This window comes from Diorhabda carinulata, chromosome 4, assembly GCF_026250575.1.
Source record: "Diorhabda carinulata isolate Delta chromosome 4, icDioCari1.1, whole genome shotgun sequence".
NCBI classification, from domain to species: Eukaryota; Metazoa; Arthropoda; class Insecta; order Coleoptera; family Chrysomelidae; genus Diorhabda; species Diorhabda carinulata.
Window position 1 is genome coordinate 30431974 of NC_079463.1, and position 144179 is coordinate 30576152.

The 144179-nt window shown below is 33.2% G+C and overlaps 6 protein-coding genes and 1 long non-coding RNA gene across 9 annotated transcripts; 2 read left to right on the forward strand and 5 right to left on the reverse strand.

Moving 5' to 3' along the window:
- Positions 1–8586: 8586 nt before the first annotated feature.
- On the reverse strand, positions 8587–72689 carry LOC130893215 (uncharacterized). Its single transcript, XM_057799141.1, has 2 exons — positions 71992–72689; positions 8587–15375 (listed from the first exon to the last, which is right to left on the reverse strand). Exons 1-2 carry the CDS (start codon positions 72413–72415, stop codon positions 15263–15265), a joined length of 537 nt encoding a protein of 178 aa, XP_057655124.1. The 5' UTR covers positions 72416–72689; the 3' UTR covers positions 8587–15262.
- Positions 72690–75901: 3212 nt separating this feature from the next.
- Positions 75902–80061, reverse strand: LOC130893228 (uncharacterized). Its single transcript, XM_057799149.1, has 4 exons — positions 79986–80061; positions 78495–78673; positions 78313–78438; positions 75902–76304 (listed from the first exon to the last, which is right to left on the reverse strand). The coding sequence occupies exons 2-4, from the start codon at positions 78654–78656 to the stop codon at positions 75954–75956; spliced, it is 639 nt and encodes a 212-aa protein (XP_057655132.1). The 5' UTR covers positions 78657–78673; positions 79986–80061; the 3' UTR covers positions 75902–75953.
- Positions 80062–83357: 3296 nt separating this feature from the next.
- LOC130893229 (uncharacterized) lies at positions 83358–90196 on the reverse strand. The gene is made up of 4 exons (XM_057799150.1): positions 90153–90196; positions 87684–87887; positions 86626–86751; positions 83358–84834 (listed from the first exon to the last, which is right to left on the reverse strand). The coding sequence occupies exons 2-4, from the start codon at positions 87837–87839 to the stop codon at positions 84457–84459; spliced, it is 660 nt and encodes a 219-aa protein (XP_057655133.1). The 5' UTR covers positions 87840–87887; positions 90153–90196; the 3' UTR covers positions 83358–84456.
- A 5724-nt stretch (positions 90197–95920) lies between these two features.
- LOC130893230 (uncharacterized) lies at positions 95921–101973 on the reverse strand. The gene is made up of 4 exons (XM_057799151.1): positions 101896–101973; positions 99827–100105; positions 99014–99136; positions 95921–96359 (listed from the first exon to the last, which is right to left on the reverse strand). Exons 2-4 carry the CDS (start codon positions 100055–100057, stop codon positions 96000–96002), a joined length of 714 nt encoding a protein of 237 aa, XP_057655134.1. The 5' UTR covers positions 100058–100105; positions 101896–101973; the 3' UTR covers positions 95921–95999.
- A 10865-nt stretch (positions 101974–112838) lies between these two features.
- LOC130893231 (uncharacterized) lies at positions 112839–114070 on the forward strand. Its single transcript, XM_057799152.1, has one exon. The coding sequence runs from the start codon at positions 112901–112903 to the stop codon at positions 114035–114037; it is 1137 nt and encodes a 378-aa protein (XP_057655135.1). The 5' UTR covers positions 112839–112900; the 3' UTR covers positions 114038–114070.
- A 5337-nt stretch (positions 114071–119407) lies between these two features.
- LOC130893232 (uncharacterized) lies at positions 119408–130519 on the reverse strand. Of its 3 annotated transcripts, none has more exons than XM_057799155.1 (2): positions 130390–130519; positions 119408–119878 (listed from the first exon to the last, which is right to left on the reverse strand). In XM_057799155.1, the coding sequence occupies exon 2, from the start codon at positions 119862–119864 to the stop codon at positions 119493–119495; it is 372 nt and encodes a 123-aa protein (XP_057655138.1). In that variant the 5' UTR covers positions 119865–119878; positions 130390–130519; the 3' UTR covers positions 119408–119492. The 3 variants fall into 3 exon arrangements, with proteins under 3 accessions (XP_057655138.1, XP_057655136.1, XP_057655137.1); XM_057799153.1 differs by lacking the exon at positions 130390–130519 and adding an exon at positions 128097–128363; XM_057799154.1 differs by lacking the exon at positions 130390–130519 and adding an exon at positions 123679–123759.
- Positions 127540–139973, forward strand: LOC130893233 (uncharacterized). The gene is made up of 2 exons (XR_009059169.1): positions 127540–127632; positions 139834–139973. It is a non-coding gene; the product is annotated as an uncharacterized LOC130893233 (long non-coding RNA).
- The last annotated feature ends 4206 nt before the right edge of the window (positions 139974–144179 follow it).

The window sequence follows — 144179 nt, forward strand, 5'->3', positions numbered from 1 at the left end:
ATACCGACTCTAATGATAGTTACGTAAAGATTTTCAAAGAAAATAATACATTTAATTCAATCTATAATTTTAGTGACCGCTATCTATGATTCTCCTTCTTAACTAACTATTTTTCCAAAAAAAAAACTCACTGTTACGTATAAATTTTGGTTTTAATTATAATATTTTAATGATTCCTTTGATATCTAATGTATATACGGCAAAAAAATCGTTTATGCCCTTAGAATTTAGGTCAAAAATTCGGTAGACCGCCGATTCTCATTCGAAAAGAAAAACTGGTTACTTATCCCACATTCAAATTGGCACTGATGCGTGATAGCGAATTTTGACTAACCAAACAACAACTTTCCCATTCGTATGAAACGTGCAAAGAGAGTTCGTTGCCCTTATTATAATTTGCATGTGCCATTGTGTCACGGTTTAGGACATTCAAATGGATCCACTGTCAAAAGGGCATCTTATTTCTTTGACGAGTGGTTAATATAATATTTAGAGCTCGATAAAGTCGGTAAATATAAAATATAATCTTGAGAATAAGGCACTGTACATAAATCGTAGAAAGCAAACAATTAATATAATTATTCTGATGAATATAATATAATAATGAGTTAGATATTCACAATTTTCTGATTCATTATATTGGAGGATTAAGTAAGTACGTTAATAATTAGAACAAAGTCTTTTCCAGCTACATTCGTCAGCAAAAAAATCGTTTCAAGTTGCGGTCAAAAATCATTAGTCTTATCTTATAATGATTGGTTTATGTGGTTATAGAGTTATATTTTTGGTAAAGAAAACATATCAATCGTAAAGGAATCTCAATTAATGAAAAAAGGTTATTATTAACAGAAAAAAAATATAAACTTAAATTCGACAAAATTTTTTTGAAATTAACCTATCAATATTTAGTATTCCTTCCCCAACAGCTTCAAAATGCTTTTTCATAGGTCGTCGAAGGGAACGACGGAATCCACTAAAATTTAATCTAAGTATAGGTGCGCCGCTCCACCGACAGTATCAATAAAAACCAACTATTCTTATGCTTTCATTGAAACTCCCTCCCAAACCACCCAGAAACCTTCTCCAAAAGCCACTTTTTTTATGCAACACTGCGCCAATCTTTCTGCAGGTCTTCTGTAGGCTCGTCCTCTTCAATCGTTACCATGCAAGTACATTCTGATTTCGTTTCAGAAGAGAACAGAACCCCATTGCTCCCTAGCAAATCATAGAGGAACTGGGGTTAGTTTGATGCCAGTAACTAGCCTTTTTGACTCAAGGTTAATGGCCTTTCTCTGAACTCTCCATTTTCGGGTAGAATTTTTCTTGGAAATGTATATCGATTGACGTTTAATGGCTAACTGATAGTGGTGCGTCTAATAGATTATGCTTTCAATGAAACTACTGCCCAAACCATCCAGGAACCTCCTCCAAAAGCCACGTTTTCTTTATGCAACACTGCGCGAATCTATCTCCATGTTTTCTGTAGACAGCTACCATGCAAGTACATTCTCCTTTCGTTTCAGAAGAGCCCCATTGCTCCCTAGTAAATCATAGAGGAGCTGGGGTTAGTTTGGGGCCAGTAACTACCCTTTTTGACTCAAGGTTAATGTCCTTTCTCTGAACTCTTGTTGGACTTGGGCACCAGTGAAGATAATTAATCGATCATTTCTCTCGAATGTACACATTGTTTAACTTTATCACTCGTTGTGTCCATTTTCAGGTACAATTTTTCTTGGAAATGTATATCGATTGACGTTTAATGGCTAACTGATAGTGGTGCGTCTAATAGATTATGCTTTCAATGAAACTACTGCCCAAACCATCCAGGAACCTCCTCCAAAAGCCACGTTTTCTTTATGCAACACTGCGCGAATCTATCTCCATGTTTTCTGTAGACAGCTACCATGCAAGTACATTCTCCTTTCGTTTCAGAAGAGCCCCATTGCTCCCTAGTAAATCATAGAGGAGCTGGGGTTAGTTTGGGGCCAGTAACTACCCTTTTTGACTCAAGGTTAATGTCCTTTCTCTGAACTCTTGTTGGACTTGGGCACCAGTGAAGATAATTAATCGATCATTTCTCTCGAATGTACACATTGTTTAACTTTATCACTCGTTGTGTCCATTTTCAGGTACAATTTTTCTTGGAAATGTATATCGATTGACGTTTAATGGCTAACTGATAGTGGTGCGTCTAATAGATTATGCTTTCAATGAAACTACTGCCCAAACCATCCAGGAACCTCCTCCAAAAGCCACGTTTTCTTTATGCAACACTGCGCGAATCTATCTCCATGTTTTCTGTAGACAGCTACCATGCAAGTACATTCTCCTTTCGTTTCAGAAGAGCCCCATTGCTCCCTAGCAAATCATAGAGGAACTGGGGTTAGTTTGGGGCCAGTAACTACCCTTTTTGACTCAAGGTTAATCGTCTTTCTCTGAACTCTTGTTGGACTTAGCTTTATCACTTGTTGTGTCAGATAGATTATGTTTTATAAGGGTCAGTTACCCCTAATTAGCACTATTGTAAACAAGCATAAAAACGGTAGTTATCGATCATAACTTATTGTTGGACTTTGAGATCAAGATTTTACTAAGAAAAATATACTTTCATATTCAGTTTTTTTGTCAGTGACTTGTGATTGTGGGAGTGTTGTCATCTGAATTAATTTTTTGCTCACCAAGGAGATTATGAATGTTTTTGTTGTGGGAATGTGGCAAATAAAACATCAAAACGTACTTTTTTTTTCTATTCTATTCTATTCCGAACTTTCTAATATTTATGTCAAGTGCCAGTGTGAATAATGATATTTGAATCCCATGAATTTGATAATTGAAAGAAAAAACAAGACATTACAATCCTCAAGTAATTAATTTTCCGATGATGAATACTTAAGTATTCGAAATCTCGGAATATATATTAAAAATAGTACACTTTGATGTTTGATTTGACGATATAGAAAACTAGTTTTTTATCGTTATTTGATAAAATTTTTGTCCCTGCATTATAAAAAAATTATTTTAGTAAAGGTTACATAAGGAACGAGAAATTTCCGTTATAACTTTTGAATTAAAATAGATGTCAACATTGAAATCGGACTCCAACGCAACTATAAATAAAACATACATACCTTCTTTTATTAATTAAAAAAAAATACCAATCGCAACGTTTGGCGCGCAAAAAACGAGGTCAAATAGTAGTAATTCTATAAAAGAAAATGTCTTTGAATAAATTTCAAAGGAACCTCTTTCGTTTGCTTTCGAATTAAAAGCGCTGTTGCCATACAAGTTTTTTCGAGCGAAAGAAAGATTTTACCATACGGTAAATTAAATCACTACGATTAATTGGAACAATGCGGTTGTTATAAAATATAATCTTGATAGTTTCCAGATGGGAACAGTACCTACGAGAAGGGGCTTCTTTTGTACTTGTAAAAATATACAGGTAAAACCACAATTATATTCTATTACGTTGCTTAAGTAAATGTTGAATTTTAATTGATAAATATCTCTCCTTTTTATTTTTTTTTTCTGTTTTGACTATGTACTTAAACCTATAGAAAAGTCTGTCGATTTAAACGTTTCATTGCATTGACCAATATTCTCAGAAACATAACCTAAACTAACCTAACCTTGTTTGTATTGATTCAGTGGGAAGACCTGGGACTACGAGAAGGTGGGGGATCCAGTCTATAATTTTTATAAGTGGTTACCCGTCCTCCAATCTTCTCGTTGATCTCGGTACTGAAGTAGCTGCTCTAGATAGTTTCTGGATATTTGTATGATTTCTAGATTAAATTGGGAAGCAAATGTTGTTGTCCAGTTGTCTTTGGTAAGACTTCGAATGTGAGGTGTGTTGAAGGCTGGGGTAATGCTAGAAAAATTCAACACGTTCTAGTGGAAAATGAGAAAAACGAATTCCAGTCCCCTGGATTAGTTTTGTAATCCGGAAAAGGGGATTCTGGACCTGTATCTCGAAGTTATCTTTAAAAGGGGTTTGAGAGTGTAAAAACGTGATCGATACGCAACTAGAAAATCCAAGGAACCTAACCCAACCTAACCAAACCTCACCTTGTTTGTATTGATATCTTCTACCAACCTTGAAGTTTTTCAAGTGGTTACCTGTCCTCCACTCTTCTAGATTGATATGGTACTGCGATAGCTTCTTCGCATAATCATGCTTTGGACAGCTTCTTGTGACCCTCGGCTCTATTTCCTCGTGAGCTCTGATATGTCAGGGAAAAAGCTACTCAGTTTGCAAGAGTGTGTCATTGAAGATGTCGGCACTTCGGCTCTATATGCATTTAATCTTCCTTCGGGTTCCTTCGATTTCATTAGAACACTCGCATCGGCCGCTTCGTCTATTTGTATCTAGTTTTTCTTGGAAAGTACTCGGTCGATCGTGACCCTACATGGAGGTTCGGATTCTAATGGATCTTTCTTGTCTTATAAGTGCCCTTGTACCTACGAAGGTGGACACTATAGTTTGCTTTGTCGTTTCTGAGATGAAAGACAGGTACAGTAACAGTCCCAATACGCTTCATTGGAGTACTTTGGACTCAATTTGTTATATATCAGTTTATTCTGAGTGATATTTTACTAGAAAGAATCTTTTAAGCAAGTAGGACTACAAGATTTAATAGCTTGTTTTGTAGGTCATCGCTTACCTAGTTGATTGTTCCATTGTGCTATTCCTCGAGTTTGTAATGAAAAATAATGTTTTTGTTCACCAATGTAGGTTCCAATTTTTCACAAACTTTGGATTGTATTGGTACAAAGCTCAATTCTGTTGTGTTTTTGCAAGTCTTCGGGAACTTTATTATCGCAGTTACTTTCCATTTGGTATTTGTTGAATTGCTTCTATTCCTTTTTATTTATTTCCTTCATTTTATGTGAATTAGAACTCAATAATCTTTCTGATTAGTACTTTTGAAATTTTAAAGAAATTGTTAGTTTGATTATTCTTCTTGTACGTTTTTATTGAATTTCAGAATTCGTACAGAGCTTTTTTCATATTTATTTTTGGTATAGTTTTGTTTTTACTTCTAGACTCTAGACAATTTTTCAAATGTTTCATATTTAAAGTCACGTCTGGCCTTGATCCGTTCAACATATAAATTAATATGCCTGTTTGACCAGAAGGTATTCATAACTAAACGCAATATTTTCGAATGTCGTTGGTAACAGTCGAGATATTTTTATGATCCATTGTTTTTACTGCAACGTGATACTGGAGACCATAATGACCCTGAAGGACACGCAACACCTGACCGTTTCAGATCCCTTTGCACTTCTGCATATATTTATGTCCAATTGCATTTTTATTTTCGACAATAAAAATATGGAAATACAATGGTAGCCCGTGAAAGGTACAGAATATGGATTATGGAAAAGTGTTAATTATTCGGAAGAAAAAACTGCTAATAATCTTATTATTAATATGATGAAACATCTGTAGCCACTTCAAATTTATTGTAATGAAGCTAGTAAATAATTATAACAAGTAATATCGAGTCTTGAACTTTGAACTTGAACCATTTTGAGCAGGTTACGTAAATTGATAATAAAGGAAAAATAATTCGGATAATCCTCAAACCGCGAGCCAAATCTCTAAGAGCAGCGTAGCTTCGCTTCTCGCCTCGCCTGGTTTGGTGTAAGTATGAAACAATGAGGACCTCCAAAAAGAAGATATATTGGAATTCCTGGGGTCGAAAGATTACTGTTTTATTGAGGAAGCTATGCGAAGAAATTTGTACCTCTAATATGTATTTTTAAATTCGAGGACACATGGCGTGATCGCCACATTTTGTGATCATATATCACAATTATCACTTGATGATTGTTATAGTTCTATTCTCATGAATTCTGCTAACGCAGACGTAGACGTAGCACAATATACATTTCTTCATTTGTTAGAAATCGCTTCAAATCATTTTGGAACAAAAATTAATCGAAGGGAGCTAGATCAGGTGAATATAGGAGACGAGATAATAGATATTAATGCAGATTAGGTAGTTTTAATTACAAGAATAGTGTACGAATTGAGTTTCACTATTCATTATTCCATTTATAGTATAGTACTTCAATTGTGATCACACACTTATCTAAATGTTGTTTGTGGAGAAGTTTTGCTTTCAAAAAAGTACTAAATGATCCTTCTTTTTGGTCAGTATTTATCATCTTTAATGAAACTTGTCGCATGAATTAGGAACATCCACCCTGGGGTGCTAGGTTGAGTAGATCAGCTGCTATATGGTAGATGACATACCCATATGGGTAGTTACATATATATTTACGCGTGTTTAGGATTACATACTAATTTTCGAACCATTATTTATATATATTACGTAATATCAAGAAAACCGTAAATCTAGTAATATAAGTAAGGTAGGTCATTTTTTTTTCAATGCGGATGTTTATCTACATCATAATTCTCAGGCTCCAGTCATCAGAAAAGTTGGCCAACGTTATTTATCTGTTCATTGAAAATTTATGTCAAGCGGATGTACTCGCAACACAAACGCTCAAAGTTTTTTTAATCATCAAATATATAATGTACTTGTCGTCATTAACGTCTACATGAACTTAATTTATAATACTAAGTTTATTTACAACTTTGAAAATAAACAACACGAGAATTAGTTTCACTCGAAAGTTTTCAAAATAATGTTGTTGTGTGATAATAATACAATTTATTTTACATGACAATTAGGACTTTAGGTGTTGAAGATTGGTTTTGAGAAAATTCTACTTATTTGTATTACAGCAAATCATTGTTCTTTACCAAATTCCTTATCTTCTCAGAATTTTCTTTAGGAGTCCTGAAGAGGCACTATATTTGTTCATTAAAGTGCTAGCTAGTCCACCTCAAGCTCACAAATTCTCATAAAAAAAAATGATGTAGAGAAATATAGAAAATTAATTTTAATGATATTCGATTGGCAATCGATTTATACCAAATTCATTAAGTAGCTATTCAAAGTTTGCATCCAATAACCTCCTCCACGACACTTACGAATGACTTCCAAGCTTTCAGTTCTTGCATGCTAAGTTTTTTTATAAAATTTATGTCGAATAGCAACCTCTTAATTTGTAGCCCAATAAAATTACCCACGGCTTCACTTAACTAGGCAAATAATTGCCCTAGTTATTTAAATCCCTCAAAATCTTTGTTAACTTTTTGTATTCTTCAGTATACAAAAGGAGTATACCTAATTTTTGAGGTCCTAGTTGACATTTGGATCTTTCTCGCTAAATTTGCCTTAGGCTCATCGCAAATTGAACCCAGTCCATGTACAGCCAATGTAAGACCGAAACCCAGCCCAAGCCCATGTTTTTGGACACGCTCAGACAAGCTCTAATCAATTCAATCAATTTCTCCATTGTACAAAAGTCTTGAACAACAAAAAATACAAGATAAAAATGTTGTATAAAAAACAAAGTAAAAACACAGACAGTAAACAGACCCACGTAACTGGATTGCTAGTACAACTGGACCCACGTGGGTCTGAACTGTCCTTGGAATGGGTTTAATAAGCGCCAATCCGTTTAAAACTGTGTTTTACAAGTACACACGAGTGTTGCGTGTAGGAGGTGCATGGCCTGAGTTTAATTTGTAGTGGGCCTTACTGCGCGACAATTGAGATTGGTCTTGTAGTTTAAGTGCATATTTTCGTAAGTTTCTTCCTTTGACATTGAATGGGCAATTTGTCTAGATGATTCCTAATTTTTTTATATAATAACACAACTTTACGTAGCGATGTCCACGTGTTCTTAGCCTACGTCCTACACAAGAAAATAACCCCTATTTTTACTATCCTCCTCTTTATATTATCCTCCAAAGGATGAAGTGAAATCATATATATTTGATTCAGCAGTTATTTCCATGCTTGCCTATCCTGTGCAATCTTTCCGGCATGATGCAGTCTCATATTAAGGGTTTTGTTTGGTCAACCCATTTAGTTGGAGATCTGCCTCTTGGGCGTTTGTCTTCTATGATTAATCGACGACGGCGTCTTTCCTAGTGTTGGTAATTTAGGAACCAAGATAGTTAAAATTGTTTACCATTTCGTAGCCTGCAATTTCTGATGTTTGTCTGTCAACTATTTATGTTGTTATTGCTGGTATGGTTGACGCTATGATCATTGTGTCTTCGGCGTAGTGCAGGTTGTTGATCCTCTTTCCATCAATTGATATTCCGTCTTTCCACTTATCTAGAACCTCTCTTATGACGTATCCGCTATAAAAGTTAAATAATGTAGTTGAAAGACTGCAGCCCTGTCTAACTCCTGCGGCAGTTCTGAAGGTCCCCGAGTAAACCCCGTCGATTCCAACTGTTTATCTGATAGAGGTTGTACACAAGTTGAAACAGGCGTTTTGGCGTTTCCATTTGCTCCATTATGGTCCAAAGATAGCTCCAGGCGCTTTTTGATAATATAGAAAACTATTATGGCAATGAACAAATCTTAGACGATACGAATAACGAAAACTGTAAAAATACTCAACAAGAAAATTTTGAATCTATGATAGATGACAGATCTATTTCCAATGAATTGTGAGGGGGTGTGCGTAGTAAATAAAACACATAAATACACTAACAAAACAAAGCTATATTTTTAGTGCTTATATATGTTATTTTTTTACAACAATATACACGAATTAAATCTATATTATTTGACACAATAAACATTTGTATTAGAAAATTCTTATTTTTCCAATACAACTTTTAGAATGCATATATATTAATATATAAAAATTATATTTTGAGATCATATTCTAAACATCACAGATGTCAAAAAATATATTATGTATTTGATATCTCAAAATTTCTCAATGTAATATATAGCAGAATTGAACGATCGCAGAAATTTGCAACTCTGCAACATGAAGTTTGTCCAAAATCTAAAATAAACCAACCGAGATGGAAGTTATCCAACAATAAGAAGATTATAATTTCAAATTTGTTTTCCCTAACTCGGTTTTTGTTGACTAAAAATTATATCAAACGTAAGCCCTGTTCCTTCCTAAAACAAAAAATGTGTAACATCGACAAACAAGCTGGCAAAGCTGCCAAAAAGTAATTCTGCATTTTTCTGATTTTACTTTGTACTAAATTTTTCTTTGGGCCGTTATACATTAATCAATTAAAAAATAATTATAAAATACTGTAGTCGACAGTATAACCAGACCAAAACATGATTTTAAAAATCTTGTAAGAAAATCTCCCATTTTCTTTTCAACGATTAGTCGTAATTCAAATTTCGTATAATCGATATTCAAATTACAACTAACAATTATTCATAACATCACTCAATAAGTCGTGTTACTAACATACAGATGGCGCTGCCACTGTCTAAATCGAATGACATTTAAGGATCACCAACTTTCAAAAGACTATGTGTCAAATTTCATGACATTTCGATTAGTCAGAAAAAAGTGACAGACATTTAAGTGAAGCTATGTGACAATGGATGAAACATGGACCCATCACTTTACTCCGGAAACAAAACGATCATTATCTGAGAGGACTGCAGCCGATGAACCACGTCCGAAGCGTCCAAAGGCACAACAGTCAGCTGAGGAGGTTATGGCTTCAGTAATCATCATCGACTATCCCCAAAAGAGAAAGATGATCAATCGCGAATACTACATAGAGTCGAAGAAAAAACTTAAATTGAACGAATTGCTTACTCATCCACCGTATAGACCAGATCTGGCCCCACAGCACGAAATCGAGAAGTTGGAGAAGCGTTGGAATGATTGTATTGCTCTTGAAGGAAATTACATGGATAAATAAATTCGATTTTTGGCAAAAAATGTGTTTTTTTTAGTTAGTCACACGACTTGAGTGTTGTTATACTTACGGACACACCAATTACAATTACCTTATATAAATACAAAAATCTTCCAACTTCCACTGCCTAAGTTAAAAAAAAAAAAGAAAAAAAAACTTTTAAAGACCATGATTCGAATCACATATTGGTCCAATATTAAAAATCTGTTATAGAATGTCATATATTCAAATCTAAGTATACCTGAGTTTAAGCAATAAAAATAAGGTTAATCTTTGTAAACATAATTAAATTCCAAAAATTAAAACTTATTTATGATTTTATTATCACCCAAAAACGACACATTCATTTTAGAGAGAACCATCCTATGGCGCCTTATTGTTATTGCTTTCAGTCAGGTATATTAACTAATATGTTCATAGGTAGAGAATTTTTATTATAATTTTACCCTGAGCAAATTTTGTAAATAATGCAGATATTAAAACAAATGTGTGAAATAAACTTTCAAAAATATTTATAAGCAAATATTTGCAGATTGGAAGCCTCTTGAAAGATTTTATGGAAAGTATCGTGGCGTCTTCGGGAAATAAAATAAAAATCTTAGAATATTTAGAATTGGAGGTTGTTTTATTCGAATTTCATGAAAATTTTGTTAGATAATGTTGTTTATAAAGTACTGAAAAATAACTAGAACCAAACTGGAAGAAATTTAAAAAAATTATATATATCGTATATCAAAGAAACCTATTTGGAGAAAGTACTGCTAGAAGTAGCTCAGTTTTTGGAGCAAATGTTTAGGAAACTGGACTTCATCCATTTCAAAGAAACATGTTTAGAAAAGGTACTGTCAAAGGTAGCTAGGCTAATGGAGAAATTGTTTCCTGCTGAAAAATTGAGGCAAATAATTTGACACCTCATCTGGTGACACCATTTTTGGGTTCATTCAATAGAAACATATTTAGAGAAAGTACTGCCAGAAATAGCTCAGCTTTTGGACAAATTATTATGTTTGGAATGGTTGTGGTGCGTCTATTTAATGTAAACATATTTAGAGAAGGTACTGCCAAAGGTAGCTAGGCTCATGGAGAAATTGTTTGCTGCTGAAGAATTAAGGCAAATAATTGGTGACACTATTCAGAGCTTTCGAGATTCATGTTTCATATTTGGAATAATTGGGTTCATTCAATGGAAAAATATTTAAGAAGGTACTACCAGATATAACTCGACATTTGGACAAATCGTTCCATACTGTAGTGGCCGATTTTATCTTTGGATGGGTTATGGTGCACCCATTTAATGGAAAAATATTTAGAGAAGGTACTGCCAGAGATAGCCCATCTTTTGAACAAACAATTCCACATTTATGTGGACAATTTTATATATGGAATAATTTGACATTTGGACTGGTGATTTCGTTCAGAATTTTCGAAATTCGAGAACCTTTGAGAGGCCAATTTAATATTTGGATTGTTTATGGTGCGTCCATTTCATGGAAATATATTTAGAGAAGGTACTACAAGTGATAGACAAAATATTACACATTCAGTGGTCAATGATATGTTTGAAATAGTTGAAGTTTCGCCCAATTTGAGAACATTTAATTGGACTAAGGTTTCATTTCATGGAAACAAATTCATAGAATGGTACTACCGGAGATAGATCAGTATTTGGATGAAATATTACACATTTAAGAGGCCATTTTTATGATTGGAATAGTTAAAGCTTGCGTCCGTTCCATAGAAATATATTTAGAGATGGTACTGCCAGATATAACTCAGTTTTTTTCTACTGTTGAATTGAAAGAAATAATTTGACAACTGGATTGGTAACCACATTCAAAATTTTGGAAATTCTGGATACAATTTTGGAAAACGGGAAACAAATTTGGGAAAATGGCGACTATATTAAAAATTAAAAATATCTGTGCCGATTTTTTATTTAAATGGACCAGCAGTTCAGATGGCGGTGGGTATGTTGGAAAACAAGGAAAAGAAAGATGGACCCAAAAGAGCACAACATGGCAACGAAAAGAGACCAGAAGAAAAGTAAGAAGACCTCAGAAACGATGGCTTAATGGAGAATGTCGCAGGCCAACACTGTTGGCATTAGGAGAGGTCTTTGTCCAAGAGTGGTTGCATAACGGTTGATAATGAACAGGGCCAGGAAACGGATTGACCCTCGTATATGAATACACTGAGAAAAATTAATACAAAAATGAAAAGAAGATAACTAAACTTACTACGGAATGATATTTAATCATTTCAATAGAAAGCGGACTTTTATAACAGATTTTTAAATAAAAACAAATATTTTCAGTATGGTAGCAAATACATATAAATAATCAAAATACCACTTGAAAAAAAAACAAGGAAAGTTGTACAAGTTGCCGACATTTCTTTTATTTACAGAATGACATTGCACTTTAGTCGGTTACTTGTCACAAACATTTTATATTTATCTTAAATAATTAAATACTAAATTAGAAGGTAACTAAATGGAAATATAAAAGAGGAATAAGTTTATATATTTTTTGCATCTTATATTTTTCGAAATTTATTTCAAAAGCTACGTCATCGCTATAAATATTTTATCAACAGCAACACGTATACAGAGAGTTACAAAATTCAAGAATGAAAAATTATCAGTTACGAAAGATTTTTTTTATAAAAAAATTTGTTCAGCCCCCTCTTTTTGCCAGATATAAACATTAGTAAAAAAATGGAATCTAGAATGTGAATTTTGAAGTGACAGGACAATATATGGGTAGAATTTTTTCTCTGGTAGGGATAAAATAAATTAATTAATGTTTTTCTTTAATTTCGGAAAAACGGTATAAGTTAGAAGAAAAAACTTGTAATCAAAATTGTATATCTTTTAATTTTACACAAAAATGGTCCTTTGAAGTTTGTTTTTATCACTGATATTTACAAACATAGAGTGACCAGAACTTTTGAACTGTTTATAACCGAATTAAAATTAAAAAAAAATAATTTTCAATTCAAGATTTAATATAAATTAAAAATTAATTCTCCCGGTGACAAAGTGGTTAAAAATTAATTTTTTTGTTATAAACTATTCAAAATAAGTTCTTTTAGGTTAGAATTAATAATTTTCTAAATACATTTGATTTTGAATCAGCTAAAATATTATCATCCCTTCAGCTACAGCCACCCCAATTTTGTGCATATCAAAAAACCTCAAAGAACTATTTTTGTGTGAAGTTAAATAATCTATAACTATGATTTGAAGTTTTTTAAAACTTTTATCGTAAAAAATACTTTTTATTAATTTTAGGCCCCCTTGCCCAGAGTTGATTTCGAAAAATATCCCTCAAATTTACTTCTTCAACTTATACTGAAAAATGTTTTTCTAATAAAAATTAGTCTGGATTTTTTTATATCAAAATAAATTGAGAACAAAATTTTTTGTATTGAATATAACATATAATAAATATATTAATAAAAAGATTTTAGATGATATTTTCAGTTTACAAAAATAAAATTTTGAAAAAAAATTATGTCATAAAATTCTATTGAAAATAATGAAATATATGGTTATTTAAATAAAATCGAAAATATATTAAAAATTTATTCTATAATTTTTTAGGGGAATTTCGGAAGGGGGCGAATTGGGGAATTTTTTTTATAGAAATTTATACATGTGATGTAGATTTATAGATAAATATATAACTTTTTAATTGCTCTTTTCAAAAATTGATTTTTTTTTAATTAATCAAAAACTATTTAAAAATAATTATATTTCGATAATCTAATTCCCAAGTGATATTTTGACGATAATGAAGTTGCCTTTTTTTGAATACATATAAGCCTATAAACAAGAATTTATGCAAAATAGATAATTTTTCAAAACTGATTCCGAAATGTGTTAATTTGCATTTCATATGGGCAAGCCTACGATATTTTGCACAAACAACATTCTCTTATAAAATAATAATTGTATCTATAATTTATTGATCCAAATTTTGTTTAAAAATTCAATAAGTCACGAGCTGGATTAATAAAATTATTATTCAAAAGAAGAAAGTGCAATTTGGCATCAAGTAAGAATTTTCAAATATCTCGAAAATAAAAAATTAAAATGTTTTAACAAAAAATTTAGAGATAAAAATTTATTAAATAACTTTCAATATGAGTGAAATAGGTGAACAATGGAAATAAATAGTTTATCCACGTGGAATATTAGAAAATTTATAAAAAATTGGAAAATATAAATATTTTTTTTAATTTTAATAATTAAAAACGTTTTTTATGTAAATTTGAAAATTTCTTATCATTTATATAAATAGTTATAAGTTTATGCAAAATTAGAAAATATTATTTTTAAAATGTTTCAATTTTTAATCATATATAGAAAAATTATTTGTTTTTAGGTCAAAATGTGAGAAAATATAATTAAATCTATAATTTTTTTGTTAGAAATTTATTTTTTACACTATATTAAATATTTTGATTTTTTTCAAAGACTTTGTACGCTTTTTTCGAAAATTTGGAAAAATGTAGATTGGAGACATTTTTATTAAATTATTGGTCTTTGTATTTTTGACTTAAAACAAACAACAATTTCTAAAAATTTCAAATATTTTTGTTTTTATTAGGTACATCCAAAAATAATTTGTTTTTTGATCGAAATTTGAAAAAAAAAACAAATCTATAAATGTAATAAATTCTTAAACAATCATAAAGTGGATTTTTTAAATGTACTCTCAGACTTAATCACATCAAGAGAAATATTTATAGCATTTAAATAGATTAATAAAAAAAATATATCTGAGATTACTCTGTAGGTACGATTCAAAATAAAAAAATATTTTTATAAATTTTCAATTTTCCCTGCAGTTAAGCTAAAAAAATTTTTAACATAATTTATCTTTTTTGTTAGAAAAATTAGTTATAAAAAATTTCAACCTTCAAATTTTTAATTTAAGCTTTTTTTATCGTTTTCAATGACTTTTTTTAGATATTGTCAAAAGTGATTTTTGTAGTATATCAATTTATATAAAAATAACTTCCCTATTTCTTATTGAGTTAATAGAGGGGACAATAATATTTTTAAATATTTGATTCATGGACTTTTGATGACATAAAAATATATGAGAATGACTATTGGCAATAATTTTGGTATTTTATTTAATTGAATATTGCATAAATTCGTGATTAGTTAGGCATTTCCTTTGAAAAAAAAATCGGCAACAAAATGAAAGATTTTAGAGATCAAAAGAAAGAAAAAAACTCTAGTTTAAAAATAAATATAGTCTATAAAAAGACAAACAAAATATAGTACTTAAACTGTACACAAAAAAAAACTTATAATTAATTAAATTTCTTGAAACAAAACTTAAGTTGTACTTTACATTATAATTAATAAATTTTCTTCGAGATCGAAATTTGTAACAAAAGTGGAAGAGGGTTCGTAGGAGGAGGGACAAAAGACACACTTTTATAGGGAATGTCTTTTTAACTACTCAATTCTGATAATCTGGGTAGTTTCGTTGGTCTTTCCATGGCGGGGATCCAGTCCATCTTTTTCGTAAAATCAGACGTCGAACGTTTCTTAACTGACATAAAATCTGAAACAAAAACATTTTCAAAATATATAAATATTAACAAAAAAAAAAGTTAATAAAGACAACGAAGGAGTTTTTTTTCGTACGCTATTAATAAATATATTAACATAACCTCAAATTATAAGTACTAACTATTTTTAAGTATTTAGAATTAATTATTAATTTATATTATATTTCTAACGAAACAAAAGTAAGAATATACATCAGGAAATACTACGAGGTTTATAAAACATTAAAATCTGCTAACTTCTAACAAACTAAACAAGAAATTAATCAGCACAGTGCGTGAAAACATTCAAATTCAATCGCTAAAGTCACAAGTATGAATATTCCGCAGGGTATATGTATTAGGATAACAATTTAAACATATATAGCATACGATTTTTTTAAAGTCGAGTAGTGTTGTCTATGAGGATTGCCTAGAAAAATTAAACGAGCTAGGCAAGGAAAATAAAATTGCTCTACAATGGATTACGGGAAGCACCAGAGTGAAAGGAAACGAAATAGCTGATCTAACGTCTTCAGGTGTTTGTTGAGGCGACAGTGCCCCGATATAACTCCTGTTAGTATTCGTAGATTGTTCTTACTTAGATTCTAGATCTAGATCTACTCTGGTTATAGTTTTCCAGAGGAGTCTTTGTCTGTCTCAGCCAAAGAGCTGATATTGAAGATAGAGAGAGAGAGCGGCAACTAAGTAGAATCGTACTATTGGAAGAGAGAGAAAGAGTATCGATTTACCACCCTCCATCTCTCTCTACTAGTCATTTATATCAAATCTTCTCTTTTACCGTTCCTCCTCGCGACACTTCGATCTCAAGGCGAATCAATCAGAACAGAGTAGAGGGAAATTACTGTTAAAAACTGTTTCAACGAATAAGAAAAACATTTAATAAGGCTCCAAGCAATCTGCTTTCGCATAAAGTTTCTTTAATTCTTAAAATGCGTTGGATATATTTCTATCTCATAAAACTACGAGTGTCTTTTTTCTTCAAACTCCGTTAGGGTATAAATAAAAGACAAGTTCATATAAAACAATTATTTTATTACCAAAAAAATTGGTACACTTACGATTACTTTTTGACATAATCACCGAAGAAATCGAAACATTTGTCATATGTGTGAAAAAACTTTTCAACGCCCTCTTCAAAGAAAATTGCCGCCAATGAACAGACCTTGAAACTTCTGGAAATTCCGTAGACAAAGCAGTAATGGTGAATCTACGGTTTTATTTAACCATCCTGTCAACTCGTTGAACCATCACTCATGAAGTTTTCCTCATACACACGACTCATTCCCCGATGGATTTCAGCATAACTACTGCCTGCAGCCTGTAGAAAACGAATCACACTTGGCGTGACCATCAATAATGGCGGACATGTTTACGTGGCTGTAGCACAACGCCGACTGACGCCTGAACGTCAACAATGGCGGAGCGTATAGTGCGACAGCTTCGCAGTCGCATACCTGCTTTCTTCTGCTCGCGTCTGTACGGATCGATCGGAGATTGAAAAAAAGCGACTCTCGTTCTTCTTATAAGACAAGGAAATTTCTAGCAAAGCTATTTCTAAATTGAGATTTTTAATAATTAAATTTATAGAAATATGTTTCAATACTTTTTTCTTACAATTCTAAATGAAACTCCGACAAAAAAATATGTTAATAATCACGTGTTTTTTGTTAACGAGGCACTAAGTCCCAGTGGTATCAAATATCTCTATGATAATGAATAAATCGTACGATCACCGTTTGCGGTTGTAGTAAAACAACACGATCAAGCGGGCGTACAAAGAATTAAAATCGAAATAATATATTGGGAAGGAACACATGTGCGTGTATGTGTACATACTCGTAAATATATATAAAATTCTCTTTGTTTACTATTGGGAGTTGATGGTTGGAAAGTCAATGGCCCTTCGGTTCGCCGTTCGTAATTTATATTCATAGGCGTTTACGTTGAAAAATTCATTACAGTTACCCGCTTTGCGGTCGTTCTAATATTTTGGTTTATAACCGCAAAACAATAACAATTGTTAAATAAATAATAAGTATTCCACCTTTGTTATTCTAACTTGAACTAAACAATTTCTAAAGAACGATTAATAAGTAAACTGCTATTCAAAAGTTCTTTCCCCTCTAGTTTACCACTAAACGTATAGTTCTTCCAACATCAATTGCAGAAGACAGTTATGGTCAGGATTATTCAATATTTCATAAATACGCACGACACTCATACCAAATTAAGAAATGGAAAATAATGTTTACTCCCCGTATGAAATTCGGTAAACTTCTAACAAACCGTCAGTCCACGTGGACTCATCATCTCCACTGTTTACCAATGAAAACATCGAATCGCAAATATAAATGCATTTCTATTGGCCGAAGCCGTATGTACACAATTTCTTCGAAATATTCCTGCAAGATAGTCTGCGATAAGCAATGGCGTGACTTGGTGAGAATATTCAAAACGTCCTAACCTAATTGTAATAAAAGTTCAACCAGCTTTTCTCCTTCGGTAACTGACAACTGGGAGATGAATGCAGTTGAGTTTTGGTCTCGATTTCTATGTACATCTTTTCGATAACACGGAATTGTGTTGTCACTACAATCTGATCTTAGCATCAATCAGAAACTGTAATTAAACGACATCCTTAGATTTCTAATACATTTTGTTTACTAACCAACGAACATTAATCTGCTTCACTTCAACAACTCGAAAGGTTTAATCCTCTCAAGTCTTCCTTTTTCCTATTCCTGCTTCACCTTAACAGGGTACAATGATTTTCGTATTAGATTTGACTACTGTAACCAAATTAATCAAATTCAGGTCCTTATGGATTCTACTGTATTTGAATTGAACCAAGGAGCAACCAAAACGTTCTTAGTACCTTGTTCTCAAATGCTTTGTAAACTGCTTAGAATTAGCATAGCCCCATAGTTGAATACCATAAAGTATAAGCTTGTTGTGTACAGATAGAGAGAAGTTTCGTTCTATTAACCTGCGGGGATTGCTACTTAAGTTTTGAGCTACAGCAACACTGATGTGAATATGTCAAATTATTTTCGTGCGATAATTTTCTATGACTTTCGAGGTGGATTAAACCCACAGCAGTGAGCTGATCCACTCGCCTCGACTTTTGGTGATGAAGCACCATCTCGAGCTACCGTGTTTCGCTGGTTTTCCAAATTAAATCGTGGTCGCATTTCGCTATAAGATAAATTTGGTGAAGGTAGAACGGTCAATTATAAATAGTACACCACGACAATGCTAGATCTCACACATCAGTTCAAATAAAAACGTTTTTGGACAGTTAAAACATCGAAGTGATGGGCCATCGGTCGTACAGTCCTTGTTTGGCATCCAATTCGCGTAGATCAAAAATAAATTGCGAGGTCAACGTTTTTCTACATCTGAAGAAGCGAATGATGCGTTCAAATCACATGGTTTAGTGGTACCTCAATCGGAATGAAAAACATGCTTCGACAATTTTGTTGTTTCCTTTTTTGTTCAATATGAGTTATATCGATGATGATTCCCAAATATTTTGCTACAATTTCGTACTTAGATCAATCACGATTCTGGATGTTCTTTTGACAGGAAAATGATAATGTTGATATTTGAATCAGAAGGTTACTAAATTTAATTAGAAGAGACTAAGTGCTCTGGACTCAGGTAAACGACGTAGCTAGCGCCATCTATCATTTTTTTAAAACTTTCTTGAAAATATCATAATCAAAACCTTTTTTATATTATATGATTTATTGAAAAACTCATTTTAGAAACTTTTTCACAAAAATAAACTGTCATTTTCCCTTTGAGACTGTCTTTTACGAAAAAAAAAACCTTTTTATAGAAAACTTGCAAACAGTACGATAAAACTAAATGAAATTGATATAATTTAATTTTTGGTATGCTGAAAAGTTCGTAAACTGACACATAGATGGCGCTACTAGTATCAAATTCACCCAAATTTGAAAAAATCGATTTTGTTAAAAAATACCACTGAAATCAAATTTAGATTAATAAACATTAATCAGACTTGTTCCAGTAAAAATCTATCATTGAGAAGAGGTTTGCTTAGTTTGAATGAGGCGAAATGAGCCCTGTGAACGCACCAAAGAGAACTCAAAATAATTTCGGATAGTCGTAAAAGGAAGCCGATATTCTAAAGATGTCAAAGGAACGCATAGTGTATAGTTTTTGATAATTTTATAAGTGCAAAAATCCCATTCCAATTGCGATAAATAACTAAGTATTTTCAAAACAACTAGTCAGTGCCGGATTAAGCTAGGGGCTTGGGGGGGGCTATAGTCCCGGGCCCCACCATTTGGAAATCATTCTGTATTTTTTGATGTGTTGATACCACAAATCTAACGTATTGATATTATTTTGTGAATTTTTCCGGGTTTCCGAATTCCTTAAGGGGGCCCCGTCATTATTTTAGCCCCGGGCCTTATAAATCTTAATCCGGCCCTGCAACTAATGACCCTCAACCACGGCTATTTTTTAGCTCTCTTACTATTTCTACACAACCTATTAAGATTGATGAAATATTCTTCATGCTATATGAGAAGAAAAAAACGTAAAAGGGCCTTATTTTGATATCGATATGTACAAGAAATTTCTGAAAATCTTTGTAAACGTATATTCTGGTCTCATACGTTCTAAGAAAAAAAAATTATTTGCGAATTTGTTGTCCTTCTGATAAATCAATATCGAACGGCTCTGTTTATAAACGCAAAAAAAAACAGTCGGAGATGTGTTATTGTGAAGTGTGTTCACCCTACCCGGATATGAAGTAGGTCACAAATAATAAATTATTGAAGAACAAGTTGACATGGGAATTAAATTTTTAACGTCACATATAATTAGAGAAAGAGGGTCTTCTAACAATACGAGAAAGGACGCGAAAATATTTAACTTTATCGTTTCAAAATACTTTCTATTATAACTAATGTATTAGCCCTAATGATGCTTCGACTGTAGGAAATATTTATCCTTGTCCTTGTGTGTGGGGAAACAATCTTTTCCATGTCTACCAATCAGGTTTTTTGACGAACATTGTCATTGCGTCAATGTTTTTAACACTTCAAAATAAAAGGTCTGATTGACTAGAATAAATTCTACATCAGAAAAGCAAATCAACTTTGTTTTGATGCTTGATTTGACTTGACTTTTTTTGGATGGAACGACGATGGTACTAACTTGAATTTTGATTTGATTCTAGGTCATAACTTATGACTGATCGGTTAATTGGATTTAGACTTTTCTATAAAAAGTACTCCATTAATTTTGATCCCATATTTTCATTTCAAAAACACAATCTCTGCATTTGTCTATTGTCAGAATGTAGTTTTTCAGTCTCTGAATCTATAAAACGTGTGTGAGACCTATTCTCACATATGCCTCAGAAACCAGAGCCGAGACATAAACAATAAATAGAATAATGAGTACCACAGAGATGAAAATATTACGAATCATCAAGGGAGTGACCCTTAGGGACCGAATAAGGAGTGAAGACATATAAGAGAAGAATTGGGCGTACAGGATGTGGTGAAGTGGGTCAGGATTCTGGAGGGATCGCGTAGAAAGAATGCCAGAAGACAGATGGGCAAAGTGGGCTAAAACTCAGAGACCGAACACACGCAGACCTGTAGACAGACCACCAAAGAGGTGGTACGAGTGCTGGAGTTAAGCTTCTCAGGAAGATCCAGGAAGAGGGCCAAACGTACAGGATTGAACAGGACTTGGTCGGTTAGTTTTCCTTGTTTACTTTCAAATTTCACCAAAAGCGTTCAATTAGTCTCAGTCATTCAACTTTGTAAAACCTCCCACAACTTCATTTGCATGATACAAAGACACAAAATTTCCTTCAGGATGCTTTTTCTTTATGAACATGCTTTAATCTAGGTCTAACACACTCCTTTTCATATATTTTGGCGATTGCAGATTCTCCAGCAGGACAAATGTATGCTGAAGAACGACAACGAGAAAATGTCGCTAATCATACCAACACTTTTAAGCTGAAGTTGAAGTTTTGGTCTTTCGAAATACACTTAATATGATTTGTCGTCGATAATGATTTCCACACCTTCAGCGGACAAAAACTCGTCATCGACACTTCTAAGTTTTAATTTTTCTTCAATATGTTGCTTCTTGGAATATTTGGGCCGATATCACTTTCTATTAGAATTGTGGGGGAAACATCAAGGCACAATTATTTATAATTAAAAAATTAGTACAATCCTCATTCTATTTTATAAGGTCGCAAATAATTATTCCACGATTAATGTTTAATGGCTTCTCAAGGTTTTCAAATGAATGAGAAAAAAAACTATATTAACATTCATTGAAAAAAAAAAAAATAGTGAGTACCTACACACAATGCTTGTTCCTTTTATGAATTATGTACCGTTGATCTAATAATTTAATGATATTATCATGTAACAGTTATCTAATGTAAGTAAACTAAACCGTACGTCGATTATATAACAACAAGAACCGAAGCGTGAAAATCGTATGTAATTTGTACCAGTATCATTTTTTTAATGGTAGACGTGTTCCGTCAAATGATAATGTCATTTAGTATCGGTAAAACATCGTGTCGATGAGGGCTGCAATAACATTAATTAGCCCAATCGAGGGATTAACTATCGGTGTTAAGTTTTAATATGAAATAACAAAAAACAGAATCAAGGACAGATGATGATGACGGAATTAAAAACGAAAGTATCAAAAATGAAAGAGACAGGATACAAAGAAAAGAACAAAATTGGACGATATACGAATAAATAGTTGAAGAAACATTGCGAAGATAAGGAACGACGATGAATATAACATTTAGAATAAATAGAAAACAGATCTTCTCTGACATACATGGCACAAGACAACGAACAGAGAAAACCTACATGGAAACAAAATATTCGCTACCTATTTGCAGATGAAAGATTTTAATTAGAAAATAACCTTGAAGATGATTTGCCTGGGCTGTCATTTACAACAGAAGAGAATACTAGGGCAAAAAATAGCTCAGAAGATAAGAAAACGGTTGGGCCAGATCTAGCGCCTGTTGCACTGCTCAAACTATTAGACAAGGAAGGTATCAAGAGGCTTCGGAGGCTTTTAAACCAAATGTACAACACAGTAACTTAATTAGTTTGATGAGTCATACTCTTAACATTTTTCTGAAAATTATCCACTACAGAATTTACATAAAAAGCGAAAGAGTTATTGGTTAGTCCTAATTCGGATTTAGAAGAGATCTAGGTACTAGAGGGGCACTAATTGCAACTCAAGTACTGTTTTTGACAGAGCGCAATTCGTTCAAATACTGAGGAGACTTGACATAGAAAGATGTACGCTGTATCGGAACCAATCAGCTGTAGTTAGAGTTGATAATGAACTTTCAAATGCCCAGAAAATTCTTAACAATGCTGTGTAACCTTTTATTAGGAAAACATCTTTTAAGGAGCCCTTGAAGGACAACAATTAGACATCAAAGTAAACGGCACATGGATCAACAATATACGATATGCCGATGACACAGTCCTGATAACAGATAACATGAATGACCTCCAAAGGAAAGATACTATTTGCTTCAACTCTTGATAGAGGGAAGAAGGAAAAAGATGTAGTAGCTCCACAATATTAACAATTAAGACATGGATAAGAACCTAACGAGAATAAATTCATTACACCATAGACAGGATAAAATGGTCAGAAGTAATGGTAAACATTCATTGAGGGATAGCAGAATATGTTGAATTTTCGACATATTTTCTCGAAAACTAGTCGGGTTGGTGTTTTTTCAAGGTTAGGATTGTTTAAAGTAAGATTTGATCGAATTTGAATAGGATTTTTTTCCTCTTCAGTGCTTGTTCTGAGATGGTCGTGAAAGAACCTCTATGAATGCATTAATACGTAATGTAGGCCTATTGGTTGATGAACGAATTCACTAGGTTACATGGAGCCAACAGAAAACTTTTAATACCGATGGGTTTTACCAGAGGACGATAGGGAAAGGCAATGTAGTTATGAGGGAAATCTTGCTAGGTCGTTGGTGATAGCTAAAATGAGGAAATTTGGTATTTTTCTCATGGATTTTGGGAAAATTGATGGTCTGACAGACCAAGGAGAAAGCAGGAAGGTTTTTTTCTTTTGATTCGAATTTATTTTCGGATTAAGGTACGTTTAGACGGTTTGGAATGGGATTTATGTCTGCTAGTCGTCGTTAAGACAGCTTGGAAGCTTGGAGTTATGTCTATACTGATATAAACAATGTTGCTGGGGCTTGTAATAGCAGTGGCAAAGAACTGATTGTATATGGACAGTTCCTATAAGTGAAAGGAGTTCCTAAGTCCTCCTAGTACCTTAATGATGATGATGTTCGGAGAGTCGACCGGTAAATTGCACTCCTCGTAAACTAAGGTTATTCTTTATACGTTTATTATTTATTATATGTTAAACTGATACAATAATATCAATGATTCGATGTCGTTCAATACTAGTTACCATTTGATAACCTCAGTTGTTAAAAATTTCAATTTTTTTATATGAAATGCACCCTTCAACATAAGTCATTAATAAATGAAACCCTTACTATCAACTTGACACGATTTTTACTAGTGTCTATCCGTTAAACTGACCTCTTTGAATTTCTAACTGCATAAAACCGGTAACGAATCAACAATACATCAATTAATCGTTTTTTTTTCTTTTCTACTTCTGCAAAACCCACCGCCAATCTTATTCTTCTCCTCACCCTTTTTCCGCAAACTATAACTGTCAGCAAGTGACGAAAAATGTCCATCATCTCTCAGTAGAATAGATTCAACTATATAGAAAGCTGAGGGTTCTTTTTTTAATCTTTTGTTGAGGTACCGTGTAGAGAACAAGTTAAGGTCATGCCGCAAGTTAAAAACTGCCCCTTCACTCTTTTCATAGCTCATGAATAAAAGTAGTAATAACGAAACACGTGTCTCGGGCTCAATTACGGACGCTTCGGGGCATTTGAAATTTTCGCTTTCTCACGGTGAGCTAGCCAGAAATTTGCTTAACATTCTTTATGTTTTCTAAAGAAACGATCTTTCCGGCGATTGGCGCTTTTTGCCTTTTTCAGTTTATACCAAAAGCTAATTAATGCAAATAAAACAATTCTTTTTATACACAGTATATGTAATTAATTTTTTGAATTATTTTTGCACAATTTTTCATTATAATATACGATACACATCTGTCTGCCGTAACCGGAAAAAACTACCAACATCATTACGGCTTTCGTGAACAAAGATCATATCATCATATCCTGGCTTATTTCACCAACGTATGGATTAAAACTATAGAGAAATATGGGAAATCCCAAGCAATTGCACTGGACTTATCGAAGGCTTTTAACCAGGTCTACTGTGCCAGTCTTCTGAATAAAATTCGACTATACGGTTTGTCGTCCTCACTTATCGACTGACTTGGTATGTTTCTCAAAGACTAATCCATTCTATTCTATAGAAAATTTTGACGCTATAGTCGAAACTTGGACAGCTAAGAGCATAGAAGAAAGGTCTTTGAACCGGCTTCGCTTTAACTAGACTACGGCATATGCTATTCCGAGCTGTCCAACATATTCTCACCTAGAGCAATATTTGCAGGACCTACTCGACAGGCAGACGTGCCTCATAACATCAAGTTCACCTGCAGACACCTAGAACGTCAATTTATGGGGCTCCTTTTTTTCGGAGAAGTGCAAGTTTGTGGAATCAGGGCACGTTTTCGAACTACTCGAATGTAATAGGGTTTACTACCCTCTTAAGCTTCCTTTTTATATAAAAACATTCAAATGGAAATGAAGTAGATTTTTGAAACTGTCTGCGGTTGATCGACGCAACATTTACATAGATTTCTTAGTTGTTCTAAACATCACTATTCCTTGCTGCATTTTGGAACTTCTACATAACCCCACTTTGAGTAAACTTCAGGGTCTACCCCCCATGTAAATACATCTTCTATCCCCTATGTAAATACTCATGCTTCAAATAGTACTACTCCTAATTTTACGACCCAGCAAACTCCGTTTTGGCTAATTAGTTGTACTAACGAAATTATTTTATTTCCTGCCGCGTTGGTTGTTTCTTGTGGAAATGGTAGTTTTGTCGTTACGGGAGACTAGAAAATGGAGACAGAGCTGTAGAAAACCAAAAACGAAATAAGCATTTAAGCGTCATCTGATCGTATTAGACGACTTCTGATCAACAATGCAAGTTCAAAACTGTGAAATACAGTTTTCAAGAAAGGACGCCGGATTTCTCGGATACAAGATTGTGAAACTGCCAAAACTAGAGAAACATTTAGCAAAACATTCGCACAAGTGTATCCACTTCACTAATTTCGACTATAACGAGGCGATAATCAATAAAATTTGGATTTACTTTAAAAGTATTGTCCTTGTCTAAGAGCTGATAGAATTTTTGGAAGGTAACGCTCATAACTAATCTAAAAACGTCTATATATAAGTAGTTATTTCATTTTCCAAAACTACTGACTCAAAAGCAAGTTATAGCACGTCGTTATAATAAATAGAAAAGTCGTTGATACATTTGTCTTAGCATATCGTTTGACTATAGTAGAAGCCTCAAAAGTTTGAACATTCCACTGCTTGTCTCAACACATGAACCTACGAGACTTACTAGTTATAATACCGAGGGTCAGTCGGCGTTGTGCTACAGCTACGTAAACGTGTCCTCCATTATTGATGCTCACGCTAAGTGTGATTAGTTTTCTACAGAGTCGTGCGATGGTGTTGTGCGTGAATGGTGTCGAAAGATGGTTAGTTTAGGATGATCTGCATGATGAAGGGGGCCATGAACGCAAATCTGTGGTTTCAAATGACCTGGTTCAACGAGGTGATAGAATGGTTAAAGAAAACCGCAGATTCATCATTACTGCTTTGTCTACGAAATTTCCAGGAGTTTCAAGGTCTCTTTTGGACCCTATTATCACTGAAGGGTTAGGCTAAATTGGCGGCAACTTTTTTTGAAGAGAGTATTGTAAAGCTTGTCCACAGATTATGACAAATGTCTCAATGTCTTCGGTGATTATGTCGAAAAGTAACCTTATTGTTTTATATGAACTTGTCTTTTATTTATAGTCCATCGGAGGTTGAAAAAAAAACGGCCTTCATAGTAATTTCTTGTACAAAAATTCAATCGCAGTATATTTTTATTACACATCGTATTACAAACATTTAATACCACCGCAATTATCATTTATATTAAACAAACTCGTTTTCCGATACGCCAACACGTCGTGATACGTCACATTCGCAAAAAACGAGTCAAAAACAAAATTGTAAACAATTATTATATGTGTGTGTGTGTGTGACAGTGACGATGAACCTAACTCGGGGGGCTTATCTTACTCGCATCGTATTTTAGTTGTTTGCGCGCCATTTCTCTACTCCTCCAACCCCTCCTACGCCGTACAACATAAAAGACTAAAACCAATGTTGCCGGTTGTATACGTTTTTACGTAAAATATAATATTTACATTTAATATCGTTTTTAATATTAGAAAATATAATTTTTACCTTAAATTATATCGATACTCCTATCCCCAATAAACCAAAATAATCGTATATCGAATTAATTATAATGGAATAATAATATATTCCATTAGTTTATTTAATTTATTAATGAAAATATCGATTGTTTTAACGATACACTTAAGTTTAGTAAATATTTACTATATGATGTCTTCGACCTTTCGGATTCGATACTATGCTCGTAATTTTATACATCTAACGTGTACGACGGATGACTTTTTGTTTGATATGGTTGTTTTAAAACGGAAGACGTATATATAGCTCGTAAAAGCTAAAAGAAATACCACAGCGTTCATTCTGACAACAAACACGTTCGAAACCTGTCGAGTTCATCTCGGGGAATTAATAATGAAAGTAGATAATTGAAATTTGATATGGAATTTCCTCTATCTAGTTATATTCACGAGGAAGGTACCGGAAGTACCTGGTCCAACACAGAAAACACCAAAATTTTGGAAAAAATGTATTTATCATTCAACGTAATCTCCTTTTGTCTCCGAGCCATTAACTACCGAACATCACTTCTTCATTGTTGGAAAATTTTTGACCACCGACCATTTTTTCTAGTGTGGGAACAGAAAATAATCCGAGAGGGCTAAATCTGGTATGAGGTAGCAAATCAAACTTCAATTCATTCATTTTGGCCATTGTAATAACGGATTTGTGAGCTGGTGCATTGTCTTGTTGAAACAACACTTTCTTCTTAGCCAAATGCAGCCGTTTCTGTTTGACTTTTTCGCTCAAAACGTTGTTATAAGTTCGCATAATACTCGCCGTTGATAATTTTTCATTTTTCAAAACGCGCACCCCAATAAACCGACGCCATAACCTTGCCTACAGATAGAGCGGTCTTTGCCTTCTTTGGAGCCTGGTGCCTCTTTTCAATCTATTGTTTTCATTCGTTATTTTGTTTTGAGTATGAAGTTATGCACCCACGTTTCATCCATGGTTATGAAACGGCTTTATTTCTCTACAACATTACCTACCACTTGATGGAAACATGAAAACACGACGCTGTTTTTGTTACATTGTAAACAAACGCTGCACCCATCTTGCGCACAGCTTTCTCATGTCCAAATTTTTAGTTATACTGCACTTTTTGAAATGCCTACTATGTCTGCTAGCTCGCGCACTTTCAGTCGACGGTCATTCAGTACCGCTTTGTCGATTTTCGTCAACATTTCTGGAGTCTTCACCTCATTTGGTGGATCATTACGATGCTGGTCTTCGCGGGTTGTACGGCCTCGATGAAACTCTGCTACCCAAGAAGCAGTCTCACCTAGAGTAGTTCAACTTTTATATTGGTTAAAGCCTTTCAAATAATTTCCATGTTTACAAATTCAATGAAAACGAAAATAATAAACAACGTGGCCTCTTCAAACTTGAAACTGTATAGATTGTGTCCTTTCTAATACGGTGGTATTTTTCAAGCAACTAACGCCACCTCTAGGTCATGCCACGTATATGTAAAGTTTGTATGTCGTGAAACGGTTTATTACGAGAATTAGTAAATCCAATACTGTACAGTTGCGGTAAATTGATCGGCCTCAATGTTCAATTTCACATATTTTTGAAATTTTGAATTAGATTTCACATTCTGTAATAGTTTTCTAAAAATGTATGAGCACTATGGATACCTGTGACAATTAGAAAATGTTTTGAATGTAACGGTTTAAAAATCTAAACGTCGTTTGGTTCAATGCCTCTGGTTTCGTAGCATCTCATAATATACAGAGTGGTTCTCGTCTATATTTCAAAATGAATTAACGGCACTGTAACTTTAATTATTACATATTGTATTACGAGGGTTGCAATATGTCAAATCTGACATTACCATCATACAGTTTGACATTTTTAACGATGAACGTATTGTTGTCATACGAGCTCTATTTGAGTTATTTACAGATACTTGAATCTTGGAATTAAGTGGCTAATATTTTGAATGGATTCAATGGCGATGCTTAAAAAGACGTCTATAAGATCCTGGCAGGAAACTAAACGACAATCGCAAAAGACAAATCATTATACGCCGCGACAATCTCCCAGACATCAGTTCAAATAAAAACATTCAAAACACAAAATTGATTGGTCATCCGCTGTACAGTCCTCGTTTGGCACCCAATGATTTCTTCTTATTTCCGTAGATCAAAAATAGATTGCGATGTCAACGTTTTTCTAGACCTGAAGAAACTGTTGATGCGTTCAAATAACATATTTTGAAAAATAGTAAACCCATATCCAATTATAAATTTTTATTTTTAGTTGCCTATCTGGAAACTTAAGTAGCAGCCCTCGTATAATATATTTTTGATAAATAACAATACATTTAGCAAATGAACATCATGTTTACACCTCACAGGTCAATTTGATTCGGTTTATATATTAGTTATTGTTATAATTACAATGCAATACGAACCAATTGAAATTGATATTTTGTGGTTTTATCTCAAATTTTTTGAAAACACTATTCAGTTTTTGTTGCGAATCACTTGCAACAGTCACTGAGGTTACAATAACAAAGATAATACTATAACATATCGAGCTACAGACAAAAACAAGTAATTTTTTATGAGTATTTTTTTTGTAATGTTTCTAAATTTAATTTTTACTCCAGAAGTGATTGTAAATGATTTTTTTAGCAATTTTCGTTAGAAATAACATCTATTATGTATTTAAGGAATTTAGAAACAAAAAGTTTTTATTTTTTCACGAATTGAAGGGCCAAGTGTCTTATTTACCAGAGCCAACCACCTGGGAATTCGAATCTAATTTATAGATACGAAACACGTTATATCCAACACCAAAATCTAACCAGATGTGCGTATAACACACACTCACACACATTTCGTTGCGAATTATGTAAATAAACATTTAGAAAATGTTTCCATTAATAAAATAGAACCCGTTAGTACGTCGAAGCTCATTTAAATCACACTAACCCAGTTTTTGCAAATAAACAAACTATTTAACAACCAAACTGTCTCGATGAAATGATGTAATCGCTTCTCGCACTACATCTGATTGTATCATAATGATTTAGAAACATTCAAAGAGATATTATTGGGCAATTTTATAATTTACAAACGAAAAAAAAAAATGTTTTGATATTTTTATAGGTTAGTATCTATTCAAGCCAAAAAGAGAACAGAAATTAGTTAAAAGAAAACAGGGAAATAACATCGAGTTCAAAACAAAATATGGATGAAAAAGAGTTTAAATTGGATTTTTTTTCAGTTTTTCAGGTTATAAAATTTATCAATTTAGGCGTTGTTTAACGTTTTATTTATATATATAACTTGAAATAGTTATTTATGCAACAAGTGAGAGAAGTAATACATTTTTTCACGAGTAGGACAGTTCCTACGAGTTAAAAATAGTTACTCTTCTCACGAATTTCATACAAAATTTTTTCTACGTCCGTAGACTTGAAAAATTCGACAAAACTTTCATCAATTTTTATTTTGTAACAGTAATATTAAAAGTACAACTGTGTACTTAAATTGGCAACATTTAACGAATTCAAATAAGTAGCAACGTCTATAGTTGTATTAGTACTTTTTTGCTGATTTATTTATTTATTTTTCAAATATGCAATGAATTTCGAGTATTTACTGATTTAACAACAACATCTTCTGGTGTGCAGTTTAAACTTTCTTCACTATTACTCTCCATCACTAATAAAATTACTACACTAATTTATTTAGACACAAAACGGATTTTCTTGGACTAATATCAAGAAATAAAAGTGTGACAGTTTATCGGAGAAACGAATTGACGACGCCCTTTGACCGATTCAGAAATTACATCCTTGAATACAAATGAATATTATAACGGACGTAGAAAAAATTATTTTTGAGGCTACATTTCAGGAAAAAAGCCGAGCCTTTTGGTGAAATAAATAAAGCACAAAAAGAGCAAAATCTAGGATATTCTAAGCAGTACACGATTCGGGACAGCCTTGAAAAGCTTTGTGGACAAAAATTATGAATAAAAGATGAAAATTTTGTTTCTACAGGAATTGTTGAAAATTTATAACTCTGAAAATAAGTTAAATTTTACTACTATGGGATTTTAGAAGTTGTTGAATACGAATATCATAACAGAAAAGGTCTACGAGGTACTTGGTGCCCACGGTGGCCGACATCTACGTCGTCTACTGGAGCCCCGCGGAAATTTGTTATGAAATTAACCGAATATATACATTCTTGACCTTTTTTTCTTAATTGGTGACACCTACCACCCCCTAACAAGGCGTGTGCGTGCATTAACTCCCCGACTATAAATTATCATGTTGGAAATGAATATTCGGGTATGCGAAAGCTCTGGATGATGCGCGACTAAGAACAACGACGATTTGATGATTCTGAACAGTGTTGGAAGTTGTTCCATTAAGGGCCCTTACACACCAAACGAATCCGAATCAATCAGAATCACTTCGAATCAAGTCGAATCTGATTGACCAAGATTCGGGACTCTTTTCCCGCCTTCAGACCGGACGAATCTGGTTCAATCAGGTTTGATTCGAGATCGCACTTTATTCAACCTGTCAGATTCGTCGTCCGGTCAGTCTTGAATCAACAACCATACGAGATGGACGTGGAGTTATTAATTTTAAAAGTTAAAGAAAATAGTGCGATTTATGACGCCAGTGATAAAAATCACAACAACAGAAATCTCATATCTTCTGTGTGGAGGAAAATTGGCGAAGAATTAAACATTCCAGGTAAGAATTATATTGTACTCAGTAATAATAATGATGATAGCTCAAAAGCAACTAAAAGAAGGAAAACAAAAAGAAGATGAAAGGATTTTTATAGATTCAGGTTGATTCAGCTGGTGTGAAAGAGTGGAGATGACGGATCAGATTCAACTTGATTCGGAGTGATCCAGATTGATTCGGATCCCGGAGTCTACTCGACAGTCATCCGAGTGGATTGCACGTGCTAAACCAACTCCAAAGGAGTAAAAATAGGTTATGACATCAGTATTATGGGATGCACATGGTAAAGATTATATTAAAAAGCAATTAACCATATACAGCGACAATCACATCGCGGGAAACGGCCCTATTTGAAGAAGTGCTGTCGTATTAAGACAATGTCACAAATCGATGAATACGATGCGTTCCATTCATCATGATATTCTGCAGATATGGTCCCCAACGATTTTTTTCTTCTCTCAGATCTCAAGAGAATGTTTGCCGAAGAGAAATTTTACGCCGATTAAAATGTAATCGTTAAAACTGAAGTTTATTTCGATGCTAAAGATAAATCGTACTAAATGGTATTGTTAGTTGATAGACACGTGCCTTTATAATTTAATCAAGCATTAAATTCCGCAACAACAACAATTTTTAATTTGAAATCTCGACTAATAGACCACCATCTATCGATTCTTTGTATAGGGGCTTATACAAATAAGATAAGTTAAAAGTGGCATCCGAAATACTTAAAATATCAAAAGGATATGATTACTTATTTAAGTGCATGATGAATATTTGAAAAAAATAGAGAGAGAGAACAGAATCGACTATTGTGGCGTAGGTGTCCTTGAATACTATTAAAGATTTACATAGTAACACAATGCAGAAATCGAGACAGCGAGTCACACGTGTTCGTTTACATTGAAAAAAAAACGTGATCATGGGCGTACATTTAAATAGTAATGATAAAAATAAAGTTTTATCTGTTGTGCATTTCGCGCTTTTTTGCAACGATCATCGCCAAGCTCCAATTCAAGAACTGAAAATTACTTTTATGTTTATAGAATAAACAGTTACGACTAATTTTGCAGGAGAGATGAAAAACCTGTAAGAAGTGTCATACACAAATTATGTAAACTGATTTCTACTAAAAAATATAATCGGTAATTTTATGCTTTCACGGTGCCCTCGTTTTTTCGCTCTAGGAAATCGAAAAATCATCCGATCTTGATGATTCTTTTTAAATCTTCGTTTTTACGGCGAATTTACGAAAAAAATTATGGGCAAAAAAATGAAAACTCATATTGGTTTCAGGGCTTTAAGTAATCGTGAAAATGTACTCGTTTATGTATAATTGTTCATAACTTTTTTCCAAATAATCAAATGGAGTTGTTATATTTTTTTTTCATAATCTACACAAAAAAAGAACAAATTGAAAAAAAATTATACAAATATGTTGATTTATCATGTTTTTACAATTAAAAATAATAAAAATTCCTCTTAAAATTGACCTTTTCTTACGTACAATCAATTGTACATTTGTTATTAAGTAATCATTGAAATTGTATGAACAAAAATCACTTATTGTAATCAAGTGTACAATATTAAAAGTTAACTTTGAAAAATTGAAAATTTTCTCCATTAAAAAAATGGTATCTTACTAATGTTGACTAGTGGAGATTAATTAATAAACAAACATTTTCCAATTTTTTCAAAAATGTTCGTTTTTTTGTGTAGATTAACAAAAAAAATATATGAACTACCTTTGATGGTTTGTAAAAAAGTTATGAACGATTATATGCGAAGAAGTGCGTTTATGATCACATTTTAAGTCGTAAAACTATTTGGTGAGATATTTCCCATATTTTTTTGTTAATTATTTAGATTATGTTACACCGCTACGATTTCGTTAAAATTTTAGTACGTTATATGTATATATAGGGCGCGGAAATCATCCCTTCAGGTGCTTTTCTGCGTTCAAAGAATCAAATAAATGCTGTTATCCGATTTTCTAGAGTCAAAAAACGAGGGGACCGCGAAAATTTACAATTACCATATAATTATACTTTACAGCCAGACATACAAGGTTTTGTACGAAAACAACAAGACATTCTAGTAGGTTTTCATTGAAATCATAATTAAGTAACAAAGAAAATTAGAAAAATGAAATAAAAATAATTATAATTAAAAGAATAAATATATAAAATGATAATACAAAAGATGTTAGTCCACACAGGTATTACTTCCTTCAGTTCCTGTGAATGGTCGTATTTACTTTTTTTAATTGGCAGGGGATTTTGATAAACGAGGAACCTCTTGACTTTTTCGACTTTTTTCCAATGCCTTCCAATCGTCATAAAAATTCAGTTTGTAGTACAGTTTTCCATCAATTCTATACTGTACGGCACACAAATCATCAACAGTAGTATCTCTTGTCAAGGATCTATCCAGCACGAATGGAAGTGTGGTATTTTGGTGCCGAAAAGTTTTCGAAATATCTATGATTTGAATATTCAACTTGATAGCGTCGAGAATTTGAACGAGCCGATTTACAAGCAGCAATATACCCAGCAGGCGAATAAATTTCTCTAGTTCTTCGCTCAATTTGTACTTACCAAGTACTTCTGAGTAATAATTATGCCCTTGTTTATAGATTCAGTAGAGCATTGGACAAAGTTACGTTTTTATTTTGCACGACGCATCCATCACTATACAAAATAATTTCTTCCCCTTTTTTATACATTGGATTCGATGAACTTGTACAAAATTGTTGCTAATTCATTTAAAGTCACTTTTCCTTCAGTTTCATGCCATTAAATTATACGAGGTAAAGTTGTGGACCACCAATTTTTATTTATAATAAATTTTTGAAGCCTTAACCATTAAACAAAGAACTGTTGATTGAAGATCGATTTTGAAAACAAGCCGGGCTTTACTAAAGACTTTTCTTCGTGTGCTCTATTGTTTTTTATTAATGAGTCGATTGTATAACTGCTCATCGACGTTTCCAGTCTTATATAAGATACAAATGGATCTTTTTTTTGGAGAATATAAACTTAGATTGTTTAAAGCAAACTCTTAATTAAAAGTTTTTAAGGAAAGACACTTAAAGTTCTTATCTGCGCAGTACTTTGAAGCTTCACTTTGACAACTTGGCTCCGAATACTTTTTACTCGATGAAACTCTACAATTGTGAGATTCCGTTTTTGGTAATTCCAACACAAACCTTAATTCAGTTGAACGCAATGATTTTCCCTTTGATTCCTATTGGTTTTATTTTTTTGTAGAGCACTATTACTAGGAATTAATTTATTCATTTCCAATAATGCTGAAATTGAGGTACTATTCTAGTGGAAGATGATCTACCATCAGTTCTATTCGAATTTGGAACTAGAGATACTATAAATTCATTTCTTCTCATACCGTACAAAAGTCTATTCTTCAACAATATTTTGTCATAAAACGACGTAAATCAAAACCTTCCCAAGTCGTTTTCCAACAATCGAATCAAATCTAGCAACAGTACTGACTACACATAAAGCAACTTAAAATGTAATAATTTAGGTTTAAAAGTTAATTATAGCTTATTTTCCTTTTAATATAATATAGTCACTTTCTTATACATTTCTTTAAATTTCATGCAGTATTTGGTTCAAAAACATAAGCACATTTTGAACAACGACGGCCGAATGCAGACTTGGAAGCTTTTGGGTAATTCATACAAGGTTTTTTTGAGGGTTCGGAGCTTTTAAAGGTTTTAAATAAGGATACTATGTGTAAAAATCGGACTTAGGGAGGTTTTGAAAGTAAGTTGACGATATGATAGAGTTGAAAGTAACATCAAATTGCGGAGTTGTTTGTTTTATGGCGTTGGATCAATATACAAGATTGTACGATGGGAAAATGTAAATATAGCATGAAGAAGAATCAAACGAAAATGTGGAGAGATGGAAGAACTACAAAGCCAAATATGACCACCATAATTTTAACAAGAAAGTTTTTTACCAAACAAAATTTGAAATAATTGATGAAATCTTTATTGGAATCGATATAACGATCAGTATAATTTAATGTTTGAAGATGATTTCATTCAAATGTTGGCTCCGCTTTAGACCCATGTACAAAGTGCAATTTTGGCACAATTTCTTCAACATATCGGCCGGTATTTCACTAATAAATACGTTTCAATATTGTGTGTGGGTTAAATTACACCAATTCATTCACTTCATTTGAATTTCCAAACAATTTTTGGAAAAATGCAAATTGCTTCTAAAATAAATGATCAAATTAGTAATTTTTCGGGGCCCCTAAGTGATCAGGGCCTGGGGCTTCAGCCCCCGCTAGACCCTAGCAAATTCAACACTGATGATAGTAGTTGGTTCCGAATTATTGAAATTCGAAATAATCTCAGGGATGAAAAATAGAAAAACACATATTTTAATGACCCAAATAGATTGAAACGACAAATTTTTATTTTGAACTGATTTTCTATATGAACAGCCCTAAAATCATTATAAATCGTCAATGAAAACATATAAAGAGTCGAAAAGTAGAAAATTATTTTTAACACGTTATATACGTTTACATTTTTTAAAGAATTTTGTTTTTCTGTCTACGTTCAATAGAGGGCGAGATTTTTTCCACTTAATTTGGACATCCTATATAATATAAATCCTTTGCAAATTATATACCGCGCGCTGTTGAACATCAAATATAGTATTTCGTTCTGGAATTGTAAATATATATTTATAAAATGTCCGTCTTGACAAGATCGAGTAGAAAATCTAGTGGATGCTACCACCCACGTTCCAAATAAAATAGGAACCTCCTCAGACCAGAGAAAATAAACAGTTACCATTGTCAATTTATTGAACACGTGTTTGATTTATAAGTGATGTTAAACAGATCAAGATGGTGGTACTACATTTAGACATGGCTTCTTTTATATCTATCGGTATATTTATTAGAAATTTTCGTCGTTTTTTGACACATTTTTCACAATTTTCGTGACTTGATTATTTTTCTATTGTTCCTTCTGTTTTTTAACGTTTCGAAGTTTTATAGACTTGGACATAGATCTTTTTATATGTTTACGTTTCTAAATCGTCTTGATTTTTGATCTCTTCTGATTTAAAATTAATTTATTTTCTTTATATTTTGAAGAAAATTAAAAATTTGACCTGTTGCTGTCAAAATATGACAATTTCCTCATTTATATAAATTCTTAGAATAAGCCAACAGTGGAAAAAAAATATTCAACGTAATATAAATAAATAAAAAGTAAATTAAATTATATAAGATCTGGAGGATTAGCTGGTCGATCTGTCAAGAAATACGACTGATTTGAAGGAACTTTTATAAATGAGAAACCATGAGTAACCCTTTTCAACCCTTTTTCCTCAAAATAGGCGTTCATGTATGCCTTCTACTAGTGAAACTGTAAGTTTAGGAAACAGGTCTCTGAGGATCAGATCTGGTGAATGAGGAGGGTGGCCAACCAATTCGAAGTGCTTGATATGGTGTGATCGATTCGGATGTTCTATTTCGTATTAAATTAATTCCAGTTGAATTACCTTTTTTATTATGATCAGAAAGTGCAAGCCACTACTTTTTGACTAAAACATAAAGTATCTACACCATTTTTAGATCGCTGTGCTAACGTGGTTTTTATAGTGCTTCTTTATGACATCAGCCTTTATTGAAATTTACGCCGATTGTGAAATCAAATCTGTGATTCGTTTTCTAAGCGCTAAGAAAGTAAAATTCATCGGCAGGTCAGGAATGTTTACAGACCAAATGCTGTGAGTGATTCAATGATTAGAATATGAGCAAAGATAAAGTTCAATAAAGAAAATTTAAGATAAAATAAAACAGTAACTTTACAATTGGTGCTTTTTCTATGAATAGAAACTGGAATATCGAAAACTTTGCTGAATTTGGAATACTTACTTAAGAATACAAAAAAACAACGAAGATGGTGATGATTTTCTTTGCCGGATAGTCACGTGTTGAGTACCTTATGACCCCCCAGAATCTAAACGGCCATCAATGGAGAAGCGGCACATTTTGTTTTCGAAGAAAGTTAAGATTAGACAAATTTTGACACCCATGTGCACCGAGGATTACTGTCAAAAGTTTTTGTATTGTAACAAAAAAAATTCTACGGGAATTCGGCGGAGACGTGTTTGAAAACCCTCTTCTAGTGTCTTACATCTTTTCTTGCACCTAAAATCTTTCCTTGATAGTCAACACTTCAACGATGATGACGAGCTGAAAGAACATGTTACCACATGGTTGCAAACACGATCGGCGATCTTCTACGAAGAAGACATACAGAAAACTTCTGTCTTGCTATGACAAGAAGCTACAAAATTTATCCATACGGAAGGACATAAGATACCGATTAGGATCTGTTTCCAATTCTGGGATTAATAGATGAAAAGCACAATGTTTTTCACGATTTTTGTTGATTTTATAGACCCAAAATCTTTTTCTCTTGCTGGGCAACACCACAGCAAATTTCAAATTTATATTAGAGCGTGAACCGACGTCGCATGGCGTGGGGTGGAGTGGCGTGTTGCTAGTGGGTTTAGACCTCAAGGATTATTTTAAATGGAACGTATTTTGAATAAATATTAGCTTTGAAGCATAATACAAAAAGTTTTGTTTTCACTGTATACATACCCTCGTATGTGTGGAATTTAGAATTTCTAGTTTATCTGTACGAAAACTAACATTCACGATAAATAGTTCCTGATATGAATTAAACTCTGGTATTCACAATAAAGACTTTATTTTATAATGAAGACGATTTTATGGATGTGTCGTAAATTCCTTTTATCTTTTTTTGTTATATACACACGTGATAGAAACCGCAGATGTTCAGATACTTAAATTGAAATTTAATCAACGCTTTTCTTTGTTAGATTCTCAACTGTGACGTTTTTTTATTTAATTTCTCGGACGTAGGTCACAATGGTCAAACTGATAACGACTTCTATTATTTCGTTCGAGCCTAGATTCGGGTTAATATAAGTAGGACAATTGCAGATAACGAGTACGAATACTAGTTTTTAACAAATTATTATAAATTGCAATCGCAGATGTTTTGTTACAGTCTGTTGGATATAGAAAGTGAGGGTCGAGTTGTGTCCCACTTTCATAATATCAATTCATTTAGATTGGAGCGTACATTTGGAAAAATTATGTGTTGTTTAATGAGCGGTAATGTACGAGGGTTGTCCGATATCAAGCTTAAACACTCATCAACATACGTAGATACTCGAGCGTTGAGGACGACTAAACGGAACTGGATGACCATCAGATTAAAGTTCCATCCTTACGTCGTAGTCGCTGCGACACGATCAGGTCCCTGTGTTGTAAATTCACATGGCCACGTTCAAGTGTTTTTCTACTTCAGTTCAGACCAAACCAAAGATGTACTGTACTGCAATATTCATCCTGTTAATGCAAATATTCACACGATTTGATTTTCTTACAAACCATGAAGAAAGATTTTTTATATACTTGGGTGTCAAAAACCAAAATTTAATAACGCTACTTCAGTTGAAGAGAGGCTTGCTGTAACTTTAAGGTAAATCAATTCATTATTATACAGTTTCTTTTGTTTCTGAGATATCACCCTTGGAAGTTGGTAACTAAAATTGAATTTTAATTTTTATCTAAGCGTTTGCTCACGTCTTGTGGTCTTGTAGCCACTTCTAATTTATTTATTTTAATGTAGATCGAATTTTCGAAAGAATTAATTTATTATCGATCTCTCACTCCATTCGAAGAAATCGATAAAACTCCAATTTCGTTGCTAAATCGTCCTCTATCTATCTACACTCCCCTACAAACCCCTTTCCGAGATACTACCCTTGGAAATTGGTAACTAAAATTAAGTTTTAATTTTTTATCTAAGCGTTTGCTCACGTCTTGTGGTCTTGTAGTCACTTCTAATTTATTTATTTTAACGTAGATCGAATTTTCGAAAGAATAAATTTATTATCGATCTCTCACTCCAATCGAAGAATGCGATAAAACTTCAATTTCGTTGCTAAATCGTCCTCTATCTATCTACACTCCCCTACAAACCCCATTCCGAGATACTACCCTTGGAAGTTGGTAACTGAAATTGAGTTTTAATTTTTTATCTAAGCGTTTGCTCACGTCTTGTGGTCTTGTAGTCACTTCTAATTTATTTATTTTAACGTAGATCGAGTTTTCGAAAGAATTAATTTATTATCGATCTCTCACTCCAATCGAAGAATGCGATAAAACTTCAATTTCGTTGCTAAATCGTCCTCTATCTATCTACACTCCCCTACAAACCCCATTCCGAGATACTACCCTTGGAAGTTGGTAACTGAAATTGAGTTTTAATTTTTTATCTAAGCGTTTGCTCACGTCTTGTGGTCTTGTAGTCACTTCTAATTTATTTATTTTAACGTAGATCGAGTTTTCGAAAGAATTAATTTATTATCGATCTCTCACTCCAATCGAAGAATACGATAAAACTTCAATTTCGTTGCTAAATCGTCCTCTATCTATCTACACTCCCCTACAAACCCCATTCCGAGATACTACCCTTGGAAATTGGTAACTAAAATTGAGCTTTAATTTTTTTCTAAACGTTTACTCACGTAGTAGTCAATTCTGATTTATTTATTTTAACATAGAACGAATTTTTGAAGGAATTAATTTGTTATCGATCTCTCACTCCATTCGAAGAAATCGATAAAACTCCAATTTCGTTGCTAAATCGTCCTCTATCTATCTACACTCCCCTACAAACCCCTTTCCGAGATACTACCCTTGGAAATTGGTAACTAAAATTAAGTTTTAATTTTTTATCTAAGCGTTTGCTCACGTCTTGTGGTCTTGTAGTCACTTCTAATTTATTTATTTTAACGTAGATTGAGTTTTCGAAAGAATTAATTTATTATCGATCTCTCACTCCAATCGAAGAATACGATAAAACTTTAATTTCGTTGCTAAATCGTCCTCTATCTATCTACACTCCCCTACAAACCCCATTCCGAGATACTACCCTTGGAAGTTGGTAACTGAAATTGAGTTTTAATTTTTATCTAAGCGTTTGCTCACGTCTTGTGGTCTTGTAGTCACTTCTAATTTATTTATTTTAACGTAGATCGAGTTTTCGAAAGAATTAATTTATTATCGATCTCTCACTCCAATCGAAGAATACGATAAAACTTTAATTTCGTTGCTAAATCGTCCTCTATCTATCTACACTCCCCTACAAACCCCATTCCGAGATACTACCCTTGGAAGTTGGTAACTGAAATTGAGTTTTAATTTTTATCTAAGCGTTTGCTCACGTCTTGTGGTCTTGTAGTCACTTCTAATTTATTTATTTTAACGTAGATCGAGTTTTCGAAAGAATTAATTTATTATCGATCTCTCACTCCAATCGAAGAATACGATAAAACTTCAATTTCGTTGCTAAATCGTCCTCTATCTATCTACACTCCCCTACAAACCCCTTTCCGAGATACTACCCTTGGAAATTGGTAACTAAAATTGAGCTTTAATTTTTTTCTAAACGTTTACTCACGTAGTAGTCAATTCTGATTTATTTATTTTAACATAGAACGAATTTTTGAAGGAATTAATTTGTTATCGATCTCTCACTCCATTCGAAGAAATCGATAAAACTCCAATTTCGTTGCTAAATCGTCCTCTATCTATCTACACTCCCCTACAAACCCCTTTCCGAGATACTACCCTTGGAAATTGGTAACTAAAATTAAGTTTTAATTTTTTATCTAAGCGTTTGCTCACGTCTTGTGGTCTTGTAGTCACTTCTAATTTATTTATTTTAACGTAGATTGAGTTTTCGAAAGAATTAATTTATTATCGATCTCTCACTCCAATCGAAGAATACGATAAAACTTTAATTTCGTTGCTAAATCGTCCTCTATCTATCTACACTCCCCTACAAACCCCATTCCGAGATACTACCCTTGGAAGTTGGTAACTGAAATTGAGTTTTAATTTTTATCTAAGCGTTTGCTCACGTCTTGTGGTCTTGTAGTCACTTCTAATTTATTTATTTTAACGTAGATCGAGTTTTCGAAAGAATTAATTTATTATCGATCTCTCACTCCAATCGAAGAATACGATAAAACTTTAATTTCGTTGCTAAATCGTCCTCTATCTATCTACACTCCCCTACAAACCCCATTCCGAGATACTACCCTTGGAAGTTGGTAACTGAAATTGAGTTTTAATTTTTATCTAAGCGTTTGCTCACGTCTTGTGGTCTTGTAGCCACTTCTAATTTATTTATTTTAACGTAGATCGAATTTTCGAAAGAATAAATTTATTATCGATCTCTCACTCCATTCGAAGAAATCGATAAAACTCCAATTTCGTTGCTAAATCGTCCTCTATCTATCTACACTCCCCTACAAACCCCTTTCCGAGATACTACCCTTGGAAATTGGTAACTAAAATTGAGCTTTAATTTTTTTCTAAACGTTTACTCACGTAGTAAATTTATTATCGATCTCTCACTCCATTCGAAGAAATCGATAAAACTCCAATTTCGTTGCTAAATCGTCCTCTATCTATCTACACTCAAAAAGTCTTAAAACCAAAGTGAATTTAGTCAAATTTGTGGTTATATCGCTTTTCTACAGCTGCAGAATCGGAGTTCAACCACACCCAAAGGATCCAACCGGTGTATCACAAACAACAAATTAAACTCCGCTCCAAAAACAAGGAATTTTTATTATTAATTTAATTCGTAGAGTTTTTTCAGTTCTTCTACTTTTTTTTCTTACTTCGTTCGTTAATAAGCTGGTGGCGTCCAATTTAATATTAATTGTTCACCGTATCAAGTACCAGTCTCTATACTTAAACTGATGCCGAATATTACTTCCTGAGAAAGACTCCAGCCGAGGAATAAAGGTTACAATTGGAAATAACCCAAAAGGATAGTTACCAATTTAAACGACCGGGAGGTATTTCCGTGAAAAATGGATCATACCATCTGAAAGACACAAAACATACCATCAGGCTAGTATCCCTCTGTTACCAAGATCTTGCACTTGGCTACCTGGAGTTAATATCACGGTTAGGAACCACGTATTTCTCTGGAGCAACTAAATCAATTATCAAGTAACAAATTATGAGCTTAGTCCTCCAAGATTGCCTCCGCGGTTTAATATACGTAGCAAAAAGGACAAATAAACGTTGAGGAGGAGACACAAAGTAATGTTGCAAGTGGAACCTTGAAACTGCACTCGGTTTAAGCAAAGTTTTTGGGTCGATTCATAACTTAAGCTGAAGAAACATGGATCCACAACTCCATTGTCGAAATGAAGAAACTGTCAAGACATTGAAATGCAGAGGGTGAACCTGCTCCTAAGAAGGCAAAGACATTTTTTACTATGGTGACAATGTTTTTGGAATTTTCATCGACTATATTCAAAAAGTTGAAACAATAGCAGGAGAGTACTTTAAGGTAATGAGAGAAATTTACACAACCCTCGTATTGTTATGAAAGCGGCACCAAAAATAATTTTTCTTTCAAAGAATTATTCCCATTATACTGAATAAAATAATTTTCTTTTAAATTTGGCAACTCCTCGCTAATTTTCGACCTCATTTGAACTCCCGATAATTATTTTAAATATATTTACCGTCACATGCGTAGAATAAATCAAGTTTTCGATTTTTTTTTTATATTTATAAACCAACGTCCTGATGTATAAATTCATTCATTCAAACTGCCGTTATTTGTATTAAAATTTTCATATAATACGACGTTTTCAAAAAATTACCAACTCGATCATTTCCAAAATAGAAAATAAAAATTTCAATCCAAGGCTAGATAATTTTTTTTACTATTAGAGATGTTATTATTAACAACCCCAACCGCTGTAAAACAACATATCCCCTACTATCCCATCGTCAGATGCATCCACACCCACACCTGACACTCCCACACACGCGTACCAAAATAGCGTAATTTACGACAAATGCAAGCCGTCTCGAAATCTTATTTTTTTATTTAAACAGAGACGTCTTCTCAACTTTAACGTGATAATCTACAATTATTCGCTTGTATAATCGATTTCACAGATTTTTTTACGGCCTTGTTTGTACTACTAACCATATCACAACTTAATTCTCCGTGCGGTCCAAAGAAAGGTCACGAATAAACAAAAACTGTTACTAAAGATTCTGTGCCACCAAAAAAATATGATGCAACCTGTAGAGTCAAAATATCAGTACAGCAGATGTTTAATCTCTCAATTTTTCAGCTTTGGGAACAAAAAATTATCGGACAGGGCCAGATCAGAGCTATATGGTGGATATTCAATCTCTGTGAAGCCTCTTTCGTGTTCGGTAGCCTTGAAAAGCAAAGCAGTGTAGACTGGGGCTTTATCTTAAAGCAAATGTATACCTCGGCGTCTTTTTTCGATAATTTTTAAAACGCTTCAGTAAGTCAGAGTAATTTATATTTGATTCCTTAAAGTTAGTCAAAAGGATATCCTCGTAGTACCAAAATATTGTAGCAATACTTGTTTGGTGCTTTTCGTGACCTTTTTGACACGGACTTTCCTTTTAGATGCCACTCTATGGAATCTCTTTTAGATGTCAGATCATAGTAAAAAATCATAGTTTCAACACCAATTGATCGGATTACATTTTCTTGGTCCTCACGGCAAAGCTCTAAAAATCGCTCACAACATTCTCGACGCTGCTTTCGCATTGCGCTGAGAATTCAAAGCACCCACCTTGCAATAATTTTTGTCATATTTAAATGCTCATGAAGGATCCTTAGAATACTTTTATTGGAGATGCAATTGCCTTTGATTTGAAGCGCCGATCACGAGCTCTACTATAATAAAATGGATCGAAGCATCAAGTTGAAACTTTGTAAAACTTGTTGAGACTTGTCATGAAAATTTTTGCGAATCGACCATAGATAACGACAACAATCATCCAGCTCAAATGATAGTTACAGCAAATAGGACCATATAAGGGTCATCAGTACTACCTATCAAATTATTAATGGAACCCTTGATATGAAAAATGGTTGGACCATATTTTGAGATTAACAAGGCTTTATACTGGACGACTAAATGGACATGGAGACCACCGAAATCATACACGGCTCATTACATCGTAGAATCTAATGGTTCACCTTCAAGACCTTGGAAAACTCTTCCTATAGCCCAGATCTCGATATATACCTTTGGATGGTTCAAGAAACATGTTAGAGGTTGTAAATAATACTTAAAGAAGGTTTTGCTGTTGCATATTAACATGCAGTCGCACTCGGTTTACTACATCATAGGAATAACCTACTGGTTGGGCTTTGAGACCATGAAAACTCTCCCTATCGCCCAAATCTTCTTCCATCAAACTTTCATCTATTTGGATGGCCAACGACCCATTATATCATAAAAACAATCTATTTATTGACCTTTGAGACCTTGGAAAACTCTCCCTATAGCCCAGATATCGTTTTATATCTTTGATTGGATCAAGAAACATGTTAGAGTTTGTAAATAATACTTAAATGGAAGTTTTGTTGTTGCACAACAACACATGGTCGCAAACGGTCAATTACTTCATAGGAAGAATCTACTAGTTGGGCTTTGAGACCATGAAAAATTGTACCTAGAGCCCAAATCTTCTTTCCTCAGACTTTTATCTTTTTGAATAGCCCAAGAAAGTTGTGAGAGGTGGTTTAACTACTCTTAAAGAAAGTTTGATTATTGCATAACAACATCCGATGGCAAACGACCCATTACATCATAAAAGCAATCTATTTATTGACCTTTGAGTCCTTGGAAAAGTGTTTCTATAGCCCAGATTTCGTTTTATCTCTTTGGATGGCTCAAGAAACATGTTATAGGTTGTAAATAATACTTGAAGAAAGTTTTATTGTTGCAAAACAACATACAGTCGCACACGGTCCATTACCTCTTAAAAAGAATTTACTAGTTGGGCTTTGAGACCATGAAAAACTCTCCCTATAGCCCAAATCTTCTTTCATATCAAACTTTCATCTATTTGGATTACTCAAGAAAGTTGTTAGAGGTCGTTAATCTAGTTTTAAAGAAAGTTTGATTATTACAGGACAACTTCCGATGGTAAACGACTCCTTACATCATAGAAAACATCTACAGGTAGAGCTTTGAGACCTGAAAACTTTCTCTTCTTCTCTCCGACTTTCATATCTTTGGATCGCTTGGGGAAGCTGTACAAGGTTGTAAATATGCTTCAGACGTGGACATCCGTAAAGTCAAATTGATGTTATCACCTTCATCTCGAAATTTTTGGGTTATAATCTCTCTAAAGTCATTGAATTAAAAAATAGAATAGAATACATGTTTTTCTAAACATATAAATGATAATAAGAATTTGGAAATTAAAAATTCTACCTATTTTATTTAGATTGATACACCTAAAACCGTTCCTGGTAGCGCTTCACAATCGTAATATGTTCCATGTGTATTTTTTTTCCGCCCCTACTTTTGATTTCCCTTCTGCTCCCTTTCTACCGCTGATGCTCGGCGACTCGTTTACGCTCGTGCCTATGATTTAGCTTCTGTTTTTCAAACGTATTCATATATATATGTATACACATATATACACTGTATAGTAAAAGAAGTGAGAGTCCGGGTACCAGATTTGTAACACAGAAGCTGTTCGCCTTGGTACCCGTTTCAGAGTGGTCGTCGTCGATTCTCTGTTCTTCTCGTTGGCGTACTGTTAACGACCGCCGCGCCGTTTCAATATGTTCTTTTTTTTTAATCTCTTGACGAACGAGCAATTCAGTTTCACTTGCTGGTGTATCATACTGCTAAAGAAACAACTGAAAAAGTTGATACAAATGTCGCATATTTATTATTTTAGCTCGAGTGACTGTGGTGATGGGCTACCCATACGGCAAATTGAGTGGATTTTTTACTATTTTGGTCCCCTATATCCACGAGTTTGTCTATCTTTCAAAATAGATTTGTTAAAAGTCAAAAACATCAACAACAAAAAATCGGTTTTCTATTTGTTCTTTGCGTCTCTTCTATCGATATTGGTGCTATGAATTGAAAATGATTAATTTCTTGTTCTTGGTTAATTGAAGGGAGTATTTTCTTCTTCTTCTTTCCGGGACACACTAGAAGGGGTAGAATGTACTCGCCGTATTTTTTTATTATATCCCAATGTCTTCGAAACACAAAAGTTACAATCAGTCCAGTCATTATATACATTTGGAAATGCAAATGAACCGAAGAAGCCAAATTTTGGATAATACGTGGGAGGGGGGGTGTATTAGAAAATCTTCAAATTGGCGACCAAAATAACCTTGTAGGTTTTTCACAATCTTGGCAAAAGAGTTAAAATCAGTTTTTTTATCATAACTCGGTTTCCCGTTAAGATACAAAAGTTTTTATGCAATATTTTTTTGTTGCTCTTTGTACGGTTTACAATTAAGGTTTTATACATTTTTCACGTACCGATCATCTTTATCGAGATATCGATCAAAAAAGCGTAAATATGGGGAGAAAAAATTGTTTTTTCGCTATTTCCTTTTTTCTCGTGAAAGATATCGAAAATTGTCCATTATGAAACTTGTAGAGCGTGTTCAGACCTACAAATTCGTTTTTTTATTTTTTATTTTTGAGGAAAATTGCGACCTTTAGCGCGCCGCAAAGTCAGTAAGACTGTGCCCGGTTTTGAATTAGCCGCTCGCACGGAAAAATATATAAGACTTTAATTGTAGATCGTACAAAAAGCAACAAGAAAGTATTGCATAAAAATTTTCATCTCAACGGGGAACCGAGTCATGATGGGAAAACTGAATTTAACCCTTTTGTCAAGATGGCGGAAAACCTACAAGGTTATTTTGGTCGACAATTTGAACTTAAGCTTTTCTAGACCCCCTCTTTTAGCTATCTCAATTTAATTGCATTTCTAACCCGATTTTTCCGACGTAATGACTAGACAAAATAATTTTCACGATGACTAGGTTCTGTCCATAGCATTGGTGAACCAAATGGATGGACCCATGAGGTACCCGCTTCTTATCTTGCTTTGCAACAGGAAATCAAAATCATTAAGATTTGCACTATTTAACAATTAAATCGTCATCACGTTAGGTAGTAAAACGTTTAACTGCAGGAAACTGTTTTGACGTGATAAAACACTTTTAGGTTTGAGAAAGGTGTATTAACATATTTATATATGAAATTTTTTACTAAATACAACCATTTGGGCGGTTGGCGAAACCAAATTCTATCATATACTGTTGTCATTTATGATAAAAAATTTCAACTAACTTGTCTCAACGCTGGAGGAATTTGAGACCATATAAAATCCCTAAAGTATTGAAAACGTTCACTTTACCTGGAATTTTCATGGAGCTGGACATGGGAATGACTTACCCAACGGTGTAAACGTAAAGTCGTTTAAAATGGTCGATTTTATTGGTGACTGGCACAGCTTATATTTCCGATTTGACAATTCTGGCCGTTTTTCTTCGATTGCTTCATTCAGTCTCATTAATTGTTGTCAGTAAACATCAGAATTGATCGTTTGGTTTCTTGGAAGCAGCTCAAAAAACACTAGTCCCACCAACCTCACAGTATGAGCTTTTTCTGTTGTTCATCATGTTTGCTCCGTGATAGTTTTCGAACTATTTTCCATTTCGTTTAAGGTGCATATCGCAAATGTTGATTCTTTGTGTTAAATGAATTTCTTTCGATTCGCGATGTACCCAAATATCTTAACCAGCCTAAGACATTTCAAGTGTTTTTATTGTGTGCGATACACGTAGCCTCTTCGCAACCTGACGATCTTCTTCAATTATAACTTGGATTTGGTCATCATCAACTTCAGTAAGCCGACCAGAACGTTGCTAATCTTTGAGAGATGTAACCAGTATCACGTAACAAACGGCAAAGTACAGCGCTAACATAATTTATGCAAAAAATAAAGCTCCCTATCAGTAAAAAGGGAAAGTACTTAGTTGCTAATATCATACATTTATTTTAGGGTATAAAAAAAGTTTAATTTTGTCAACAAGTGTAGGTATTGTATATATTAGGTAGTACCTCATTTTGTTAATTGGAAAAAAAAGCATTTTCATTGTTGTTTTCAGGTGTATTAAGTTTTTTTTTACTCTATCAATAGCCCTTGTAGAAACGAAAACAGCGACGGTGCAGTTCATACATCGTCTACCATGAACTGATGCTCAATGAAAGATTTGAAAAAATATTAAAACTGAATAATTGAATTACCTAAAATGATTTTTCTAGTTTTTCGAACGAAAAATAGTATGGAAAGAAATAAAAATATACAACTATATGGATACCCATAGTTATTTATTCCAAACAAATTACATACATTATTGGTATCGAGAAAACGGTATCTGATTCAATTAACTACCCAGACCGGTCTTACCCGTCCTCCAGTTCTACTCTCTCTCTCCTACAACGAAGCTCGATGTCATATACGAAGAAATTGGTATCGTAGAGGTATAGTTATTTTATAACCACTAATAGTCCGGTCAAATTAGACCAAAATATAAGAGTGAAGCTACATAAATTCCCATCAAGCTGAAAATCAATAAAATTGTTTAAAATACAATTGAAAATGAAATTTGAATGTTCCCCATCATTTCCGTGTATGGAAAAAAATTTATTCGAGGTCAAAAGACAAAAAAATTAGAGTTTTTCGCGATTATCAGCAAAACGGTAAATTTTATCATGAAAATACCTTAGACGAAAATTATAGATCATAAAATTATCTACAAAAAACGTATAAAATACTTTTTTCCTACGAGCCACCGTTTTTGAGATATAACGATTCAAAACGTTGTAAAAGTTATAATGATTCAGATTTACTGTCGTATTTAATGGATAAAATGATTGCACCAAAGCTTCAGAATTTTAGCAACATCTTCGTCGATTGATAATTCATTTGATGAACTTATGACACTTCCAACCAGTCTACAGAAATACTCACAAGTATCGGTTCATTTCAATGTTGTAAGAAAAGTGTACTGCTGAAAATATATTGGTGAAACTATTAAATACGACAACTTTTACAACTTTTTGAATCATTATATCTCAGAAACGGTGGCTCGTAGGAAAAAAATTATCAATACGTTTTTTGTAGATAATTTTATGATCTACAATTTTCGTTTGAGGTATTTTTATGATAAAACTTCCCGTTTTGCCGATAATCGCGAAAAACTCATTTTGTTGACCTTTGACACCTTGATTAAAATTTTTTCTATACACGGAAATGATGGGGGACATTCAATTTTATGTTCAATTGTATTTTAAACAATTTTACTGATTTTCAGCTCGATGGGAATTTACGTAACTTCGAATATCCAAATTGACCGAATTATAAATTGATCTGAACTGAATTTTGTTCAGAAATAGCTTTTGTTTAATCAATATAATCCATATACGTACAACAAGAGACAATCTATAGTTTCCGTAAGCATTAAACACTCGATGAGTTATAGAATTAATGAGACTCAAATTGGGTGGAGAGGAAATTGCACGAAGAAAAATCAAAGATCATAAGGAATAAATAATATGAGGTTCCGGAAGAAAAAAGCGCACATCCGAGAGAAATGACAGATTTATTGCTGACAAATCGGGCCTTCACTGGTGTTTAAGAAGTCAAAAAAACGCGAGAAGTGGCTGTGACTGGCTGGACACTCAAAAGAAGACTTAATGCAGCTAATCTTCGGCCAGCAACTGGCTCCAAATTACCCCAAGCTCACAACAACACCGTCTACGATTTGCCCAAAAAACAAGTTCAATGGATGGGGCTCCGTTCTTTTCTTAGACGAAAGTATAGTGCATGGTAGTGGACCTGGAGGAATATTCGCGAGGTGTTCTATAAAAGAAAACATGGCTTTTGGAGGAGGTTTCACATAGTGTAGGTTCCGAAATTATGGATTGGCCAGCGCGTAATCTGGAGTTAGATCCTATAGAGCATATATAGGATGAGTTTAAAACAAAAGTTCGGGCTAGAAATCCTGTACCAGCCACGAAATAAGCCTTTAGAACGGAAGAACACCAGAAGAAGAGGAGCCAAGAAGAGAATACTAAATATTGGTTGTATTGTTATATTGGCTTGTATTTTTTACTGTAACCATTTAAGATTCCTTTTAGTTTGTTTTTTTTTACTAAAAAAATAACTCAATAACAACATATATCATTCATTATAAAGCTAAGGCTAATTGTTTGAGCTGCTGGAATCTGAAAAAGAATTGAAGCTGCAGACTTTCGACCGCGGACGTATGAATCTGATTCTATCATTTTGCTCAAAAGTATTTTTTTAGTTACCTGTTATGGGTACCAGATCGCACTGGAGTGGAAATAAAAAAACGGTAAAAGAAAAAGAAACTTTATGCGCAAAAATTACCGAAAGATTCGACAATGTAGTAGAGCGAAAAATTAGTAGGAAGCTTCTAATATAACATTGTAATTTGAATAGACACCTCAAGAAATTCGAAATGGTGGAAAGAGATATTCATCTATATACTTGCCTGAAGCACCTGGTTTTACTTTTTCAACTACAAAGACACGCTACAACTTTTTCTCAAGACAAAAGAACATACCAAACGTACCGGTATAATGGAGACATAAAAATGGAAACATCAATAAAATTTATCTGTATACTATTTGACCACACACTGAGCTGGAATCATCGTGTAAGAAATCTTCTCCTAGTTTGCAGCGAACGATTAAACTTATTGAAAACGCTAACGAACAAAGAATGGGGTGCAGATCAACATTACTAACATTGTACCAAACACTTATTCGATCAAAACTAGACTATAGTTAACAGCTAACAAATGGCTTTTGAAAAAACTCGACAACTTTTACAATTCAGCCTTACGTTTTATAACAGGCCCATTCAAAACAACACCAGTGGAAAGTTTGTACTGCGAATCAGGGGAACCATCCTTAGAAGACAGATCAATATATTTGAGCTTTACGTCAAACCAAAATCCAATCCAACCCCCCAAAGTTGCTTCTCCAAGAAATTCCCAAATCTTTTTTCGAATAAACCCAGAACCTCCAAACCTTTCTATACTAGAATTAGAATGCCCTCCTATCGAATCTTCTCAGACTCCACCATGGACAATAGAAAGCACCAAATTCATTACCCAGCTCACCTCAATCGACAAAAACCACACCAACCATACGCTAATCGAAGGACATCAACCTCCAAATATATGCTAAAAGTTCCTCCACTTTAACTGCTGAATTATATGCAATATATCGAGCTACACACCTCGTACTACAGATTCCCTTAGCTCAATCCAAACATTCCAAACATTCACACAACAAATTCCTTAGCAATCGAAATCAAGCAACAACTGCAATATATACAAGACAACAACAAAAAAATAACAATATGTTGGATCCCCTCACACACTGGAATAAAAAGAAACGAAGAGGCAGACCTGACCGCTAAGGAAGCTGTAAACGGTTAACGTCCACACATAAACTTCGAAAGACTCAGTAAAACCACGGTCAATACTACAGAAAAATCCCAGAGATGAAGTTCTTTTTACAAGTCTCCGTCTAGACCCTACGCGACTGGTCCATAGCTACTTATTTGATGCGAAACCTGAACATAAATGTGATAACTGCGATTGTAAATTGACTATAAAATACATAATCGCAGAATGTCCATCTCTTAACTCAGAAAGATCATCATCAAATCTACCACTCGGAACAATACGTAGGACGTAAATACAATATTACTTACCTTAAAAAGATCTCGATCATAAACTTAATTTAACAAATATTTTTACTGAATCGCTAAGCATGGAGAGTATTAAACAGAGCAAGAAGATTTACTGAAGCCTTATTGAAGGATCAGAAATACAAGAATCATTGAATTGAGTTGGGGTCACTATCTTCTAAGTCATCCTATCAAACATACGAAGGTACAAAGAATCCACGAAGAAGATAAGGTTGCTGTGAGAAGTAGAAATACAAAATTAAAGAATCTGATTCAATTTTTTTAGTTTTATTATAAATTTTTGTTTTCCTTATTTCTTTTTCTACTTATAAATAGACCATAAAAAGTGTTTGTCTATTTTTAAAATAAGAACTTGGCAATTTCAATATAAACAATTCTGTTTTTTTTTAATAACTGTTTCCTCTTGTCATTCACTAATAAATAAAATTACCCAATTTTGTTTTATTATAAAAAAATCTATCATCAAAAGTGGGATAATGAAAACATAATAATTATCTAAGTTATTTGACATTTTATTACTGGTATATAAACATCGACATGGCTCTCACTCCATTAGCTAATTACAATGCACTTACTAGTGACGAAAGCGAAGGCACTTAATGTGTTGAAAATTAAAATTTTGTATATATATATATACGCAATATGAAAGCACGTATTCGTAAGTGAAATAAATATTAATGGAGAAGTTAAACACGGTTTTTCCATCAATGAACTATACCCAATTACTTAAAAAAAATACGATCAAAACCAGTCGATACTCTGGCTGTCCAATTGAGCAATCAGAAAATCACCAACTTTAAAAGTAGGACAACGCATAGTTCAGAAAATATGCTTTTTCTGTCGCCACTCATAAAAAATGAAGACAATGCTTATACATCCAGTTCTTTCTCTAAAAACTTCAAGAGGATTATACTTGACACTTTTTGGTGAACAATAAATTTTTTAATTACTTTCGTATAACGAAACCAAGTTTTTTCGAGCTGTTAGACCTTTTCTCTATTTGGAAAGAGCGTAGAGTAATAAATGCTCATCATAAATGCAAATTTTTAGTACGGTATTTTACGTCCAAAATTTGGAATATTTAAATATGACAATGATAAATAAGTAACTGGACAGAGATATATTTTCCCCATAATTAACCGTTCTAAAATGTATGCAGTTACCTAGATAATCCGAATGGCCATCCTTTTCTATCCAAAATTGAAGGATATCTTTATTTCTCTCTCTATTTTAATACTTTCACACCAACCTCCGAATCTCCCCAAAAGTAAGTAAGACCCTTACCATCAATATTATTATTGCTTTTTAATATATACAGTTATTTTTTTTTAATTATTTACAAATACGAGTATATACATGTGAGTATGAAAAATAAAAATACAAAATATACTAAACTACACATTACTATATTATATACAACAGTCTACAAATATTTCCTAGTGGATGAATTGTTTAAATTAATCATGAGAGGTTCTACAGTTTGATTAATAATGTTGTCTAATTCCCACATTTTTTTAATTAAATTTAAAATAAAATAATAAATTGTTCTTAAATGTGACTACGGCTATGGCGGCCAGGAGAGGGATTGATTTATTACTCTATACCCTTTCCGAATAGAGTATAATAAAATATTAAATACAGCCAGTGGATTTAAAAAGTAATTTTTGTTCAAAAATTATTATTAATAATCCCTTTCAATCTTATTTTTTTTTGGGGGGTTAAAATGAGCAGTTTACCAGATGTTGAAGTGGAACGGATTATTTGTGCAGTACAATCTAAAACAGTGCTATGGGACAAAGTTTTTTTCGCTATGTAGGAAAATGAATATAATATAATATCGTATAGTACGTGTTTGAACATTTTTTTATTCAGATTTCGGTAGTATATTTGTAGCGATTGGATGCCTAAAGTGATATGCTACATAGGAGCGGAACCAGATTGAGCAAACAGTAGTTGCCGGGCTGGTTAATCATTCAGGAACCAGAACGTTGATGTGCAATAAGCTCCATATGAACCAATGTCCTTTTAAGGGGTTGCGCAACTTGACTGCTTCGTCTAACAAAAGCCTAAAAGACTAATTGCTGCAACTAACCAAAATTGATTCTTTTTTTTTGCCCATAAACATTTACCATGGTGTACTCTATCTGATAATAGAGAAAAGTTTTCAAATATTAGCGTTGGATTTACTTTAAAGTGTACTACCAGTATCCAACAGAAGAAAAAACATTTTGATTAATATTTTTTTACACCGAAACTCAATATCGAAGTGAGAGTTTTGTCCATCTCCATGTCTGACAATAACAGATTTGACACCATGACAATTTATTCGAAGGAGTAATATATATTCGTAGCCCTTGCAAAACCTGAGAAATATTAAAGTATTATGGTCACAATAATAATAATTTTTACGCCAGGTAGGTAGTTTGGGTCACGTGGGATGAGAAAAGAACGAATTTTTATTAATTTTTAAAATTTTTCACACCACTCAACTCAACTTGATTACCTCTGTTATTAGTATCTAGATCCATCATTATCAAAACGAGAGTTCGTAAAATACAAACATCTTGAATAATAATTTTCGAGGACAAAATCATATTTAACATTTTGGAATCCCTGTTTTTCAGAAACATTTATTAGGCTATTATTTTTTCAAATCAAATTAGAAGTTTTTTCAGAAATGTTTTCAATTCTTGTGCACTCTTGTTTGTATGGATTTGGGGTCTCGTGTACACTGGACTCAAAGGATCTACACCCGGTGTTTACTGATGATCCATCAATCCCCCTTCTTTCCCAGGTGCATTGCTCTGGAGTTCATTAGTGTTTTACACTTCGAGAGAGGTCTCGTCCTCTGTGCTATGCCTAGCGTCTTCAGGTGTTTGTTGAGTGCCCCGATAGAACTCCTGCTAGTATTCTTACTTAGGTTGATACATTCTGCAGATCTACTCTGGTTAGAAGAGTCTCTGCCTGTCTCAGCCCTTGTAGGTTATCCCAATAATTGGTTTTGCTCATATCTACCTTCTTTTCCAGGTTCAGGTCCCATGAAGGGGCTTAGTGTACTCTTGTTTTGATACCAATCGATTTCGATTCTAATAAGTTTGGTATTTGAAAAAAGCCAGTGAAACGATGTAGTTTACTAATTTTTATCTTCTCTAAAAAATATACACTGATAGGTTAAAAGTAATTGTTTACATTATAATTAATTGTTTGTGATAAATAAGCTGCAGATAGTTTTCGTGTTTTTTGTGTATATAACGTTAATTATATCATATTATCAAGACATTAATTAGAATAATTTGAAGTTTGCGTGAAATCGCTTGAAAACAAACAAAAAGATCAAATAAATTTTGTTAGGTTTTAAAGAGAATATTTAATTAAGTAAATATAGATCTCAAGGTCAATGTGAAACGATAAAATTTAATTATATCATGAAGGAAAACTGTTTTCATATACATAAATTTTTTCTTTAGTTTTTACCAACAATTTAAAAAAGAAAAAACGGAAATTTATATATTTAAAACGATAAATAATATCGAAATCATTTTGTAAGAACTTACAATGCAATTAAGTTGAAATATTTGATAAAAAATTAAAAAATATAATTGAGTATATTATTTAATTCAGGAAAATTAGGATTTTCGGCGATTTTGAATTTTAAAAATTAAAAAATTATAGGTGTAAGGACTTTTCTCATTCGAAATATAAAAAAAATTAATTCATTGCAAAAAATGCATTTTTTTTTCTGGCCTATTCAGTTTTTCGTTGTTTAAACAATACCATCAAAAGATATCAAGTGCCATCTTATACTTTTTATAATCATTAAAACAATTTTGCAAACGAATGCGCCACTATGCCCTGCACTATTATATAAACAAAATTTCGAGAACTAAGACAAGCTGGCGGCTTGAGTCCATAATCCTCTACAACTAACTCAAAGAAAGTATGCTTTGGATGTTAAAACCTACAAACAGAGACAGCTTATGCTGATGAAACCTTCAAGATTCACAGAAAAACCTAGACATTTGAAACACAACACTAAATTGAGAATAAATTTTCAGAAGATTGTAGTTGTGGCACTCAAACAACAAAAAATTAATATAGAAATTGAAGAATTGTGCACGTTCATATACTTTGGGAATACAAGCAATAAAGATACAGAGAATTATAAAAGTTTTCGGTACATATACATACTTACAACAACACCTGACTGATCCAGGTATCGTTGAGGAAATTCCAAGTAACCTTCTTAATGTCCAAATAGCAATTAATCCTCTCCAATATACCTGACTTTGGGAAAAACCAAAAACCTTCTACCTGATCTTTCAGGAGTTTGAAATCGTGGAATCTCTCCACTACCCTCGACACAAGGCTAGCACCCTTAACCTAGAGGTGGTGGGGTCATTTACAAATGGAAGATTAAAGACGTGTAAAGGGAGTAAAAAATATAGAAATAGGCAATAATATAAAGAGAAGAAGACCTGGGATAAAATGTTCGGTACAAGTCAAAATTTGATACATGATTGTAAGACCAGACATACCACTGTTTTCTAAGACCGCGATTAGGATTGAAAGTGAAATATCCAAGAATAATTTTTGTTAATGCACTGTTCAACTTCAGATCTACATAAATAATCATTTGGGTTATTAAAGCTCGATTAACACATCAACTGATTTGTGTTTTCAAATGCCAATAATGTTGTAACGTCTTCAGTGAGACTACCCTGCTAAGCCCCGTGTTAGAAATTTGAAAAATTTCAAATGGCACATTGACAGTTGACATTTTCACGTCGAAAATGTCAATTGTCAATGTCACACACGTCATTTCGCTTCGTGCGTGTTAGTTTTTGTCTCGAATCAAAGAGTTCGAGGTATAATTATGAAAACAGTTTAATGAAGACTACTTGTGATGAAATTTGGGTTCTTTACGATAATCCATAGACCAAAGAACAGTCAAGTCAATCGATGTATTAATATTATGCAGTTTGATAATTATTTATTGATATTAGTTTGATCTTTCCGTGCCATGAAACTGGTGTACTGGAAGTTCACTTTTGCAACGAAAAAACATAAAATTGTTCATAAAATCGTAGATAAATTAATTTAAAAAAATTTATTTTATAGAGTTGAGTTATCATCTAAACATCAATGACCTTCTACAGACTCTCCCATTTCGCAATTCTAGCGAAAGCCATGCAATTTCAATATCAAACTCATTGTGGAATAATTGGTGGTAAATTTGCGGAATCAAGGTCGTCGAGATGAAATTAAAAAAAAAAGGAGAATAATGAGTGCGAGAGAGAAAAAGAGGGCGCCTAGAACAGGCGCGTGTGTTCGTAAAATCCCAAAAGAAACAAAGTTTAAGAGTGGTCACTGGCCTCTAGAACATCAGTACCGGATCTACTAGTCAATAATAGTACTATTGATGGATTAAACTCAATTTAAATACATAAGGAAACACTTAATTCGAATTATTTGGTTTGATATTCCCACAGAAGGTTTTTGAAAAAAAAAAGCATCAAGTAGAGCAATTAAGCAAAATGCTTTAACGTTCTAAAACACCACTAGACTCCAATTCTGATCGATGTCTTTTCCATAGTTTCAGTTCCAGGCGATTTTAATCTAAAAGCAAAAGATGAAAGGCGAAAAACCGAAAAGAGAATGAAACAAAAACCCTGGGAGTAAAGAATGTTATTTTGAAGGAATTTAAATAAAGATTTTGCAGCTTCTACAAGCTGCTAAAACAATTCGAGTAGGAAGTGGCAGTTTCTAGACGATTCACGCGAATTTCTTTCACAATTCCTTAAATCAAGCAAGCGAAAATCGCAATTTGGTAAGGAGCAGCCAGCCAGGTGCTTCGATGACAGAAATGATTCAAAATGTGCAGGATATCGTTTTTTATGAGCACCGAATCTTATAGATAATAAAGACTAGTACTTTATAAAACACATCGTTACTTAGTTTCATTATTTCATCGCCTCTAGATAAAAAGCAAAGCGCTCTACTATATTAATGGGTTTATTTGGGAATCTTAAGAGATAACCTGAACAAGAAGTAGCCGACTAAGTTCTTCAATAAAAGAAATTGAACAAAATTTGCAGCATATCGTTTATGTATTGTTTTGTCCTTTAACTTTTTCTCTGACTGGCTTCATCATTTTGTCCTCTCGAGCAAAAATGCAAACACAGGAAATGGACACATATTGGATAATCCAAGATAAATAAATTCAAGGTAACAAGCTCTACCATATGAAGGGATTTATTTGGTAATCTTGAAGGATTATCTGATGGTAGCAAAACAAACCAGCTATCCGAGGTAATGCAATAAAAATATCAGTTTCTACAGCAAAAAAACAAGAATTGTTATGAAGATTCAGATCCATATGAAGCAAGTTTATTAAAACAAACAGAGAAATTGTCAATAGCTCAAATGCGGTAAGAAGTAGCCGACTAAGTTCTTCAATAACAGAAATTGAACAAAATTTGCATCGTTTTTGTTGTGTTTTTGTCTTTTTCTTTACCATTACCATTCTGACTCTCTTCATCGTCCCCTCAAGCAAAGAAGCAAGTATATCTACCATATACAGGAATTTATTTGATAATCTTGAAGGGTAGCAAAACAAACCAGGATACTATCCGAGGCAATGCAATAAGATCAGGTCCTGCACCGTTAAAAACAAGCAGCCAGGAATTGATGTTAAGGTATATACAGGAAATTTGGAATCACATCCATACATAGCAGATTTGGTACTGAGTGACGCATTCCTGTTTCTAACTTAATGTACGGGGACTAGATTTTCACCAAGACGTAGAAGTTTCAGGCATTGAATTTTTTTGTGATGGATGGTTTAGTTTATGTTTGGTGATTTCAATTTTGACAATGACAGCAGAATACAAGCAAGCAATTCTGTTTTTATCTTAGTTTGCTATGAAACTTTTATACACAGCGCCTATTTTAAAATTTTCATTAAATAAAAAATTGTGTGGTGATTAGTTTATTAGTAGATTTATGAATAATTTGAAAAAGAAAAATATTGCGACGGAAACACTAAAAAAATTTCTAAAAGTACATTTTTTTCGAAATTTTAATCATGCATCAATTGAATATTTATATTTTTATAATAAAACTATTCTATTCTTTATATTAATTTTTCAAATTTGTGAAACTGAAGTTATTTTTTTTTATAAATTCCAAAATATCTGCACTAAAACCGAAATAAATTTGTTTCCTTCCAATGTATCAGATCAAAAAATAAGTTTAGATTCAAAATTACCACAATTTTTTATCGGTTCATTGAGAGCCAGTTCGGCACTGTTTAAAAAACTTTTCTGTATCGTCAGAGAGCATGGCGTTGTCTTCTTGCAAAGCGTTGTTGTGTTTATACCATCGCGGCTACCAGAGGTCATTCACACCGCTTTCCTAGCGCTGTGTTGTTCACTGTATTATACAAGGCGAGTACAATATTTTTTACAAATAGATATCATTAAATCCGATAATAATATGGTGTATTTCTAAAAAAACGTCGTGCTTTCGAATTAAAATAAATCGCGGCTTATTGTAAAATAGTATTTAAGGATACTACGAAGGCTTTATAAAAAAAATTTTACATGGAATAAAGTTCAAAAATAGTTTTTTATTATTTACAATTGGAGAACAGGGAAAATTGACATGGAGCTACATATTGCCGCTTTATCTAAAAAATTAACTTCTTTCTGTTTTAAGCTAAGATTAGAGAACTAAACTCATCAATTATAACAGTTTATTATGCCCTTCCCTTCTGAGAAACGAGTAGAGCCACTCCACGTTCAGAATTAGTTGAAGGCTCGATAGTTTACAATACAAAAAAATGCACAATCATTTGCCAGTTCAAATTTATAACAACTTTTTCAGTATTACGTTATAATTTGAAGACATATTTACTGGAAAATGCCTTCTACTCTGTAAACGACTTCTAATATTAATATTTGATTTGGAGAATGGAGTGCATAGGTTTAATGTTGTTATTTTATTTTTCTTGTGTATATTTAGATTTTATTTGTGTCTTTAATGAGTTATTGGTATGTTTCTTAGTTTTTTACAAGCTTTTGTCTACAAATTGTAAACAAATTTTTGACAATCTCTCTCACTCTCTCAGTACTGCGCAATAACAAATGATCGTTGTCCTACTTTTTTGTGTAATTCTAAAACAAGAGATAAGCCTCCGTTTAAAGTAATTACGAGATCAATAATACGTAAAAAACGACCTTGTTATTTACAAGGCCTAATCGCTCGATAAATTACGATAATGGTAATAAAAAGAAAAATCATTTTCTCGGTTCGGAGATAAACTATAAAAAATCTTGAATAAACAGGATGTATTTCATGAAAAACAATTCAAATATAATAGTGGGAGAATAAATACAGATAATATTCAGATGTTTTGTTATTAAAAAAAAAATAATTATTATGAAAGTACCTCAAACTTTCAGTGATGAAGCTAAAATAAAAACAATACACCAGAGCTAACACAAGTTTTCGTGTTTTTATTGGTTTTTTTAAAACCATAAGCTAAACAGAACAATACAAAAAGGTTTGGACTGGTTAAAATACAACAAGATTTGGACTGTTTAAATTACAAAAGGTTTGGACTGGTTAAAATACAAAAAGGTTTGGACTGTTTAAGATACAAAAAGGTTTGGACTGGTTAAAATACAAAAAGGTTTGGACTGTTCAAGATACAAAAAGGTTTGGACTGGTTAAAATACAAAAAGGTTTGGACTGGTTAAAATACAACAAGATTTGGACTGTTTAAATTACAAAAGGTTTGGACTGGTTAAAATACAAGATTTGGACTGGTTAAAATACAAAAAGGTTTGGACTGTTCAAGATACAAAAAGGTTTGGACTAGTTAAAATACAACAAGATTTGGACTGTGTAAATTGCAAAAGTTTTGGACTGGTTAAAATACAACAAGATTTGGTCTGTTTAAATTACAAAAGGTTTGGACTGGTTAAAATACAACAAGATTTGGACTGGTTAAAATACAAAAAGGTTTGGACTGTTTAAGATACAAAAAGGTTTGGACTGATTATAATACAAAAAGATTTGGACTGTTTAAATTACAAAAGGTTTGGACTGATTAGAATACAACAAGATTTGGACTGTTTAAATTACAAAAGGTTTGGACTGGTTAAAATACAAAAAGGTTTGGACTGGTTGAAATACAACAAGATTTGGACTGGTTAAAATACAACAAGATTTGGAATGGTTAAAATACAAAAAGGTTTGGACTGATTACAATACAAAAAGATTTGGACTGTTTAAATTACAAAAGGTTTGGATTGGTTAACATACAACAAGATTTGGACTGGTTAAAATACGAAAATATTTGGACTGGTTACAAGTCCCGTATATCAAAATTATATAGACATATCATAAGACCTGTTTGTAAATAAAAGTTACACACCCATTTTACGACAAGGGTGTATAACCACCTTTACGAAAAAGGAAAATCTCTTACTAAGAACTAGGGGAAGAAGAAGGTGCTGCGTTTTCTAACCTTCAAATCATTATTTAGATTTAGACCATACTAAAAACGGATATGAATCAAGTGATAATGATGAGGAAATGATCTAGAGCTCATCTAGAACCAAGGCTACTGGAGGTTGAGATCGGCTCCATAAAGTAAGACCAATAAGAAATTTTTTAAACGAAACATTCACAAAAAATCCTCTAGATACTGGTTTATGGTTACGTTGAAGGATGACGCTTACGTCTTATACCGACTCAGGCGATTAATGTAAATTAGAGACTTTACTTAATCAAGAATACAGGGTGGAAAGTGAACGACATCTTCTGGATCACTTCTGTATACCACTGTATACGACGACGTACAACTACATATAACTAGATAACCATATATCTTATATTACTTAATAACTGAGACTTATAGTAAATAATTCACGGCTTATTTGATTTTATGGATCGTATACAATAACTACCTTTTAGATGTTCAACAATATCATGAACGTAATTTTGATTTCTATTAACCTTGTCCTTTGCGTAGGTTCAACTTAGTTCATATTGGGTTTTTATGACCTTCGGGATTGATGGCCACCACATAGGGATGAATAATTGTGTTTAACGAATATGCATCATACGTTCGCTACAGTCAATCAAAGAAAATATAGCTGGAAAAGCCAAAACTTTTGCGCCAGAACAACTTAATAGTTTTATAAACGAAGACGAAGAATGGGCATTATGGATGCTTGTCGTCGTGCTAATTACATGTTTAGAAGATCATGCAACCAAATATTGACAGAAAAGTCACTGATGCAGAAAAGTTTTTACTTCATTTTTAACGGAAAAGTCACTATTCCAAAGCAATGTTTACTTAAATAATATTGTATTATCTTATATAGAAAGAAACAGTGAACATTTGACGACCCGTGGTTTCTCTAAGCAGTAGACGTTTTTTGCATATATAATATGAATATTTCAACAATCTAGAAATGTATTCAAATATATTCCCTCATTTAAAAACTCGCCCAGATTTATATCACCAATCTAGGTATTTGAATGCTAAACATTCCGATAGAAAATACCTAAAAAAATACTTCCTTGAGTTCCTTGTAAAGAATTTATTAAAATTATTGATGAAGATACTTTTTCGTAGGTTTAAAACCTTCAACCTAAAAGAGATGAAGATCTAAATCGATTATAGAATCAAACAGACCGTTGAATACAAGCTTGGAAATTGATTGAGCACTAAAATTACCTATGACGACTTAGCAGGTATTCTTCGAATACCATTTCATTTCAAACATATTCGTAATAACCCCACATAATTAAGTCTATAGGTGTTAAATCGGGTTTTCCTGGAGATCAATTTGACAGGAAAAATTGTGGCAGAAATCTATTGGACGAGAGTGAAGTTGCTCTGTCCTGCTGGTCATAACTAATACAGTTTTGCAGTTTAGGCAACTCATTGAAGCCGATTGACATACATCTTTTATTCTCAAGCCCCGAAGAAAATTTTTGTTTAATATAACAGATCTCCAGAAATTCAAAAAAAAACATTGTCACTGGTATTAATCGAGATTGTGATAGATTTTTCTAGAATGGTATAGAAAGCATATATTTCAATAAGTAGAAATGATAGTCACTTCATTCTTAGCCGGGGAAACCAAAAATTTGGTTAAAATGACAAAGCATTCAACCTGTCTTCCAAGTTCTATAAATAATGACGCACCAAGGCTTTTTTGTATGATGATTAGGAGCTTTGGCTTCAACCTTTTGACTTCACTAGGCAAGCCGTGATCCTTGTCCAACTAGAGTCTGTGGTTTCTTCTTTCTTCATGCACCAGCGGCACTCCGGACAAATAGTTTGGAAAGAACGTCTTAGATTCCAATCTGGTGAACAAGTTTGCGTAGTCATTGAGTATTGGTATGTCTTAATATTCTCGCCGAAATACCTCGTTATAACATGGTAACCAGTTTGTTGTCAAGTTTTCTATGTTCAAGGTTCTTACCAAGGTTCCTGACTAGTAAAATTCTTTATTTTTGTCGTAGGAATAAGTGTCTTATTGAAACTAGCCCCGTCATATCAGTTTTGATGGCGGATATTAGTCTATATTAATTTGCGGAAACTGCGTCCAAAAAATTGAACAGATTCGTAACAATTCGTTGTATTTCTAATATTTCATCTAAAATGTTATCGTTTATCTCAAAAATAACCACATTGAAATATTTTCAGACAATTTTTATAATCCTCAACTTAAGTGAGAGGACATATTCGAAAAATTCAGGTCATCAAAATTAAACACACGTTTTAGCGGAGAAACTTACACGCAGTTGCCAAATTTATATAAAATTAAACCATCTACCTCCTAAAAAACTTGATTATAGTCTTCCGTAACAAATTTCATTTGATACGGCAACATGGCGAGTTTTTATAAGGATCTAAATCGTACGAACGTCTAATACACGCGTTGCGTGATGCGTAAGATGTGTTTGTGTTTCTTGTAGATCGCCTTGACCAGAACGTTGACCTATAACCCAAAAAACAGAACACAAAGATGCCACGATGACCATTAATAGCTACTTTACGAATATAATGATCACTCGATGGCGGATAATTTAAAAAAAAACTACCGAGAAACTAGCCCTTCTTAAATTAGAAGGGGCAATTCAATTAAATTTTAGACTCATTGTAAAATTAAACCTCGACGTGTAGAGAAATATCCCTAGGAAACTAATATATTAAAATTTTCTGTGTTTTAATGTAATTAGTGTTAGGATTCGTCGACTAAGAAATGGCTTTTGACTCATAAACTATCATGCATTGATAAATTGATAAATTACGGCAACAAGCAACAGGCATTTTTTCTTAAATTTTCCATAAATTACTTAGAAAATATGTTTTATAAGATTAGACAGTAAAGGCGTTTTCCCGAAGACATTTTGAAGATTTCAAACCGACTAGACAAGGCAGATAAAATGATCTCAGAACTATTAACAGCTTTCCAAAAAGTATGCTGAAATATAACCATTACCAAGACCCAATTTATGACAGATTTAATCCCCAATCGTAACCTAATGTAAGATGGAAAAGAAATCGAAAACGTAACATTCTACAAATATCCAGAACACGAGATCCGGATGGAAAGAAACAATGAAACCTGCGAACTAAACAAAAGGATATTTGGGATGCATTTGGCAAGCTGAGAGGTGTTTTCAAGTCAGATATGCCGACATGTCTCAAAAGAAGGGTGCAGTATAGACTTACGACTCACAAACACAAAAAACTAGAAGTAAAATGTTGTTAGTGACATTACGAGATAAAATCCGAAGCGAAGAACAATTGAAAGAGTCACATATTTAAAATGGAACTGTGCCTAACATGTGTCAAGACAGCCAGATTATAGATGAACGAAGAGATTACTAAAATTGCTTACAGAAACAGGGGACGACCTCCAAGGCGATGGATAGATGATTCGAAAATATCTTCCAACTGGATCCAACGTCAAAGACGGAGCAAAAAGATCTAGATCAAGAGAAGCTTATGTCCAGCAATGGACGAGATGATGAATGTTATTTTAGATAAATCAAATCCAATTTTCCCTTAATCCTTCAGAAAATGTGGTTGTCCTAAAGACTGTACACTACAGTCTAATTTGCGTCCCTTTCCAGCATAACCAGCAAAATATTCCACGTAGTTATTTAGGGATTTCCAACTATTTTCTGAATAGATTTGGTAGGTGTTGAAGTTTGCTTTTGGGAATTAACGAATATCAAGCCGGTACCACACGATGCTTCCAACGTTGGGCGCTGGTATGGTTAGACGCATGGTGTGGTCGTTATTGGAGGAATGTTTTGATTCCAATTCCAGTTTATTTTAAAATAATTTATATCTGTTGTATGCTATTCATCACTTTGTTGCCACGTTTTCATTTCTTTAGGTAAATTTAGGTAAGGTTCCAGCCTTTGTCCAATGTTCAGCCAACTTTTGACGGTGAATCTGGGCGTAAACGTTGGAGGAATCTTGTGGTACCGTCTTTAAACTGGATTCACCATGTAAGGTAATGATAATTGGAAAAATGATTTGGATAAAAAAAAGGTAATGTGATTGAGTATTTCTGCTTGAAGTTTTAGCTTTTTTAGTTTCAAGATTGACATATTTATAAACAACCGTTTCGGCGTATACTTATAAAAAATGTCAAAAAGTGAAAACTAATAAATTTAGTATCGAAATATCCCGAAAAATCATCTGTTGATTCATTTTACCGCTTAGACGGTATATCAAAGTAATGAGTTCCGTTGATGTAATGTAAATACCGTTAACGATCTAACAGACAAGATAATTTTTTCTCATTGTTCCATCTAATATGAGAAGTACGTTTTTATTTAGTATGAACAGCTATATGATTAAAACAAACGAACAAATCAAATAAAAATTCAAGCGGGAACATTCAAGGTCAAATTTACGTTTCGACATCGTGTCTCGAAAATAATAAAAACAGTGTTGTTGCTATTTATGATAGACTATCTCGAATTATTGTTTTACATCATTAATAAATCATATATTGAGATAAAAACACAAACGGGAGTACGTGGGTATTATTTATATTCGGGAGATTTGGAATAAAAATAAAATTTTCAGAAACTAATAGAAATATTTTGATAAAGACTGTACATGCGTAAAAATAATAAAAAAAAACTAATTTCTAAACAAAAGAAACAGCATTAGAACAAAAAATAATACAGGAATTGGAAAATCTATCAGTGATATCACAGAATGTATTCCAAAATCAAACTAAAGTAATTTAAAGATTCGTGAGTACTGAAATATAGAGGTGAAAACTTTACAAACATATTGTGTGCATTCAAGAAATTTCTGACAAAATGCCATGTTTGTCCTATATATTATAAGAAAGACACTGGATTGTTTATAGATTGTAAACTAACAATAGGCGACTATCAGACTTTGTACATGGATGTAGCTGGAGTATATGGTGGAAATACAGCCCCCAACACGGGGGTTTACCTCCCGGCGAAAGGGAACTCGGAATATTTTTGTTTTTGTTTTGCATTTTCTTCAAATATCACAAATTTTTAAGTAGCACAGCTCGACCACGACGAACGACGATTTAAGCCTTTTCAAAACTTTCGAAAATATAATTGAAAGCTATCAGTGGCATCTTCTCATTATAAGTACTTTGTTGTTACTACATATTGGAACAGAACATGGAAACTCGTTTAGACTTGACTTTGGTAATCTTAATCTTACTATTCGGCACATACTTGGCAAAAACACTATACAGGAAACATCGTAAATTAATCCATAAAGGTAAGACCACGAATCTTCACACTAACACCGCGAGGTGAACTTGAGTGGACAATAAACATTTATTCCTTGTAACAGCCAATTCGACTGGAAATTCCTCAAAGGTTCCAAACTAGTCGCACACTGAACGCACTGTTTACACCACCACTCACAATTACACTGTTTGACGCGCGTTTCGATAACCAAGTCATCGTCTTCAGAGGCTGAAGGTAAACTGTCTCTGAAGACGATAACTTGGTTATCGAAACGAGCGTCAAACAGTGTAATTGTGTGTTGGTATAAACAGTGTGTTCAGTATTACCAACGCACAACCAAATTAGAAGTTAAGGAATTATTTAATTAATCATTTAATCACATTGTTAATGTTAATTGCAAGCAAACTGTTGTTATGGAGGTTATTTTAACTCATACTCTTGTTGCGGATCTATAAACTTTTTGTCTTTTTTGAACAAGGGCGAATTTCGCGTCCCTATGTGTTGGCGGGTGTCTCGACCGTCAATGCCAAATCATTACATGTCAATTATTAACTTGAAAATAAAATAATTTAATATATAATACAATAAAAATGGTATTTATTTCTTCATGGGGGTTACTAAAAAGAGTTGATTTTAATGGCAATCACCGATTAAGAATATACGAATATTGGAATTCGACAATATTTATGAGACACCCTCTATATTTTGATAGACGCTGAAGGTAAAGTTAACATAAAGGGGAAGCTAATAATATACTTAAGAATGAACACGAGATTGAAACAGGGTGATGTGAGAAAAGACAAAAAGAATGAAAGTTAAAAATTGGGTTTGGACGAAATGGAGAAGTGAAACCAATTTTATGTGGATCCAAATCCATAATATTCATGATTCAGCAATAATGCGCAATGATAATCGGTTTATATACATTTACCCTAAATCTAAGGGATCCACTCTGTAGGTATATATGAATATTGGCTTTTTAAATGGATCGTGTGGCATCGTACTTTTAACACAGCTGTTTATTATTTTGTATACGAGATAGCAGACAGATGCCAAACAATCGAAACGCATTAAAGCCCCAAGCTGCACTAGACGGGGGTGCACGCTCAATCTAGGAAACATATGACCAAGAGGGTGTTTCATCTAACGGTTTTTCAAACCCAGAAATCGATACGTACGTTGTTTCGGCTCACCTTGACTATAATATTGGATTTAATTATATAAAATGATTTTTTGCACAACTTCTCCATCTCTATTGATGCGTAAATATTAACTTTTTTCACTGCCAAAATAAATCACACGATTTATATCTAATAATGATACTTCTTTCTTATCTTATGTTTAGTTAGTTAATTCTAAACATTCCGGTATCTTTAAACGACATAATATGGTAATTACGATAAAAAAATACCTCACAGTTCATTCAAATTTTAGTAAAATCAAAGATAGATCAACAAATAATAAATTAGTTTACATAATTTATAAAATTTCTTGTTAAAATTCTAAAAAAATACATTGGTCAATGTGAAAGATAACTCACACATTTCACAAAAGTAACAGAAAATTATACCCTGTCGGGTATTCACTTGCTGAACAGGTATTTTATGAAGGCCATTCTATGGAAAATGGCAAAATCGGTTTTAGTGGAATAGTATTATTGTTACAATACTAGAAATTAACAAAAATGTGAAAACCAAGGCAAAAGAAATATCTTTTATTTGAATTTACGGAAAAAAATTTGTGTTCGGCATAGATCGAGTGTATACACTTTGTGTTTTGTTAGACATTTTCAATTTAAAATTGCCAATGGAAGAGTGTGTAAACAGTGAGCAAATTTTTGAAATAATTGCCGTATAAGATGGAGTTTCCATTTGATTCTCATGCCGGATGCGAATTACGCTCTGTAATTGGTTTTTTGTGTGTAAAAAACGTTCCTACGGTGGACAATCATTCTTAACTATGAGTATGCAGCATGTACGCAAATTATAGCCCTGTATTCGCGCTCAGTGATTACCATCTCTTCCCTAAATTGAACACTCAGAAGAGACGCATTTCACGACTGACGAAAAGCTTAAAGGGTAGACTTCTATCACTCGGGCATAAAGAAGATGGTACACCATTCGTAAAAATGCCGAAATGCCGAAAAATCGAGGGACATCTCAACTTTTTTAAACATGTATTATTCAATGCCAGTAAACATGTATTTCATCGTGAAAATTCGTTGGGAATCTTCTATGAACAATCCTCGTAAAATGGGAATAAAAACAGAAAGGGAGTTTATTGGAGATAATACACAATATAAGTTAAAAATATGTTTGTATTCAACTACAATGTAATCACCCACTTCACACACATCGGAGATAAAATCCTAACAATACAAATATTTACACAGCCATCTTTATCGTGACGCAAAATTATGACGACATTTATCGGACTGCGTTTTTTTTTGTTCAATTTCCTAATTCGCTCACGTTTTTTCTGTGATTATTGTACAGGGTGGCGCAAAAAGAACGCATGAATTTGAATTGAGTAGCGGGAGTGGAAGGAACGGAGCGGAGCGACGGGGGCTAGTTGTTTTATAGGTGAGGGCGTCCAGCCTGAACGATGATTGTCAAAAGTGATGAAAACCTTCGTAGAAAGACTTTTGTATCTGAGTATCAATGCACAAATCATGAAGCAGTAATTTACATTGTTTCATTATTCGTTTCACGCCCCAAATTTTTGGGCCGCATCTTTGTACACTACAAGAATTTATGTGAACCCATCTTAAAGCTGCGTGCGGACCGCCGAGCGCGTAAACTCAAATGAGTACAACAAGGGCTTATGCGTTCAATCTGGACGAGTTTGTTCAAGCAAACAGTTAAGCACGATAATGGAATCGAAAAACATCGAGCTAGCATTACAAATTATCGATAAATACGAATATAGTGGAATGCTAAACACACACGGCATTTGTCTGTAATTTGGAAAAGGAATATTTTGAGACGTGGCCGAAAATGACCAGTCCTCTGGGATCTTTCGGAACAGAAGAGATAAAAGGTAGAAAAAAGTGCAGTCACTGCATTTATTTAAACGAGCAATAAAACTACTATGGTCTATGGAGGCTGCCATTTCTTGACAGATACTTTTTGTTAATTGTGCAAAGTAAGTTTTCATATGGAGATCGATTCGCTATGAAAAATTTCACAAACTCCGTCCTGCTAGAGCCAATTTCTTTGGGCACGAATATATTGTCTTACATCTGCACATGCAAGCTCTGAATTCACTGTAACTGTGCCCCCTTTCATCAAAAGTAATTCTTAGCGCTGACATAGAAGCCCATAAGGTTATATTAGGCGAGGTGTAGGGATTTCTGATGTTTGTGTTTAGGATTGGTTGCAAAATTTCGCTTGTTGAGAAAATGAGAATGAACTTAAACCAAAAATAAGATGTTGGTTAAAGTTAGAAAGCGCTGAATCGTCTGGTTTACGAATTCAAACATTTAAGAAGCATCCTGAGCCTTCAATTCTTGTACCAACTGAATTTGGTACTTTTAAAGCAACATTGCGAATACTGCTGAATTACAATTTCCGTAAAACTCACGCACACATAACGTATCGAAGAAGTGAGGTTTTGTGTTTGATTAAAAATCCAGAAACTAGTTAATCCAGGATTTTAGTACGGACAACCTGTATTCCTATGGCAACTATGATAGAAAATTTTTACTAAAAGTCCCACTTTTTCGGTTAAATGTTAAGAAAAAAATTCGGGAAAAACAATGGGAGAACTACGAACAAACTAAAACTTAGTTACGAACCACTTCAGTCAACTTGAGTAATACAAAACTTCATCTGTGACACATAATTATTGTCATATCATCATAATCTTGAAAATTCATTGCATATATATTTGGTTTTGTTTATAAGAATATATTTTGGAAAGTTTACGTATGAAAGTTTGAATCATATTTTTTTCCACACCTCGTAATTTTAGTGTCGATGAATCGTATTTGTCACCACACAAGTTCTTTCAATAACACATTATCAAATATTCCATAAAAAACTTTTTATCCCTTTTTATAAATATAAAAGACAAAGTCTGGCAACAAGGGCTCTGGCATAAATTCAATAGGTGATAATAGTTAATTTTCAAAGAAGTAAAACGTCTAAAGTAATTTGAATAATACTGAAACCCACAAAAAAAAAACAAAAAGATGTAAACTGTTACAGACTCTTAAAGCATGAATAATATAAAGGGAGAATAGCACCAAAAGACGTTTAAATTTATGAAACACCCTATATATCACTGAGCCTAAGCAAAAAAAAACTAATGTACATTTATTTTTTCTATTATTGATTATTATTGAATATCTCAAAAAATGGATTATAGTTATTTATAGTTACTAGCAAACACTTGCCAAAAATTTTTGAAATTGCAATCGTCAGTTACCTTATATAATGTGAAAGTTTCAGTTGGACAACAATATAAACCATTAAATATATTTTTTTCATAAGTATCTCTAAAAAATATCTGAACTTGTGAAATTTTATCTTATTATTTAATCAGTATACTTAATTATTGACAATTTAATGAATAAACCCTCCGAATATTATAAATAATCCCTATACTTGTAACAATTATTTTGTGCAATCACATTCATGTTACAAATCACGTATTAAATAGCTAATTTTATTATTTTTTAACGAGCCGTTCATGTTTTCCAGTTAAATTAATAAAAAGTAAATGTTATTTACATAAATTACTCACCAGTAATCAAACGTTGCGGTTTGGTTCTTGCATGATTTTTTCTGGATGATGTCATCTCGTCTTTTGGTATTGTCGCTTTAATAGGAATTGGTCTGATAACATCATCAGGGAAAGCGTACAGGTCGTGTCCTGTGAATTCAACTAATGGATATTTTATAGGTCTGTTTTTAACCGGAGTCGCAGGTTTCCACTGAAAATCTCCGTTCGGACTTAGAGACCTTTCATTTTCGAAATCGAAATTCCATTCTTTCGATTTAGTTACCCTTATTTTTTCCAATTCCTCTTCGACGAATTTTTGAGTGGCGATATGATCTACGGGCTCGAAAAGAACTCTCTTCACTTTTTTTATATCAGGTTTGTAAATATGTGGTGTAGTTTTCGATAGAAGCCCAATTGGGTTACAATATAAACTCGTACTGCTCATGTTATGCGTTGGTATATTTATGTTTGAGGTTATGCAACCAAAATTACAGAGGTTTCTATTGTATTTTTTACACAAATTACTGCGCGAAAATTGTTTAAAACGCACTACAAACTAGTTCAAGAAAAAACTAAACACAAATCCAATTGTAGTTTTCAGTAACAAATCACTAAAACGTAACTTAACGTCCTCAAATTAACGACGAACTCAACTTTCAACCTACACCAACAGAGTCACAATCAAATATGTGAAGCGCTGACGCGAACAGACGCGAGTTGATACAATATAGGAGAGGTGAGACGAAGCGAGTGGATTGGTCCAAGCTATCAATACAAAGGGGAGGCCGCACTCTTCAAAATCGCGGAGCGGTTCGTCAAGTTTGAATGTTCAAATTTAAAAATTTAAAACATAATTTCTAATTTTAGCAATCAATTTAAAACACATTAGTAAATACAAATTGTATTAAATTATTACATTTATACGGAAACGTATTAAAACATTACACTTTTTTAAAGCTTAGAGTGACACGTGCCACACTTTTTACAAAATAATGCAATTTTATTTTGCCGCAACTTAAAAAGATTTAGTGTAAAGAAAAGCGGATTGGGGTATCTCTCTAACGAATATATTAACAAGGCGACACGTGGCATAAGTTTTTGCAACAAATTAGTGTATATAACTAAAGATCGTATGATGCGGGTTACAGGATGGTGTTTTCTCAAATAAAAATTTATATGACTCGTTTTACGTAGTTTTATGGTATATTTTCTAGAATGGAAGATAATTATTAATAAAGAAATTTATTTAACAATAATATTTTTATACAATTGTTAGAATCTTTAGAACGCTCTATTTTCTCTGAGGTTTTCCTCACTTTTAACTGCCGCAAAATCTATTCTATAGATTTGTACTGGTTTCAATACATAAGAGGGATGGTCGTTAAGTAAAATCAATTTTGAAAAAACTACCAATACAATTACATTAAAGATATTTATTGAACAAAAATCTACGATACTTTATTTTTTGGTATAGCAACCGTGTATTTGTCATAGCATGATATCAGTTTTTATAATAACCTCTGATAAAGATACAAATAAAATTCGCTAGGACTGAGGTCGGGATTGTACGGAGGACGATAAAAAATGTTGTCGATAATATGTTTCTCGTATTCAGAAATCGAATCCTCACAATGTCCCCGTATTGTGTTGATTTAAATTAGATATATTGGACGGGACAAAATACGTCTGTGCTGGCGAGAGCCTCAAATCGAAAAAATGCTTCTTAAAATTGGAAGTTAAGCCACGTTTTCAGGACGAGGTGTGATTTAGCATTCGTCACGGCATATATATATATATATATATATATATATATATATATATATATATATATATATATATATATATATATATATATATCAGAAACATGCTCAAAAATACGGGGTGTGACGTGAAAAGCTTTGATTAAAATAATGGCGGTTACCGGTGTGTAAAAAATCTTAAATTAGGAATCTGTAGGATTTGTATGAAGTTGAGTGAAAATATAATGTTGTCCTGAATGTGCCACTTCCGGTCTTATCGGAAATAAACTTCAACTTTTATATTTATTTTACATAGAATCAAATATTTTTTATTTCATTTTCGATGTCTACATGAAATTTTGTATAAAATTTATTCGTTCTCCATTAATAAGGAAGCTAGTGACGTAAAATTGTATCTAATAAACTCCGTATGGACAACTTATCGACGTTTCGTACAGGGTGTTTTAAACTTAGCCGCCGACTTGCACAATTTAAATCATTGTTGCTTACTTCAAATAGAAAATGTTTTCAAGTCAATTGGGTATGTTGATTAAAATTTGAATGTTTTTGTTAATTATAGTGAATAATGATGAATATAGGATGTACTAATGATGATTTTTTTAAATCTTGAATCTCGAATTTACATGCATGTAGGGTAAGGGATGATCCGGGCCATGTTCTGTATGAATGTGTACGATGGAATAGGAAGGGGAACGGACTAGAAGCAAGAAATTATAGAGAATATGCTGGACAACTAAATGTGTGGAATGAGGTGACAAAATACATAACCAGTAAGTAATGAAAAGGAAATAAAGGGAAGATAGGAACGCTTATGGGTAAATATACAATTGGACGTTATATATCACCAGAAGTACGCGAATGATATGACATTTTATGTCCTTCGTACTTACTCCGTACTTACTCCCGTGGTGTTTGCGGAGGAGGGTGGTTTAGTTCGGCGAGAGTCCCATACGCACTCACACCATAGCACCGCCCGCTGTGAGGAAGGCATTAGCTTCTACCCGACCTCTTAGAGCAAAAAAACTCGGTTCAAACGGCATAGGAGTGCTGAGAAAAAACGGAGAAGGATGGCCAAGGTTGCTTGACAGCTCAGGGCTTAACAGCATAGAATCCTAAGGTTGCCTCGATGCTCAGCCCTTCTTTACCTATGGTTTCCAACCCAGAGGTATAGGTGAAACCTCTTAAGAAGACAAGAACCTCTGGTTCTATGCCCATCAAAAGTCGTTAAACATTAGCCGCAGTAGGTCTCGATGCAACGCGAAATCGCAGGGACGATCGAACCTGCAGCTGGTCACGAGATTCACAGAACACCAGCTACTGGGTTTCATTGATGTAGTGAATATTTTTGCTAGTTTTGTAAATTTGTTGAAAAAAAGTTTTAAGTTAGAAATTCAAGTGTAAAAGACACTTATTTTCACTTATTCTACATTTTGTCAAGAAAAATTAGCCAACAGGAGGGAACCAATATAAAATGATCATTTTTAAACTATATTTCCTGTACTATTATCTCAATTTGCAATTGCATCATTTACGAATCGGTTTCGGTGTAGTTTTATCTTTATAATTTCACTGCAAATGTTTCATGGTACTCACCCACAAATTTATATTCTTGCGTGTACTACAACGACACGTATTTTTCTTTTGATACGCTATCGAAATAGTAGAGTTTCCAATCCGTTACGGGTGGAATTTCACTTTGTTGTGAGCCACAAAACCCATTCCACAATTCATCGAAATCCGTTCCGAAACATAGATAGTTTACTAGATTGATTTGAAAGGAATGTTCATATTTATGATTTGATTCCTTAGACCTAAACTACATTATGAATATACGTTTCTGTTACTTTTCAGAAATAAACTCCAGAATTAATTTAATGAATCACCGTGTTTAGAACGAGAAACCGAGTAATTACCAAGGCTATTACATGCTGACAGTTTCCACTGAATCAACAATGATATAACGAAATAAATGGTATGAAATAAGTGTAAACAAATAAATACAATGTTGATTTGACAGTATTGCGAAGTGTTACCAACTGTCTAAACTCAATTTCCCTGGGTATTCAGACTTTTGTTGATGTCAAAAATCACTGAAAATGTCGTTGTCGTCTTGACGTAAAAATGATTCGCATATTCACATTTCTAGTTTGCGGGTCAACGAAAAACTAATATTTTTAAGTATATTATATAATTTTACCGAAATGTGACATTTTGAAAAGTTATTCATACAAAGAAATGAGTCGTTTTAGTAAAATATTCCAGAACCTGAACGAAATAATCCAATATGTTGATATAATTCGTGTAAATGATATATTCTCTATTGAATCTTCCTTCTAAATTCAGTTTGAATGGATATAACTCTGTTGGGATGATAGTTTTGCGCGGAGGCGGTAGGAAATTGATTTTATTAACTTTCATGAGTCTGCTGTGCCAACACAACGCCTTCTGTAGCTCAACTGATTTGAATTGGAAAACTTGATCGGTTCCTTGAACATTCTCCTCACTAGCTAGGAAAGTAAGAGCCGCCGCATAAATTTGGAAATGTTGGTAGAACTTGCTGATCAGTACTTCCAGCTGAAAATAATAGTCAGTTAAGTTAATTAAAGATCCTTTATTCTAATTACACAGTTCAACCCGGGATAAACAGTAAGTACTGACTTTGTAATTATTTCATTGTTTTAAGGAATAAATATTATTGATACTTCATTACATGTTCTAAATGTGCTCAAGACAGACTCAATATCGATATTCCAAAATTCTCGTCATGTTATCTCAGGTCCACGAAGAAGGCTCTGTGGTGCCCATTTGAAACGGTAGTTTTAGCCATGCCCCAAATGTATGGAGGTGTGAGGTCTGGAGAATGTGAAGGATAAGTCAGTAAAACGGGTACTCGTGAAAAGTTCGTGAAGAAATTGACGAATTGCAGCAGCAATATATATGATGAGTTGCCCCATTCTACTGGAAAATTTGGTCTCGAAATGACACTGTTCCATCGGGATTCTCTGCATGGAAGTTCCTCTTAGAATACAAGGTTGTCCTTGTCTAGCACATGGTTGTTGTTAACTATCCTGGAACGTCTTCACTTGCACCATTACGTCGGCCGATTCCGTATAATGCTCTATCAGAAACGCTTTCTCTTCTACACCATTTTAACAATTAGACTCTACTTATTGATTGGTTTACGAGAATAGTCCCTGAAGAACCTGGCCTGACCTAGAGATGGTGGTAATTGCTTGAAAAATACCATTGTATTAAAATCTATAGAGCATATTTTTCAAGTTTGAAGACACCTGGTTGTTGAGAATTTGTTTGGCAGCCATAAATAGTTATTTAATAAGTATTAGCCCAACCACTATAGAAGCTAAACTAGATTCTACTCTGAATCAGGCTGAAGTAAAATATTGGTAGCAAAGCTTAAACGAAGCCGTACGACCTGCGAAGACCAGCATCCTAGTGGTCGACCAAATGAGATGACGACTCTAGATATTTTGAAGAAAATCCACAAAACTGTACTGGATGATCGTTAACTGAAAGTGTGTGGGTGCCACGTTTGCTTTCAATGAAACTAAAACAATGGATTCAAAAGGGAGAACCGGCTCCAAAGAAGGCGAAGACGGTTCCATCTACAGGCAACGTCATGGCGTCGGTTTTTTGGTATGCGTGTTGAATAATTTTCAATGTCTATCTTGAAAAAGGAAAATATTGCAACGTTTGTGCGAATGAATCAAGCAAAAACGGCTGCATTTGGCTAAGAAGAAAGTGTTGTTTCATCAAGATAATGCACCAGCTCACACTGGTACTGTTTATTTCGGGCTATACGTTATCACAAAATTGATACATTCTGGAATATGAATATTGAAAAACTGGCCCGTTAGGAAACCGATAAAAATTATCTACGACCTGGCTAAGCATGATGATACTCAACGGCAACATCTTCAGCTATGAAAAATAGTCAAATAAATCCAAGTGAGCCAAAATTTACACATAAGTAAAAGGGAGAGCTAATTCCAATTTATAACTGAGTCAGAACTTTATAATCGCGCGCAAAGCACTAACCGGTTGTCGACGAGATTCATTTCCGAAGCTAGTGATTTGTTCCACACTCCTTGACAGATCCTGTCTTCTATAATAACCGTCTTGGTGTCTTAAGTCGCAAAAGGCTTTCGTAGTATATCCAAAGCTTAGATTAACTCGACGTTTATTTCATCCTACAGCCTACATCCTGTTTATCAATAATGGTCTACTTGATTCAAGTCTCACTTCATAAGTTTGAGCAAACAGTACATAACAACAATTTAAAGCTTGAGAATAGGTTAATGCCTCTAGCGACAGTTACCCTAAGGAAATTGCTTAGGCTTTCCCTGGCTTCGTCTTGACCAGGCATAGCTCACCATATTCTGTTTGATAACTATATTGATATGAAACTAAATCACTTATCGTTCTTAAGTTTTTGCTGTTGTGGATTTGTTGATATTAATTTATGTTGACGAAGAATATACAAGAAACAATTCTTATTTTAGCCACAAATACTGATTTGGTGTGCGGAAAATAAAACAAAGAAAATAGCTATCAAGCTACATACCTTCACATCTTTAAACAAACGTTTATCGGCAAAATAAGTAATCATTAAATTGGGCACATCGGGAAGCCATGGATATGTTTCGAAACCAGTATAATAATCTGTTAAAGTAGGCGCTCTTCTAAGAGTCTAAAAATAATAGACCCATTGGACATCAGTCAATAAATCCTCTTATAGTAACTTACCCAACTACCGAAGGTATCATAAGCCTTACTTCTACAATCTCGATAATGTTCTAATAGTTTATACAAGTCCATCTGAGAAAATTCGATTACGTCCACATTCGAAGGTGTATCTACCAAAGTGTATGGACCACATGGATTATGCCACCATTCATCAGAGTTCATTTTGATCGCGGCAGTACCTGAATAAATATTAATCGAACATTATTACAATTAGATAGACAAGCTCAAAACGAGTATAGGGTAGAATACTGAGCTCTGCCGGATACTGTGAATCATTAAAATAAAGTAGAAGCTCTTAACTGGATGAATACCGTGTAGATTGGATAACTATCTATCTTTGGACATGTTTGGAAAACCAAGGAAGAGCCGTGATATACGCGGAAGATAAAGAAACAACTCAGATGGGTAAAGGATGACAAGAGCTCACTATTTTGAGAAAGTTCAGTCCGTGAAACAAATTGGGAACTATTGCCTAGGTAATCTGGCAGAATTTCTCGCAATTCTAAATTTTTTATAACAATTCCACAATTGTTATAAAATGATTTTGACAAAAAAACTGAACACGCAATTGATATAAATATATATGATATAAAATATTGTAGTTCTTCCTAATCATAAACATATCCTCCAAGGCTTAAATCACCAAGAAATGGCCAGTGTGTTGAACATAAGCCAGTCTGCTGCTGTTCCAGAGACCTTCACCTAAAACGCGGTTGCGGAAGAAAAAAGTTCACATCCGAGAGAGATGACCGAGTACATTGATGAGAAATTGAGCTCTCATTGGTGTCCAACAAGAGCTTAGAGAAACGCGAGGAGCGTCCGCGAAGTCAGAAGAAGACTTGAGGCAGCGAATCTTGTGCAAAAAATGCCAGCTACTGGTTCCAAATTAACCAGCAGTCCATCTACGATTTGCTAGAGAACAATGGGTCTACATGGTAGTTGTATAAGAGAACGAGTCTACAGAAGACCTGGAGAAAGATACACGAGGTGTTGCCTAAAAGAAAACGTAACTTTTGGATAGTTCGGTGGGGATTTCAATGAAAATAAAAACCGAGTTAGTTTTCATTGAAAATAACAGTTCCTATCTACTGCATTAACGGTGAACCGATATATAAGAGAAATTTTGAGGAATCACGTCGTTTCCAACGCCAGTTCCGTACGACAGTATTTACAGGATGTCGAAATTGCCGCTCTGGATTGGCCAGTGCGTAGCCCAGACTTAAATACATTTGAAAATATGCTTTCTCTATTCAATAGTTTGTCTTGGTTTATCAAAATCTTCCTACGTTTTCAGATTGTAGAAGAGGACAGTAGTTCGGGCAAATAATCAGTGATCTTTCCAGATATTTCGAAAAAACCGGAATGTTATGTTAGAATTTGTAAAAAAAAACAATAATAAAGTTAGAGAAATGATGAAAATTTGCTAGAATATCACAAAAATTTATTGGATTTTGAAAAAATTGTTATAATTACAAGTTTGTCTGTACTTACGATTTCTAAGCTGAAGGATGTTGCTGTTAATTCAAAATTGAGCTCAAATTTGTGACCTTTGATTTTATATAGTATAATCGAACTAATTAGTCACTTCATTAATGACGTGACAATGATAAAGCATGTTAAATATTGACTATTGTTTCCTAAAATAATTAATTTTCAATAAAACGATAATAAAAACGAATCCAATTAACTTACGAGGGTGGTTACGAGGTGAGTTACCAAGACGATCAAATAAGTTGTCGATTTCAGACATTGTAAAGGCTTTTCATGAATCGCTTCTGAACTATTAACTAACTCAGAAAGAGATTTAGATCAGTTTCCGAACGTCACGTTCAAATTTCAAATTTAAAACATGATATACTCCAATTAACTTACGAGGGTGGTTTCATAAGTACCCAGTATTAGACAGTACATAAAGTCTAGATTATATATTTCAAGTTTGAAGGAGTTGTTTAGTATTTGTAAGACAACCATCATAATAACGATCAAATAAGTTGTCGATTTCAGACATTGTAAAGGCTTTCCATGAATCGTTTCTGAACAAAATGGAACGAACAGCATTTCAGTTGAGGGTTTATAAATTTTAGCAACAACAAAGAATTATTTTTGCAACGTTTCTTAAACATAGATGCAACATGTGATAAAAGAAATGATAAAAACAAGTCTAAAGGAGAAACGGGTACCAAACCAAAAAGACAAAGGTCGTTTCATCTGCTAGAGATCAATAGAAGTCAAACTATAGAGTTTTTCGGAAACTTTAACCTAGGTTCAGGTAGATCACCTATCAGTTGATTGAGGATACTAATCCAGAACGAGATTTAGATCAGTTTCCGTCTCGTTCAAATTTCAAATATAAAACGTGATATACTTTTGATTTTTGATACTTTTTTTGTGCGTTAATACTTGTGTATAATAGATTCTAGATGTTTAATATTTGTTATTGAGGAGTTATCAAAGATTTACCTCCTCTTAAGAATTTTGTAGACACCTCGATTAAAACAAAAAACAGAGGATGTACCAGAGGGAACCTAAATGTATGTAGGGAATACTTTACATGTATGAACAAAGTAAGTAAATAAAATATGAAAAAAATATAGTCCCATGTTTTTAATCTTAAGATTTAAGTCAGGTCACACTTTAAATAAAATTAGGATTGAGTCAGTGGTAATAAATTTTGGTAAAGACAGCACAGATTCCGAGTCGGACGAGCAAGATTTACTGCTACAATTCCACCGACTTAGTCAAATATTCTGCTATCAACTTTAAGTGTGAAATCAGTTTATCAAGTATAATTTTGATTCAGTTAAATTAATTTTGGATTTTGTAACTTATTCGCCAAATATATCGATATTTTTATCAAGAATTTTTCTAGATTTGTTGGTGTTAACCATATAAATAAAATATAAACAGTTAAAAAAGCTTAATTTCTTTTTTAATTACCAATTCGTGAGAGACCGATCTCTGGAATATTAGTCATAACGATTATTTCTACTCAGTTGAGAAAATTTTGATTTGATTCATATTATGGACTGTAGAGGTGTCTAAAACCATTTCAGCGTATCAAAATGTGCCCGTTGAAAGGAAGCAAATTAAGGTGGGGCTTTAGTAGCAAGTGGAAAGATTTAAAAAACAGCGCCAGACATTATTAGTATAAAATATATAACTGTTTAATTTCACTTTCCATTAGAACTGTTTTGGTGAGTCTCTTTCAACTTTTCTCCCATAAGAGATACTCCTGCTTACCTCTACTCTCCATAATTCATATGAATATTGGTGCTGACGTATTAGTCACGTGATCACCGTTTTTACTTTAAGGTTACGATCCATACGGGGCGCACCATCGTTTTTAGCAGCGCTATTGAGACATTTATAGCTACACTTGGTTCTTTTCGTTGTATGGCAGTGGTTGCAATTGATATTAACCCAACTCAGTTCATTTATTATTTGTAATTAGCCCTCATAACCCCCCGGGGGTCAAAACTTACTAGTTGAGAGCCCATAGTTTCTTCTCAGTTACCTTAAAACTGATTTAGTGAGCCATGTATTGGAAAAGACATTATTAACCCATTTGGAGGTATTAGGCATATTGGAAACAAATTCTTATTTATTTGCAATATCCACTTTGTCTTTGAACTGATGGAATTATTAAAGAGGAGAAGATGCAAGAAATTGTCGCACTGAATCTTCAACATCTCCTTAGGATGCAATTTCTCCCATGCATAAATTTCTCCATGGATTTAAATGAATGGTAATCTGACAGTGCAAATTCCGGACTAAATGTTGGATGTGGCAGAAGGTTTATACCACCAAGTTCTTCGATCTTATTCCAGGTAGCCTGCATAGTATGTGGATTAGAAATTTCTTGTTTTAAGAGAACCCATTAAGTCTTCATAATTCTACCAAACGTACAACAAGACTGGAATCAACATCTCTTTGCGGCGGGTTCTGGTAATTGTTCATTGATATCCGATATGCGTCTCAATCATTTTCCAGCAGGGCAAGGAGCTGTTTCGCTTGAATCTCGGTTAATTCGAGTGGCGAAATACGCTTCCCCCGGGGGTCAAGATTTACTAGTTGATAGCTCATGGTTTCTTCTCAGTTACTTTAGAACTGATTCAAGTAAGCACATGTTTTGGAAAAGATATTGAACAATTTGGAGATATCAGACATATCGGAAACAAGTTATCTTTATTTATTTGCAATATTCACTTTATCTTTGAACTGATGGAAATATTAAAGAGGGGAAGATGCAAGAAATTGTCGCACTGAATCTTCAACATCTCCTTTGGATGCAATTTCTCCCATGCATAAATTTCTCCATGGATTTAAATGAATGGTAATCTGACAGTGTAAATTCCGGACTAAATGCTGGATGTGGCTGGAGAAACTGGTAATTGTTCATTGATATCCCATGTTCGGGTAGTTTAGATAAACTCAATTGTGATCACAAGTAATAATGTGACTCAACAATCTTTTTTCAGCTGGGCAAGGAGCAAGAATCTCGGTCAATTCGTGTGGTAACATACTATATCTAATGATTTCGAATGAATGGTATCTTTATAAAGTTTAAGGGGCACTAGATTGGAAATCTACTACTTCCCTTGTTACCTCAATATTCCACCAGCGCGTGAATGATCTTTAAGTGACAAATCTCCACTATTAAAACGATCGAATCAAAGTTGTGCTGTTCGTTCTTAAGTGTATCTTTCCCTCCAATTCCACTTATTTTTCTTGCTGACATACTACTTGATAAGTTTTCATGTCTAAGTGCTGTAGGCTTGATAAAATTAACAGGAACCAAATCAAGCTTAGCCTCATCAAACTTTTTTCTTATTTTAGGAATATTTGGGTGAAATTAAACATGCGTTACGAATAATTCTTTAATTTTATGTAATAGTAAATATACAATATTGATTATGATATTTCAATTTTTAATTACTCCAAAAAAGTTTGTTTAGGTATCAACTACTTTTTCAAATTTCTCAAAAAGTCAGAAAACGCCTTAAAATCGTAATGAATCGCTTCCTAATAGCTTCAAGTTTTATTTTAAGCAATATTAATAATATTAATTTCTTGGGGTAACGTCTCAATACTCATGAAGCAATCGATTATATTCGAGGTTGTTACAAAATTCTGTCTTATCACGCTTTTTTGTTGGTGAAATAATCGATTATTTGTGAAGCTCTTGTGATATTATAACTAATTACGTCTCTAAACTCTTAAAGTAATCGATTGTTCTCTTTTTTTCGATATTACAACTGATTACGTGTATTTTTTATGAAATCGATCATTTTCGAAGCTTTTATACGCGTCTATATTCGTAAAACAATCGATTGTTCTCGTCGTTCTTTCGATATAATAACTGATTACATTTATTTCCTTTTAAAATGGATTAATTTCGAAGTTCTTGCAATATCACAACTGAGTACGTCTCGATATTCATGAAACAATCGATTATAATCGAAGCTGTTATGAAATACTGACTTATTCCGCTTTTTTAATAATGAAATGATCGTTTTTTTTTCGTTGTTTTTTGATATTATAACTGATTACGTCTCAATATTCATGAAACAATCGATTATAATCGAAGCTGTTATGAAATTCTGACTTATTACGCTTTTTTAATGATGAAATAATCGATTATTTTCGAAGCTCTTGCAATATCACAACTGATTACGCCTCGATAGTTATAAAACAATCGATTGTTTACGTTGTTTTTTGATATTATAACTGTTTACGTCTATATATTCATGAAACAATCGATTATAATCGAAGCTGTTATGAAATTCTGACTTATTACGCTTCTTTAATGGTGAAATAATCGATTATTTTCGAAGCTCTTGCGATAGTATTGAATAATTATTGGAATTAATTTTTTGTTTCCAGTTTACAGAAAACTGGAAAATAGCATTTCTGACTACAATTAGAACTTAACTTAAATTGAACAGAATGTATAAGATACATCCTAGTTTTCTACTTTCTGTGTAAGCTTTTCACGGATTTTGACGCCATGCATATGATCGATATATTCCAGCACTTCAATCAAATAATCCAAACCCTTCACATACTCCCTGTATATGATCAAATTTCTCTTATTTATCTCGTCGCTGTTTAGATTGGTACCATCCAATTCTTCTGGTATAATGTCTACGTGAACTTGAGGTGGGAAATTCACGTTTATATCTTTCAAAAATCTTTGAAACGTACATAAAAAAACTTCCAATTCGAATTGTATAATCTGAAAAATTTCGCCAGGATCTGCGGTTTCTTCGTAAGCTAGGAAAGTAATGGCTGCCGAATATATGAGAAAATCGTGATAAAGTTGACTGACCAAGTTTTCAGGCTGAAAATAAGAAAAATATAAATAGCAGAAGAAGAAATCGAAAGCACATTAAACGAAAATGAAAATAAAAATAAGCTAATTAATAAACTAATTGTAGATATGTTTGAAACAGAAGGAATTATTAAAATTAAATGAAATTTTTGCTAGAATATTGGTATAAATAATAAATTTATAAGAAAAGGAAGTAATTAAGAGTATCGGACAATTAGAGATAATCATCTCAATTATCAGAAGATTTATTAGGAAAATATCAAACTGGTTTTTTTAGTAATCGATTGTTAGTGAAGTTTTACTTTCAATGTTATTAATGAATTCAATGTTGTGAAAATGACGTTGTACTTGACAAAAAACAAATACAGATTTTAGTTCGAGAGATCCTGTATAGTCCGTAGTTTTTCTGAGTATAATGTTGGAAAATATTGAGAAATAGTTACAACATGAAAAGAGTAATAAAAGGATGCAAAGAAACAATTAGAACACGTTTTCATTGTCTCCTTTTCAGCCTTTTAACTTTTATTTGCTTTTATAAACTCCAATGTTTCCTATTCTCTATGAAGTATCAGAAATTCTCTTGATGACGGATGGACAAAGATGTGTTTATTGAGATCTTCATAGATTGGATAGATTAACGCTGATGATGATGATAATATTTGGAGCTGTTCCTATGATGGATAAAAAAGTAAAATTAATTTATAATTGGTCAACAGTATTCATATGAGACAACTAAAATTTTTTGCGACCACCACTTCCATTTTCATTATGCTAAAGACCTAAAAACAATAAAGAAAAACAATCTATGGACTAGCGAAGTTTAAGTTTAAGTATTATCAGTCTTAAATGGGGGTTTTTAGAATATTTTTTTGTAAAACTTTGAGAGATATCAACCGCGCTTTTCAAAAGAGTGGCTGGGCGAACCCATCATGGTAATGCCTGTGCATAATTGACTAATAGAACCCAAGATCTGTGCATTTGGTTGTTTAGAGCCCGAATGTTTCTTCCGGAAAAATATGGCACAATAACAACGACTATGACAAAATTAAATTGGACGATACGACAATAGAAAATTGTATTGAAAAGTAGGATTTCGCATAAAAAATCTTCCAAAACAGCACTCAAAAAAGACGTACTATACAAGAGTTATCTGAAAAGTTCTGGTTCATTTTGGCGAGGAATAGGAAACTTTATAGGTACCCCTGCATGGCTGGGATTAACCTGAAGATCAATCAATATAATAGAGCTATCATTTGCTATTAGTTTTTGAAAGACAATACGCCTAAGTAAATAAAAGATTGAGATAGGTTAGAGAGGTAGAAAAGAGGCTGCAGGCATATCAAAATAACCCTTTTGACCAAAATAGCATTTCCCAAACTTATTAACGTGGTTTAAGTAAAATAATACGAATTTTTTGAGTCGATTCATAAAAAAACAGTCAAAACAGAGGTTTTAGAATAGTGAATTTGGTCAGACAAAGGCAGAGACGATTTTATTGGCCGGAAAAGTTATAGCGACACTTATATTTTGTATAATCCATCCATCCGTTGCTAAAGTTAACGAATTGCTACCCGAATCGATTGATCATCTACCGTTTTGATCAGATCTAATCATGGCGACTTTTTCCTGTTTCCTAAACTTAAAGATTCATTTTTAGAATAGTTAAAATTGAGTATTATGAAACAAAATTGTATTGATTGTTTAATAGATCGGAAATTTTCAGTCGAACCTCGTATATGTATCAGAATTTTGTAGATTTAGACTGTCCGCGGTCTACATTATACGTTTAAGGGTAATTACCTGTAGTTCATCGAACTTGCGTCCATCTTCTAAGCTTTCAGTCATATTTTTGGGAGTCTTTGGTAACCAGTCATACTCCACGTCATTGTATAAATCATCGAAGGGTTTTTGGAATGTTTTCATTGCCTAAATTTCATTGAAAAACTTTTATTTATTATAAAAATAGGACAGTTATACAAAAAAACTATGTATGATGTTTGTGTTACGAGCGTCGCTACTTAAATTTTGAGATTTGGTAACACTGATGTGAATCTGTCAATACTGACATTCCTACACAACTTTTGGTGATGAAGCATCGAATTCATTCGTGGGCGCTACAGGATGAATTTCGTGTGGGTTATTCAAAATCGGTCAGAAAACATCGATGCTGTGCGCAAGCAGATTTTGCCAGTTCTCCATGTGACATACCGTGGGATTGAGTCATACTTGGGCATTAGTTTCAATCGCATACGTTCAATATTGCATGAACATTTGTCTGTCAAAAAGATTTGCTCGCGTTCTAATTTAACAAAAAATGCTTAGCGCACGAAGCCCTTCGACAGAAATGGTCACTTGTCCTCACCGTTCCATTAGAGAAATGTGGAATGATCAATTCTAAATGAGTCGCCAGAAGTGTTGGAAGAAATCAGAGAAATACATCAACTCAAACAAAACGTTTTTCAACAGTTAAAACATGGAATTGATGGGTCATCCGCCGTACACGTCCTTGTATGACACCCAATGACTTCTTGTTATCCCCGCAAATCGATAATAAATTGCGAGGTCAACGTTTTTCCTGAGGAAATGGTTCAAATCATGTTTTGGAGGTACCTCAATCGGAATAAACAGTTTGTTTTTATTAAAACTTAAGTAGCAACACTCCTAAAAGTAAAATTTATTTTGTTCGTGAAATTTCTCAATTCGATTCGTTATTTTCGGAAACTTTTAGTAACAAATCTTGAATACACTCAAAGATGACTAGCTTTCAACTATTAAACTGTCTTAGCTTCGTTTACAAAAGTTTTTCGATAACATTCTCTTAAAAATACTATACATATGAGAATTCTATTCGTTCTTACCCATTCTGATTTATTTCTTTCTGTTTTTTGTTTTAACTGGTACACTTGATGTATTAGTGAAAGTACATTCCATTCTTCTATTGGCTTCGTGCCAGACAATGATTCTGTTTCTGACTCAACCTGACAAGGATTGTTCCACCACTCTTCTATACCCATTTCCAACCAAATTCACTTCAATAGTAAACCAGTAAGAAGCTTTAAGTACTTTAAAATAAGAAGACGTAATAGAAAAAGTGGATATGTTACGATTGAAGACCGAAGACAGCCACAAGGCGTTGTGGGTCTTTCAGAACATACACAACACGATTTGGACAACCTCGTCGGGTAGTATTATAAATAAGCTACAACGCATTCTGAGCGTTTAATATTATGTTTCAATATAAACTCCAGCCTAAATAGCCATCACTCTATTACAACATCTTTTTGTGATTTGTCTAAGGCTTTCGATTGTGTTGCAGTACTACGGTTTCAGGGGAGCACCTCTCGAATGGTTTAAGTCATACTTTACCGACAGAAGTCAGCTTGTAAGGGTTGATACAACGATGTCTTCTTTGCAAGCCAGTAGAATGTGGAGTGCCCCAAGGCTTAGTACTAAGCCCTATCTTGTTTCTTTTGCTTATAAGCGACATCGCCTATCTAAACTTCTGTGGTTTCTCTTGGAGCGATCCTGATCTGATCTGATCCATATCTAATCACAATTAAATCTAATCTTTCCTGTCTAATACTAAAGTTTTATCATTTAAAAATAAATTTTGAGTCGTTCGGATACTTCAGGGGTAGCTGTAACGGAGTTATAGGAGTTTTGGGATTGCTTCCAACTATCACTGTGCCAAGTTCTAGGAAAATTAGCCTAATCCCAATTTTAGTAAGGATTGAATCATTTGTCTACACTATCGACTCAATTTCAGAACCCAAAAATTCCTTGAAATTGGAGTTACAGTACCGCCTTATCTAAAAAAATTAAATTCCTCTTGTTTTGCGCTGAGATCAGCTTCCAAAGAACTGAACTTATCCAGCTCCTTAACAGTTTATTATGCCCTTATTGGGCACTCCAGGGACTTCTTTAAAAGATCAAAAATTCTTACTCTTCTTTCCTTATTCATTTTTGAATCCTTTTACCTAATTCGTAAGCACGCTTCTCCAATTCCAGAAAGATCGTTGCACGGCTATCCACTTTAGAACGTGGAGCTACCTACTCCACGTTCAGAATTAGTTAAGGGCTCAATATTTTACAATGCAAAAAATGCACAATCACTTTCCACTTGAAATCAAATCATATTTTCCCGCATTTCGCAGCAAATTGAAGGAATTTTCATGTTGGTTTAGTTTTTAGAAGCTTTTACATCACAGGTCATCACTGGTACCCCGCCTAGGCACTTAAAGGCTAAAGAGAGAAGCGATTTATACGAAAATAATGAGAAAAAAAGGAGAGGTTAGAAATCATATGCTGAATTTATGGGAATGGGAATTGGAGACAGCAGATGCCCAGTGGACGAAGAAAATTGATACCTGATGTCAGAATCTGGTACAAATGTAAAGTTAAGAAATTAATCTACATTTTCAAGCAGTTCCTAACTGGGCATGCATCCTTTAGAGTGCGTACACACGAAAAAGTACTAATATTTTATGCGATGTATGCGAAACGATAAAAATTACTACAATAACAGATTTTTATGACAAAATTGTCCATTCAATTACAAAAAATGTAAAGATGAAAGAGGAAGAAGATAGAAGGACCATCAAAGAATGAGGAAGCCATTTTCGTCATGTGCTAGATGCTACGTTCCAGCAAGGAATTGGAAACAAGGGGCGGTTTTGGAGGGTGAGAGTCCCCCACACTACCAGGCAGGGAGAAATCCGCCCCTGGGGCGCATAATGCGTTTCCATCTCCTCCCTCCAGAACCAGGTTATGTTAGGTTAGGTGAAGTTAGGTTAGGTTAGGTTAGGTTAGGTTAGGTAGTGGGTAATATTTCATTTAAATTGTCGTGTAGTGACTCTCTCAAAACAGCGGATTCTGGCAAATATTAACGCTCAGAACGAGTTGTGGCTGTTTGGTCGTTCACGTCGCGTTGTATCTGTTTAATGGTGGGTCCACAGATAGAGACTTTTGTTCGTACAGATATCTGTACAGACTATGGAGTCGGAGTAAAAAATTTTAACCAAACATTTGTATAGAATGCCTGTTCAGACTTTTCATTACTTCTGGCTTTCATTTTTCCAAAGTTTCAGTCTTCTAAATATAAATTTCTTAGCTACGATAAATACGCAGACTTCAGAGAATTTTATGGAAGTTTGTATCGTGTGGACCCACCATAAAACGGTCACTGGCCGTTTTCGCTCTTCGGTCAGATTTATTGCAAAAAAATTAAAATTTCTTTTATTTAAAAACATAAAAATTACTGTTTGTAAATGAATGTTAATCTATTCAGCGCCATATCTATTACTAACAACTCAAATATTTCTACTTACCAATTTTTTTTCGAAAAAATTAACTGAATTTGCAGAATCTTTTTAGTATTATCCCAATTTTCGGCTTTATATATACGTGGTATTCTAATTACACGGTGTATTAAAAGTGTGTTAAAGATAAAGCATGTAGTATATATCGATAATTTAATGTTAAGTAATTGAAAGGAAAATTAATCAAATCGCTTTAATTGTTATTAGACCGGGAAACTAAGGTACAAAAATTAAACTAACATCAAATTTTCCACATAAATCATTTATGTTTCTAATCGAAATTAATCAAATTACGATCATTTTTCGGAATTTTCTAATAAATTCCGCTCGAGCTTGTAAGTACACACACTCCGTGCGTGCGTGACGAATTTTCGGTCTTGCAAGCACGGAATAATCCATTTCTGGACGTGTAATGAACTATATTTTTTACTCGTACTCGCTTAAATCAAACCAAAAATGAATAAGAATTAAATTTAGAACATTTTATTTTCAGTAGTAAAAGCCCAAGGACATTGATAATTGTTGGAAACATACCGACGCCGTAGACCTATGAGCAGCAAACCTGAGAAAATTGTTATAAAATTTTAGAGCATTTTTGCTAATTATAGAAAAAATACAAAGCAAAAACATATTATTTAAATGTGCAATTGACAATCGGTTAATTGCGGTCGATCTATTGGAGTGATTAGTAATTTTTTTTTCTTTGGTATTCAGGCTAATCGCTTCGGCAGACGATTTTGACCAATTTTGAATCGTAGTTCTTCCAATGGGCATATTAACATACCGGTAATCATTTCCGTATTTCCACCCACGGTTCCACACACGAATTATATAGTGATTTTAATATTGGGGCCTCTTTTTGATATCATTTTTTTTTTGATAAACTGACAAGACAAACGTTATCGTCGTTGTTTTCTATCATTATCAAATCTTGAACCACCTTGGCAAGCTGAATACAGGGTTATATTGAAATCGATTTGTTTCAAAACCATCGTTGCTTGTTTCGATACAAAAAAGTCACTAAAGCATTAATTTTACTGCGGCTATGTGATAGAAATTCCATTACATCCCATCAGAGGTATTTTCATTCCATAAATTTATCATTTCCATTATTTCTACGGAACTTAACGTCGTTTTTTCCTTTTGAATGGGTCAATAATAACTTCCATTTCTTTATAATATTTGTCTGTATTTGACTGTAGTTGTGTATCATCTTTTTTTCTGACGTTCACAGCCCAATTCTTTAAAACCAATGCCAAATCTTCCGCCGTCTGATGACGTTCCAAAGGTGTTGAAACGTTTTTCTTTGTGCTTGAATGGAATAAATACATTCCCAAATGAAAAAGGCATCAATCAACCTCAATTAAACAACGACAAATGGTTGCAAAAATTTTACTTTATTGTGGATATCACAGTGAAATTCAAAACCAACTAGCTTTTACCCGCGGCTTCGCTCGCATCGAATCTATTAAATAAGTATCAGAAATCATTATAATAGAAAAGAACGAACTCTGTAGCTATATTAGAACCTGAGATATAGATCTTTGAATGTAGAAAAATTGCCAAAAACCTACAAAAATCCATAACTCCACATTGAATGTCCCCGCCTAGCTCCTCTCCAACTCAACCGATTTAAGTGTTCAAAAACTCAAAAGAAAGAAGGTGTTTTAGCGAGTGTTTTTAAACCAAAACGAACTCTGTAGCTATATTAGAACCTGAGATATAGATCTTTGAATGTAGAAAAAAAGCCAAAAACCTACAAAAATCCATAACTCCATATTGAGTGTCCGCGCCTAGCTCCTCTCCAACTCAACCGATTTAAGTGTTCAAAAACTCAAAAGAAAGAAGGTGTTTCAACGAGGGTTCTTCAACCAAAACGAACTCTGTAGCTATAGTAGAACCTGAGATATAGATCTTTGAATGTAGAAAAAAAGCCAAAGACCTACAAAAATCCATAACTCCATATTGAGTGTCCGCGCCTAGCTCCTCTCCAACTCAACCGATTTAAGTGTTCAAAAACTCAAAAGAAAGAAGGTGTTTCAACGAGGGTTCTTCAACCAAAACGAACTCTGTAGCTATAGTAGAACCTGAGATATAGATCTTTGAATGTAGAAAAAAAGCCAAAGACCTACAAAAATCCATAACTCCATATTGAGTGTCCGCGCCTAGCTCCTCTCCAACTCAACCGATTTAAGTGTTCAAAAACTCAAAAGAAAGAAGGTGTTTCAACGAGGGTTCTTCAACCAAAACGAACTCTGTAGCTATAGTAGAACCTGAGATATAGATCTTTGAATGTAGAAAAAAAGCCAAAGACCTACAAAAATCCATAACTCCATATTGAGTGTCCGCGCCTAGCTCCTCTCCAACTCAACCGATTTAAGTGTTCAAAAACTCAAAAGAAAGAAGGTGTTTCAACGAGGGTTCTTCAACCAAAACGAACTCTGTAGCTATAGTAGAACCTGAGATATAGATCTTTGAATGTAGAAAAATTGCCAAAAACCTACAAAAATCCATAACTCCACATTGAATGTCCCCGCCTAGCTCCTCTCCAACTCAACCGATTTAAGTGTTCAAAAACTCAAAAAAAAGAAGGTGTTTCAACGAGGGTTCTTCAATCAAAACGAAGTCTCTATCTTGAATAGAACCTGAGATATTGAGGATAGAACGTGTGTATGTGAAAAACTCCCATAAGTATTGTACAGGGGGAAATCGCATTTGAGTATAACTTGAGAATGGTGAAAATTAGATGAAATCCGATGGTTGATGACTGATTTGTGCATCAATACCTTTCATTGAAAAAAAAAATGAAGCAAATCGGTTGGGTAGAACGCCTGAACGGACTCGGAATGGAAATCATCAATTTTTTTAATATATAAAATAAACTCTAGCATTCATAGTAAATCCTTTTAATAGTAACGAACTCTACAATGATCCATTTGGAATTGAAATTGGATCTCCAGAAATGCAATTGATCAATTTACAAAGTAAAACTTTGTGAAATGGAAAAATTACAGAGTTGAAAGGCAAGTTAGAGGAGTCGGAGGTCCAGAAATTTATGTAAGTATCGCAACAAAAGTGGATAACTCTGAAAGAAATACCACAATTCGACGTATGAAACAGAATGCTTCAGTTATGTAATTGAAACTAAAGCAAGAAGCCATCTACCAAATGACAATTTAGAGTGTTTGAAACTTAAAACAATTTATGATCCAAATTACAAAGTCTAGGTCACTTAGACCGAATGGACGAAGACATACACTTGAAACGAGTTGTATTTAAGATACCAGAGGGAAATAGGGAAAGAAGTACAACAAAAAAATTAAGGAACCGAAAGAAGTGGAGAGAAATTACAAGAGTATGGACCTAAATAAGTTTGTGGCGTTTTAAAAACTTTGAAATTTTGTTAATTCTAATTTTTAGCTCTCCTGGCTCAAAAGGTTATATACTTCTGTTTTAAGGCCAATCATTTTATTGATTAAATCAAATATTTCAACAAATAACGCCCGTCTGAAATAAAAAAAGTGAAAAATTTCTATTATCAATTCACAATTTAAAATTTTCTGGTAAATTTAGCTCCTGCATTGACAATTTTAACGTCTAATGGTAATATGTGAAATGTGTGGAAGGTCATCGTTTTTTTGCAAAATATTTATCAAATTTTGATTGATAAAACACTGAATGATATGCTAAATAAAGATAGAAGAAGAATCTGATTGCGTCCCACCCTAAATTGCATAAATTGCGTGCAATTAACTCAAAATCTGCCTCCCGAAACTCAAGCAAAAAAAACATAGAGCCATATGGCGATATTTTTGCAATGGTGTAACACTAAAAAAATCAAAAATACAAGGAAAATGTTTTATTGTATAATTGCATATTTACAAATTGTTATAATACAAAAAAAAGTTACAAATATATGTTTATAATTCTATTTTCAAAAAAAGTATTTTTTAATGGGGTCGTAGATAAAATATTGTGTGATACTCGTGCGTAAAAGTATCACTTAATGTACATTGGATCATAAATAACTATTTTCAAATACTTATCAATTCCTTATTTCGAGGTCCAACAAAAATAAACTTCTTTTCTCTTTACGACACGGCCGTCGGCCATATTTCAGGAGCGGATTACATTACGTTGAAAATATAAAACTGAAAATGCAAAGTTTTGTATAATTAACTCAATTAAATAGCACTTTATATATAATAATCGAATTCTTCAGCAAATTGTGTTCTTTTTCCATTCCACAAGTCCTAGTATATCTTTTCAGTAAATCTGGAAAACTGAATTAACTTTAAATTAGTGAAAGTCGCATGTCAATATATTTTTTATGTCACTAGATATTTAAAAAAAAATTTTAAACGGCGAGAATTTTTTCTTCAAACGTTTTTAGGTTAATTGACACAAATGGAAACGAAAAATTTATTCTGGGTGGATGGATTCCCGCCAGATGGAATTAACAAATTAGATAACTAACCACTAGTGGTCCCTTAGATGTTCAAAATGTCGCCCAACATAAAATCCATCGCTGACAGTATCAATTTCTGAAATACTTCGTATTACCAATCATATCATCTCTTGTCGTACGTCTCTTGGTAAAAACCAGATCTTTTAATCCGTCTTATAACTAAAAATCTGAGTAAGTTAGGTCTGGAGATCTGGGTGGTCAAATAAGTTAACTCCCCACGCCCTATCCACCTGTCGGAAAATATTTGATCCAAAAAATACCGAACATATGTTGGATAATGTTCCGGGTAACCATCATGTTGTATGAACATGTCATGTATTCTGAAAGAAGTATCAATTCCTTCCTTAAAAAGTCTCAATATCTTTCCCCATTAATTGTGTCAATAAAATGAAATTACCCAATTATTTGTCTGTCTAGAACCCCGCACCACACATTTGCATACCAACGGACCTGATGCTGGGTCTCCTGCATCCAACAGGGATGCGTTTCGGATCAATAGTGCATATATACCAACAATCTCCAATTATAGGATTGTGCTCTAAAAAGCAGGTTCTCTTGCAACAAGAAAAAACTAAATCACATGCTGCGACAGTTACGCGGAACCAAAGAACTTGGTGGTATTGAAATCCTACCACATCCAGAATTTAGTCCGGATCTTGCACCGTCTGATTATTTTTCATTTAGATCTATGGCAAGATTATTGCGTGGAAAGAATTTGAATCCAAAGAAGATGTTGAAATGGAATTCTTTGTGTCCAATAATCGTTTTACCAAGGTCTTGAATAGCTTGTTGAACATTGGAAATTGCAAATTATTTATGAAATACCCACTATGTAATCAATATTAGTGGAAATCTTCAATATTTTTTCGTCCAAAAGTGCTCTATTAAACTGATCTATTGATATTATAGAAGCAAATAAACTGGCGTGGGAAAAGATATTGAAAAAAAAAGTTTTTGGAGGAATACCATCTGGAAAAGAAAAAAATAAAGAAATAATGGCCGTTTCGAATTAACCATCAATTACTTGTCAATTTAGGGCCCAATGAATTAGATGGTTGGAGCCTGCCTCCCTGATGATTAATTGTAGAATACTCAAAAATTTGTTAAGGGCAGGAGAAAAGAGAAAGAGAATAAACCAAGACAAAAGAAGGAAAGGATAGAAGAGTTGGAGGCAGACATAAAAAGATGGGGAGTCGAGGTACAAAAATATAATGAAGAATATTGAACTACATCGCATTTAAATATAATTTTGTTTAGCACTTTCATTGTTTGTCATACTTTAGAAAACCATTACAATAAAACAACTTCATAATTCAATGAAAATATTTATTGAAAATAAAATGAAAATTACGGAAAAGTTTACATGATGAGGTTAAAAATATAACAATTTAGAATCTTTTAGCTGGAAATAAATGATTCTTAATATACATTAACAATTGTTCCAAATACTGCAAGAAGTTTATGTACTCCTTGAAGATAATGTGTTCTCTGATTAGCTGTTGAGTTAAATCCAGACTTGATCCCTGTAGATTTTGCGGTACGACGGATGCAGATACGTTAGATGTAACCACGACTTTAGAATCTTCGCAAAACGAATATAGTTCGCATATCAACTGTTTTATTTCGAATTTCATGTAATGGAAAACTTTTTCTGCGGCCGGATTAGAATACTTCTCTTTCGCGAGCATTGATACAGCTGCTGCGTAGATCAGAGAGTTGTGATAAGCATCTTTAAGCAGATCTGCTAACTGCAAAATAAATTAAATATACAAAGACCGTTGCTGTTGTTAGACAGCTTTAATTTGAATTGAAAGTTTTTTGAAAAAACCCATGAGGTCATATTAGAAGAAATAAATGATTTGAGAAAGCAAATTAACGAAAAACCTAAAGTGTCGATTGAATATTGATTAAAAATAATGGATATTCTTGGAGCGTCCTTTGCTACTCAAACTCGCCGTAGAAGATGTAAAAGAATACAGATCTGTGTTGAAGATGACTCTTCAGTCCTGTTTGAGGCACTTGGTAACTCCTACAACATTGTTATAAGATAAGTTCTCTCGGTGCTTTTGAATTTCCATGATTGTTGACACTATTTCTATTAAGGTGTAAGACAACTTTTCTTTGTGAAAAAGCCACATTTTTCTCCTCAGGATGGTCCCAGAAGTACCTGACCTGACATATAGATGGAGGCTATACAGCATATAATTCAAGTTTGGAGAGGCTACGTTACGTTGTTTAGTATTAGTTTGGTAGCCATCAATAGTGAAAGTTTCCAGGGAATTTGTAAATATGGAAAATAATTTGAAAATTCTCCTTCGTTAACAACAGTAAAATATTGGGTAGTAGAGTTTAAACAATGCCGTACGACCAGCGAAGACCAGCATTGCATTGGTCGACCAAATGAGGTGACGACTCCAGAAATGTTGAAGAATATCCACAAAGCGGTAGTGGATGATCTTCGACTGAAAGTGCGCGAGCTATCAGACACAGTAGGTATTTAAAAAAGTGCGGTACATCGCATATTAACTGAAAATTTGGACATGAGAAAGCACTGCGCAAGATGGGTGCCGAGTTTGCTGACCAAAGGAACAAAAGCAACGTCGTGAAGATGTTTTCTTTAATGTTTCACAAAAATAGACCCGAATTTTTGAGTCGTTTCATGACCATAGATAAAACTTGGGTCCATCACGACACTCCTGAAAGTAAGAACAATCAAAACAATGGACTGAAAAGGGAGAACCGGCTCCAAAGCTGGTAAAGACCGTTCCATATGCAGGTAAGATCATAGCGTCGGTTTTATGGAATGCGCGTACGATAATTTTCAACTGCAAGTATTATGCGAACTTATTGCAACATTTGAGCGAAGAAATCAAGCAAAAACAGCCGAATTAGTCCGAGAAGAAAGTGTTGTTTCATCAAGACAATGCACCAGCTCATACATCCTTTATTGCAATGGCTTAATTTGATAAATTAAAGTTTGAATTGCTACTTCTTGTACCCTTTTTGCTAGATTTAGCCCCTTTGGATTATTTTCTGTTGCCACATTCGATTAAATGACTCGGTGGTCAAAGATTTTCCAACAATGAGGAGATGATGTCGGTAGTTAATGGATATTTTAAGGAGCTTGACGATAAGCTAAAAGCAGTTAAGTTTGGTTTTTTATTATGTTATGAAATCATTACAAATAAACATAGTTGTTCTAAAAACACCCGCTGTCTCCTCCGAAATCAAGTTACCTTCAACTTTTTGGCTACAAGCAATAGTTTTAGATCCCTGCTACATATGTTGTCGTATATTCTATCCAGCATTTATTGTCTAGGTATAAACCTACAAACTGCATTTTCCCTTCTTCAATCCACTCCGTTTTTAGTTTCTATCTAAGCCCAGCAAAACAATGGACCAAAAAACTCTTCACATAACTGAACAGAGAGCAGTTACCTCGTTGGGTAAATTGTGGTAGAGGTGGTAGGTTCTGAACCAAGCAATTCTATTTCCAGCTAAACCATTCGACTCTAACCGTGTAAACCAGGTCTTACTGTTAATAAATGGTTCAGAATTAGGAGTTTGATTGATCATCTTTAGTATCTGGGCTCAGTGGATCGTCGAAATATTCGTAATGAAGACAACATGGAAACATTGAGGGTTGCAGTTGATCTATCGTCGTCTTAAAGTTGGATTTTAGGTTATAGTAATACAAACTATTCAAAAGATGCATGTTTGAGTGCCTAGGACGAGAAAATTATTAAACGGATTGAGAATTAACATTAATTCCATATTTTATCATTTATCGTATCGGATTTTGTATTTTAAACACTATAGAAAACTGGTAAAAGTCAACGATGCGTGTAAAGATGTTATTCGACAAACAGTGTTTGACTTTATTTGTTTTTTTGTAATAACATTGGACACAATTAATAACAAACTGCGTACTGATTATGACTATAAATGTTAAGAGTCACTTCTGTGTAGGGTTTTGAACATATTAAGACACACTAAGGCTAGTTATAATTTGAAAAAAAATTGTGTTCTTGATAGCAATTGCAAGATACATACTGTTGTGCGTTTTATCCTATAGAAATAGTTTGGAGTACATTAAAAGCAAAACTATGCAAATATAATCATTTACCTACTTTAATTACGGTATTGATTGAAAAAATATGTCAATTTACTGTCAAGTTATATCGGAATTAAGGCCAACAGTGGAGCAGAAGCTTAATTGCGGCTTCAACAAGATGAAACAACTGCTTTGTCTAGTTTAACTAAGACTAAACTAAACTAAACTAACTAAATTTGACAAATGACAAATGACATGATAAAATAGAGACAATTGAGCAGGAGCAGAATATTCGAGACAAAAATAACAAAACTTTAATTCTTATTATCAATATTATTATATCGTTACCTTTTTACTTTTAAAATAACTGTCAGGCACCATTTTTCCGTATTCTTTTGGTAGTTTTGGTAAAAAAGGATAAGTGTTGTCTGTAAATATGTCATCGAATTTTCTTTGGGACGTCCTATTAGCCTAAAATATACCAAAGTCAGTCAAAGAACCACAAAATATTTATCAATTCTACAGACGATGAGAACAGTGGTAATGAAAATACTAAAGACCGCTCGATATGGGTTCGTATGTAAAATTCGTCTTCTTTTTGTGAACGATCATTTTTTTGTTTTGTAAGTCGAAATGAAACACTTTTGTACAAAGTGCTGTCTCAGGCTATAGCCAACTCAAACTGCTGTAAATCCACCACTAACTAAGAGGGTGTAATCAAGAAAAAAAATAAAAAATAATCGAATTAATATGTCAAAAGAAAAGATTTAAAAGATTAACTGCAATAAATATTTAAGTAGGTGGAGGCTAAAGTTAGAAAGAATAAGTTACCAGCAGTTTGTAGTATATCTGATAAGTAAGTCCAAAGAAACAATTAAGAATCAAATACAGGATAAGCCCAAGAAACAAATACTTTACACCTGAAAAGGTAGAAAGGCTTTAGGATTAAGTAAGTAAGTTACCGGTAATCTAAACTTTGGCTACAAAGAATTTTCTGCAAGTAATATCATCATAAATAGCATAGATATCTACTTCTGGAGCAAAATAATACTATAAAAGATCTCTCCATAGTGTAATTTCCATAGCTATTGTATTATTTCGAAATTATATTATAGAGAAATCGATTTTTTAACGATTTATATCATAAAATAAAATATTCACCCATTGATCTTTGACAGTATTCACTCTTATTAAATTATGTTGTACTTGATTAATCATTTCAAGCAGTCTCCAATCCGGTATGCTATTTAATTCGTCCGAAATATCGATGCCCCTTTGTTCACACGGCTTCAACCACCATTCTACAATCTGATTCAATTTGTCCATTACAGCCTTTTCTTCAGTGTTCATTGCATCCGCATCTGTTTGATGCATCATATCCGTTTCTTCCATTTTTCTCTTGTCTATATTTGAATATGATAATGTTTGATTTTCGGTACCCTGCAAAATATTTATTTTATGCGATGGGGGAGTTTTTTATACATGAAATTATAACCTAATTCCGACAAATTTATGTCTTACTAAATAGCATCTACGTAATAAATTAGACCCCTTTTCAAATCTAGAACCAAAGGAAGGGATATGTATTTGAACTTCAATTGGAAATTGATTCCATATAAATTGATTTGTGTGTGTATTTCTTATTAAATAACAAAAGAACGTATTTCAGTATACTATTTTTCAAAACAATAAATGGGCTTATTAAAGCCAAGCTTCTATATTGCGATCACCGTTTAAATGAGACAAATTGCTGCGCTACAAATCGTGACGATGGGCCAATTCGAGATATTTCAGGTAAACGAAAAGGTAGTTCGAGTACATAGTAAAACACGTGACGGATTGATCAAGAGGAATTTAGTGCACTTTGTAAAGCTGGAAAATCCAAAAATTGAATCTGGAATTTTACATACACTTTTCCCAGCGATGCTCAATAAGTTCGATACCCTTTTTATAATAAGAATCGTCAAGTTACTAAAAACAGCCATTAATTGTCGTTATGATCTCTCTATTTTTGAAAAATCTTTGCTCGCCGAACCATTTTTTCAAGTCTGGGAACAGAAAATAATCCGAGGAATCTAAATCTGTAATAATTGATAGTTTGTCCTTGAAAAAGGAAGTTATCCAACGCCATGACCTTGCCTGCAGATGGAACGGTCTTTGTCTTCATTGGACCCGGTTATCCCTTTTCAGTCCATTGTTTCGATTGTTCTTTCGGCTTTATTTCAGTGAAATATTGCCAAACACTCGATAGGAACATCTTCAAGACGCTGTTTTTGTTCCATTGTGAGCAAACGCGGCACCCATCTTGCACACAGCTTCCTCGGGTCCAAATTGTCAGTTAATATGAGACATACCACACTTTTTAAAATGCCTACTATATCTGCTAGCTCGCTCACTTTCAGTCGACAATCATCCAGCACCGCTTTGTGGATTTTTTTCAACATTTCTGGAGTCGTCACCTCATTTAGAGCTTGAAACACATGCTGTATAGATTGTCTACTTCTATCTGCCAACTCTGGGTCAAGCCAGGTACTTCTGTGACCATCCTCGTACAATAGAGAAAGTAATTTTAAAAATTTACAAATATAGAGCTTTATAATCTTCCGTCACGAGTTGTCTAAACTTCATGACAACCACGATCACGAGTTGGCACTTTGTAACAGAAATTAAAATTTTATAATGGGTATTAAAATAAAGAAAGTTCTATTAGTATAAAAGTAGATAAATAACTAAATGAAATTATGAGGTAGAGGCTAAGATTGATTAAAAGTAACAAGAAAATAATCTCAGAGAACGACTCCTAATCATATGGGATCGCTCTAAAGAAAAAATTAACGAAGTGGCAATCCTGGCAATTGATAAGAGAAAACTAATTCATACATCAAGAAATGAAATTTAATTGCATGGAAATTGAGCGGAAATACTGGACTGTTGTCGAATGATATGTAGAGAAATCTTTTACAAATAAAATAAGACAGAAACTTTCTTCAAATTCCGATATTTTTGAACGCAAAAGCCATAAGAAGAATGAAATTTCAAGTAGAGTTCATTTTATATTTGAGAATTATACACAATATGAATAAATAAAGTTATAATGAACGATTTTCAAGCATTTTAATTTTTCCGAACATTTTCCAGTTTCAGAAATTTTGTAACATATCAATCGACTCGACTGACGTATTTTGAAACGTGAAGTTTTATAGAGGTAGTCAACATTATTTATTACTTACAGTTTATAAGAACCCCACCGAAATCGGAAAAAAATTCTCACTAAAACGATAATTTTCTTCCTATTAACTGCCATATATATACGAATCATTTCCTAATTTCCTGGTTATTAAAAGTGTGAAAGGAAACACATAAAACATGTATTATTTTGTGAGTTATTACTGTTAATTAACAGATTTGTAATTGAAAATTAAAATTATAGGAAAAAACCGTGTTTGTAGCAAATTGTTTCTACTTATTTGGAACCACAGCTCTAAGGCCGAAGACACACGGTCCGGGAAAACGTCCGGTCAGGGTTTTGCCCGGATCTGGTAGAAATTTGCAGTGCTAAACGTGTAAAAGACCGGAATATGCTAGGTTCGTCAGTATTTTTCCAACTATAGAATTTTTAAGACGTAGAAATTACGATTTCTGTTTTTTTGGAGTTTACTCCTTAAGAATCGATTTACATATATAAGAGGCCCGGTATGAGAAAAATGTGAGGAGTAAAATCTATCCTCTTTACGTTTTTGGTGCGCACCCTATGATGCGCAACTTTCTAATTTGTCAGTGTCAACATACTTATATTGCTGTTTTTATTATAAATATCAATAATTAATATTGTTATTGTGAAGTTTTAATTTTTATCATTGTGTTCCGCTAAAATGAACTGAAAGTATTTTCAAATAACTATGGCAGAAAGAGGTGTAGATGATATTGCCGGAACATCTAACAAACACGTGGTTGCAAGGTACGTTATAATTCATGTATTATATGTATGAGCATGTGCAATTTGTATTTATTAAGTATTTTAATAATTATCGATGTAGTTCATATAAATATATGGGTGATTCCGTTCTAACTGTGATTTTTTGTATTCAAAATTTCAAGATTTTAAAATTTAACTTTTCTAACTTTTTTATCTATCTATTTTATCTATCTATTTTACTGTAAAAATAAAACTCTAAGAGGAATTTACTACAACTTCAAAGTATCACGAGCAAGACACAAATGTCGGATTTTGAGTTCCACGGTACTGACTCATTTATCCACGGTACTGACATGGTAACTTAAGATATTAAACAACAAGTGCATCAATTTTCCTCAGTTTGATCATAAACATTAGAATTTATAAGGTAATTAGTTTAAATCATTTGTTACGACAAAAAAAATTAATAATTTATCGGTAAATTCTAGGAATGGACATGACACGGTACTGACATTCAAGTGATGTAGTATAAGTTTTCTTTAAGTGGCAAGTTATATTGTATAAAAATAATGTTTAAATATCTTAAGAATTATTCAATTAACACAAAATTTTTATTAATTGATTATTAATTAATGACTAGTACAAAAAAACAATACAGGACATTGAATATCACAGTTAGAACGGAATCACCCATATATTTGAAAACAACACATAAAATTAGATAATCAACCCAATATGAATTATCGAGATTATTGACTATTCTAAAAAGTTTAATGTAAAATATTTCGTCGATTAGTTATAATAAATGTATATGAAATGAATAAATTGAATAAATATATATTTATATATGTATATTATTTTCATTAATTAACAAATTTACCCTTTTATACAGTATCAATCTTTTTTAAGTTAAATAAACTCTTTTTGCGTCTGGTTAGACTATCGAACTTAAGGAGTAAACTCCAGTCGTGCGTCGGAGTTTTTGTTACCAAATTATCATCTTCAGAGACTGAAGGTGAACTGTTTAGATTTAACATTTTCACATCACATTGTTGCCATATCTCTTGCTCATTCTCAGATATGGAAGTTCGTGTTTTTCAACTTTTACTTAACTAATTTATTCAGTGAGAAAAAGAAACTTGGAAAATTTTTTAGTTCGGCGAAAGAAAGGAAATTACTATACACTTCAACATCATTCGACGTCATTTCGTAGTACCAAATTATTTAGTTAATTAATCAGATACAGATTCCAAATTTTTTGGAACGTTCGATTACATAGAATCATGAAAAGATTTATATTTTTGAATTGACATGAAAAATTCTGATAAATCTTATAGAAAACACATGATTTTTTAATTCTCGCTTACGATATATACTAGCCACTATTCAATATGAGATTACAAGAGGCCTTTTAAGACTATACATCCGTTCGAAACAGGAAATTCTCACCCCCGAAACAAGTCAGCTTCCCTTTTTCGACTTTATGCCACGCAGGAAACATCCATCTTCTTCTAAATGCATATGCAAAACAAGTCTTAATTAAGACTGCGAAAACCCGTGTGAATTTTTGAAAACTACAATAATCTCATAAAACGAATAGATCGAATTTAAGTTAGTTCAATAATACATCAACTCGGTGTTAATTGTACTGAAATTGTTTGTCTTAATACATATTATCATCTGAATACCTTAAAGTGAAAAAAGTTTCTTTTTTATATATAAAAAAATGAATCGTCCTCTATTTAACATGATTTGTGTTGTAATTCCCGAGCAAATCATGCAACCCCGTCTAATTTAATCGCTATGGAATCCAAACGTTGAAAATGCAGAATTTACTGCATTTTGCATGTTACTTGTCTTCGTTCAGATCATCTTCAGATGCATCAGTGGTATCTTCGGCTAGATCCACAACTACGAGCTTAATAGTAATTTTAATGCAACATTACACTTAATTTTGTGTGCTTAGTTTAGTAATTCGATTTTCAAAATTGGTTTTCTGGATTCAAAATTTTTCTTAGCAAGCCAATCTGCAATCTGGGCTTTTCTTAACCGCAACGTTCGTTTCCTCATGGTAATTTCTTTTAGAGACAAATGCATGTATCCTGAGTCACAGTCAATATAACTTGTCCCTTTTCAAATGGACGTTTTGGAATCTGCGGATAAATCATCTACAAAAGCTTGATGATTGATGACTTCCAACCGCCATATTTCTTTAGTGTCTTCAAGTTTTTATCCAGATTCGACTTAGAAAGTAGAAATAATCATTTGTCGAAAAACTGATATATTTATTCGATATTAATTACCGTAACCTATATTTACAACTGCCTTTTTTGTAGTGGCCAAAGTGTACCAAAGTGATTTTCACTTTGGTACATTGGTAACACTGTAGATATATACATGAATTCATTGATTTGGTACCAGTTTGGGTTTACAGAAATGAAAGACGGAACCTTTTTACCAAAAAACCGGTTCTTTTTTTGTTTGTTTTCATATAAATAATTCTTCAGCGTTTTTGATAGATTTATACTAAATGTAATTGCGTGTAAGCAATTTAATTGTTATAATTTAAGGATCATAAGGCGACTTCAAAGATTCAGAATATACAGAGCAGCTTTTGTGTCTGAAACTAAAAATATTAGGTATACTTTCTTTATTCAATTGGAACCAATCTGTTGATAATACAAATAAAAACTTTTACCAAAATTCATTATTATAGGTTATAAATTCCACTATAAATCATTTAAAATGATAAATTTTGACTCGTTCGTTAATAAAAACTTAATTTTTAACCATGTTATTAGGATTGGCTATGTTAAAAACAAAATTAATATACACTAAATCAATAACATTTAATCAAGAAAATATAGTATATTATGTATATCAAACTAATTTATTGGTGTGTTAATTGAGTAATAAAGATAAAACATGTAATGTATCGACTATTGTTTTCAGAATTATTACTAATTGATAACGAATCAATTTGAAGAAACTAACAAAACATGAAATATAATATAATAGATTAGCTTTGTAGGCAACCACTTATACACGAATACATCTTGTGTTGCATAAAAGTGAATCGAATTGTCACTATAATTTTTAAACAGAATAAAAATATTAATTCATAATATACTTCAAATATTTTTTAATAGATATTGTTAATTAGTAAATACGGATAATAATGTAATAGGATTAATTGGAATAATATTTGCAATTCACAAGAAATCTTCGTTTAAAAAAATGTATTTGAAACTTAAGTGTGTAATCATGTTACAAGGTGAAGTTATCATACATTTTCATTAATATATTTGTTGCATACAATTCGTTAAATTGATTTTTCAGTAACAACTATTTCGAAGCCATAATAATCCGTCATCGCATTATACAATCACAATACAGGTTAGTAGACAATAATTTTTGTTTTTGCGATGAATTTTAACGATGTGCAGAGACCGAATTAAAACGTAGTTCGCTGAATAAAACCGACAAACGGTACTAATTAATATTAACATAAAATTATATTAATTGACTTTCATTTGACCTGTAAACAATGCACCAGTTACCATTTCCTGTCTCCTACATATTGTTGCGGAATTTATATTATTTTTTCACCATTACAAGGCTAATTGTTTCATACTATTTTTGTTCTCATATTCTCTTTGTTTGAATTAGTATTCATTATTTGTTTTTATATTTAAAATAGAGGTTCCATTCACCTCTATCAACACCTTGAGGACTATAGGGGGATTATAGAGATCGTCCCTTTTAAAATTACAAAATATTAATCACTGGACTTATACGTCTAACTTTTCAGTTGTATTACACTGGGAAACACATTTAAAAAAATAATTATTTTGTTTCAGGTTTTTTTTGTCACAACTTTATTCTTTTTTGACCCCATTTACTTGTTTTTGTTTAAATAACTTATTTTAGGCGACTGTATAACGATTTGATTTAACTAAGTAACGTTTGAAACATTGTAAATATGCCGCGATTTCTTATAACCCGGACAGTTTTAGTTATGTGTGTGGAGAATTAACTTTTACATCATAGCATCGAAAATTTATTGAATTTTGAATATGATCCAAGTCACTGGCGATTGTTGCTCAAAAACTAGCTTGAAAGCAGTGTTGTCCTTTCAAAAACATGAAGTTCCTTCTTGAAACAATTAAATACATTGAACATGTTTGGAAAGTTTGTGGAGATCTCAAAGACATCGCTTTTTTGCTTGGGCTTCACCTTGATTATACAAAATATACAGCAAAAAACTACAGCAGGTCACTACACAAAGATTACAGCGTGGATCACAAACTCCAGTGCAGAAGAAAGTTAAAAATTAGTGAACCCTGATGAAAAATTTTGTAAAAGTTATGCCTAAAGATTGCAGAGGATTTTTATACCTGAAAGAGAAAGTTCCCAAGCTCAGCGAGGTGAAAATTAATATTTATTGGCCCACAATGGAACTAATCAAGGAAAGCTTTTAAATTTTGTGTGTATGCTGTTCAAAATTTTCTAGGAAACCATAAAGCGGAAAATTACAAAGTGATTTTTGTATTTTTTATAAAAATATATGTCTTGATATCACGAAGAATCCTGATGTGTCATTTTTTTTTGATATATTATTGTTTGGTGGCCATAGTACATTCAAAATTTGGTATAAGTTTACGTGTGACAAATAAGTATAAATATTGTTGACGTTGACCAATGTTATTAATGGATAGAACTGAGAAGAAGGACGTTCAAGTTTTAAGGGGTTCATCCCATGAGACGGCCTGTTTTTTAGGGTTTTTTGGGATTATTTTTTCTGCGACCAGTAAATAGATAGAGCTTCAAGTTTATTATCATTTATTTACATATATTTCGACAGTATAAATATAAATTTTAAGCCAAAAATATTGTGTAGAACTTGAGTTACAGTGTTCTGAACACCCCTGCCTAAATGCACGGAATGGACTAATATCAAATGATTATACAAAAAATTGGACTTTTGGTAGAAATAAAAGTTACGAATTTTGCGTTTTTTTTTGTTATTTGCTATAAAAAAATCGAAATTTTAAACATTTAAAATAATTATTTCGATAATAATAAGAAAATTGTTAAGAATACATAATATTTTCGAAAAAATAAGTTGAATAAATAAAATCAGAATAATTAGAGAAAAAGTTAGAGCAAAATAAATTTGAAGATAATTAATAACAAATATAGATTTAGATGTGTGTAATTAGAAGCTAAGCAGTGCATTAAGACCCCTGATTTGAGCAGAATATAGTATAACTCTAGTAGAGCAGCTAGAGAAGCACCGAGCAATAATTTTTCGAATTTATTATTTATTAAATATTTTAAAAATGATAAACCATCCTTAATACAGATGCGTGTCACTTTTAGTAAACACTTAAAATATTATATCTCTTGTATTTTCGTTTGAAAAAACATTTGTATAAGCATAATGAATATGTCTTCGACTTGTAAAAGTTTCTAGGTTATTTCTTCTCCATACTACAATCTCGTTTCTATTGAAATAAAGTTTCTGGAATGCTTCAGAATATGGTGGACATCTAGCCACCGTCATTGCACGATTTCCTGCAATGTCATCAATTCCATTCATTTAAAAACATAAAGAATACAGTTCTAATCATTTTTTAAAGACATCAGCATTCATGTTCTCGTGGTAATCACCGGAACGAATTGATTCGAAAGTCAATAAGATCGTTTCAACTACCAATATGTACGAGGGCCGTTTTTTTATCAACCTCCGATAGGCTATAAATGAAAGACAAGTTCAAATAAAACAATAATTTGATTACCAAAAGTTTACTTTCCAATGCCCTCTTCTAAGAAAGTTGTCGCCGATGAATTCAAGTAAAGTACAAAACCTTGAAACTTCAGGAAATTCCGTAGACAAAGCGGTAATGGCGAATCTGCGGTTTTCTTTAACCATTCTGTCAACTCGTTGAACCAGGTCATCTGAAGCAACAGATTTGCGTCCTCGGCCCCCTTCTTTCTATACCATTCACGCACAACACCATCACTCATGAACTGCTATGGCCTTCAGCCTGTAGAAAACGAATCACATTTCGCAATTCACACTTGGCGGGAGCATTAATAATGGCGGATATGTTTACGTGGCTGTAGCACAACGCCGACTGACGCTTGAACGTCATACTGCGCCCTTTTCTTTTTGGTACAATCAAATCAGTAAATAAATAATTTGGAAAAGACTGTCTTCTACTTGTAAGTTTGTTTTAATAGTTTCCGTATTGGGTTTCGACTCAGTTCAGGGTAATTCTTATCATCTTGAACTGTGACAATAATTTTTTCTAATGTCGGAAATTATTATTTAAAGAACGCATATAATTTCCCGCTTGAAATAATTTTCTATTTGAAATTTTGGTTTCCCTGGAGCTTCACGCGCTGTTTGAAACTCGCCACTTTTCTTTTTTTTTTTTTAATAACTGTGTAAATCGTAGATTTTCCAACACCAAGCGTACTACTAACCACTCGACTATGTCATCAACATTTTGTATAAATGTTTGAGGGGTTTTTGGCCTATCCAAACATTCTTCTATTGTACAGCTTTTGGATATGAAAGACCAATAAAAGACCGAATACTTGTGTAAGCTTAGGTACTACATTTTCGGTAATATTTAGAGAATTTTGTAATAATATCCATTTAAAATGGCCGTAGTAAGTTTTGATACCTATTTACCTTCAAACTTTCGTAGTAGTATTATGAAAAATCAGGTCTATAAAAAACATCATCATCAACGTCTAACATCCCATGCAAACTCTTTTGGTGCGAAGATAATCCCTTGTTATAAATGATTTATAATGATGTAAGTTAAGTCCTTAATGAGCTGACATCACTTGTATCAGTTCTAGAAAGATTTATTAATGTTCCTAAATGTTCTTGATTTCAGGTCTTTTCTTTAAAGCTGGATTCTCCTTCTCCTCAATCTCTAAGAGCGTTTCCTTATCAAAATATTATTTTGATAAAGACTGAAGTAAGTCGAAACGTCATTTCTTTATCAATCTCTCAAAACTTATTAAAAAAAAACTAATTTTAAAACAAAAGAGTGCTAAAATCAAGAACATTTAGATGCATTAATTTATCAAAAGGTCTATGAAATGAGAAATTGGAGAAAGATTTATTTAGACGTGTAAACAAGACAACATGTAAGACATTTACGAACAATAAAATTTACTAAGCAGGCAAACACCGACAGGATTTACACTTTTCGTTTTGTTCGCGTTAAATATGTTTTTTTTTGTTTCGACGAAATCGCAGCAGAACAATTGAAACTCACCTGAGCGTTCACTTGCTTTCTGGTAGGTTATCATTCTAGTATTTCAATGTTTTTTGTTTCCAGACCATGAAATGTAAACGTTAACCTATAAAATTATGCTAATTCTTCATCGTCGACAATAACAGGACAGGATGGGTGGGAATCTTGATTGCCAAATAAAGAGCGTGAAATACCTTGAACCGTAAACTCTGAGGAAGTCAATCCCTCACCCTCAGAATAATGGAAATCTTCTTCGTATCAGTCACATGGACGTAACATAATTATTTTATAACCAGATTCATAACATACATAAATTCTATGTTTCTAAACCGACTTGATTTTAGTTTTTTCTTATAATTTATAAAAGACAGATAAAAATTTGACGTTTTAACCTTTTACAGTCTTTATCAATAGTATATAACACTACAGGGGACGAAAATTCAGCTTTCGTTCCTTTATTTTATACGATTTTTCTTCATATTTCGGTCGAAAGTACGTAGTTATTTGCAGGTACGAAAGTTAAATATTCACTTTCGTCTTGGACATCATGATGCGCTAAACCGAAAATTCATCTTTCGTCCTTGTAGTGTATACGATTTTTTCTTCATAAAACAAATTTTTCAACTACTGTCAACGTCAACAAAAAAGACGTTGACATTCACGTGGTTAGATCTTGCAGTCGAATGGTCGCGGGTTCAAGCCTGAAATGTACATTTGTGTCATTTTATTAAAAGTTTCGACAGCTATGTGTATGCATTTCAAATAAACTGTGGTCCGTATTTCGTCGATTTATAGTTTTCTTTTAAATATTTTCATCAATTTTCTACAGTACAACTATCCCCCTAAAAAAATTTATAATTCTTCTCGAGATTTTACTATCGCGGACAACATGGTTCGTTTTAAATGAGCAGTTGTCACTTTTTTGAAATATGGACGAATCTTTATTACCACACCTGGTTCCTTTATTAGATTTTGATGAGTTGATCGATGTGTGAAAATTCTTTTAAAATATCAATTCCTGAGAAATATGGCGTTTATTATTATGTTAATGACACTTTGTAGTATCGTTTGTGGGATATATATTCTTGGAGATAGTGAGAAGTTTTGGAATAAATTTTATTTTCCTTCACAATCATCTGTGATTGTGATGAATTCGATATCAATTGCAATAATCAAAAATAAATATTCTTGGTCTACAATGAATAACTTCTTATTCTTATTTAACTAGAATATAAACTGAACTTTATTGTTTTAGGCTAATAATTTTCCTAAAAGATTGATTGAAAAGCAAAACTTATAAGTGTGTGGTGATTTTTATTTAATACTGAAAAAATATGAACAAAAACGTATCTTCATAATGAGGGAACGGAATGACTGTATAATAAAATGATATAAAAGTCTTTAAAAAGAACCAAAAACAATACAGGTGGGTTTGGTTACAATTACCAATTATTTTGTGGACTGTGCATCACTTTAAATGACTAGATTGTTTACCTACTAAATGTAACTGTTTATTTTATAGCAGTAACATTACATTTACAATTTTTTGTAAAATATACATACATAAGACTTGACATAAGTCTCTTTTTTATTGACAGATACGTCAACATGACATAACTCTCTTTTTTATCGATTATACGTCAACATGACATAAGTCTCTTTTTTATTGACAGATATGTCAGCTGTCTAGTGTGACGGTACGGAACACAAATTGGAAAAAATCATAAACATAACATGTAAGGCGCGAAAACAGAGTTTGGCGCGAAAAGTTTTGTTGAAAGTAATGGCGGATACAGCTATGTTTAAAATTTTAAATTAATCTGTAGATTTTGGAAAACGATGAGTTCGAATATAATGTTGTACTGAATGTGACAGTCCGGTTACAGCTTGTCCTATACGAAAAATTGAATATTTTCGAAAAATTTGGATTTTTTTTTTCAAAAATCCTAGTCGACATTGAGTGACGACATGTCCATTAATAAACGAAGTTAGTAATAAGCAATTGTAACCAATGATCAACAAGCGGTTGCCAGCTAACTCCTTATGTCCAAATGATCGATTTTCATATTGGGTATTTGAAACTTAGCCGCCAACATGCAGAATTTGAAACATTGATGAATGAAAAGAACACTGTATATTTCACTCCTTATCTTGGCCTCCAGCTTTGTGAAAAAAATAGTCGAACTGGGCAAGATCAGGGCTATATGGTGGGTGTATAACCAGCGAAGCCACATTTGTGTACAGTAACCTTGAAAAACAAAGCAGTTTTGACTGGAGCAATCTTATGAATCAAGGTTGATTTTACTGCGGCTTTTTTGTACAATTTTTTGACTTAACTCTCTCGCAATCCCAAAATATTGTAGCCAACACTTTTTGGTGCTTTATGTGACCTTTGCTTTTTTTGATACGAGCTTTCCCTTCCGATGCCACTCCATACAATCTCTTTTGGATGTAAAATTCCATAATTTCATCACCCATGATGCACTAAAAATCGTTCATAACATTCTAATCGACGCTGCTTTTGCATTGCGCTAAGAATTAGAAACCTTCACCCTACTCTAATTTATGTCATATTTAAATGCTTATGTAGGATCCTTCTTGTTTTGGAAACGCCAGGATCTGATGCAATTTCTTTTGTTTTCAGACGCCGGTCACTTTTTTTTAATAGATGAACTTGATGGAAACTAGTAATCGTAAATAGCTTCCAATCTATTTTTGATTTATGTTGGTGTTAATCCTTCTTTAGTTCTAAATTTATAACAACGCGATTTGAGACATCATTTGAAACAACTTGACTAAGTGGTAGTTCGAGCTCTCCTATAATAAATTGAAACTTTTTGTAAAGCTTGTTAAGTCTTGTCACTGAAGCATACAAAAAGATTTTTGCGAACGTCTTTTATTCCCTAACCTAACCTATCCAAAGTGAGTCCATAAAGCTCCACATAACCTCAAAAAACGTATCGCGTCAATTGTCACTGTCAAATTAAAAAAAAATTTGTAGCATCTTTAAGTTCTTTATGTAAATTTATTTATATTTATATGTTATTTCGCATATTAGTACTATATACATTTTTCTTGCATAGTTTTGAATCGTTCGCAATATCTAATGACAAAGACGAGTTGAGTATATTGCAACGAGCGAAGAGAAACTTGTTGTGCAAAGAGAAAGAATACTTGAAGAATCAACCGATGAGTGAACAATTAAGAAAATTCATAAGCAGATACAAGAGAAAAGCAAAAATTCCAAAATCTAGAATAAAACACGATATAGAAGATATGTATGTATTAGATAATGGAAATATAGTTCCTCTGAACCAAATTAAAATTAGAAACGTAAATGAGGAATACTACACCAGTTCGCAGGCAAGTACACAACAATGGAAATTCACAGTTTTACCAGTTATTCTTCCAAAAACCCGCGATTCTTGTTCGACAGTTTCTACCGTTGAATCAACCTCTCCAGTAACTACATTTAGTATCACTACTCCTAGCGAAACCACTAGTATCATTAGTGCTACTATTGATGATACTAATACGAGTAGCAAAATTCATAAAACAACAACAAAAACTGAAGAAAAGACGGAAGAATCTTATGTAGAATCAGATGACGAAAATATACCAAGCGAAGTTACCACTAAAGGTAAACTGTTGAGTAAAGTCATTCAAGACGTCCAAGAATTAATCAAATTTGAAAATCAACCGAAAACCGAAGGAGAATTGGGAACTTGCAACGTAACCGGCGATTGGGATAGTTACGCCGGAGGTGTCCAAATTCGCATATCACCCAACTCCAATCCCAAAACACCGAAAATAGAAATAGTACCTAGAGAACCGCCGATGGATGGTTTTTTGAACGGTACTATTTGGAATGTGACCGCCCTAGCGCCGTTTCCGCATCAATCTTTAATTTCTATTACGGCCGTATCTGCTAAAGGTAAAAAGATAGCAAATTTTTTGGGAGAATGTAGGATTTGTGAAGGAGCAGAAAGTATAGCCGGATATTGGATGTTGAGACGGAAATCGAAAAATTGCAAAGACCGAGAAGAAGCGAATAGTATTATTAGCGATGTTCTCAGAAAAAACAACGTCAGGTTGTTGCAGAAACAACACCTAGCTTCAATCGATAAATCTACGATGCAACACATAGAATCAACATCGGAAGACGTGGAACATTAACAATTATTAATTTAATTAAAGTTTATAATTGACTATTTGATTTTTTTGAAATGGCTACAGCTAATCAATGATAGAATTAGCCAGAGACTTTATTTTGACGTTCAAAAAAAAATCCTTGTTTGATAATATTCTCTTTCAGCACCATTCGCATTCATCACAACTATTGTAGAAAAAAAAATCTTCAGCAACTTGTTTCGCAAACATTTTTTCTATTTCTTCTATTTACTTCTTACTTTTTTCATTAGCATCTACACATGAAGAAGGCAATGGCCGGGCAAAAGGAAATAGCTGGTGACATATAAGAAATTTGTGTAAGTGGAATCGGAACTTCTATTCGAAAACGTAGAAGAGGGAAGAGGTAGAATTGTTTCTATTATCTCTTTTATAACTGTTTTGTTTCTCTTCTCTCATTTTTACTGATTTATCTTTACCATTATAGTCTTATTCAAACTCTTTCTTCACTTATTTTCTCTTGTCCACTTTTTTTACTTTTTCCAGCCCTTCACTTCGTTTTACCATATTTCATCCGTGTCGGCTTCTCGTAAAATAATATCTGTATCAATAAGTTGCAATTATTTGAAGTTTATCTTATTTTCTTTCCACCGTTTCGCTCCAAAACTGTCAGGATCTTCTTCAATATACTAAATAAAACTCAAACATTATTTTTCGATTCATATTCACTCAATCCACAATTTTTTCACGATTCACTACACTTCCAGCCCTCATATATTCACAAACTCGCCGTTTAGGTAAATCTTCTGCATGGCCAGAAGATACAACAACTCTCCAGAATGCTCTAAAGTGTTATGATATGTTCTAGATTACTTTAGAACATTCTGCATTGTTAAGTATCTAGAAAGCGACATGTCCTCATCTATTCAAAAGCCTACCACTGAGGTAAAGCAGAATATATTGATATCGATTAGACTACCAGATCTTAACACGTTGAGCCCCAACCAAACTTGATAAACTATCCCCTGGACTCAAAAAACTTTTTTGTGTTATTAAACTCTATAATAAAGGAAAAAATTAATTGAAATCAATAATAAGTTTACCGCTAAAACTTCTCCCATTGGCCCAGAGAGGTCCTATGGACTGTATACAAAAAGCATTATATTTCTTCGAAGGTACACCCTACTTGTAGTATGGAAAAACAAAATTTTTTCTTTTTTTATCCTTTGTACGATGATTTATAGTTTTATGTGTGACACTAATGAAAAATTTTTTTCAAATATAATTCGAATTATGTTGACGAAATCAAAATGAAAAGTAATTGTTTTACAATGGAGTTAAAGATTATGCAAAAAAATCGAATGGATCAAGTATATGGTAATGTTTCAAAGACCCAGGACGGTCCAAGCAACCTGCAAAATCATTTGAATACGTTACCTTGAACCGTGGAGGAAATTTGAAATAAAATACATCGGGCAATCCATAGCACCGCTTTGGGCTGCGAGGAAAGTTCAGTTGGGGGCCTTTGGACCGCACCCGGGCTCAACGTGTTAAAAAGCGCACCGGTTAGGTAAAACAGAAACCTTTATCAATGCCAGAAAATTGAACAAGTTTCCACCATACTCTGGGTTCTTTTCGATTATTTTATTAATTATATTTTGGACTTTTATAGAAATTTCTAGGGTGTAATATCTAATCCTTATATCGTCAAAGACATGCGCTTCAGAAACTAAAACCATAGCCTTCTTCATGACCAGCAAATATAACAGTTACCCAGAACGTTTGTGGGTGTTGTGGGATGTTCTCGATTACTTTAGAATGTTCTGCAAATATCCAGAGGGTGAAATAACGATTCCTTATATCTTCTAAAGTAAAACATACCTTTTGGATGAAGTAGCAACCTTCTTCAAAGCTGGGAGATATAAGAAATGATTACTTTATTACTAGATTACTTTATTGGAGTTTTATAGAAATTTCTAGATGACGCTTATATCTTTTGAAGCACACTCTTCAAGAGAAATAGAAACCTTCTTAATGTCTAGGTTATATAACATTCTAAAACGATCTTGGGTATTGTAGAACTATCTCAGATACTTTTCGGACTGTTCAAAAAATTTCTAGAGGGTGATATATCGCGAAATAGCAACCTTCTTTATAGCTAAGAAATGTTTACACTTCAACTGAAAGAGGAACCTTCTTAATATCTGGAAAAATTCTAAAATGCTCCGGGAATGATCTTAGTTACTTTGGAACATTCTGGACTATTATAGAAAGTCGATATTTTCAAAAGCACACCGGTTAGATAGGAAAGGAACTTTCTTTTTAACCAGGAAAGAGAGTTACTACACTGAAGAGCTGGGGGAGATGTTTTAGAAGTTTTAGTGCCAAGCATATACATTTTTTGAACATATTTCCTCAAATAAAAATAACATTATTTCTCAAAATGTTTTTCTTCATATTTTGTATTGTTAGTTGTGATGATATAGCAAATTTTTATAACTGTTTCTTCTTCTTCAAAAAATTTCGTTATAAAATGGGATCCTTGTAAAAGGAACCCATCAATTATTTCTTTAGTTTCTGGTAGCCTTTAGATATATTTAAAATAGTGATAGAGAGGCAAGGGAATAATAAAAAACATACGAAATCTATAATTTTTATTGATACATCATCATCTTATATAAAATTAGTAAAAATAGAATACAACTAAGTATATTTACAATTTTTGGTATATTAGCCGTAATGGGAATTGCACAATTCCTTAAAATTATATTAAAAATAAAGTTATAACTTGACTAGAATGGAAAAAATGTTATTGCACTTAACAGTTTGAAAAACTGCAAAATATATAATCCTAAATAAAACCACTCCCCAAAATACTTGTTATATCGTAAAAATAGTGGGATACTAATTCGAAGACGGACTTAAAGACAACGTTTTGGCCGGCCATCGTCCTCGGATAAAGGAATTGCGAAACTGAAAGAACCAATGCTGAAAAATCCAAGGGTGATGGTTCGGGATCTCTGATGTCAGCAAGTTCTGCATCCAGAACAATGTGGGTGCAAAAAATGCTGACAGATGAAAATAACAACGTGTGGAAGCAGCTCTCGGTAATTACCATCTCTTCCCTCTTCTTCAAATTCGTTGCTAACCACTGTTTTTAAAGTAATATAACCTAAAAATCTTTTATGTTCATCCCTGGAGAAGATATGTAATGTAATGTTTTTCTTTTTCTCACGAAATAAGTTTAAAGAAAAAATGTATTTGGGTTTTTTGACTATTAAATACATTTCTCTAATTAATTGTGAGATCTACTTAGATCTAATATAAAATATGATATAAATTATTAATAAGTTAAATATATAACTAAATACTTACAATTAAATCATATAAATAAATATTATAGGTAGATTTTCAGTATAAAATTAGTTGTTATTCTAAAAATAACAAGAAATACAACTTGTATGTTAAAAGAATGATATTAAAAAATATAATTGCAAATAAAAACAGCTGATCTACGTTAAAATGGCGGCCGTGGGGTAAACAGTCGATTTTCTCGTATGTCATAATAGCTTTTGTTGGTTTTTTTGGTATATATCGATGTTTTCGATTTTTTTCAAACTTTGGGATATCATTCAATATAGAATAAGAGGAAATACGACCACATTTTTCCGAAAAAGGTTTTTTAAGCCCTGTGGCGCCATGTTAATGTTGATACGCTATTTAAGCATTTCAAACGGCCGCCATTACAACCCAAATTAACCTATCGGTACCAATTTTTTTTTAAATATGCGCAGTTTACTCTACTTTCAGCTGGTGGTCTCAAAATTAATATTTGATCAAAAATTTTCCGGAAAAAATAAAAAAGTACTTTTTTTTGCAAGAATCGATTTCTCAGAAACCTCTCCCTTAATTTGCGCGAATTTTGGATATGTTGTTCAGGAATTCCTGACGTATCTTTTTGGCAAAAGGCATTTAACCAAAATGTCCGTTGGGAAAATACGGCGCGGTAACGAAAATGTCGATTTGGACCTATCCAAACCTCACCCATCGTATTCTACGTGAAAAAATACATGGAAACTATGTACTTTCTACTATTCTATTAATTCTTTACAAAATAAATGTTGGAAAATATAAACTACTACAAGCTTTGGAAATAATTTTTCCGGGGATTTGGAAGTGAGTAGCGTTTGACGATTTTTATTTGTCGGATAAACTGAGTTTCACTAAAAATGTTTCTAAATAGAGTGTTACGTGTTTTCCATGTATTTTTTCACGTAGAATACGATGGAGTTGTTAGTTTTACGATGAAACCTACTCCATAACTTGATAGATCAAAAGATCTAAAGATAGGTCAGGGGTTCTTGAAAAATATATCCAAAATTCACGCAAATTAAGGGTGAGGTTTTTGAGAAATCGATTTTTGCAAGCAAAATGTCATTTTTTAGGTTTCCCGGAAAGTTTTTGATTAAATATTAATTTTGAGAACACCAGCTGAAAGTATGGCGGCCGTTTGAAATGCTTAAATAGCGCATTCACAACGTAGATTTCCACATGGTGCCACAGGACTCAAAAAACGTTTTTTGGAAAAATGAAAATGGGCATATTTCTTCAAATTGAATGTAGAATGATATCGCGAATTTTGAAAAATGTTTTGCTGGGTGAATCCATTTAGAATAGGCCTGATATTAGTTTCTAGTGTTACCTCCTAGTTTAGATATTTAGTTTACGACGCACGAGTGAATACTATTTAAAGTTGCAAAGTAATAACCAAGTGTCAGCTGAAGGGTATAGGTACAAACTGACAGGTGGAGTTGACCCCTTTTAAATAAATAGCAAGGGCTACTCATTTTCCACTTGTTTCTAATATAGGCATTGCTGCATACTTGGTATTAACAACTGGTTTCAACACCCAGACATAAATGAAAGCATTTAAAAACGTTTGAGAAACTTCCAACCTCGATTTGCAATGATGTCATGAAGTTTAAGACAAATAAAGTTACCAAACCACGAACGTGAACAAATAAAAATCACTGGAAGCGTGTAGGTACAATCTGAATTTTTGTATTGAAGTTACAGGGATTGTATACCACATGTAAATGCGTTCAAATGATATGAATTTCTCAAAGTAGAAGCCTTTTGCAATAACATTGAAAATAATGATGTCTACAAACCAACAAATAACTTCACAAAAGAAAATCTGCTCATAGAAACTTACGTCAAGAGCATTTTTTTCACCCCACGGCGGCCATTTTTAAATAGGCATCAGCTGATTTTGACAATTCATTAAATACCTTAATCGTTTCGCCTTGAATTCTACTCAATGTGAAGTGGTCTTTAATAAAATACAATAAAGAGATGGTTCCAATGTAGATACCGTTAATTTCTGGTGTATATCTTTCAAACAAAACATATTATCAATTTGACGAGTTAATTTTTTATTGATAAAAAGAAATTATTGAAAAAAAAACCATTAATCTTAGATATTCTAGATTTTTTAGTCGCTTCAAACATTTCTACTTTCTCTATTTTTCTTCAAAGAAGACACAACTACTTGAGCTTTTGGACTTTCCGCCGGTACTCTTTCCCATTCCCAATCTCCTTCCAAAGGTACTTCGTTAGCAAAATCGAAATTCCATTTTTCTCTTTGTTGTTGTCGTTGAGTCTCGTCATAGGATGCAAACATGTCATCGATACTAGATGAATCGCCGAAATCAATTGTCCTACAAACGTGATTGAGCCCGTTCACGCCATTATTTTTTTCTAATTTTGATTTTTCTGATTGAGTTTCAGAAGAAACTGCATTATTTTTATCAGAATTAGAGCAGCAAGTCACATTTGATGTACTCGATGTTGTGAGACGCTTATCTTCAGCCATTAATAATTTTTGATCTGCAACAAACGATTCACAAATTAAATAAAAAACAAAATGATAAATAAAAAAAGGTATTAACAATATGTAGGACTATGTCATCTTTTCATTGATTTGAAGCAGGCTTACGACTCAATATAAGTGGACAGAAAACGGAGAGGCAGGTCCAGTGATTCATATCAAAGAGTTTCAAATTCTTTTTCAATTGCAGTTTGGAGATCGGGATGGGCGAGTGGTCTTTTTGCAAAAACGCGGTCTTTGAAAAATCTCCACAGTAAAAAATCACAGGGTGTCAAGTCACATGACCGTACGGGCCTTCGACGAATCCTCGTCTGCCTGTCACATACATACAACGTACACATAACGCGTAGTGGGACGAAACTCCATCCTGCATGAAATGACCAGTATTCGCGAGTGCTGAATCGTTGTCCATTTGCCCCCGTAACCCTCAAAAAAATACGGACTCACAAGGATACTTCCCCACTCACCCCAGGCCACCAATTCTGCAATAAAGACGGCTGCCCAATTTATTTAGTTAGTTATTATAGATAATGGTCGTCCAGAACGTGGAGTGTCGACAACAGAGCCCGTTTTGAAGAATTTCTGTTACGTCTCCCACGCTCTTGAACGATTTGATAAAGGCGATTTCGCAAATTTTTGAAATTAGGTAAACATATTTTCATAATCCGCGTTCATACGCAGATACGACGTATTGAAAAAAACTCTTGAAGTGTTGCCAGATTTATGAGCGTCCCCGGACTTATGCCGACTTCTGTATATTGAATGTCGATCAATTTGATTATCTAGGACTAACTGTAACATATACAAATCTAAAAGAAAATAACAAAATTTTGAAATAATAACAAAATTGTGGGAATTGTGCTAAAGTGGGATAAAGATAAAGTAGAAAGGATTGCAAAAACAAAGAAATAAGACATAACAGGAATCTGGAATACTTTTAAAGATCAAAAACGAGTCCAAGACACAAAAAACAACAACGGATGACTGACGAGATCCTAGATTTGATAGAGCAAAGAAAACGGCAGAAAAATATAAACAGATACGGAAAATATTCAAACAAAAAATAAAGAGTGGCCAAAAAAGATTGGATGAAAGATAAATGCATTGAAATGTTTAAAAAAAGTCACAGAAATAGCTGGCCTATACAACAAGAAGACTCCTCATACCTCAAGGAATTCAAAAGGAAAAATAATCATCGTTGAAAAAGAAATTCGAACAACTTGGTATGTGTATGTCAAAGAACTGTATAATGAGTCTAGATTAGAAAAACAAATGGCATTTGATGAAGGCGAAGGACCAGAAATACTAAAACCAGAAGTGATACATGCTACAAAGTTGACAAAAAACAAGAAGCTTGACAACATTCCAACAGAGATGCTAAAGCTTTTAAGTGAAGAACACATAGGAATATTAGTCAAACTCTTCAATCATGTTTGATACGTTGAAATTCCGGAGAACTGGTTAAAATCCGAATTCATAACTTTGCCAAAAAACAACGTCCAAAGCACTATAGGCTGATAAGTCTTTTGAGTCACACTAAGTGACTAAGTGCTAAGAAGATTAAGACGAAACTCAATTCGGCTTCAGAAATGGATTAGGAACACGAAAAGCATTTTTTGCACTGAATATATTACTACAAAAAGGCCGGGATCAACAGAAATATGTATTTGCAGTCTTTATCGATTACGAAAAGGTATTAGATCGAGTACCACAAGACAAGTTGATAAATCTATTAAGGAAAAAATGAGTTGATAGTTCCGACGTCAGAATAATCGAAAAATTATATTGGCGCCACAGAGCTGGCGTTCGAATCAACGGAAAATCAATGAAAAAGCTTAAGAGGAGTCAGACAAGGTTGCATATTGTCACCACTTCTGTTTAATTCGTACTCCGATGAGATTTTTAAGCAAGTTAGACACAACTTATCATATGGAGTAAAAATTAACGGTAAACTTATAAATACAATCAGATACGCAGACGATACAGTTGTACTGTGTGACAAGTTGAATGGACTGCTATGCCTTTTAAACGCCATTCACAGAGATGGGTCTAAACTGTTCTAAAACAAAATATATGGTATTTAGTCGGTTGCCGTACCATGACACACAGCTACAGGTAAACGGACAAAAGAGTGTCCAGTTTCAAATATCTTGGTTGCTACATTACTGAACAACTGGGTCCCGATAACAACATTTTTTAAAATGAGATCACTCTTCTCTAATAATAATTTAAAATTTCAATTCCGGAAACGGATGATCAAATGTTACATATGGTCAATTCTATTATATAGTGTCGAAGCATTAATCGCTTAGAGGCTTTTGAAATGTGATTATATAGATACCGTGGACAGCTAAGCAAACAAACGATGCAGTACTTAACAGAACAAATGCGTTTCGTGAGTTTGTGGATGACATTAAATGCAGGAAAATAGTTTATTTGGGACACATCATGCGTGGTAACCGGATTAATATCCTCCAGATGATTATGATGAGTAAAGTAGAGAAATTGGAAGGAAATAAGCCTCTTGGTTGAAGAATATTAGAGAATGGACTGAGATAAGAAAAGCAACACAGTTATTTAGTCTAGCTCAAGATAGAGATGATCGCCAACATCAAGAGGACTTGATACGGAACGTTAAGAAGAAGGAAAAGGGTCTAGAAGAGCTGAACTATATATAACAAACGTTTTTATAGCACGGAAAATGTGTTTCGTTCTTACAGCAGCTATAGAGCTAAAACTAACAACGTTTTCACTCTATAGCCCCTAATTTCAATGGAACCATACAATTATTTAGATTTACTATGTAACATCAGCGACTCTTCATTTTTATAGTTAATAAAAACATTAAACTTCTATGTAAAGGATGAAACTGATACGCTCAAGCATTTTCGCTAAATTTTTGTAGCCTTTTTTGTCCAAGATTTTTAAAAACCTGAAAGTTTCTTAAACAATATTTCAGGAAACTGAATTAGTTGAATACGTATTTTGAAATTTAATCTTTACTGGTTCGATTCGTCCAAGATACCAAAACAACAAACGTAATTAATGTAATTAAATATAATTTAAACTTTTTAAAGAAATGTTACTTGCCGTGAATTATTAGCCATCGTGACCTCAATTGTAGTGATTACCTATCAATACTACTAGGTCACTTTCACCAGTTTATGTATAGCAGTTCCGAAGATGAATTTAATAAAAGCAAGGTATATACGAGTAAAGCCAAAATATAGTTTTTGATTGATAGTTGATGGTGATTGTTGCTTGGAAAGACAACAAAGTTGTTACGATGGTGTCTAATTAAAAAAATATGAGATATTTCAACATTGATCTGCCTAATTAGTGAATATAATCAATACATCAGCGGTGTTGATTTAGTTGACAGTGTCTTGGGATACTTTAAAATCTCAGTACGAAGTAAAAATTTCATTCTACCATCTGTTAAATTTCATACTGGCAAACGCGTGACTTTTATACCGGTTTTGTAAAAAGTGCATTATAAAACTATGGAAAAGATAAGTCTTCAACGGATTTCGGACTCGAGGAAGCTGAAACTTGGACAGAAAAAACCAATCGAGAGTCGTAATTCGATTGAAAGTGACTAAAAAGCACAAGGGTCCTGCTAGTTTCCAAAAAATACGTTTCTTTATATTTAAAAATAAGTCACTAAATGTTGTCTATTTTAAAATTTATTGTTGTGGATTACAAGGGGTTAAATCTATTGAGTTTGCATGCAATTATATTTTTTCTTAAATACAATGATATATTTATCCATTTTTCAAATAAATAATATATATCTTACCAAAAAAACCTTCTACAAGAGTATCACCACAAAAATTAAAATAATGACAAGAAATTTGTATTTGAATTGATTAATGTCAAATTTATCTAATCAAAATTTACTGTTTCGAAATGACATTTTGAGTAAGTTAGGTTATGTTCTGATTGGTTTCTTTTTAAGTAATTAATTATAAGAATTGAAATTTTTAAATCTGGAAAACAAGTCTTGAATTGAGTATAAAAATGCGTCAAATTTTATGAATCTAACACATTCAAGTTGGTAAGAAAAATGTATTTTTAGTTAGTTAATACCTATATACAATATTTCTAAATTATAATCTAGTAGGCATGTGTCATATTTTTTCATTCTACTGTATGGAAAGTTTTAAAAGAATAAGTGTTAAATCCATACAAATTAGCCCGTGTTCAAGCATTAGAACTAAAGATTTTCAGGTGCGTATGGAATTTTCAAACTGGTATTTACAAAAGTGTCGTGAAAATCGAAATTTTCCAAAATATGTGTTGTATACTGACAAGCCTAGATTTACTAGGGAAGGAATTTTCAACTCTAGAAATAGTCACGTTAGCCGGTTAATATGTGGGTGGGTATGATTTGGGATTGCTTAATTGGGCCTTACATTTTACCAAATAAATCAAATGGAGCAGTTTCTGGAAGAAATGTTGGATGAATTGTTGTAGAATGTACCGTTAAATATTATATGTGATTCTGTTCATTTTGCTGCAGCGGCAAGAAATTACTTGAACAGACGTTTTAGAGAAAAATGGATTGGTCGGGGGGGACCCAATTGTTGACCTCCAAGATCACCTGACTTAAATCCTATAGATTTCTGAACAAGATCTAATAGCTAGAAGTTGCGGTAGAAATCATTCAATCCCAGATTTATTCTCAAAGACACGTTTTTCAATGACAAAACCGTGTAATAAATGTATTGAAGAGTTTGAACATCTACTGTAACTTTGTCAATTTTGAGATTGTTGTAATACAGTGTTGCTTTATCATTATTCGAAATTAAATGAATAATTAATTAATTTGTAAATTACTTACGTGCTTGCAGACTTTTGTTTAAAGACAGATTTCTAGAAAATTTCATTTTTGCTCAATAAAAGTTAATTAGGTTTTTAACTAAAAATAATCAGAGAATTTAAAACAAAATTAAAAAAGAAGTTGCTCCAGTATCGTAGAAAATAAGGGAATAAAAGTGACAACTAACCCTGACAGCGCGCCACTGGTTAAAATTTTCCAAAGTTTGTTTATGTCAAAATATTACTTTATTAAGGAGCATATTGGTAAAAAAATTTCAAAAAAAAAGTTTAAAGGCATTCTTGATTTATGGCAAATTTTTTATTTAAAATTTTGAGCACCCTATATCTCAGCAACTAGGCCCCGTAAGGGTTCGTATTCCTATATAAAAATCAATCATTTATTGAGATCTCTTTGTGGTAGAGCGTTGTCGGTCGAATATAGAAACACCCTGTATATCTAAAGCTAATGTGAAGACAAAAACGAGTAAAGAATTGAAGATTGAAACTAAATTCAAAATATTTCAATAGTTGAATAGAAAACAACGAAAAGTTTTAAATATTTTCATTTGATCAGAGTGAAATTTCATTAAGATGGCTTCGTAATTAAATGGTATTACGTTACTGAATATATCATTTATATTTTTGACTTGATTTTAGGTCTCTTTTTTTTTAAATTAGTTTCAAAATAACAATAAAAATTTAACGTTTCGACCTACTTCGGTCTTTATCGAAATATTTTAGTTGGAACGTCAAATTTTGTACTTGGTTAACTAATTTTTTATTAAAAGACAACTAAAATAACAACAATTCATCATGAGAAACATAGAAAAAGGTCTAAGAAGTAAAAAGTAAAAAAAATGATATTATTTATTTTACTAGTTTTTATACAAGATGAAACTGAATTTATTTCAGTTAATGAGCATTCTCTATTAGCCAAAACCTTGAACGAAATTTTTAAAATGATGAATTTTGAAGTAATAACATTCTAAAATGGTACTTAAAGTACACTTTTGTTCATTGGAACAGCATACAAGTCTTGGGACAGTATTTAGCTCTGTGAATTTACTTGACATTTGTTGCCATGTTTACCAATATCAAGTATTTACAAAACAAAAATTTCATTATACCATAATTTTAACCCTTTCAGTCCAGCCAACTTTCAATCTTTCAACTGGGCAAAAACGGCAGCTTTCTGAATTTCAATTAACTAAGGAGGCATTGAGTACAATTTTATTTCAACTGAACTCAAATTAACTATTAACTTTTTCAGTGATTATCACTACTCCATTATTTTTAATTCGTTATCTACATCTTCATTGTCTATCACATGATCCTCTGTCCAATTAAGAGCCCGGCACTGACCCCTTCACGCATCAAAACAATTCCTTTTCAATCGCTGTTGCTTCTACACTAAATATTTATCAAAAATTTTGATTCCAGAATCGATCTCGCATACTCCCGATGTTTTCTACTCCATCCACACATTAAACGATGATAAAGTTGATATAAGAAACAGATAGAAAACGTAACTCCAAAACTTTCGAGCTTGAGCTGGGAAGAAATGATATACAAGAAAATCAGATGAAATTAGAGGAAATCACGTTGATATTATAAAGCTATTGAAAAGTCAGTTGGACATGATGGTGTTGCTGGAAAAAAGTGGTCAGAAAAGCAGCTCAATGCTGACGAAAAATTGGATTAGAACGTATATGGACAGGTATTAAAAATTATCCAACCAAAAGTTAGATAATGGTAATAGGGAAAACCAATGAAGTTGTTAACACAAATATTACTTACAACAACTACAAGTATTTCCATACATAGAATCATATAGTGGATGAAAGAGATTAAACTAGAGCTTCTTTTGGTCAATAACTGTTAGTTAAACGTATTACTTGAAATGTTTTAGACACAGATGTATTCGCCACGACAGAGGTCAAATATTTGGTGATTTTGCTCGAAGACGAAAACATTATTATCGAAACGCACGTCAGACAGTGTAATTGTGAGTGTTGGTGTAGTGGTAGTGTGAATAATGTACAATGTGTTAAATTTAAATATCAACAACGGTTCCAAAAACTACAATTTAGGTCGACGAGCAAGTCAAAATGAGAAAGCGTTCAATATACACGTGAAGGAAGGCTGAAGCATCCGCAATGGCTCTAAGTATCAAGAAATACAGACTGATGTTTCTAGGAAACTATCCGCGCTGGATATGGATATTTTATGTCTTATTTCCACAGATTTAAATTGCGAAAATCACTAGCACGCCTCTATTGACATTAGAATATTGTGCAGCAGAGTATACATTTATCGAATGCTCAAGGTCGGCAACTCGAGCCCGAAGAAGCTATATTGGAATCAATAAACAAGTGGTGCGGTATATACTGCATGGCCTTTACTATAATAAGCGCGAGGGACATAGATAAGCGTGATATGGGAGATAATAGGATATCAAAGCATAGCAAAGAACCAAGTAAAAAAAGTCGTCGCATTCTCAGTGAATATTAACAAACATCTTAGTTTATTTCTTGACAATTCTCATAGTAATTGGTTTATGAAATTGAAATTAAACGTTTCAATTTTGTAATCGCTTAAAATTTCGCAAAGATTCCATCGATTTTTGTGTTTACTTCTCTTGAAGATACTGAATCGGAGTTGTTTTCAAAAAATTTCAAATTCTGTGAAAGATCTTGATTAAAATAAGACAGCTAAACGTATCAATTCAAATGTGTTAAACATAGATATAGTCCCCACGACATAGGTCAATACTTAGAGATTTTGTTTGATGAAGATTCCAGGTTAGTTCAACGAGGGAGGGATCTAATACACATCTGTAGTAGGAATGCTGAAGCCTGAAGGGCTGAATATACATGAAACTCTTCTTAACATACGACATATTTTGAAAAAAACGCGTTATTGTCTTCATATGGTGAGTAAAGATGGGTTTAAATCTATACTTCACCAAGTTTTTTATTTATTTCATTCTATTTAATGAAATTGTTAAAATTTGTTTAAAGTTCTATGATTCAATAAGTTTTCGTATTCTAGAAATCACGGGTTCTTAATAAAGTTTGAGTTAAATTAAAAATTACGTACTCCGCCACTGTGTATAAATTAAAATCCATAATTAGTCTCTTAGAAAACTGTATTCTAATAAAAAACAAGTGGTTAAATCAAATTTAACTAAAATTAATTCAACAAAATAACTGATAACATCAAAGTGTATCACGTATCTGATATAATCGCCTTGAATGCATCGGTAACTTTTTCATATGTTCATTTAGGTTTAAACTAAATGTCCTAATTCAAATTCATAAAAAATAATTATAAATACGTTGAGTTTTTCCTGACCTGCCTCACACAAATTTATATATTTATAAAATTAGCATTTACCTGTCATGATATGAACGGCACGAATTCGATTCGATACGTAATCACTTGAATGCACCACGTACTCTAAAGATTAATCCGAAAAACTCAACGAAAACAAACAAAATCGTTCTATTTTGAGGTAAAATGGCCGCGACTCGGCGTCTCGACACTTCAGCGGGCGTCCAAAATCGATTAACAACAACGTTCGCATACGGTCGACGCACCTTGCACGATCTATGAACTCCGAATGCAGTTAATGCAACCGCGACGCGTGGTCTAGCTCACTTTTTTTTCATTGAATGACGCAACTGATAACAATTCACTACAAATGAGATTAATCAAGTCGATACTTGCATATCAACGTTAAATATATAATCATAGTGGAAGTATTAGGGAAAAAAATGTAATATTTCCAAAAATAATAACAAATTTCTCACTTAATTTTCAAGACAGAACAGAATGTATTATAACAAATTATGTTATTAGTGATGAAAAAATAGTGAAAAATGAAAAAGAGATTTTCAGTGAAGCCCCGAAAGCTCTTTAGTGTATAGAAACTTTGCATTGAAGTATTTTGCGTTCTAACACAAATATCCTATGAGACCGCGCCATTTACCGTCGCATTCACAAACACCTAATACAAGGCCACTTTAATTCACGACATTTTTCACCCTAAGACTGGATTTCCTTAACAATTTCCTCAATAACTTAAAAATAATTCGACCACTGGCCCCAAAGTCGCCTTATTTTGAGAATTCCAAGTCACGTTTCATACGATTTCATGACGCTTCCTCCTATTTATTACTTACACCAGCCCTGGTGAGGTACACTTATTCGACACAGTAGAACAACCAGATTTCTAGCGTCTAGTCACCGCTGGTTTACGTTTTGTTGGTGCCTTTATATATAGTTATAAATTGAGTTTCAAGTAGATATCGAAATTTTATTATTGCACCACCTCTTCGCCATCGTCGACCTTAAGACTGGCTATAATCTACAAGGCTCTTTCTAGCTACAAGTAACTTCTTAATACTAATCAAAAGCTCGTTCACATTACAAAATTAAACGGATGCTCTTCCAAATATAATACAGAGGTCGGCACAAGTCAGACAGTCGAAAAATCGGCAAGGATCCATATAGTCAGGATGAATTATACCTACCTGGGGTGTATGTATGGGCGGGTATCGATGCAGAAGGTTTCGCGGATCCCTACTTTTTTGAGGGTCACGTCACGAGTCAAATTTATCTGGAAAAGCTCGAAGATTTACATGGGAAATAGTAGATGAGGATTCGTTGAGTGGTCTGCACGATTATGTGACTTGGCAACCTTTGATTTCTCCCTATGGGGCCTTCTAAAGGACCGCGTTTTTGCAAGAAGATAGCGCATCTTTCTCGACTGCAATTGAAATGCGTTGATCAAGATCGGCATCAGTTTGAACACTTAGGCCCTCCGCACACGGGTCGACTCATTTGCAAGTTGCAGTCGGAGTTGTGCAACCTGTTTGCAGCTGGAGTCCGCACACAGAAGGGCCACATATGCATATTCAGTTCGCAACTCTCGGCTGATAGTCGGTTTCAGTTGGCAACAGAGCCCGGACGAATGAAATTATATTTTTACTTTATGTAGTGCTAGTTTTTGAAAATGCATTCTAGCAGTAGTGAATCTGAGGAAAAAATGATAGATAACTATCAGTAATCTTTTTTGTGAATAACCAAGAAGGTGGTAGTTGTACAACTCTTCATGCTCATCCACTTCTTCAACAAAAGAAATATTGATCGATTGAGATTGATGACTCAATTTAACCCGTGGTCTTCTATCGTACGGCACGCAACTACGCGACTGAGATTGGGAGTCGGCGTTGCGTGCAACTCATGCGATTCACGTTGTCAATTGGATTTGAGTTGACGACTGGCAGTTGGCCCGTGTGAGGACTCCCACTGTGAAACAACGACAAGGTTGGGCGCGACTCCCATTGCGTTGACTCGAATCGCAAACGAGCCGACCCGTGTGCGGATGGCCTTACAGTAACCCTTTTTCGAATCCATTTTGTAATTATTTTTAAATAAATTCATTTCGACGCTGCTTTTTTTCTCTTAATGCAAATTTATTGCCGATCTTATTTTTTTGTCGATATAAAACTTCCATTCACCATTCTAGGTGATATAAATACATCACAATTCTGCACTATAACTTAAATTAAATTTGTAAAACTCAAATTAATGACTCGTTTAGAATTTTTCAACTGTTTTTTGAACACTCCTAACCTGATTTGATTTTAAGCAATTAAGAGTAAAATATTTATGTCGAACTTACCACAACATAATTATGTGTACACTCTGTACATCCACAAATCTACATTTTTCACTTTATACACTGTTTCAAGTTCTGCGTTCATTGTAGAACACTATTAGACCTACTATTCTTTTATTTTACCGTGTGTTTTACTACCAGAAAAAAGAGAACAATTGTTTTTCTCTCCCAACCAATGGGATGGATTAGTTCCCCCCTGATTGCCCCTCGTCGGTTCCGTCTATTATTTGTATTAATTGCACACTGCTTCCGCTCTTTACGCTCGGCGAGATCCTACTTGATGTATCCACTGTATTTTCGGTAGATATTAATCAACCAATGTACGCGATTTTTAACAATTAGATGGAAGCTTCAGGTATTTTACATATTCTCAATAATATGCCGTTAACGGGACGTTCTGTATAAAAACGATGAACACTTTTATATATATATATATATATATACGAGGTATATTCACAATGTTAAATCAATTTCTTTTTCTATTAGTGACAGCAGAGCATGCGCGGTTATTACTTTGACTAAAACAGAAGAAATCTATAACATGTTGTCTGTAGTGTCTTTTTATGATTACAGCTTCAATTCAACATACCGCAGATTCTGGAAGCAGATCTAATTCATTGTCTAAATTCAAAGAAAGTTAAACTATATGAAATTTATCGGTAAATGATTCGATGATTGGAAGACGGTTCAATTAAAGACGTAATCAAGTTAAAAAATGAAGACAAACTTAAGCAAAACCGTAAATTAACCATTACTGCTCTTGCTATCGAATTTGAAACTGAAATTTCGAAAATTTTGCTCAAGTTAGATACCCAAAATACAAAAAACGGAAATGCAGTTTACTTCAGTTTTTGACAGGCTACTATGAAACCGTTAATGATTTTCTTTTTCGAATAATCACAGGGGATGAATCTTAGATATCTTATGACACCCCTGAAACTGAACGGCATTCAATGGAATGGAAGCGAGTTAAGTCTAAGCAGTCTTGGCACCTTAAAAACTCTTGTGCGCCGGTTTTCGCAACAAAAAAGACAGTTTACTGATTAATTCTTCACCACGACGTCAAATAATACCGCAAGAAAAAAACCCTTCGGTGGAATTTGGCTTGGACGAATTTGATCGGCCTCCGTACAACCCGGATCTCATTCCTAGCGACTTTCATCTCTTCTTACACCTAAAATTTTTCATCGGTGGCCAATACTTTAACGATGATGTGAGCTGAAAGAACTTTTTACCACATTGTTGAAACCTCTATGAAGAAGGCATACAAAAACTTTGTTTACCAGTTTAAAATTTTTGTACAATAAATATTTTTTACACATTTTTCATGTAACCAACTAAAACTTACTTTGTGAATATACCTCGTAATAACCAAGGAATTCAAAAAATAAAAATTAATTTAGTAAAAGCTGGGTAATTATTTAGTTTAGGTTGCATACCCCCGATTTCCTTGAAATTCTTGTATGTTATATAGTTTTTTATGCTGAAATATATACGTTTCGACTTTTCTTTAATTCTAAGACCTAAAATCCAGAACATTCCAGATGCATTTATGTATATATAGGGTGCGGAAAAAATTCCTTCACATAGTTTTTAAGGTTTGAACATTGGAAAATGTACCCTGCCTTGGATAGTTGGTATTTTGCAAATACTTGATGTTAAAGAGGATTAGGGGCGGGGGGAGGGGTCTATTGAACATTTAGACTACCTCTTAACAACCTCCTCCACGCCCCCAATCCTCCCCAACATTAATTAGTTGATTAGTTACGACTAATGTAATGACACAAATCAATTTCTAACAATAATCATTCATTTACACGTACAAATAATCAATTTCTATTGGATGCATTCGTAATATTTCTTCAATAAATGATTCAATTCTATTTGATTATGAATAATGTCTTTTAAATAGAAATTTCCCAAAATACTGACGATAATTAAATCTAGTTCTTTCAAAGGGTATGTTATCACGAATATCTCGCCAAAGTCGCTTAATATTTTGAGTATGAGCCTAATCTAACCTAACCTAACCTAACCTAACCTAACCTAACCTAATCTATCTAAATTTTAAGCTTTGAAAAAGTATATGAAGGAATAATTTCCGCGCCCTATACATTAAATTATTCAGCATACTTTTCTCCACAACATACTAAAATAATTACCAAAAGTTGTTTATCTATGATTTTTTAACGTTATCTCAGATCTATCTTGTTTAGAATAAGTATAAAAAAGCCTCTACTGCGTTTAATTAGGCACAACCTCCAAACACTTTGTTCAGCTCGCATTTCAATTAATTATATTGAATTGATTATGTTATATTATATATCCACTTCCCTAAAAAACGTTTAACACATTTATTTTGTTATTATTTCTTACGAAATGTCAACAACAATTATTTGTAAACATACAAAAGTACGTACATTGAAATAAATAATAAATATTGAAGGTATTGGAATAGATTTACAAATATTTAACTTTAAGAGAATAAATAAGAAATTAGTGAAGATTTAGATATAATAGATGTGAAAGAAATGAAAAAAATTATATTAAACTACGATTTGCAATGTACTTGATCCCATAATTGGTGATATTTCGAGTCTTTTCAATTTCATTTATGCACTACTCAGCTTAGAGCCGGTATCATTTACCTATACCGTATACAAAGTACCAAAATAGTAATTATGACATTATTATTAATGGGGAGGTTTTATCAGACCTATTTGTCTGAATAAACCCCTTGTAGTCATCTAAGTCGCCTTATTAAGAGCTTGATATTTATAAAAGAAATGTTTTTTCCCTCCTGTGCTCCACAGAACCGGCAATGTGGATTGGTAATCATATCTGTGTTGTATCTATAATAACTGGATATTTTTCTTTCTTAGCGAACTTTCCAGCAACATTTCGTTTTGAAATCCACACTATTTTCGAAGCTGAAGGACGTCTTGACCATTTCTTATCCTAAATCGACACATTTTCTCTAGCAAATCTTGTGACAAGTTTTCAGAGTTCAATCTTCTGATATTTCCAGATGTTATCGGTTATTGTCGTTCATAAATTCCAATATTTCACCTGATTCGTATGGTTCTTGGTTAATAATCATCACTAATCCGTCCATATTTTGTTTTTCATCTTTATTTTGGATAAAAACCAAGCTCCTTGCTACGGAGTCCAGAGGATTGAATCCCTGTACATTAAACTGATGGAAACTATACAGGAAATACGGCAGTCGGTGTGTATTCAAAGGAGCTCATCATCCTGAAGTAATTTTTTGTTCAAAAGTTTATAGATATATGGTGCTATAGTCATGAACTATTCGCTTTTTTAAAATAAATTATGAAAATCGATTATTATTGAAACCATGGCTGGACTTACTAAACATTCTTTGGACTTTGTTCGAGCAAATTGAGCTCGAGCAAAAGAACTCCGAGGATCATGCACGCAAAGAACGCCTCAAAGAGACTATAACCGACGAACGTGTTGACATATAGCGAATGAAGTGTGTCTCGTCAGTCCACAATCGACCGAAAACAAAGAATTGATGATTATGTGGAGTGTTTGTAGCTATTGAATTCTGATAACCCCGAATTTTGGCAATGGCAATATCATTCCATACCGTTCAATAACTAACAGTCTGTCGAATGAGCTGCTCGGTATGAACCGACTCCAAAGCCTGGATATATGTATAAGTCGGCTGGTAAGTTTGTGGTATCAGAATTTTGGGATGCGTAGGGTACAATATTCATGAGTATTTTGAAAAGCAACTATTATTCACCGCTAGAAGAAAGAAATCGCGAAAAAACGATCCAACAAATCGTGTGACTAACTAGAAAAAAGTGTATAAAACCGATTTTATTCGTCATTAAAATCTTCTTCATGAGTAATACAATCATTCCAAGGCTTCTCTAGCTTCTAGATGCCGTACTTGTCTTTTGCATCAAAATATTCTTCAGTTTCAGCAATTGTTTCTCCAATTAAGTTGAACACAACAATTTATGATTAGAAAAAACAAATTTGTGGAGATGTTTCATGTTTTCTGGAGTAACCATCTTAATTGGACGATCTGTCTGTATAACCACGTGTAAATTCACTACTAGAGTCTGGATAACACATTTGAATCCATTTCTGAGCTTGTACAGTATTTTTCATCAAGAAACAATGATAAATTAACACACTAAACTGTTTTGAATCCATTATTTCGAAAATAGCAAAAGTAATTTCACTTAAATGGTTGTAACTTTTTTCTGATTAATCGAAATGTCATTAAATTTTACACATAGTCTTTTGAAAGTTTGTACTTCATAAATAGGTAATATCATAATGTGAAATATGTCGATTCTACTTATATTCCGTTACCAAAAAAACCAGTTCACGAAGCCCAAAGTCTTCGAAGTACTAGAAGTCACTGCCACTCTTCTTTTCTTGAAGAGAAAATCATGGACTGTGTTATTCACTTGGATAATTCATAGACCAATTAGAAGCATTTACTCAATCATTTCGAAAATTTATCGCAAGAAAAAAATTCTCGCAACGTGAGAAATGAAACAAAACTCATTTTTCATAAACTTCCACCGATATTAACAACTTCAATTATCATGAATTGTTCATAGAATGTTTATTGGATATAAAACTTCCCATCGACCTCATGTTTTCGTGTATATATCCTTCGGAATATTCCTAAACGAATGTAATAGTCCTTTTTTCCTTCAAGAAATATATCAGTCAATATTCTTCGGGGAACGAGGATATATAGAGGTCTTTAAAGGTTCTGCGAAGTCCTACCTCTATGGAAAATGATATCAGCTGGCCTGTCGATGTTCCACCTTGAAATGATAGGTCTCGTTTGATATATGAGTACAGCCAGTTATATATTCTATAAAAGGGATAAAGCACGTGTTTTTTCTTTCAAATATTAACCGGCTACAGAAATAAAACGACTCATAACTGTTCTGTTGTATCTAAATAAAGCCGTGTAATTATTCACCCCAATTGGGCCTCGTGCTGCTTCACATCCACCTTATTCTCCAGATGTGGCAACCAGTGACTTTATTTTTTACTCAGACCTTAAGAGAATAGAAATTTTACGTCTACGAAATTTTAATCGTCAAAATTGAAGCTAAAGACAAATCGTACTATGAAAATGGTATAGAAAACTTGAACTATATTTTCCACCTCTTTATAGTACATAGGTTAATGCTACTGTTTTATAATATTATCGTTAAATTCCTTCCAAAACAAAATAAATACAAAATAATTATCCAAGTCTATGATAAAGCTTGTAAACTTAAAAGGAAAATTAATTGTACCTTATAACAGATAAAAATCTTAAACATCGTTTTCATGCATCGAAACGTTTCTTTTCAACAATCATACTGTTGTACAGTGTTTTATGGTCCGATGATACTTTTGAATAAATGTTCAACTAAAATACTCACTCTATTGTTCAACATTTCTCAACCGCGAAAGTTTAGCGAACAAATCTTCAAGATTTAAATGTTGCTTGAAAGTATATTTGTAATTCCGATTTATTTCATAAAAATGTAAATGTTTCAATCCGATTTAAAAGAGCCGCAGGAAAACAGTTTTATCAGGATATACAGTGTGATTCGTATTCATATTAATATCGGCAAAAACGTCGATGAACATCACGTTTATTAGAGGAGATGTAATTCAATGTTCGTCGAGGCATTAGCCAGGAAAGTAGTTGTTTTCTCCTTTGAAAAACGGCAGACTATATTTTCGAAATAGTAAACCTAGAGAAAAATTTTCAGAGGTGAATAGTATAATTTATAATATTGGGTACACCTCGCATACTATCGAAATATATTCTACATAGAGGATTTGATCCCAGCATCCCGGACTATTCTATATGCTGAAGGTTTCTAGTCCCGGGATTGAAGGAATTGCAAACGATACAATTAAAAATTTATATAAAACTATTGACATTGGTATCCGTCTTGGTTTGACGGCTGATCTATTTATTATTTTTCTATTTTTTTAAAGAAATTTATGAATTAAGACACGCCACTGCTTATCACAGACTGTCTAGCAGGAATTTTTCAAAGAAATTGTGTACATACGGCTTCGGCCAATAGAAATGCATTTATATTTGCGATTCGATGTTTTCATTGGTGGAGAGGATGAGTCTACGTGGACTGACGGTTTGTTAGATGTTTTTCGAATTTTATACGGGGAGTAAACATTATTTTTATAAAATATTGATTGCTGCTGGCACAACTGTTTTTTGCAATTCATATTAGCAGCGCTTTGTCGTTCAGACCCCATTTTGTGCATAGCTGATGCTAATTTTGAGCTTTAGTTTCAGCAATTGTCCAAAAATGATTCACGTTTGGCTTCTAGATTAAACACCGGAGTGTAGCTTATTAAGCTAGTAACAAAATCCTCACATTGAAACTATTGAGGAGCAAACAGCTTATAAAAAATCAAAATACGTTTAATGATTCCACATTAAATGAGAGAACTCGTATTTATATTGGTGAAGAATAAAAAAGTTCATGCAAAGCACAAATATTATTAATTAACACGTCTGGAGAAGCGTTGCGGACGGGATGGCGGCCGGCGCGGTAACGGCAAGTCTCCACGCGTTGTACTGAATATAAAATATGGAAACCAAATAAATTTTCATGGATCCCCGTTTACGATTGTGGACCCCCCTTTTATGTCACGCTCAATGTTGTCAAGTCTCCCGTAGACCCCTGGCGGTCGGGTATAAATCTTAAAAGTAACTGCTGTCGTATTAAAAACCATTTATTGCATATATTTTTATACGGATACGTGTTTTAACTAATAAAAATTCATGCACTTAAAGGAATTACCGTTGAAAGCGTACGACAGTTAAATAAAATGATGATAATATGGTTAATCAGATAGCAACAACTGTTAGTTGAGGTGCATATTTATAGAGATAGATTAAAATATAATTAGTATATGAATCGTAGTGGATGTACACAAACAATAAATAAAAATGGAGGATGAAACGAAAAGTGTACAAATGTGTAGAATTATAAAATTCATTCTGTATATAATATGTGAAATATATCAGCAGGAATAGAAACAAGTCTTTTTTATTGGGTAGTGTTTATTGAAATTACAAATAGATAAACTTAAAAAAATATTTATACGAAAAAAAAAACATCGATTGACCTAATCCCGACTTCCTGGATGTTATCATACTGTTGCGGTAACATCGGAAAAGACAAAGGGTATTGTTAATATTTACGTAAACACACTCCTCTTTTCCAAAGAAAACAAAGGGCTGGCCGCCGGAAAATAACATTTATTTTTTGTTCTATAAACAGAATTTTAACAATGTCTGATAAACTGTGTGATAACGAAACAAACACACTTCAAAAATTCGAAGAAATTCACTTGTTACATATACGAGGTTTGGCTATTAAATAACGAGTCTGGTTACGAAAAATGATTTTATTATAAAAATTATTCTACATACACACACACACCTTTCCATACGTTTTTTTTCATTGATCGAAGCAGTACTGGGAGTCTTTTCTGATGAGGGCCTACAGGAGTTTTTTGCTTTACCGCTTCCATCGACTCAAATCGGATCCCTTTCAAAACAGATTTTATCTTCGGAAACAAAAAAAGTCGCACGGTGCCAAATCTGGTGAGTACGGCGGGTGTTCGAGCACTGGAGTGCGCTTAGTGGCCAAATACTGCTTCACAAATAGCGCGTTATGGGCCGGTGCGTTGTCCTGTTGCAAAATCGGGCCGTTTTTACGAAATCGTTCTCGCAATGTTGCCAAAACTGACAAATAGTAAGTCTAGTTGACAATCTGACCTTCTGGAACCCTTTCAGTCATCACGATACCGTAAATGTCGAAAAAAACGATCAAGATTGCATTGAATGCTCTCGGCCATCACTAAAGCGCTTACGCCACTCAAAAACACGCGCACGAGGTAGAGAATTGTCCACGTAGGCCTCTTGCAACAATTTATAGAACTCAGTCAGGAAAAACAGGCAACGTAGCCTGTTGTTTTCCTAGATATTTGAAATTCATTACTTGGTGAATTATCTGGTCGTCTATGACTAGCTTACATCTTATCGGAGATCATACACTTTGTTGTGGACGCAGACATTATCATATTGAAAGATTTAGCTGTGCAGTTAAAAGCCTTTGAAGATCATCCTCATAACATTGTAATATTTCGGTCCCCCATCCGGTAGTCCCTTAGTTTTCTTACTTTCTTGATTATTTCGTCCATAATGATATTGAAAAGCAAGGGGTTTAAGGAGTCTCCCTGGTGAATCCCTTTTTTTGCTTTCGTCTAGACACTGTTAGAAAAAATTGGTAATAATGTGTTACTTCGGCCGGTTAGGTATAGAACATAGATATTTAGCTGTACAGTTTAGGTAGTTTCAAGCTTTTTATTTCTTAGGGAAACATGTTACAGCCAAAACCATAGATGATGAACTGAAAAATCAGGAAGTTCTTTCTATTGGGAGTACCTCTTTATTGGTGTTAAAAAAGAAGACAACAGAAGACCATCTAAAAAATGAAGACATATTGCTAGTCAAAGAGTTTTGTTTTCGAAAATATAGAAATAATTGTAGATGTAATATAGATCAAAGAAAACAAGTAAAAAAAGCTCTCAGGAGGTCAATAAGATTAATTTTGAAATTGGTAATTTACTCACCCAGTATATCGATATTTTCATCAAAAGTTTTGCATAAATATGCTTCCAAATGTTTCTGATTTTGGGTCTCTTCTGTTTTAAAATAAGTCGAAACGTCAACTTTTTTCAGTCTTTATAAATATCAAAACTGGGTAACCCTGTCTCTAGGATAGATAGAAAACTAAAAAGTATTTGGGGTTTGCTCAGTAAAAAACTTTTGTAACGCCAACGATAAAACGGATACATTTAAAAAAATTGGGACTGAGTGCTTTCGTTTCTTGTAACCTTTCACAAAAATTCAGTCTATTCAGTATAGGATCTTGTTTTGTTTTTCCTTCAACGTCCTGTATCTTGAATACGGACAAACCCTATATAATTTCAGTTTTCTATCTATCCTAGAGACAGAATCATCTTTTTTGAAACTCCCTGTATATATATGAAATACAAATAATTAAAAAATCTATATTTCCAAATTAATTACCAACTCGTAAAAGGCCGACGTTTGAAATATTAGTCATAACGATTATTTCTACTGATTCGACCGAAATTTTGATTCAATTCATATGAATATTGGTCGTAATGTATTAGTCACGTGATGTAAGACCCCCACCGTTTCTACTGTACTTCTTTTTATCAGTAAAATTGACATGTATCGATTTTTTTTTTGCTTAAGGTTGTCAGCCCAATAAAATTCGTTAATTAATACGTTATAAAGAAAGCTTAACCTATTAAAATATGTCGTACTGTTAGTTATCCGTCTATAAAAGATTAAATTCAAATTTGCTTTTGTTCCAGGTGGTTAGCGTGGAAATAAAGCGCCATCTGATAAGAGGAGCGCGTAGGGCATTATTGTGTTTGTCCAGGTACCCGCAGATTCGACATCATCGACAACGATATGGTGGGTCGTAAAAAAATATACTGATTATCATCTTCGAAGAGCACGTGTTTTCTACCCTTAACATATCTCGTTATCGGAATAATGCAATGATATGAAAAATGCACCTTAATAACCTCATATTTAACGATAATTTCTTCGTTTATTTTATGAGTAAGGCTATTTATGTAGTGAGGAACGTTTTGGTATTGGAAAAGAACGAAATTGAAAAAAAGTAGTTGCTTTAAGACACATCATACTTGGAAACAAGAAAATCACTTATCAGATCGATGCTATAGATCATTTGAAGAGAGAAATAGCTTTTTATTGCCAATTTTTAGACGTCAACTTTCCTTAGCGTTGGTTTTGAAGAAAATTCCTGAGCTGCGTAACTCTTGACATTAATACATTCGAGAAGATTAAAATCCTCTTTGCTAGAGAGTTGTGCAAACCTTTTTTTCCACCGTAGACTGAAAGTGTATTCATTTTTATACATAACAGAGCATTAAAGAAGCGTTTCGCATAACAAAAATGGTGAATTTTACTAGTTTACTTATTCCTAGTAGCCCCGGTGAGAAATCAAAGTGCTTCCAAACAACACAGGCGAATGAAAGCATTGAGATCGAGAAATGAGTAAAATATTTTCCAAATTTCTTGACTGGCACTGTGTTATCCATCCTTTATAGGTGGCCCCAACAATCCAGTTGCTTTCTTTCTATGTACTTTTGTATGGGTTCAGCTTCAAATTTTCTTCGAGTTTCCTAATTATTTTATCTCATCTGATCCAATTTTACCCTTATCTCTTCCTGTCAATATGCAAGATTTACAGCTATATGTGAGAAATGGCCTGAAAATTGCTACACATTCATTTTTGTTTCTATGGAAATTTATTTTTTGTTCGTAAGCCCTTCGTTTAACCTACATCCAACATAATTCCTAGATTTTGGAAGCTATTAACTTGTTCTATAAGTTCTGATTTCCCTGATTTTAATTTTTTCTTTTACATCTTTTACATCTTTCCATTTTCTTCATTTTCATTCGATTTTCTTTAAATATTTAATTCCAATTGCTTATACGTCCTTGTAATTTCTATATTCCTATATTTTAGTTATCGGAATCCACTATAAATTGTTTCAGCTTTATTTATTTAATTCATCTATGAAAGCTATGAACAGTAACGGGTTCAGATTGCCTCCTTGTCGCACTCCTTTTTGTATTGTGAACGTCTTTGATTTCATGTTTCTGCGTATTCAATTTTAGTATTAACTATTAAAATTCTTTGGAAATTATGACTTTTTGAAGACCATTTAAGGTAGCATAGCTTTTGTTTCACAATTTCGAACAGCAAAGATCGTGAATCTTGTTGCAAATTGAAAGAAAGCTTCGTAATTGAGAAACGGGTTTTTTCAAGAACCTTCTCATCAACTAAATCGTCTTACTGATAAATTTTAATAGACTTTTTGTCAGAAAAACCGTTTTATAAAACGCACTTTACAACTAGCGATATCTTCAATTGCAGCGTTATTATAGCGCCGACTTGCAACCGCCCATGTAGATACAAAAATCTACGTAATCAGTATCATTAAACGTAATAGTGTATTACCTTTTTGATAGATCTCGTTTATTTTTGACAAACATTTCTGTCTTTTTCATGAAATGATCACAATATTTTTTCATTATTTCTCCACACAGAACAAATTCTCTAGTTTTATAGCGTTTGCTAGGTTGTTAGAGTACTATTTGGTGCTATAGCTGTTTCTAGTTCTATTATAGCTTCTTCTAGATTCAATCTATTATTTTGACAAGAATTTCTATATCTTTTATGAAGTTATCACCATAATTTTTCATTCTATCTCCAATAAGAACAACTTCTCTAGTTTTATAGCGTTAGCTAGGTTGTTAGAGTACTATTTGGTGCTATAGATGTTTCTAGTTCTATTATATCTTCTCCTAGACACAATTTATTATTTTGACAAACATTTCTGTCTCTTTTATGAAGTTACGACGATAATTTTTATTCTATTTCCACTCAGAACAAATTCTCTAGTTTCATAGCGTTTGCTAGGTTGTCAGATTACTATTTGGTGCTATAATTGTTTCTAGTTCTATTATAGTTTCTCCTAGATTCAATCTATTACTATGACAAGAATTTCTATATCTTTTATGAAGTTATCACCATAATTTTTCATTCTATCTCCTTTCAGAACAAATTCTCTAGTTTTATAGCGTTTGCTAGGATGTTAGAGTACTATTTTGTATTATAGCAGCTGTTCCTAGTTCTAGCAAATCTTCTTCTAGACTCTATATTCTATTTTGACAAGCATTTCTGTCTCTTTTATGAAATAATGACGATAATTTTTGTTCTATCTCCAATCAGAACAAATATTCTAGTTTTATAACGTTAACTAGGTTGTGAGACTACTATTTGGTAAAATAGCTGTTCCTAGCTCTAGCAAAGCTTCTTCTAGACTCGATATTATATTTTAACAAACATTTCTGTCTCTTTTATGAAATAATGACGATAATTCTTTATTCTATCTTCAATCAGAACAAGTTGCCTAGTTTCTATAGCGTTTGCTAGGTTGTTAGAGTACTATTTGGTGCTATAGTTGTTCCTAGTTCTAACAAAGCTTCTCCTAGACTCGATATTTTATTTTAACAAACATTTCTGTCTCTTTTATGAAATAATAACGATAATTTTTAATTCTATCTTCAATCATAACAAATTTTCTAATTTTATAGCGTTTGCTAGGTTGTTAGAGTACTATTTGGTGCTATAGCTGTTCCTAGTTCTAGCAAAGCTTCTCCTAGACTCGATATTTTATTTTAACAAACATTTCTGTCTCTTTTATGAAATAATGACGATAATTTTTAATTCTATCTTCAATCATAACAAATTTTCTAATTTTATAGCGTTTGCTAGGTTGTTAGAGTACTATTTGGTGCTATAGCTGTTCCTAGTTCTAGCAAAGCTTCTCCTAGACTCGATATTTTATTTTAACAAACATTTCTGTCTCTTTTATGAAATAATGACGATAATTTTTAATTCTATCTTCAATCATAACAAATTTTCTAATTTTATAGCGTTTGCTAGGTTGTTAGAGTACTATTTGGTGCTATAGCTGTTCCTAGTTCTAGCAAAGCTTCTCCTAGACTCGATATTTTATTTTGACAAACATTTCTGTCTCTTTTATGAAATAATGACGATAATTTTTCATTCTATCTCCAATAAGAACAAATTCTCTAGTTTTATACCGTTCGCTAGGTTGTTAGAGTACTATTTGGTGCTATAGCTGTTCCTAGTTCTAGTGTAGCTCCTTCTACTATTTTGATGAGCATTTTTGTCTCTTTTATGACGTTACTTTTATGTTTCAGTAAGGCAACAGATCAAAAGAGAACTAGTTCTATGAATGGCAAGATCATCTAGGGGGCCCAGATCCTATCCCTATCGACTTTTGATGGGAATATTATGTAGTCATAATGAAATAATAATAAACGAGTAATAGAATCTTATCAACTTCTTATCTATTTTATCGGAAACCGATTATAATCTTTAAGTGTTGAAAGTGTAAAAATCCAAGTAGATAAGGTAAATTGCACTATCTTTATAGCCAGGGATGATAATATACATTTGGAGTATATTACATACATGATTATATCTTTTTTAATTGACTTTCTATGAGAATGCTCTAAAATTCGCAACATCCTGTATGATCAGCATCTCTACTACCATATGGGTAAAACGTAATCACTGTTTCCCGTTTTTACTGACAAGGTGAAAGGCACGTTCGTTTCATCACTCGTTTTAGTTCAACACACACATATGTAACTGTATAACCCAAAGGGGACCAGAGCATGTGTGTTAGATGTACCCCACACAGGAAATTCACCCACATATTCCGAAATATCGTATGACAGGAGGGCATCCGATATTTTCTTTTTCTTCCCTTCCACTAAAGTTCTAAGGTTTCAGTTTTTTTTTGCTTTGACGGATATATCAATACCTTTACAACCGGATAGGAAGTAAGCTAGGATTTGGCGAGAAATTAAAAGTTAATTAAAATAAAACTTTTTTCACGGTGTATTTAATTTCAGAGTCTCATTTCGATTAGAAGGATGTAGATTAATTAAGCAAGAAATATTTCGGTAACTACTAAACTAAATAATAGTGAATTTTATTTAAAAATCATTGAAAAACCATCAATTTTGGTAAATTGCCTTCTTATAATCACACACAAATGATAAAAAATTGAATAATTATAATGCC

What these genes read in the sequence shown, in the direction of transcription:
- LOC130893215 (XM_057799141.1), bottom strand. Translation starts at nt 72,415, where the DNA reads ATGAGCAGTACGAGTTTATATTGTAACCCAATTGGGCTTCTATCGAAA. An exon ending in ACCGCAACGTTTGATTACTG is followed by an intron (nt 15,376 to 71,991) that starts GTGAGTAATTTA and finishes TTTTTGTTTCAG; the next exon opens with ATTTTATGTCAGTTAAGAAA.
- LOC130893228 (XM_057799149.1), bottom strand. Translation starts at nt 78,656, where the DNA reads ATGAACTCTGATGAATGGTGGCATAATCCATGTGGTCCATACACTTTG. An exon ending in ATGATACCTTCGGTAGTTGG is followed by an intron (nt 78,439 to 78,494) that starts GTAAGTTACTAT and finishes TATTATTTTTAG; the next exon opens with ACTCTTAGAAGAGCGCCTAC. An exon ending in GTTTGTTTAAAGATGTGAAG is followed by an intron (nt 76,305 to 78,312) that starts GTATGTAGCTTG and finishes TATTATTTTCAG; the next exon opens with CTGGAAGTACTGATCAGCAA.
- LOC130893229 (XM_057799150.1), bottom strand. Translation starts at nt 87,839, where the DNA reads ATGGGTATAGAAGAGTGGTGGAACAATCCTTGTCAGGTTGAGTCAGAA. An exon ending in AAAGAAATAAATCAGAATGG is followed by an intron (nt 86,752 to 87,683) that starts GTAAGAACGAAT and finishes AATGAAATTTAG; the next exon opens with GCAATGAAAACATTCCAAAA. An exon ending in GCAAGTTCGATGAACTACAG is followed by an intron (nt 84,835 to 86,625) that starts GTAATTACCCTT and finishes TCTTATTTTCAG; the next exon opens with CCTGAAAACTTGGTCAGTCA.
- LOC130893230 (XM_057799151.1), bottom strand. Translation starts at nt 100,057, where the DNA reads ATGGAAGAAACGGATATGATGCATCAAACAGATGCGGATGCAATGAAC. An exon ending in ATACTGTCAAAGATCAATGG is followed by an intron (nt 99,137 to 99,826) that starts GTGAATATTTTA and finishes GGTATATTTTAG; the next exon opens with GCTAATAGGACGTCCCAAAG. An exon ending in GTTATTTTAAAAGTAAAAAG is followed by an intron (nt 96,360 to 99,013) that starts GTAACGATATAA and finishes TTTATTTTGCAG; the next exon opens with TTAGCAGATCTGCTTAAAGA.
- LOC130893231 (XM_057799152.1), top strand. Translation starts at nt 112,901, where the DNA reads ATGTTATTTCGCATATTAGTACTATATACATTTTTCTTGCATAGTTTT.